Genomic DNA, 125235 nt, shown 5'->3' with positions numbered 1-125235 from the left:
AGCAGGGATTCCATATCTTAAACCCGTATTCGAGAGTAGGTCTGATATAGGATTTGTATATTTTTAGTAGCATATTCGGTGTTATATTTGAGAAGGCTTTTTTTATCAAGTAGATAATTGAATTGGACTTTTTGTTGTGTTTATTTATTAACGGACATTGTCCATGTATGCAATTTATAGAGTTTAAATATTACAATAAAAGAGTAGTTAAAAACATTTAAAAAAAAGAACCATTGACAGACATAACGGACATCAAGACAAGATCCGACTACTTATTTAGTGCTCTTTTAAATCGTTGTAAACTTAAACCAAAAACATCCAGATCTTGTCTTGAGTTAACAATACGACAAAGACGGGTCATTAGAGAATTAAGGCCATAGTTTGTTCTATGCTGATCGATAAACAGTACTTCATTGTTTCTCAATTTATGAGTCGGAATATTGAATTTTACTTGTCCCAGTAATGATGGAACATCGATTATACTATTTAATATGCCGAACATATTTATGGAATCAATATTACTACGTTTTTGTAGACTAGAAATATTTAACATTGACTCATCACCATAAGAATAATTACCTCTCTAGTCCAAGCATCTACGCTACTTTTCGAAGCAAGCGATGTTGGACTGATTCAATGTGATTTATGCAATTGACATAGAATGGAGACCAGTCCACGGAGGCATATTCTAGAAGAGGGCGAACAGTTGAGTAATAAAGAGTTCTGATTGTACGGACATTAGTAAAATCAGAGGATATTCTGTTAATGAAGCCAAGTAATTTCAGTGATTTATTTACTGTATTGTCTATATGCTCATTGTATGTCAGTTTAAAATCCAAAACAACTCCTAAATCTCTGATGGACTCAACTACATCACTTAATATATGACATTCCCATTTAAAATCATCTGTTATTTTTATTACGGGGTCTTTTTATTGTTTCACAGCTTTTGAATCTACACCGTTTAGACTATATATAAGTTTGGGGTTTTTCGAGCAGATGTGAAGAATTGTAGATTTGTTGACATTGAGTGTAAGAAGCTATTTCTTGGTCCATTCGTGAATACTGCCCAGGTCTTGCAGTAGTTGAGTTAAGTGAGTAAGTGGGTTAGCGTACAGCTTTGTATCATCTGCAAACATTTTGGCCATTGACTGTATGATTGCTTGGGAATGTCAAAATGCATTTAAACGAAACAACGCACCGACACGAAAGAGTACCGTCACAGTAGCAGGTCAACGACACACTGACTGCTAATCAAAATAAACGGTGGAGAAAGGGAGGACGATTCGTGGAGGGAAGGACAATAGCGCGCGTAGACAGAATCATTATTTTGCAAATAGCAGTACGTTTCTGTCTTTTTGTTAATTCTGAAAGCAATTCGGATAGTCAGAGTTCGGATAATTGGATTTCTACTGTACTGTATATTCATTACTTTATTTTTGTTACCCATTTATTTATTTTTTTAAAAACTCATGTATGCCTATTTAATTTTGTATTTTTATCACTTATTACTTTTTTTTATCACTTATTACTGTATTTAAAAAAAATCAAAAAGACCTATACGTGTTTAAATAAATAACATCCTACCTCAGGGTCAGTCATGGATTCAGCTTGTAACAGAAAATATTTTGAAAACGCATAAAACTAATCTTTCTCGAGAACATGAAACTGTAGTTTCAGTACGTCGAAGAAACCTAATCAATATAAAATATATTATAATGAAACTCCCTTTTAGTAATATTTATATTTATTAATTAAATATTCACCATAATGTATTAAAACCAAAATATAAAACATTGTCAGACATAATCAAATGTTATCCAAATCAAATATAATTTCTAAAGTAAAATACTAGATCCGTGACTCAAAAATACTTAATAATATATTTTATAAATTAACTTATGTATTTAAAGCAATAATTGTCAGCTTTGCCATGAAAAAGACATAATTAAAATACACTCTTGAATTTTGTTCTCGACTAAAAACAGAAAAATATATTTATTTTATGGTTTACGAATGTACTGTACCACTATTTTTCTTCTGTTAATATATAGATGTACATTATTCGAAATCATTCATACATGTATATGTTATATTATAAATGCAACTTTGAATTAGGAGTCCATTTACCTTTTGAACTTTAAATATGATACATTACATTATAAGTTTTTACAGACGATTTTACTATGTACATGCTGAGGATTACAGTGTATAAATATGGGGAGCCAATATGTCAACACCTGCAATATTGTAGTAGAATATTTATATATACGCTTTTTTCAAATATAATTTGTATATTTGTATATATGGCAGATAGATTCAGGTTACATAAAGCATGGTTTGAGTGGCAAGGTTCTGCATGTTTTCTAAAGGGTTAACTTCATGAATAATCAGTGCCATATCGTGGGGTAATTACTTCAACTAGGTAACTTCAAAATAAAAAAAAATGAGTTACCCTTGTGAAAACAAATATTTGTATCTTCCTCCATGAATGCTTAAAATAGGCAAGTCGTGATTTATTAAATTAATATTAGAATGATTTGAAACACATGACTTGTCTATTTGTAGCATTCATAGAGGATAAAAAAATGTGTTTTTAGTGGGTAATTCACAAATGCTGATTTTAAAGTTACTTAGTTGTAGTCATTACCCCGCCATATTATATTAAGTACTGAGCTATTCACACTATGCAAAAAAATATTTACAAAATAATACTCTTTTATCAAACTGTATAACTTGTTTTTTCTGTTCTCACATTTGTTAAGATTTAATACTTCAGTATTGTTACAATGCGTAATGCCGGATATTTTCTATTTCAATTACATAACCATATCCATAACACAAATATTATTTAAAAAATTTAAGTTAACTCCACGGGTAAAGTATTTTTTAGATTAAATAAATAAATTGATTGATTGACCCGCATCAAAAACTTTTGGATTCCATAGATTATTGAACATTCAATTCTACGTAATATGATATGCACATTATATTTTTGTAGCCAATTGAATCTTTTCAGATGTCCATTATGTTGCATAATGTATTTTTATTTTTAAAAAATTGTTTAAAATTGACTCAGTTCATACTTTATACTATGTCAGAGTTGATGAAACATTAGCTGTTTTACAAAATTATATAGGTGAGTAGGCTTAAGTATTTCTGTTACATATATGTATATTTTGTAAACACATATATTAATGGATTAGTACATGTGTCAATACACCGAGGCATTGTCAGGTGGCAGATGGTTGCTCAATTTTCAAATACATAATACACATAATCAAAATTAAAACATTCGCTTATAAAAATATTTAGTAAAAGTAATATTATTTAACCAAAATAATTTTACTTTTACTAACCAGGTGAACTTTATAAAAACTTTATTTGACACAATCTAAGTTTGAGTCTATTATACTGATTCGGTTTAAATAATTCAGCATAGCTGTAGCAAATGTATATTTCCAAAGTTCAAAGGGCCAAAACAGAAAAAATATATTTAATATAGCCATGAGCTAACTTTGTAAATCAATTTCAAAAACCAAAAAAAATCAAAACATAAAATATTAAAGTTTACATAAAGATATAATAATAAGGATGCCTGCCTTGGTAGACAGAAAAACTGCAGAAATGACAATAGGTATCTTAAAAAAATATAATATCTAAAAATGTTAAATAAACATTTAACTATTACACTATAAAAACAAAATGTTTATATTCGCCAATTTCAAAGCAAAGCCAAAGCAGACATCTAGTAAAATATTAAGTATAAATTCATTCCGATGTTACATACGAGGTAAGGAATATAAAGATATATGAGAGATAACATGTAAAAAAATAATTGTTATAATTGTCATCAGTAAGACAAACAAACATATAAATTTATTATTATTTGTTGTAAACTGAAAATATTTATTTTATTACACATCGGTGAAAAGTTGGCAAACTAGAAATATGCAGATATTGTGGCCCTTGAAGCCATTCCTCCGAGACTACATATTTAGCGCATATAGATTTATTAAATAACTAAATGTCCTAAAACAATAATAAGCTTATCGCATATTAACTAGACATTACAAAATATACTTTTTCATTGAATCTGCAGTTTCTTTATTTGACTACTTATCAACAAATCATACCTGGGCTGGTATTCCAAACGAAATTATAGCGCGGTATAGCACGTTTTTACATACTAAATACGCATTATAGCGCGCTGTTAACGCGTTCGGAATACCAGCCCTGGGCCCTGATTACAACGGGAAGTCAACATTTATCTTCAATTTTATCAACTAAGTAAAATTAAGTTTTCTGTATGAAAAGCAGAATATGCACACATTTTTTTTTTTTTGTGTGTGTAGATTTTTCTTTATAGACAACCGAAGATAACTCTGTTAACTTCCCATTGTAATCAGGGCCCTGGGAGATTTCTCTTTTGGGAATACAATATGTATGCTAAAAGAACATTTTCTATTAATTACAGTTTAAAAAATTGACAAATGCATACTGAGAAAATTAATCAGTAAAATACGTATTTGCGGTACATTAGAGACTATTAATTCGAGACTTTTTTATTTTTATACATTGTACTGATCTTTATATTAAACAGTTGAATGTTAGTGAAATATCTAAACCTAACAGAAATTTTAAAAATGACATTTTACATGCTAAATTATGTATTTCAGAATGCTGGTTTATAATATTTTACAAGACATTAAGGTAACACTGCACTAGTAGAAAAAAGATAGTATTGTATTTAAGTGCAATATTTGACTCAATATGTACATAATCAAAGGATTAAATGTTTTACTAGAAAAAAAAAAAATATATATTAAGAATTGATTCATGGCTTACTTTGTGAAAAAATATATCAACACAATGAATGCTAAATGTGAACCTAGTATATTTTCAAACATATACGAACCCTGGAATACACAATCACAAAACAGCATTCTAAAATAAATCAATCAAGCCTAAACACAGTCTAGTGTTACTCCAGTTTGATGACGTGTGAAGTGATTGTTGATCTCATTTTATAAAGGCATTAATAAATTGTATTAAATCATAAATGAAAATAATTAGACATTTTGTGACATCACAAAACAGACATGTATTTTTATAGCCATTAGGATTTATTAGTTTGTACAATTGGTGTATAAATATATTAAAAATCAATTTTATAAAATGATGCAAATCTTTATAAACCACTTTGGAGTATTGAATTTAACAAAAAGAAGTAAATTGCTATAGTATTACCTTGAAAAAACTTGATATTATATTGTTGTAGAAATAGTAGAACATGTAAAAAAAAAAAGGGAATTGATTACACCTATGAATAAAGATGTTTTTAAAGTTAATATTTCTTAAATATTCAAATAATATGATGAATTTCTTATTTCAGGTTCCTAAGTAACCATTTTGAGCATCATCTAATTTTATAAACATTCTTTACATAGTTAGGAAATACTATTTTTTAGGAAAAACCACCACTTTTTCGACTGAAGTTATTTTGATGTATATTTATTAAGAAGTGTGTAAAAACATATTGGATTTCAAGAAACAGATGAAAAGCAATAGTTTTACTCAGTAACATTTGTACACTTTTGATCCGTCCTCTGCATACTCAATCTTTTCTGATAAATAATCTTCCACTGAAACAAAAAGATTTTCACAATTATTATTTGAGATCTGTCCGTGGCATATGAAAGTGTTGACAGTTCTGTGTGTAAAGTAGAACCAGAACGGAATGTAGATTATAGACATAAATTTATAATGTCACGATTCATACGAAGTTCACTGAGTAAATTCTAATATTTAAAAAAATTACATCATTTTGTCGTTCTGAGCAATTGAAGTGTAATAAAGAAGAATCTGTAATGCTAACAAAACCACACAAAATAAACAGGTACAACGATCCGTTAGTCTATGGCGACATAGCATAATTATTCTGCTTTAATATTAATTCATTTTTCCACTAATCATTTCCCGAGGGAGTGTGATGTGATTTCGGGGTGAAAAGAAACATGCGACACTTGTCAGACAAGCCACTTTCGCATTTATAATAGTAAGTATTAATCCAACATTGGTAAAGTAAACGCTGCATAGCTCAATCATCTGTTACAAGAAGGTAAGGTGATCCATGTTACGCTTCGGGACAACAGCGTTTGCCAGTCCGGGGACAGGGAAATATTGCAGTGTAAAAGGCAGACTTTTCTCCATACTATTTTATTTTTCAGGATTTTTACCTAAATTAGAGTAGCTATCAGGAGGATTCTGGGACTATTTCACACACAGAAAAAAAGACACAGACTTTAAAATGATGAAGAGGTCAATTTTACACCTCTTAAATTAGTTCTCTTGAATGGATGATGTTTTCAACATATCTACGATAGTAAAGATTACATAGCTGCCATTGATTTGTTTACTGTGCGTTTAGTCGTGTGGTACTGACAAATAATATTCAATCATGACTCATTATAGTAATATATGATTACATTTTTAAAAGATAACGCATCACTTATAAAACATTTACATTAATCAACTGAGGAAATCATCATTATTCCCTTTCCACACCTAACGGTGCATAGGGCACTGGATTGATACACCGATTGCAGCGTATCTTGATCATTTTTGTTAAATGAAGGTAAGATGATCAGTCTTATGCTTCAGGTACCAGTCCAGGGACTATGAAATATTCTAGTCTGAAAACACCCTTTTAAATATTTCATACCAACCATGTCAGGAATTGAACCCGAGACCTCTTGCATGGTAGGCAAACATGCTGACCATTGCACCGCGAGGCCAACAAAGTGAGGAAAACAATGTGTTAAAAAAAAAATAGGAACAGGCAGCTATCAGCCGATATGCCCCTATCTTGTCTTTCTGGTAAGCTTATTTCACTTCCTATAGTATTACATTTGTCCAATTTGTTTTTCAATGTATTAACAGATGATGCAGTAACTATTTCTTGAGACAGACCATTCCACGCATCCACAGATCTGCCATTGATAAAATGTTTAGCTGGATTGAAGTTGAACTTTGACTTCTCTAATTTCATCAAGTTTGGCAGTCATAATACCCACGCAGCAGTCGTCTCTTGCTCTTATCTGTTCTAGTGCGGTCAGGTCAAGTCTCCAAAGCCTTTCCTCATATGGAATAATTGCTCAATCTGGCAATGCATAAAGAATTAACCTTAATATTTATCTAATAATAGGCCCCTTCTTTATTTACATTTAAGTCAAGATTGAAATGTCACTATCTAAATATTTAAATTGTTCCTTTATCCTTCTTCTTTCCTTCCCATCCCCTCTCCTCTCTTCATAGTATAGTGTTATTTTTTTAATATATATATTTATTTTTGTTAATCTTTGCTTTTAATTTTTGTATAAAATTGTAAGATTCAATATGTCCATGTATTTATAATTTTCTCAAACTGAACGGTTTGGGTAGGTAGGAAGAAATTGCCTTAAGGCAATATGCCCGCCCTTATATGTATATTTATTGTATATGTATATAAAGTGTCAAATAAACAAATAAATATATTTCTTGAATACGGCGTCCGTGATGTAATAGCTAGGATACTTGACTCACATATGGAAGTTTCTGGGTTCGATTCCCAGTGAGAACACAAAAAAAAGTTATATTTCTCAAGCCCGGGTGTTTTAGGCTGTAATTGAACACTAATCAGGCCTCCTGGCCTGTTGTGGTGCAAAAATAAAAAATAATCTGTAGCTTAAAAACAAACTATCAAATGCATAAAAACAGTCCAGTGGTATTAGCGTACACTCCGGGAGATCTAAGGTTCGAACCCTCTTTTACCACAACTCGTTTCCCATTTTCCAACACAGTATTTATGACTAAAAAATGTCCCCAAAATTAAAATATTTTGATAAATTACAAGAACGCAAGTATGTATTTCTAATTTTATCAATTAAAAAAAAATTGCCTACAATGATAAGGCTATAAACTAGACACATCTATGACTAATATATTTATGTATACAATAAGTCAATCAGATTTTCACAAATGAAGCATGTACACAATGTAAGTGAAAATATTGCATAAATGCAATATTTTTAGCTATAATAGAGGTGTTCTTCTAGCCACTGTAATATTTTTTCAAATACACAAGTTAAAAAAAAAAAAAAAATTCAAAAAAATTTACAGAATAATTTTAAAATAAAAGTCCTGCTGAATTGTAAGCATACAAATCGTCAGCAGGTTCTTATATTGTTCTTATTTTATTTCTTATTTTTATTTATTCTTATTCTTCGATTGTTTTATACTTAACCTACATAAAAAATAATTTTATTTGAAAACATTATACTCGTATATTTTATTACGACAAAAAAAACATTTTTCTTTTTGCCATAATTTGAGCTCCTGTATTAAAAACTCACTGTTTGTAATTTTGTTTGGTAACATCATAGAGTAATAATTCACTAGAGAAGCCCTTTAGCTCTATTGCATAAAATGAAAGCGTTCCAAGTTTAGTTTTAAGTTTAACAACAAACGTATAACAGGCGGTTTTTTTTTTTAGGAAAAAAGAAATACTTGCATTCTTATGATTTACCCAAACATTTCATTTTAAGGGCCATTTTTAACGAGTTGTAAATAACTCACTATTAGAAAATGGGAATCAAGTTAGGGTAGAGTGGGATTCGAACCACGAACCACGAACCTTTGGTCCGTGAGTCCGAGACTCTAGCCACAGGACCACAACCCGTTCCGTTTACGTTTGCAATTCTCGACATAAGAACCAACAGCCCGTTGTATTGCTGTAATATGTAGCTAACTTCGTATTTAACAATCATAGAATGATTTTTCTCCATATGGGCGACTCTGGCCAGTGGCGTGTTATTACTCTAAGGGTAACATGTTACATATTTTAGATATACTGTATTGCAGTGTCCTTTTCCCATATTTATTACAATATCTAGGAACAGCTAGCCCTCCCATACTAGTAAACCTGGTGTTGTAATCATGTACCAATTTGTGTTTATGCTCGGAGTGCAACGCATGCTGACAAATTAAGTTGTACCAAAGTAGAGCCCAAACTGATAATTTATTTACAAATAACGATATGGAAATATTGTGTCTCTGGCGGTATACATCTTTCCATTGATAGGGGATTATTTATAAGTTTACTTTGGAGGAAAAGAAGCATGATATAAGTGTAGTGTCGAAGGAAAAATTACAAAGATAAATAAATACTTACGAAATAGTCTTCTTTTCAACATTTTTAGGTTCTGGTCGAGCCCTGTTTAGGACCTTCAAAAAGTCCTGCGTTTTAGCCCGCATTCGGGAATGTATGTATGCTTTAGAGCACTTGATGTGATAGTGGAGGTAGTCCCTAAACATGTGCAACAGGTCTATTGTGTTGTCTCGAGCATCAGCGCAAGTGTGGCGAGGGAAAAGTACTGAAATTAAATTAATAATTATGTTATACATGCATTACATTTGATATAAAACAATAATCGCTCTACTGAATCACTGAACAATGCAATCAATATTTTTTTATCGCTGTGGTTTCCTCAAGTTTTAGGAATTTTGTAATACAAAAATATTTTCAAATACTCTGAAAAACAAAGATAATTTACAAAACAACATTTTTTTCTGAAAAGCAATATGAAAAGCAAGAATTTATAAATTACAATTTGTTAACCTTGAACTGTTTTCAATATAAATTATTCCTGGAAACATGTATATGTATATTATGTAACTTTTTTGTCAATTGAGACAGACAGAGATGTCAGAAGGTTACAAAATGTAAGCTAAATTTTACTACTAAGCAGAGAGAGGAGGTTTACTGCTAAAGCATCTATGTTCTGTAAGGATGCTCATATTTTAATGCATAAACAAATTGCTCAAAAATGAATAAATCATTTTGAAAAAATATTGTTTGACTTATTACCATTTGAGGAAAATTTATTCCAAAAACTAAACCACTTAACAAATATACTAGTTATAATATAGCTTTTTGAAGGTACTAGATATAAAAAACATACTTTTCAGACCATTATTTGAGAATAAAAACTCACCAAATGTCACATAACCAATGTTATCGCCAACTATTGCATCAGTATTTAACAGTTCGAGTGGAGGCTCCTTATGTGAAAACAACACCTGAGAAGAACATTTGCATCAAATAAAATATTATAATTTTATAAGGACAGAAAAACCTCAAATGAATAAGCATCTCTCTCACCTGAGGCGCCGTATGCGATGCTCTCCTTCCTTCTTTTAATTCTTGCATAAATACTTTCCCAATAACAACATCGTCTTCATGTTTGAAGATTGTGGAGAATACTACAGTAACCCGGTCATTTTGAGCTTCCACATATCTAAAATGGGATAAATACAGGATATCTGTGTTCATTCTGTGTAGTAAACCTACAATACTCTTGTATAAATCAACTAGTTCAGCAAAATAGTTAATTTACAGAAAAGCAATTTTAAATGTCAATCATTTCCATAAATGCATAATGATTAACACTATAAATTATTAAAATTTCTAAACCCAATTTTTGAGAATGGGTTAACTTATAAAACATCATAATTTATATTTTTACAATGATTTGACATTATTATTATCTCTAGTTAATTTGGAAATGTTGGCTGGATACATAAATTGCCTTTATGTATTCATGCTTGGTTCTTTCGTATTTTCAATAGAAAAATACAAATATTTTAAAAGGTAAAAAGGTAAATAAAAAACTTTGAAAATATCTTACAGCGTTTCGTCCTGTCTATAATTGATGACAGCTCTTTTGTTACCAATCTGTCCTTCCTCTTGAAATCTGAAATACCTTTCGAACACAGAAGCGAAACAGTGGCGTTTAAGGAGTCCCACCTTTTTAACCACTTCTTCCCAATTGTCGGGAACATTTTCTAAATCCAGTAATACTGATACATTGTAACCTACAGGTAAAAATTAAACATATGTAGGTATTTGATATTACAAACATATTTGTATGAATTAAGAAAACCTTTTTGAAATACACTCAAAACATTAAAATAATATCATTTAAAAAAGTTAGCGATCAAGATTAATTTATTTTCTTGTGAGAATATTACATTACAAACATAGCTTAATTAATTACCATTAAAGATTAACTAAAATTAGAGTTTTCAAAATGCCCCTAAAGTTTTAAGGTCTGTAGATTCTACAGACCAACTTCCCAATGACTATGCGTTTTGAAAGAGCTACCTCTATGTTGTACAACTTTGGATATTGATCTTTTCCACGTCTCCAAGAAAGTGTTTCAATGCAGGGGTCGCAAGCTTTTTGAACATTATTTTTACATTTTAAATTGTATTTACGTGTACGAATAAATATGAAATATTTTTTAATGTACATATCAATGGCTCAGTTCCATAGAGGGATAACTGAATAAAAAAATTATAGAATTGTAGTTTTGAGTTATATACTATTTATTATATTTAAAAAACACCCCATTTTCAATTTTACAAAGGTTAACCCTTAAAATCCTTAAAACCTTGAGTTTTTCTCTAGTTAGACAAATATTTTCATATTGAAATAAATAAACTTAACAATTTCTTAGCTCCATAACTAATTCAAATGTGATAATTTGCATAACAACTTTAATTCTAAAACTAATAACCATTGTGCATACATTTCACATAAGTATATGCATATTTACTTCACTTAAGATGATATAAATAATTATTTATTATAAACCAATTTAGATCTGTCAAAACTTTGGTCAGCCTTTACTAAAAACCAGTAATTTCTAGTTATCTCTGCATGGAACTGAACCATCGATGTATATTCATAAAATTTATTTACTTTTTACGTGTGGAATGATGCGGAGTGGCTATTTCAATATACGCTTTTTTTGTTCTTTTTTTTTGACATTGTATTTAGGTAATGTATAGAAAACTATAATTGGCCTATAATTTAGGTTTATTTGTATAATATTTATTTTTTGTTGTAATGGCTGTTGTTTTCTTTTAATAAATAAAACAAAATAAAGATTATTCGAAATATTTTATAAATTACACGTAACTCATTTCCTTAAATGCAAAATGATAATAAATAAGTTACTAAATGCAGAAAATCAATTTGTTAAAGCTTAGAGAAAATATTTATTAAAAAAAATTGTTGCAAAACATAAATAACCGCAATCCAAATATAAACAATTGTGCTTACCATTTTCTGGTTCTGTAAGCAGAGATCCGTAAACTCTTTTGAGGAGCTCATCTGCACCATGTTCTAACAATTGTTTGTAGAATTTTAGTGAAATACTAACCTAGAATAAACACAAGAAAAAAGATCGTTTCTATTATACAAGACAGCTGAGACTGGATGCTAACCCATGTTTATATACCTATATATATGGCTGATAATACTTCTTGTTCACATGAGTTAACCTATGTATTATAGAATTTTAACAGTTTTATCTTTCATGAAGTTAAACTGAGACAAGCAATTAATAATGAAGCCACAATCGGTAGATTTAGTTTAAGCATAACATAAGAAATTCCTCAAACATTTTCCATTAACCATTACTTGATCTGCTTTTAAACTGTTACTACTCAGTACTACTCGGTACTTTTCAGGTACTAGTCCATCATTCCATTCCAATTACATATTTCTAACTGTTTTTTGAATTCTTTGTTGTCATATATTTTTTTTTTTTATGTTTTTGGCATTTTCGTGGGTTTATTGATTGTATTTCAGTTTTCCATTATATGATTAGTAATTTTAAGTGAATCTAGCAAATCAACATGTATATCACATTTATTTGAAATTACGAGATCTATCAACGTACTTATTATCGTATATGTAGTTAAGATTTTGTATATCTAGGATCTATATGGCACTGATACGGCTGTCAATACATTGTCATTATCGATAGTCGAATGCTTTCCAGAAGTCAACAAAAACTAACAATAAGGGTCTATGGTATTTTACTGATCTTTCAATTAGTATCTTCAGGGTCAGGGGGTGATCATTTGTGCTAAAGCCTAAATGGAAACAGGTCTGTTCACACAGTTGGTAATAATCTAACGGATTTTCTAATACATTTAAGTATAATGTTTTCGTACTGAGTTAGAAACCTATCAAGTGAGAAATTCAAACTATAGTTATTTGTTTAAAATATATGAATATCCTTTATAGATAAATTTACTTACTCGGATTTTAGTTTTATCGCCATTTACATTTGAAATGTGAAATAAAACTCCATCAAAGTCTGCGACAGTTACATCAGCGGTTTCGGGCTTTAACCTAAAAATTAATTAAAAACAAATTTATATTAAGCCATATAAGAGGACATCTGGTTAAATCATTGAATAGAGATTAGCATTTACTTATATTATAAATCTCTTCAATAATTATTGTAATTTAGCATGATGATAATTATCATAATGTTTAATGACTCAATAATGAATCATCCATGTTTTGTAAAAAAAAATAATAAGCTAATTCAAGGTACTGTCATAAATACGTTTTTATTCCAACAACCTTTTATTGAAGAAAAAAATATTTTTTATATATATATATTACTGCTTAATTTATTTATTTTTTTAAAAAACGGAGACAAAATATTTTTTAAAAAACGGAGACAAAATATTTTTTAATATTATGTTAATAAAATTTGTATAAAACCAACCACAAATTGTATTAACATAATATTAAAATGTTTGACCACAAAGTTAATGCTTTGAATATTAATAATAAAATATTTTTTATTCATGATTATAATTTCGATTATAAGGAGTGTGGTATTAAGTTTAAAATATTTACATGATTAAGTTATTACTGACATTTTCATAAACAAAATATGGGTGTATTACAGTAATCAAATTAAGTTTACTTAATATTATTAGGGATAAAAATCAAACAGTAAAATACGTAGGTACATTTTAATGATTTTTTGTAACGAAAAATCTATAATATTTATTTACCGGGAGCTTATATATTTGAAAATAAAGGTGTAATATTTCAAATTGTGTATATCTCTTTAAAGATGCAAGTAAATAATGAAATAAGAAAAAAATATTTATGCAAAATAAATTTAACGGTACATGCGTCAGATAAGAGGATAAGCGATAAAGAGGCGGATACCTCAGTGACCAACGTGGGGGCCTCACCCTGATAGACGATAGGTATTAATCACAGGCAACTATTTTTAAGCGATAACATGAAATAATCAAAGTAAATATATTAAATAAATATTCATATTTGTTAAATTCTATCAAACATTACGAATTTTGCTTTGCTGAGCGTTAATATTTCGAAGAGAATTAAGACTACTTACCGGGCTAGAGCATTTTTATATTTAACTGTTAACGTCTCTTCAACTATCCTATTGTTGATCTCGAGTAATATCATTATTTACTTAGTTTTATCTACCGCAATTTCATGAAACCAAGCCCTAAAAATTTGACATGAAGCACCTTTTTTACAACCGGGATGAATAAGCAATACCATAGATGATGCTACTTCCAACTTCAACTGACAATCCGAAATTTTTCATGTGGAATTGTTAATAGACAATAATAATTCTTTATTTAACTGGGGCAACTTGTGATTTTTTTATTTTGAAACTTTATAATGCACAAAGTAAAATAATAATGTAGCATTTTCAATGACAAAAAGACAAACAGTAACTATTTTTTTATTAAGGGGGAGAATCACATACTTCGACTACTTGAAATTAAATGATTTGGGGATCTAGCGGCAAAAAAGATAAGCTTTCAGAATTAACCCAAAAATGAAACCATTTTATGGTCATTCTAGTTTGGCTGTGTTTTCAAAGATGTCTCTAAAGTCACCACCAACGTCACGATTTAATATATTTTACATTATATTATAATGTACCATTTACCGGGCTAGACAAACAAAACATGGTAAGCCATCTAAAAAATACCTTTCAAAAAAATTCTCTAATAAACCGAACACAAAAGATAATTGCCAGTTCACCAAATGTTTTCCAAGCTTAAACATAAGAAAAAAAGCACTCAAAACATGTTTGTTTTAGAAATATACCTACATAATACATTTCACTACACATGTCCCAAAGTGACTTTATTGAATAATTTTATTTTTGCTGAATTTAAAAAAATATGTTTTTCATTGCTAGAATTTTATCACTCTCCATGCGCTTTGTAGCTGCAAGACGTTTGGTAATATTAGCCGTTATATTACGAAAATTCACTAACTTAATCTATTCTTCAACTTCTTTCATTGAATAATAAAACTTCCAACTATAAATTAATGTGTATTAGTGTAATAACAAAGACAGACATCTGTCGATTTATCATGGAGATCAGAGGTTCCCAAACTTTTTTGTGTCCTAGACCCCTTGCCATGTTTTTCGGTTTTTGGTAGACCTCCTACTTACCTAAATTTCTAACTGTAGTGAAGTTTAGTGTTAAAAACTTAAAGTTAAAAGAAATGTTAAGTTTTATACATTTATTAATTGAATTTAAATTAAAACTACTCAAAATAAAATTTTGTATCTGTTACATAAAATAAACGTAACATAAAATAAATTAAGCAATAAGTAAATGTTTTTAGTGGGAAGGATGAACCTGATGCTTTAATAATAAATTATCAACATTTGGCGTAAATTTTGTCAGGTTTAATCTTAAATCACTTCGGCCAATGATGTCCAGTCTGTTTCTTTTTTTCGTTAGGAGATTGGTAACAGTGCTGAACCCTCTTTCCACTAGGTATGACGATGGAAAGGAAATTAAAAATTTGCACGCTATATTCCATAATACAGGATAAGTAACGGGTATGTTTTTTTGCAGCCAGAAGTACAGAAGTACTATCAGTGTATGTTGAGATTCTATTCATTTCATTTCTATTCATTTATTTATTCAGATATTTAGAACATTACAGAAAAAAGACCCAATTCATTCTAAATACAATAACAGATCACAAATTACAGTAGATAGTTATGTTATTAAAATAATATAACAAAATGAAAAAGGAAAATTAAAAGTCAGAAAGTGCTTTTCTAAGAGAAGGCCCACTGTCGTGAAATATGTCGACATCCGAGGCGATGCGATTAAGTAGCAAGATTGCTCTACCAACCGGCATAACCATTGGCAGGTTGGTTCTGCATCAAAGTAGGTAAAACAATCGATGCTGTCTTTGTCAAAGATAGTTATCAGGTTCGAACAGACCTACATCCATCAGAATATCTGAGTTATGTATGCGACCACCAATCACCAGGTTCGAACAGACCTACATCCATCAGAATTTCTGAGTTATGTATGCGACCACCAATCACCTAGAAAAAGTGAACACCCAAATGAACGTCCCTCCTCCTCCATAATGACTGATAGCCTAGCATCCCCAGTAAAAAGTCGGTTGGGAAGAGCCAAGGATAATATCCACACTCTCTTAGGTACAGATAGCGCAGAAATTTTTTCTGCGCTCTCTCCACCATCAAAGAGTATCGAGCCTCATGTGGCGACCAAATAATGGAACTAAACTCCACTATCGTGGGCCCCCATTTTCATTTCATGGCCCCAAATTTTTTTTTTCGTTGACATAGGCCCCTTGCAAGTTATTTTAGACCCCTGGGGGTCGATATAGACCACTTTGGGAATCACTGATGTAGATGATGTAGTTTTTTCCTTAATTTTGACTTGAATGACAGATTCTGTGACAGTCTTTTTCATCAATGACAGTCTTCTTCAAGTTCAGTCATGTCTTTCTCGGTCTTCCTTATTTTATTCATTCATTAACATGCATTTGCATGGTAAATCCCTTCAGCTGTTTTTTGCCATCCATTCACTCTACAGGTCCAAACCAACACAGCACTCCATCATATTGCAAGGATCTTGATTTAGTCGATAATGTCTGTCTCAGCCTTATATAATGCAAGAATCTTGATATAATTGAAATCTGCTATGTATTAAAATCTTCTAATAGCAACTTTTGTTTTTATACCTCAATGTCCAGAATGTGTAAATTATTCAATTTGTCACACAACTTTTTTGGAATAGATCTTCCGGCTTTTGATAGATGTCATCGCCACTAAAACAGTGGATGAAGGTGGATTGGCATGGTTTAGCTTGAAATCTTACATGTTTATGAATATATTGTATGGCATTATTGTATTCCACTTGTTTGTCTTTGCTACATAGTTTTATGTTCTTTTTGTTCAGTTTCTTGCATATACTCGTATGTTTCTTTGTGTAACTATTGTAATTGACTTAGGACGTATCCATAATGAATAAATTGACATGTTCACCTTTAATATATGGTTTTAGCATACATTCGCCTGAGAGATCATATTTGGAAAGAATTCAGCTTACATTCATCTTTGTTTTTCCAATTCCATACCTAATTCTCATGCATAAAGGTCAGCACCAGGACTCCATTGTAAACTGTCGAGTTTGCCTCCTGCGACAAACATTTATTTACTGGTCAATTAACTAGAGCTGGCGCGTTCGCAAAACTTACACAAACACATTTAAAATATAAAGGATGTTGATTTTAAAAAGGTTATACTAAATTTTTACCAAATCTGCTATATATTTTTTTATAATCCATGTTGGATGATGTGTATATGAAAAAAAAATACAATGGGTTAAGGAAATGTAATTTGTTAATTTATTTTTACACGAATACGTATTTATTTATAATAATATCTTTTGTTCAATATTGTTCAAATTGTAATAAAAGGGCTATTTTTCTGCCGCCGTTTGCGGCAGATATTTTTGGTTTTGTTGGGTATTTATACTGACATTTTCTGTACTGATTGTTTTTTTTCGCTCTAATCTAAAAAGGGATTAAAAAAAACAGCACGTTTGACTAAAATTTAATATTAACGTTTTCAAATCAATATTTTGTACATTAAAAATGTATATGTGTAAGTTTTGTGAACATGCCAGCAATTGACCTATACATGAGTCGATTAAATGAAAAAATATGTTTCTAAGCCAGTGTTTTTAATCCATAGCAATACATTGAATTGAACCTCTACAATGAATATGTATTAAAATATTTCTTCTAGAATCTCAACCGTTTTTGCGCTCTGTAGCTGCAAGACGTGTTGGGAAGTTTATTGTAAAGCCGCAATTGATTTTATTGATTTTCACAAAAACAGGTTACAGGGTTTTTTTTTTTGCTACATAATGAAAATAGCATGAAAATACTAATTACATCTAAGAACGAAACAGTTATTATATCAATAATCTGGATATAACAAACAAATTTAAACTTTCTATGCGATTTACACAAAACTGTATTTTGGTGTTAAAATCATCATTGTATAACACCACTGACATATTTATTTTATAAAGGTATTGTATAAATAAGTATACAATATTTAATACCAGGAAATCTATGTAAAACTAGTGAATTAGAAAATGAATACAGAGCATCCTCTGGTTCGGATAGTCTCCATCAAACATGGCTCAGCCTGTTCTAAGATGGAGATTTTTATGTTTTAAAGTATAAGTAGTTCTATACTAATATAACAATACCTAAAAAACAAACTAAAACTACTTTATTATAAATGCATCGCTAAAATATAAGAATTTAATAATCATTATTATATTTATGTGCTAAGAATACATAATGTTACTTAAAAATAAATAATATAATAAAATATATAATAAAAATCAAATATAAAATAATGTAATACCTACGAATATAAATAATATGTGTACACTATATAAATAAAATAATATGTTTGTTAGTCTACATATATATATATGTGTATATTTATATATATATTTTAAATCTCTCGCTACACTACTTTTTATATGTGCAGTTTTTTTTTATTTTTTAATTGTTATACATTTTGAGTACTTTATACATGTTTCATAGAGTTACAAAACCCGCTATGGAGGCTTATTCCACTATCAAGAAAATCATAAAAATGATTTAGTTTCAAAATCTATCCAGAACAGGATTTGTAACTCTACATCTCAAATATTTTACGATATACCTACATAATTAAGGTATGAATCATAGCGGGTTTTTTCAACTCACCTTAATAAATATTTTCATATTTCAACACAATAAAGTGGGATTTGTGACTCACTGTCATCTTATTTTGTAGATTTTCAAAATATTTGTCCAGAGTGGGTTAGTAAATCTACAACTCATATGATAGTCTGATAGCATAACTAAAAAAGGGATATTTATAAAACAATAGACAAAATAAAACATATACTTCATTTGATTTCCTTTATTACAACCAAATCTAAAATACACTTGATTCCCTCACTAAACTAATCAGGGCCGCTAAGCACCTGTACTAAGATTTAAATGATTACAAATAATAATCAAAATTAGCAACAGATAAAAATTTCAGTGCCTTTATAAGTATTTGATATTTTACAGGAAATTGGATGCAATAAATGTTTTCTTGGGGGTTGTAAAAATTGGAGCATTAAATTGTACACCAAAGTTTCCTTAAAATTAATACAAAAAATAATAAAAAATATTTTTATAAAAACAAATTATTTTGAACAACGTCACTAGTTCATATGAATCAACCAATGATTATAGAGTTATGGAAGATTTTTGGTTTACTTGCCGTCAATGGACCAATGGGCAGAACTGATCAAGAATAAGCGGAAGAGAACCTCAGACGTCACACGCGGAGTTATTTCAGAAATACAAAACTTTAAAAAATCAAAGCGCTGATAATACAATACATAACTCTTTTTTTTTACATACTACCGCAACATTTCGGGTGATGACTAACAATAATTACATACAGAGAAAATCATAGAATTAATAATAGGAGAAAACCTTTACAAAAAAAATAATCCTATCCTGTGATTAAGTATAGTATTTTATACGGCAAAGGGGTTTTTCTGATATAACTATTATACTTATAATACTGAATAAAATGTTGCAAATATTAATTTTGTAAATAACAGTAATAACGATAATAACAGTATGTTTTTCTTATTATAACCAATTTAATTGGTCGATGTGTAGGTATTAATCACAATTTTTTTAGTCGTCTTACATATAATAGGTACTTATGTTGAATATTTAGTTTTTAAATGGTTTCCATTGTACTTATGTTTATATTAACAACAATTCATTCTAACCTGCTCATTTAAAATCACTGACTACTCTCGTGCATGGTTTAAAACCTCTCTAAACCTTAACATAATAGTTGTGAAAAAATATATAACAGTGTTTATAAAATGTTCACTGATACAATATTTATTAATAATCTACATAATATATTGGGTATATTGTTTACACGACACTTGAAACAAAAGCTAGCTACTTCAAGTTTACCCACTCAATGCACGCAACGTGGAAAAGATAAAGCCTATGGATAAAACATTATAATGAAGCCATGTCAATGAATGAAGCCGATTTTATAATTACTATTATTTTAGCAAGTGGAATAGTCATTATCAACAATTTAAGCTAATTTCTTATAAGAAATTAAAAACAAAATTTATTTTTAAATTCCAAACAAACAAAAAATCACAAATGGCAACATATGTTGAAATCGTGTTGCAAGGAATAGGCTTTCAATGTTTAACTAATCTTATGGATGTTTATAAAACAGGACCTATGGAATATAAAACATATACTCATTAAAATTACCAAACAGTTCTTACTTTTATATCAATAAAAATATTAGAATGACCAACAGTCTTGTTATTTACAGGATGCCCAGTTAGGAGCTATCATTTTAGTTGTGTCATGTATTTTAATAAAAAGAATATTGTACTACAAATGCGGTATCCCATATTTTCACCCTAAATTCTGTAATTTTAGATCATAATATGATCTGAAATTATTTAGAATCTTAAGTATTATGTACTGTAAAATTAGCACATGGGGATGGAAACCGTAAAAAAATTTGCATATTTAACAAATAATATTTTTTCATACTTTATAAACTTAAGTTATTCTTATTCTTTGGAATAGGGGTCAGTGCTATATAAGCTCCTGACGTCATTGCGACCTGCGACCTGTGAAGATCTATTTTGACGGATCCCGGTAAATAAATTCACAACACTTTGGAATCAAATTCCCTAAATAAAAACAAATCTACACGTAGATCGATTTTGCCTAAATAAAATGGTGTAAAAATTATTCTGATGTTTTATTTCTAAATTTATATTCTCCTTGTACGGCTATATTGTAGTAGCACATTGATACATATGTATACACCAGATGCGGCACCAAGCACCCGTCTTATGTTCCATTCAACTGAGGCATCGAAACATATCTTTTATTTGGTAGGAAATAGTGTTTTACGCGAAGCGGTCAGTAAATGTACAGCACCGTAAAACGACGCGACCATAGAATTAAGAAACTTAATTCTTTGGACGCGACATACAGCTTTGAATTCATAGTAATCTGTCATTTTTACTCAGCTAGTCTTTTTTACTCTACTACGCATTTTGAATGGCAATGTTGATGCGGCATGAAGCGACAACGCTCATTTTTAGGACATAATTTGAACCCATCGTTCTATGAAGCATCATCTCTACTTAATTATACCTCAGTGTCTACTAATTTATATTTTAGACATAAGCACTACACAATAAGGTTAAAAACAAATAAGATAAAAAATGTATAGATAAGGTTAAATAATATAAGAATTATTAGTTCGCTGTAACAGTTAGCAAACACAGATAACAGCTTTATATCATGCTTCTTTACTAATATTAAACCTTTACGTCAGAGCTTAACAACGTATTTATTTGGCAAAATTGTTATTTGATAACATACATAATAAACTATGCATAAACTCATTTGGTATATATTTTTTTAACATAATAGGCTTATGAGACAACTAAATGAATGATTAATAAAACATGTATTACTAAAACACTGTAGATTACATAATAAATAAGAGCCAATTTAAATTAGATATTGAATTTATTTATTAATAATTGTTTAATTTTTAAAATCTAATATTTATTCATTTCTACAGCAACGCAAATGTGTTGTTACTTTTAAAGGATTTTTTTTCAAATACACATTAACAGTGTTTCGGTTTTTAAAATGCAGTTTTATTTATATTTTAGATAAATGAACTATTTGCACTAAAATAAGATGAACGCTTATTTTCTACCTTTGTTCGACAAAAAGCAGCAAGAAGATGTCTTTATTTTTTCTTTTGGCTTTTAAAATACTAAACAATCACAGAATTTCTGTCCTTTTAATTAACTATGATAGATATTGACAAATAATTATATTGATCGATAATATAAATAATAATTACTATCTTATCTTATAACGAAATTACTTTGGTAAGTTGTCAAAAGACTTGTAGCATTTAAAAATCTAACAAAGTGCATTGTTGAATTTTTTGCCAGAATTTAGACAGAGTTATGTTTCCAACTCAATTTGGTAATTTTGAACATAAGAAATAAAACGAACTCAATTATCACAGATTCAAATTTGTTAAAGGCACTTACATGATAATAAAATCACACTACAACAATAATGGTATAACATCATGATATTCAGTTATTTAAAATTGTATAAAAGTATTGAGCTTTAGAGTAAAGAAACAAGCCCATATACATTTTATGTATTGTATAAAGTGACTTCAGTTCTTTGGTTGGGTTGTTAATAAAACTTTAATGATATTTTTAAGAAGTGGTGCCAAAATATATCATGCACCAATCGCTAGTCAAAATTTATGAGAAAGAAAATTTAAAAAATAATATTTGGTATGTACTAACAAAAAAGTATTAGCAAAATACATTTTGAAATTTCTGACATTCTTAACAAAGTTTTAGGATATAAAATTAAATTAAATTAAATATGTCAAATGAAAATTGTATAAAAAAAGAATTGTGCATTTTTAAAATTAAATCAATAACATAATATTTAATATATAGGTAACATTACATAATATATAGGTAACATTACATAATATATAGGTAACATGAAATAAATTTGGGTGATGATTTATACATAAATGTGAAAATATTTGTTAAAATTTTGTTTATTTTACTCAATACTCAATTTACAAAGGGCAGGTCATAGAAATTGATTAAAAAAATCATTATCAAATAATAATATATTATCATAGGTACATACTAATGCAAAAATAAAATAAAATATGAGAGATATTTTGTGCACAGGTTAAATTTTTTAAATAAATAAGTAAATACATAACGAAAAAAAGCCTTACATTAATTTATTCGTTTTATACAGCTGTTCAGATGTACAACGAAAAATCACTTAATCGAAGGCAAAAAGTTTTCCTTCGATCCGATAGTCTTAGGGAGACTGAAGAGTCACCAAATGAAATTAGTAAAATAAGCAATCGAGAATTTACAAACACCCTGATAATATAAACAGAGATGATTAAAATCAACCTGATACCCAATAATAATAATAAAACCGTAGACTGTGAAATGACCCAAATTTCAGATGAACTGAGTCCAAATCCTAAGTACATAACATCAACCCCTGGACACTGTAATGTAATGTGAAATGTTAGAAAAGAGAGCGAATGACATACGGCATACAAACCCAGAAAAACTCATGACGCATAATGCTAAATGTCTCGTAGAATGTAGCAATATTTTTTGCAAAACTTTATTTGAGATTTTTAAAAATTGAATTGCAATGATTACAAAAAAATACTGTAACTTAATATATATTAATTAAAATATAAGTACCAGTTTAAAAAATGGAAGTTTGTTCGAAGATTATTATTATGTATTGTTTCTAAATTTTAAATATAATTAATTTAACACAGGTACTTGGATATTTTTTATATTGTCTACCTGACATTTCAATGAATTTAGTTGAAAGATATAGAATTCAAATAAAAATTTGGCAATTTATCAAAATGACATATCCAAACAAATCACATGATTTGGCAAGAATAAATATTTTAATTTGAGAGAAGTTCTGTTGTAAAGTAGAGCTGACTAGATCATTTCAAAAAATCATTTGTCAATTATTATTTTTTTACTTTTTATACTTGATTAAATAGGATATTTTTTCAGTAAAAAGAAATGCAGGGCCGATTAGATGGGTATTAATAAACTCACAGCATGGACATAGCAGCTCCCTTAGCAGCATCACCCCCGCTAGTGAATTCAAGGGGAAGATTATAATAAGTTTCGACAGCTTTCTGAAGAACAATATTACGCGACAGACCAGAACCATTTCCTAAAATTCTGGTAATACTGGCATTAACCAAAATTTCTCTAGGCATCATTGAGTTAATGTTTTGAATTAATCCATCACACAGTCCTTTGAAAACCTGACCTAACGATAAATTAGATAAGTTGATATTAGTGACGGAAGCATATTTATCTGGAGAGTGTCTTTCTCCCAACAAAACGGGATGAATATTTATAGAGGAAGAAGCGTTGTCCTCTTTCCCTAGAGATATGAGCTTTTCCCAAACTTTGGACTGAGGTACTGCAAACCCTAAATCCATTACCCATTGTTGTAGCATCTTCACAAAGGTGGCCAGAGTGTTTCCCCCGTTGATTGACGCAGCAATGGCTAAATATTTACCATCGAAGTAAGGAACATACTCCACCGTCTCAAGTGTTTCACCTATTTCTTCTACTACAAAACCCAACTGCGCGGATGTTGAGATGTTTAAAACTGCATCTGTCTTATTTTCCAGAGTGGCCAAGAAAGAGCATTGAAGGTCGCCGAGGGCTGCACCTACTGGAGTTCCTTTAGGAATTCCGTACCATGTTTCGTGTAATGATCCGGCAGTTTTACCAGTTTCGACAATTTGGGGAAGTAAGTTAGTAGGAAAATTTTCTTTCTCTAATATATTAATGTTCCATGTATTGGATTTGGTGTTAAAATATCCCCAACTAGCGGCATTCTGGTTTGACATTATCGGAATGTCCAAATTGCACATTATGGCGACCACGTAATCTTGAATTGTTGCAGCACGGTTAAAAAGTGCAAGCTTTTCTGGTTTGTGTTTGGCCATCCAGAGCAAAGTAGCGCACCCATATCCAGAATAACAATTTAAGTGAGAATTCGGTTTTGTCAACGATTCCAGGAAATCCTTTCTGCAACGGTTATCTTGCCAAGTGTAAAGTGCCGACACATTGCTCCGACGAGCTTCGTATCGTACAAGGCTTCCATCCTTTTCTATTGCTTCCCAAGCTCTATAAACAAAATTTTCAAAATATGCATTTATTACAAAAAAATAAATAAAATCATAATATATAATATGTAACTGTACATTTATGGAGTAAATTAATTTTAATTCCTCAATTATTATTGTGAAAGTGGCAAATATAAATTATAAATAATAATAATAAAGTTGTATATAAAGAATAAATTACTGTGTTCCTTTATTTTCCATTGTCCAATTATGTATTTTTAAAATACAAGGTGCTAGACATAAAATCAAAACATACTAAAAAATTCAAAAATAACTGATAACTTCAATTTTATAAATCTTACATTCAGTTTCACAAAATGGTACAATCTGGATTACAAAACCTTTAAACAAGAAGAAGGTAAATAATAATATTGACAATTCTTTTAATGAACATACTTTTAATGACCTGAGTTGTGGTCCCGTAGTAGTATTGTAAACTCACAGGCCACAAGTCCGAGGTTCAAATCCCACTCTACCACAACTCAATTTCCATTTTTCCAGCACAAGTTATTTACGACTTTTAGGAAATGGTCGAAAAATTTAATATTTAAGTAAATAATAAGAACTCAAGTATTTCTTTTATTATTATTAATATTTAATGCATTTACTTTGTGGTCAAACATTTTACTAGATGTTATTAAATATTTGTCTTTAACCACTTACTGCCTTTTCTATGTCTACCGGTTTCGAGACGTACCCGTCTCTTCGTCAGGACACCAATTAAACCAACATGCAAAACCCTCTATGCACCTTCACCTTGTTCATACTTCATACTTTTTATTGATTAAAAGTATATAATATGAAAATATTTCACATTAGGAAAGTTTTGAAAAATAATGTTCCTTTGATCAAAAATCAAAAAACCAATATCTGTGTAGCCCGTTATACGATGTTCCATTTTAATGGTCACCCTATACCTAAAAAACTCAAGCCCCTCCCTTCATCCCCTCCCTCTTTTTTCTATTTTCTATCCCACAGCATAAAGTATTTTCATAACCTAATCAGTGCATGTAACAGTTGCTTATTAAAATGCATGTCGTGGTTGTGCAACAACTATGGTGAAGGTGTAAAGTGGGTTGTGCATGTTGGTTTAATTGGCGTCCTGACGAAGAGGCGGGTACGTCTCGAAACCGGTAGACATAGAAAAGACGGTAAGTGGTTAAAGACAAATATTTAATGTCATTTAGTCATTTTTCTTTTTCTTTAAAAAAAAAACGACCTTTTAAGAAAAACAATGTTTTTTTTGTAGTTGTAAGAGTATTCATTAAAAATATTTCTCTCCCCATTATTGATAATTATTTTGCATACTTCTCTTCTTTCGCATATCTCTCTTTTTACATGCTTAATGGGAAATGTTAAAAATAAAAATGAAATAAAACGTAAATATAATATATTATTTTCATAAGATTTTTTTTAAATAAAGACTATTAATATATGAAAATATACATATTCATAAAAATATAGGATGGAAGCTCTAAACGAAAATGTAAAATTTTCCATTACCTAGTTAAATTATCGCAAATAAATTACTTACTTTTTATCATCTTCATTTTTCCATAAAAGTACTCCATGCATCTGTCCACAAACCCCAATTCGGACGACGTGTTTTAGCAATTCTTTAGGGAGACGAGACACACATCCATGGACTGCTGATATAATTTTAGGAACATCTTGTTTATTACCTTCAGTACCCAAATCACTTGGAATATTTGCAGCAGTGTCTTTATTTTGTTTAGCGATTACTTCATGTGTTTCGATATCATACACACAGACTTTCACAGAAGTTGTACCAATATCCATCCCAAGAATTAATTTTTTACCTGCCATTTCTATGAGAGGTTTAGGTTCTTCTAATGATTTTTACAATCAATATTGAATGGGTTGCTTTTGTAGTGTGCTGTGGGTACAACAGCAATAAGATAATATCTACGAAATATTACGTGATATCTCCAATTTATTAATTAACTCACATGTCCTGGGTCCACACAACACTATAAGGAGGTTCTACAAAGTGATTTTATTCATAATGTAGTACCTATATTATGATTTAATAAATAAGTCTTAGAGAAGATATTAAACATTTACTTATTGCTTATATATTTTGTATAATCTACCAAACAATTTTCATTAACTTCAGTTTAGAATGAGCCGACTAGAACCGAGAAAACTCGACTGAATTTCGAAGAAAATCATAAAAATACATTTACAGTACACCTACTGACATCTGATTTTTACTTCTACACACACAAGTACAGGCAGAGATTATACACATATACCACACGCACAGCACACGATTGCACACAGACAGTACACAATCACAGATTCAGAGACTATACACCATACACCACAGATTGGCCCGTTTCACACGTGCAGTGCTTATCCGTGCGATATTGCATAGCTAGCAAAATTGTATTTGTGTGTGTGAGAAGGGATGGACTCTCGGAACGGTTCCTTTCCTAAAGTATATATCGAATATTTGAAAGTTGATTCGAAGTCACGAGATCAAGTTTTATAAATATGTCATAATATTATGTAGCGCGAAAAGAAGGTTAATAAATTATGAACAACGTATTTTTGTGCTATTTTGTTACGATTATTGAAATAGGTGGGTTTATGCCGATTTGAGAGCCTGTTTAACTGATATTATTTTATGCCTAAATGCATGTATTATAATAAATTGTGTTTGCCATTTTTTTAATAGACTAAGTCCGTTGGTACATAAATAAATATATATAATAAATAAATAAAAGGGTAAAATTATTCAAAAACAAATATATCAAAACAAGGAGTTTTTTACATATTTAAATTAATATGAAAAAAATTGTAATTAAAATTATCTAAGTACTTCCTCTACCTACATTGGTTGCGAATTATGTGGGTATGCACGAATCAAGTATTGTCACAACTTCTACATCATTTTATCCAAAACCACTGTTCACCTCCCACCCCAGTATTCTTTGATCACCGTACGTATCACCGTCGTACATCGCGCATTTATTTCGTTGAATGTGTGCCGCATTATAAAACTTTATTTTCACTAACCATCAGTGTTACGCTCCAGATCGGGGGCTGCCATCGTGTTAGTGCCGCTCGCAAGTGTCAAGTCGTATCCGACAAGTCCATCAAGAACAAGAACCAGGTTAGTGGCATCCCTTCCTAATACATCTCATTTGCTGGGGTTGTGACCGATTAACACTACATACCGCATATTGAGGATCCTTACTTATTTTCAATAAATTTAATTACAGTCCGCTCCACTCAATAATATTGTATAAGCCCCAGCCGTTTTGTGCCCCGAACACGAGTGGGAATCCGTTTTTCCACCACACATAAAACTGTTTTAAAGACGATGGGTCTTCCTATCGGTTTCCCTCATACAATTAAAATAATTTCGGTGATTTTAATAGAAATTTAGAATTTAACGAAATTTCACAGCCCCTTTTTTTCGGGAATTTGGCAAATTATATAGAGGGCTTTTGTCAAATACTATCATTCATCTACATAACAATTTAATAATGTAGGGGAAGTGAGGTTTGTAAAGACAGAGTATATTTACAATTCAAATACTAATGTATGCTCTAAAACAAGTAATCCGAGTGCATAAGAAGATGTTTAATGTAACCCGAGTGCATAATGTAAGAAAGCTCATTTTCGACTATTTTTTTCTTTGATTTCATTTATCGTGCACTATTTATTTCCATTAAAGTGTACTGGCAACAGCGAGCATCCCTTTCCGTATGCAATTACCGCAGCTTCAATTTTACATAGCGTGGATATAATTCTCTTCTCTCTATATTTCACTCTTCTTCTTCGTCACCTTAAAGAGCGTTTTCCATTCAACTTTGTCAAAGGCTTTTTCTGTGTCCACAAAAGCAATATACGTATTTTGCAATATAAATTGTTTTTATTGTGTGACAAATGTACACTGTTTGAAGTTTTTGTAATACCTATATAACCTACTGTACATTTGTTAATATTAATACTTGTAACGTATTAAAAAACTACCGGTGGAACTATATTTTTTTAGATGCAGCAGAAAGTATGAAAAAAGTCATTATGACAAAATTTATTAAAAATTTTAGCTCGCTACTCGCTATGTGCCCTCTTTCAATTTTATCTAATAAAGATGGCATGTGAAATTAAACAAATCGGTACTATTGAACATAACCATCACCGATGTGGACATATGAATAAAGGTATTAAATGTAATGTGATATTTTTTTGCATTTCTTCAAAATCGAAACGGAATAAGTAACATACTGAAAACTGATTTTAAACGCCATTTTATAAAGATAGCGACATAAGTGACAAAGTTCAAAGTCACAAACTTACGATCTTACTTAAAGGTCTCACAATTACTTATCTTTTTCGTACAACGTAAAACTGATCACATTAAGTTCCTGTAACAGATTATCAAAATGCGCTACAGTTTATTTAACCGTGTAGTGTCCTATGCATCAAAGGGTATGGATAAGGGTTTGACTGAATAACTAAACCTGAACTCCTTGTATTTTTATTGTTTTTTAAAATATATTTTTTGATCGCTTTTCTTTCCTTGGTTACTCTTTCTTTCTCCTTCCGAACTCATTATCTGATTCCACATTCTTCATCCTTCAATATGTATAACATAATGTTTTTTTTTAAAGTTAATGTGTGCTAGTTTTATCTACCTATTAAAAAACAGCTGTTATTTTTTATTGATTATGGTTTTTTTTTCATGTATGTATCTTTTGATGTATATTTTTGGTTTTTTAATACAAATTTTTGACCAACTCTTCTTTTGACCAGTCTGTTTTTTTAAAATATATTTCTTTCAGCAATAAGTCCGCTAAAGTACTAATTATTTGTACTTGAAGTTCTATATATAAAAAATGAAGGGCCACTAAGTCGACCAACATTCCTAAAATCTCAACTTTTTCACATTAAGCCCGTTTTTTTAATTAGCTTTGTTTACCGCGTCCTTCCTCATAAATCTCCCAGCTCACGACCAATTGTTTCTGCAACCCCAACCACATCGCAGGATACAATCACCGTAACTCCAACTCCCACACCTCCAAACCGAGCTCCGTTCATCGTACATGTCACCAAATTCCAAGTAGATTGCGACACTCCAACCAACCTTTACGACATTGACTTTGGTCGCTTCCTCCATAAGAATAATATCCGGACGGTCTGGAACGGAATTAAATCTGTCGGCCGTAATCGAGTGTCTGTGGAGTTTAAGACAGCGAACGAAGCCAATTCGTTTGTCAAATCAGAAATTCTGAAAACAGCGAAATATAACGCATTTGTATCTACTTTCCAGGTTACGAAACAGGGTGTAACCAAAAGTATTCCCTCACACTGGTCCGAACAGGACATAGTGGAGAATGCTGAGGTACCCCACGGGTTTGGTAAAGTAATAAAGGCCCGATGACTGAATTATCGATCGAGAACAGGTGACGTAGTCGAATGGAAACCTTCCCGCACGGTTGTCCTGACTTTCGACTCCAAGGCACTCCCATCCCACATCTCAATGTTCAATGTCTCACTCCCCGTAGAGCTCTACGTGTTTCCGACTATCCAGTGCTACAAGTGCTGTAAATTTGGGCACACAAAAACCATCTGCAGATCTTCCGCACGCTGCTACAAATGTAGCTCTCCACATAATGGAGAGACCTGCACTGTAGCGGAGAATGCGCAAAAATGCCTTAACTGCTCTAGAAATCATCAAGTCATCAGCAAGATATGTCCAGAACTGAAAAGGCAACAGAAAATCAAGCATTCAATGGCCGATGTAAGTCATAAAACAGTTTTATTTATTTGTTTCAGAGCTGAGAAACAAAAGAATGCACCGGACTCCGATCTCCAGTCAATTGACATGAATTATTTGACATTACATCATCTGACATCACATCATCTGACTTTCTTGACAAAAATAGCCCGTATTTTTTATTAATAATTTAAAATAAATATACTGAGTAATAATAACAAGATATTTTGTTTTAATATTTTTAAGAAGCTTCTTGTTTTTTATTTTTTTTGGTTTGTGTTTTTTCTTGTTTTTTTTTTCTTTTTTTAAATTTTTTTTTTCGTTTTTTTGTTTTTTGTTTTTTTTTTTGCTAAATAAATCCAAACTTGCATGATGTTTGTAAAAACAAACATCATGCAAGTTTGTTGGATGGTAACTAGGAAGTTTGCTTTAAACTTGCCTCAAGTTTACAGAGTTGCAATCTCAAACTTGGGTCAAGCTTGAATTCTTGATACTTCAAACTTGATACTAGCTTGAGGCAAGTTTAAATTGCTATCTGGGCAACAATAAATGCTATCCGGGTACATTGTAATACAAAAATAAAATTCAGTGTGTCTCGATCATATGTTACAGAGGAAGGTAAAGTCATCAGTTTTAATGTATCAGCCGCCAGTCCAGGGATAATGGAATATTTCAATGATAACCATCACGTACCTTATCAACAAATATTTCAAATCGATCCTCCCAGGAATTGTACCCAAAACTTCAAGCATGGTAGGTGAACGCGCCAACCACTACACTACAAAGTGGACTTTTCTCGACTCAATTTCCTTCTTCAGGATTTTTAACTAAAAACAGTAATCGAGTCAAAAATACTCGTCCAGAATTCTGGTTCTATTTTACACATGTAACTGTATTCTTCATCCGCCACCCTCTAAAGATGTTTGAAATATTTGTTCCATATCATGTTTAAATAAAATATTATGCATATTCTGCATTACTTAGATTGCATTAATAAATGCATAATACATATGTTTCTTACGCATTTTGCGACTGTGGATAGCAGAAGTCATTTTAATAAAAATAGAGTTGTTGGAGAGTATATTAGTTAAAACACCATTTCTAATACCCTATATTTTTAATTTAGTGTTTATAATTACTTCGGTTTCCAATTATTAAAATTATAAATGATGAAGTCCCAAGACAAGGTAAATCGACTAGGCAAAATAATTTAAAACATGTTTTAACGTTAAGGAGCATTTCTAGGGCATTACTTTTGCGAGCGTAGAGGGCGCTTTTATAGCGCGTATTTGAATACTTAAACGCGCTATAAAACCGTTCTTTGCGCTAACGCTAGAATAGCACCCCAGAGCTAATTTGGGGTTATGCGGTTATTTATATGCATATTAAATTACCGTTTTGTGGACAATTGGAGTACTTACTACAGTTAAATAAATAACATAGTTTATAATAGTGACCTTGTTAGTTTATTTTATATCACCTACACTAATACACGTCCGAACATTATAAACCTTTTTGAAAATAAATAATAACACATTAAAAACCTATTGTCCTGATGGCTATCGTTGTAACCGGTTATGAATAATTATTTGACTGAATTAATCGAAAGCTAATTACGACATCACTAGCGATATCTACATTACCAAAAATCAAAGGCCAACTGACGTGTTGTAAGAAACCATATTATTATTATGGGGTAGGTATTTTAAATATTTTATATGAAAATAATTGTCTTTTTTAAAACTTAATTTAAAAAGCAGCACTTCTTGGTCTTATAGTATTAAAGAGGCTATATTATGACAGAGGTATTTCCGGTCCTAAGGTTCCATAGACAATTAAGTTAATATTATTTAACAACTTTTGGGTAAAAACCTGCTACTTCTACGTAGAAATGTGTAGTTCGCGAACGACCTAATCTGACATGGTCGGAAACATTGAACTAGAGATATGTTCTTTCATCCGGTCAGTTAGTTCGCGAGCGAAAAGAGCGCCGAACTAAATGGATCTTCGTGTCATTCGGATCTTCGTATCTTTGTATCATTCGTATCTTTTATATCTCTAGCTCATTTAATTCATTCGTTCCCAACTATTGTGTTCGTATTCCTTGTCACCATACGGTATGCGTAGTTAGTAGATAGGTTAAGTATTGGTCAATTATTTTAAGTTGAAGCCACGCATACATAGTCATTTGTTATATCTATAAACATTTTAAAATTGAACAAGTGTAAGTTTATTAAACACGTAGGTCCAATCAACACGGACTGTTCAAATCCAAACGGCACGATAAAACTAGGGCGCATTGATTTTTATTGTACTATTTTGTATTGATTTAAAATGCATTCAGAGGCTACTCTTGTAAACACTTCTCCCTTAACATAAAAAATACTCAAAAGAAATAAAACAAAGTATAAAGCTTAATATTTATACATGTAAACAAGTATTCTTCTTGAAAACAAACCCTACTAAAAATATTCAAATAATTAAATTTTTTTCATACAAAATCAGCAAAATTAAAAAAATATATATAAATATTCCATACTAATTACCTTTCCACATCTAATGGTGCATAGGACACTGCATTGGTACACCAATCGCAGTGAATCTCGATCATTTTTTTTTTACATGGAGGTAGTATTATCAGTCTTACGCTTTACTTGTCAGTTCAGGGACTTTGTAATGTTTTCGTGTAAAACGTCTTTTTAATTACATGTCAACCATGTCGGCAATTGAACCCAAGACCTCTTGCATGGTAGGCAAACGCGCTGATTACTGCACCGTGAAGCTAACTATTTATTATTAACTTTATTCAAAAATAATTTACCTCGACTTTTTTTTAATAATTGAAAAATATATAAAATTATTTCAAGCACTATAAGGATGCTAGAATTTCAAACATTCATTCGTTTTGTAGCAGCAAGACATGCAGAAATTTAGCTTCTATCTCGCACTTGCACACACTCCGCTCAAGTGAGCAAAAGAACTAAACGAACTAGAGACCCGAAAAAAACGAAGAAACAAATGATACGAAAGATACGAAGATACAAATGATACGAAGATGCGTTAAATGAGCAAAGATACATTCGTTTAATTGAACTACTCAAAAGATTCGGTCACTTTAAAGTTACAGATCAAGTGACACGTATCTTTTCGGTGACAGGGTCTTGCCCACCTCTATGTTCTACGTAGTAATGCTTTTGTCTTAGGTTTGAAGAAATGTTTTTCTTTTCGTAATACGTGACGTTTTTGACAGGACTAACCACGGACTAACCAGAGAATATGATGCAGAAGTGGTTTAAAAATAGTATTGCGTCTACAGAAAGCTTTAAAAGTTCTGAGAAATAAATCTACTTTTATCCTTTCTCTAGTCGTATTTTCCTATTTCAATATTAGTACAGAGGTAATATTTCTCTTCGTTTTCATTTTGCTCAGAAGTTAGGTTATTAGGTTATGTAGAGTTATTTTGTTAATAATTCCGAAATTTTTATAACTCTAATATGAAAACAACTTTAAATTGATTCGAAATGTTTATTTGTGTGAAAACTAATTACCAATCAAATTATTTTCCATACATTTAAGTATGGTTGATTTCCTTATTAATATAATTATGACTGGATTACTAAAGGTTTTATTTCATAAATAATCTTGTATTTTCTTTATCCTAGTGTAGTGTGTCTGCAAAGAAAAATAGATAGTGCATGTTTAGAGTCAAATAATCATGTTGCATCTGGATATTATAATGAGCAGGTTAAAAATTTCAGAATTTTGTACAAGAGTTATTGCATTAGTTAGTGTACTTTTTTACTTTGAAAAGATAATTGATAATCGTAAAATAATAAAGAATATTGAATCTTGTTAGTAGAAATCCATTTAAAATAAAAAAATATTTTTAGGTCAAAATGGACGGCAAAATATCTAATGGAGATGTTAGCGAGGAAAATAAAATAGAAACAGAAGAATCGGGTTCCACTTCACCACTCTTTACAAAATCAACAAATGTAGCGTCGAGAACTTACAAAAGTACTCCCCTGATGAAACTTAGAACGTATGTTCTGGCATTGAGGCCGTGGTCCCTCAGTGTGAGCTTACTGCCCACTCTCCTCGGGTCCGCCGTGGCCTTCAAGTTTCCCGGGAATAACGACTTCAGTTGGATCATACTGTTGCTTACTCTCTTTACTGTGGTTACTGTGCATTGTGCGGGAAATGTTGTAAACACGTATTTTGATTTTGTCAAGGGAATAGATAATCGGAAGTCAGATGACAGAACTCTCGTGGATCACATCTTGACTCTGGATGAAGTGGTCTCCCTAGGTGCCATGTTGTACTGCGCAGGATGTATCGGGTTCGGTCTCCTGGTTTGGCTCTCTCCCGCGCAAATGATCCACCTGGCCCTCGTGTATTTTGGAGGGCTGTCATCTAGCTTCTTATACACCGGAGGAATCGGGCTCAAGTACATAGCTCTAGGAGATGTTTTAATTTTAATTATATTTGGCCCTATTTCTGTTCTGTTTGCTTTCCTTTCCCAAACAGGGAGGATACACTGGATCACAATATATTACGCCATCCCACTCGCCCTCAATACTGAGGCCATTCTTCACAGTAACAACACCAGGGACTTGGAGGCAGACCGAAGAGCCGGGATCGTAACTCTGGCTATTCTGATTGGCCACACGGCATCTCACGTTCTTTACGCTTTCTTCCTCTTCACTCCCTATATTTTATTCATGGTTGTTGCCACAAAATACACTTTCTGGTTTATGTTACCTCTTCTTACACTTCCGAGAGCTTTTCAAATTGAAAAAAATTTTAGAAGATTGGATACACTAAAAGATGTTCCTAAACAAACAGCTAAACTAAATATATGTTTTGGACTTCTCTATATTCTTGCTTGTTGTTGTTCTCATACATTGCCGTTTTTTACAAAATAGATTATAATATATGAAATTACGATAACTCGTGTTATTCTTGATTGTTTAATTTATTGGAATTTATATTTTAGAGTTATTTAGAATGGAATTAATGTTTGTTTATGACAATATTCTTGCTAGAATTTCATTATGACAATTTGTACTTAAATATTAAATTGTAAAACACTCACTAGCGCTTCCAGTGATTTTTATATGGAATAGTACCTTTATATTTTCTAAAAAACTTAACGCATTAGAAATATTCAGGGCTGTTAAACAATAATATCATTATACAATCTGAATAATTAATGAGATTAGTATAATACATACAGAGTTTTGGCCTGAATTGATGCAAGTACATCCTTATTCTAAACATTTCTATCCATGAAAATATAGAAATAAATCACACGTCAATAGTCTGTGACTAGATTGATCAGGAAATAATCATGAAACTTCTTTAACCATCAGAAAGTTCTTGGATTGCTCTTGCGTAGACGTTTTCAATTAATGATGTTTATACGTTTATGATTCATATCATGTAACTTAGTATGTTTATGCTGAATTCACCTTGTATTATTTATATTAGTAATGATACCAAATGTTATTTTTTGTTTTGGTATTTGAATACGCTAAATCAAATATTTTCTGTTTAGTTTACATCTTTATATATTTAACTTTACATATAAAATAATCTTATTAATTTAGGAAGACGATAGCCAGATATTGTTTTCAGTATGCGATTATTTTCCGAAATACAAAGGCACATATTTATTTCCAGTATAAGAATCATCTTAATTAGTTTTAAAATAAAATAAAATGTGCCTGTGTACAAAATGGTTAAGGTAAAGTGTGCATTTATTAGATTATGTTTTAAATTATATTCTGGTTTCTGTTTAACCCCATCTAAGTTTAAAAAATATATTCGTATATTGATGTTTAAAAATGATTCCAAAATTTTGTACTTTGAATCTGCTTAAAAATATAATATCTATAATAAATGTACGTGATTTTAATTTGTGGGACTGTTTTCAGTTTAGAGAGAACTTATCATTAGTTTAAACTCACGCTAGCTCACTGTATAAAGTTCATTTTTTGTGACATTTCAAAGATGTGAAATGAAAGACAAATTTGGCCTTATATGATTAATAATAAACATAATTGCAAATTCTCCATCATAAATAGATAAGAACTTTACTAACTTTTATTTGTACATACATGTCTGCAAATGATTTAATTTTCATTTAAGTTTTTACTTTCATACTCAACAAAAGAATAATAATGTTTATGCTGGTAGCTTTGTACATATTGATTATTTTATAAATTAATGACTTTAAATATAGCTCCCAGTTATGCCATTGTTTTTTAGAAACAATGTAACAGTACATTTTTATGTAAAAGTTCAGGATCGTTATGGTCCTACATAAATTTACAACATATCAATCACTCTTATGTTAGAAAAAAAAATGTGAGATAATTATATATTATCTTTTAATGTAAAAATCAGTTGTTCTTTGGTACATTTCATTTAATGTTCGCACATGTCTGTTACAGGGTAAACATAAAAGCACTAAATTTATTGCAACAGAGAGGGAAAACATTTTTGAGAAGGGAATATGCAAGTCTAGGCATTTACACAGCTTATAACCTATCATTGGCTGGTTTAAGTGGCCACTTAACACACTGTGTAACATTCACCATTCTGCCTATGTTTAAACATTCACATTTCTTCAACTCTTCTATCTGTTGACTTATGAAGTAAAAGAGCTGAAACTTTAATTATGTGGGTGAGATATTGTCGATAATAAAAGCATTTTAAAATCAAATCAAACTTAGATAGTTTTTTATATGGAATCGAAGTATTTAACACAATTTTATAATGGAAACATTTCAAACAGAACTACTTACAGCTTTTTTAATAAGGAATACAAATAGAATGATTTAATATATATATTAAATAACTAATATTTGTTTTTATAACGTGTTTGATTGAATGCAGCATACTTTATAGATAATCCTTTTTATATTATTAATATTTAAAGCATTAACTTTGTGGTCAAAAATCTTACAAAATTTTATTAAATATTTGTATATAACCACTTACCGACTTTTCTATGTCTACCGGTTTCGAGATACAAATATTTAATAATCCATTTTATGAAATAAGAAAAAGTTATATACAAATATTCAATAATCCTTTTTATGCTAAATCACATTATTGTAGTTGGATCAAATATTCTAATTTATAATTAAAACAATAGATTTGAATTCTGTAAAAATGTTATTGTTTACATCATGGAAGTATAATTTCCCGCCTAATGTAAATGTGCTTAAATGCACAAAAATTATGCTAAAAAAATGTAGTTGGCTATGCTAGCAGAAAAATATCATTATGAGGAAACATAGACATCTTAATCAATAATGAGTAACTTACTTGTTTTGTTCTAAAGAACTTAAAAGTTGCGGCATATTTTCTGTATTAAAAAAGGTAATTTTTATTTCGATGTAATTTTGTGTTTCTATGAAAATGTTTTTTTTTTTTAGTAAATAAGGGTGAATCAAATATAAACCGGAATCATTTTTTAATGGTTTATTGAAAAAAGAGAAAAAAATTCAAGCACTGAAAATTATTTTTCTACAAAATTTGCCGATGTTTCTTTCATGGCGCCAAACAAGTGATAATCACGGGGCGACAGGTCCGGACTATAGGGAGGGTGTTCCAGTGTAGCCCAGAACAACTCTTTAAGTTTTTAAATTTATTTCAACAGAGAGGGAAAACATTGTTGAGAAGGGAATATGGAAGTCTAGGCTATTTACAAGGCATATGACCTGTCATTGGCTGGTTTAAGTGGCCACTTTACACACTGTAACATTCACCATTATGCCCACGTTTAAACATCCACATTTCCTCAACTCTTCCATCTGTTGACTTTTGTGAAGTAAAGGAACTGAAACATTTATTATGTGGGTGAGATTCACCCGGCTGAACCAAATCACCTACTAGGCAACGCCTGAAAACAATTTTCCAATTTTTATACTTCTTCTTTTACCAGTTAAGTTTTTGCTGAGTAAGGGCAGCTGTATGGGGCCAGGCATTGTCGTGGACCATGATAACGTTTTTATCGGAAAGTTGCGCCTTTTCCAACGATATGCCTGTTTTGTCTTGTATAGAAGTTGGCTGTAATACTCAGCATTTACAGTTTAATGTTTTTGAAGAAAATCGATGTGTGTGACTCCTTTAAAGTCGAAAAATGTGGTCGCCGAGTCCTTTCCAGCTGAGAGCCGAGTTGTTGCTTTGACAGACGCCGATTCCTCCTGTTATAGCAATTTCATGCTTGTATATTTCAATTCAGGGGTGTAATGATGCACCCATGTTTCATCACAAGTCACTATATGGTGCAAAAAATCTTTTCCTTCAGCCCCATAATGGCTCAAAAGCCATTCGCACACTGCCAAGCGATTCCGTTTCTGTTCTTCGGTGAGAAGAGGAACCCATCTTACAGACACTTTCCGAAACCCAAGGTTGTCATTAATGGTCGCCTTAGCACTTCCAAAACTGATTCCTAATTCAGAAGCAATTTTAGGTTTTGTTAATCGTCAGTCGTCCTCAAGAAGTCAGCTAACAGCGAGAATGTTCTTTTCTGTCACACTAATTCTCGGTCTGCGGTGGTGACTTTCATTTTTGACAGCTTCTCGCCCTTCCGAAAATTGTCGGTGCCATGAATACACTTGTGTCTTTTTATGTGTCTCCAACCCCAAACTGTGCCTCAAGTCTAAAAATTTCAGATGGTTTCACCCCCTCACGGGCAAGAAACTTAACTATAATGCTGAATAATATAACGGACGAAGGCACCGCCGTCTCATCCATCGCGATAGCTACTGAGCCTGTGGTACCATGCTGCACTCTAGTGGCGATAACTGAACTAGACTATCACACAATCTCCCACCAGGATCAGCACCTACCTTCGTTCACTTCACTGCCAGTTAGAAACAAATTCCGGTTTTTGATTCACCCTCGCAATTTGATTGCCTGGTAATCTGGAGGAATCGTAATTTATGCTCTTAGAAATGGGAAAATTGATCATTGATTCTGTTTAATTACTTTAATGCAGGTCCAATCACCATTGTTGCAAAGTCCAAGAACAATGGTGCATGATACCAACTTTGAATGGTTATGTGAACATCTGTTAGGGATATTCCACCTTTCCTGCGTTCTGCTTCAAGACTATGGCCTTGTAAGCTGAAAAACGGACATTGAAATGCATTCTGTAAAGAGATATTATTGCATGGACAAAAGCAATAGTCCCTTATTAATTTGTGACGATCACCGACTATTTTAAACAGTAACCATTTAATTTTTTTACAAAATTACATTAGGGCTTATCTAAGACTGGCCAGTGCTTAAGGATCTCTTTAATATCTATTAAACATAATACTTAATTCTGTTATATTGATATATTGAACTAATACGTATTTTCAGTTATGAATTAATATTCCTTAGTTTAATAGTCATCATCATAATCATTCCCTTTCCACACCTAATGGTGCACAGGGCATTAGTGCACCAATCGCAGCGTGTCTTGATCATTTTTGTTACATAAAGATAAGAGATGATCAGTCTAGGGACTATGAAATATTCTAGTGTGAAAACACCCTTTTAAATAAATACTTCATATCAACCATGTTGGGAACCGATATATATATATATAGTTTAATAGTAATATGATTTAAACCGAATTCTGATACTGCGGTTGCAACCATTTCTACTAAATGTCACAAAGGTGTGTAATGTAGTAATTTTGTATTTCTTCCCTAATATTCGAGAAATTAAATGTATAATAATTCTGTGGCTGGGATCTAAAAGGACCGATGTAATCTAAATTTTGAAGAAGTCATTTTTCAGTCATGAAGCGTGATAATGAACTGTTTGACATGTTTAATTGACATGGGCCCTTTTAGATCCATGACACAGAATTAGATACTCAATTTTTTTGTATGGATTCAATGTTCAAAATTGAAAAAAAACTATCTCAAGTTATGATTATTTTGTTAAAATATCAAAAATTTTCAAGTAGCAAATCAAATGGATCTATGCATTAATTAATTTTACATAAATTTGATTGGGAAATGAAAGATCATTATAATCATGATTGTCATTTTTCTAGAGATTTGATAAATTTTTTTATTGCCAAAGTAATTTTGCTCAGATAAGGTGCTCATATATGTATTGAATCACTTAGTATGTAAAAATAATTGGGCATAATTCTGACATAATTATCACAATGTAAAACTGTTACTACACAAAATTCTATGTATATTATATAATTATTTAAAACAAGCAAATCCCGATAAGTTAACACAAACTTTTATGTATCTAGGTGATTTTTTAAGACATTTTCCTTCGCACTTCAATGTAGAAGTTATTACTTTTGTTGTGGAAACACAAATATGTATCTACATTTGAATGCCAGCAATTTGTGTTCCAATTCGAGGTTCATTTTCAGAGATCCAAACTTCCAACAGTTAAAAATAGATCACAAAAATATGTGTGAGATCCCTTTAAAAAAATCATTCACAATAAACCGATGATTACATATTAATGAAATTGTTTAGTTAGTTAAAATTTACCAATGCCTATTAATAGTAAACAATTCGTTGAAAGTAGACCAATTTTATGTATTTTTTTATTAAAATGAATCAAATGTGCCGTACTTAAATTTTGCTGGAATTGACCAACCATCTTACAAGCGTACATTTTTTAAATATTTTTGATCAACTATAAGATACATGATCTAAAATATAATGCTTCTGTGAAAAGCATAAAATAAATTTTAAATGTGTAGTTTTTTTACTCTAATATTTTTTATTATTATTCTTCCGTCACTGTTAACTAGTATTTATGAAGCATAACATTCAGTCAACACTTATTTGATTATGTATATATTGCAACACCCAAAAAAATATATAATAAAAAGATGGGGTGCAAGTTTGTCAATTTATTTAAAGAAAATGTCTAGATTGAAATATTTTAAAATCAATAAATAAACCGGCAGGACTGATTATGTTAAGTAGAGCTTTGTGTAACTTTGTACAAATACTGCTGTACAATAAGGAACTCAACATCCAGTTATGTTACATCTGATGTCTTTTTAAGGCTTTTAATTGTAACATTTTTTTATTAAACACTTTTACCAGATTTTTGTTGTTTATTTTATATCATTCGCAAATGTAACTAGGTAAAACAATTAATTCATGTATTATTTTTTAAGTATGTAATTTTACACGAGTAGCTATTATTATTCAATATATAATTTAAAATATTCAAAATTCCATCCGACCCTCTCCCTGGTATCATTCCTATAAATTGTCAAAAAGAATCGTCTCCAATATTGTCAGACTGAGGATTGGCAGTGTGAATAAACATTTGTTTTAAATCAGGATAGTGGCAGTCCTCAGTGTGAGTGTCGGCTTGACGAGGAATGCATAGACCACGTATTATTCGGATGCCCCATTCGTGATGCATATCCTTTGTATAGGAAACTAAACCTCCCCCTTCCCATAAATTCATCCCATATCCTGTCAATCTTGTCCCCTGAAGTGGTTTTGCACTTATCCAAATTTATTATTCTAAATTATGTAAATTTTAAACAATATTATTCTCAATACGGCACAAATCATCTTTTTAAGAATGGGTTGCCTTAAGATACATAAATAAAATATATAAAAAAACCCTAAATTTATGGATCTTATGCAATGAAATCTATTCTAAAACAAAAATATATTTTACAAATTTATTTAAACTATTTCAAACTGTAAATTTCCCATAGACTGCATCAATTTGCTTAGTAGAAATAATATATTTTAGATAGAAGTCCCCAAACTTGTTCCGATTGTTTCTGTTTTGGGTAAACCCCCTGTTTTTCTAATATGATTTATTTACAAATTCATTAACTTTATATGTGAATTTGAAGCTGACACAGATTATTGATGAACTGGTTCATCAAAGATGGACTTCAGCTTTGTTAAATGTTGTGCATATTATCACAAACTTCATTGAACTTTCTCACCCATCTCCTTATCATTAAATCACTTATCGCCTGTTCTCCGAATACCTCACAGATCTGTTAATGAATATGGACTGGTTTAATGTTATTCGCATTAAGAAAACAAATTACAGACTTTGTCTCACAAGCGGCGGGATTTTAAATTTTATTCGGCATTTGAAACAAGCACCACAATGCGTACACAGACTCCACTATCTCATGATGGCGCTAAATCCTTCTCAATAGATCAGAATAAGTATCACGCTTGTGCGAAATCGCAGTGCTGCGATGGCAAGAAATACAAATAGAACTATCTCGATATACCACTTAATTAAGAAATTCATAAGTCTATAGTATTATGCAAGTACCAATATGAGTACTATCTGTTAGGTTGATTATTAAATTTACGGGAAGCTAAAGTTTTGGTGACGGCCTGCCTAAGTGGATCTGCTCTCGTGGACCCCTATTTACATCTCATGCACCCCCAAATTTGTTTTCACTGACGTAGACTATCTTCCTTGGCATAGTAGGATTCCAGGGCTGGTATTCCAAACACTCGCGGCTGTACTACTACTTTTCTACAAAAACCGTTTTCTTGTGCCGCAAAAGTGATTTAGAATAGCACCCCTGGTAGTTTAATTTCATTGAACGTTGGGTTCTGTAATTGATTGAAATCACAACATTTATTAGTTTATATTTCAATATTTATGCTTGAAGGAAATAAAACACTATTCAAATTTCTTAATACTTTATTACACATATATGTAGCATGTAAAATATTATATTCATGTATGTACATTACTTGCAGATTTATGAAATTATGTGAAATGTATTTTTACTTTAGTAAGATCATTTGAAATAATTATACATATGTAAATACCTAGGAGTTTATGACTTCAAAGTAACATTTTCACTTTTAATTTCAAGAATTAACCTACAGTTGTTATGACAGATCTATCTTTAGAAAAGACTTAACTACATACGTAGTAAGTAAATTAACACTATTGAAGTACTGAAATTATCGTCCATACTACGCATTCTAATATTTAGGGGAAAAAATATACACTTTATTTTCTGTGATTCTTTGATTCTTGCATTCAAAGTACCTAGTTATTAATTTCGTAATATTCATTTACGACACAAGCGTACATATTGTAAGCCAATATTTGAAGATTATTATGTCGTTGTTATAATATGTTTTTACAAAGTCTTTTTATAAAGCTTACACAAAGATTCTGTTACGAACTAATTTTTACTGTAGCAGTCTTTTATGGAGATTGGGAGGATGGTACTTTCTTTAGTTTCTTCCAATTTAGTATTCTTTCTTTCAATTCTGTTGCTATAAGACAAAAATAAACAATATTAATGGTGGTCACATTTTTTACAAATATTTTTATCTTCTTCAATCGATACATTTATATATCAACAGAGTTATCTAAATCATCATAAAATTTATGAAGATAGCTAGATAGATAACTAATAAACACAATCTTACTGTGAGCTCGGCATACAAACATAATACATAATGATAATGTAGTGACCTCATATATGAAAACATGAATCTGTAACTTAGTTTAAAAATAAGATAATTAAACATTTAGATTATAATGTAATTATGTTAATTAATTATAAAAATACACTTTAAATACTTGATATATTCCAAGCATTTACCAGTTTTTTAAATAATAATGAATATATATAACACATAAGTTTAATTAAGAAAAATAATAGAAAAACTCGACAGATATTACTCACTAAGTAGGTATTACTTTACATAATCAAGACCAAAATGTAGTTCTTTTGTCATATTTGTTGCATGTTTTCAAATCACTAAAGATTGTGAAAGGTGTAATAAATTAGGTACAGGTGGGTGCTATAAATTCAATTCAAGATAATTGTTAAGTAATAACATGGGAAATGCCATCGACTTACCAGGCATAAGCTGGTCTTCACGAAGTGGCTGTCTACTAAAGGGATCGGTACTGCTGTTGAGGAGATGTCGCAGTATGACGGATCTGTCCATGACCTTCCCCGAGGGGAGGACCACTGGCTCGCACATGAGAGTGTCCATAAGGGGATCTCGGAATTCCTCGGGAGCATCTGCATACTCATCGCAACTCTGCTGATTGCTCACTGAAAATGTATATTAATTTGAAATATAACTTAGGATTTGGTCAGTTTGTTGTCAGCGGTGGGGTAGATTTTGAAATAACCAAGTGCATTTTGTCTGGTTTTAAATTTTAAAGGCCCAAATTTGAGTCTATAATAATGAACTAAAATTGAAAATATAAATATGAAAAAATAAATAAAAAGTATAATAGTCTATTAACAAATAAAAAAAATATAAATTAACCACTAAATTTCCTCATAGATGCTGATGAGCCAATTATTTGAATAAAATTTTTTATTTTAGTTCTTTTATACCCATTTTATAGCTAAAATAAACTTGGCATTTAAAACAAAAATTAAATGTTTTCGTTGACCACTTTAGGTTTACATTAACGTAAATCAACAATTATTTTATTTATGTATGTATGGTTCATTAAGATACATAAAATATATTTAACATATATTTAAAAAGAAATATTTATAAATCCTAGCTGATAAACCTCTAGTTTTCTAAATATGAAATTTTGAATTGAACCATGGATGCATTTTAGACAAATAGTGAGTTTTGAAAAATTTCAATAATTGATAAATATAAAAGAAAATTTTAAGCCCACAATCAGGAAGTTCAGTGCTACGGGAAATTGGATATAAAAAATGTTTTCTTGCACCCGGTAAAAATTGGAGCATTTAATTGTACGGCAAAGATTCTCTAAAATGTATGAAAAAATGGATAAAACTATGTTTTAATAACAATGAACTTCTTTAAAACATCACAAGTTCTAGTGAACAGTTGTTAAGAAAAGACAATCGATATTTTCGATTACCATGAAGCCGTGTTAAGCATATTTTCCTATGTACTGGGATCACTTTTTAAATGTCACGACAACTAGTGACATCAAGGGTGGAGTAATTTCTAAATTACAAAACTTAAAAAAATCAAAGCGATGATAATACAATACATAAGTTTTTTTTGGGTTAGTCAAAGCAAATAAGAAAAAAATACTGAACTTCTCCATTAGATTACTTTTCGGCTTAGTTGTAATGTTTCATTTTTTAAAAATAAATGTTCTTAATGCGATTTGAAGTGAATCACAAAAAACCCTCTCTTGAAAAAGTATAATTCCAGCGAATAGTGTGTTTTGAAAAAACGGTCCTCAATTGATAACATTTTGTAACACAGATATTTTGATGATTCTGATTGATGATAAACACATTTTCAAAGCATGTACGTCAATATTATTTACCATACAACATTGAAGGGCTTTTTACAAAAACTGCATAACTGAAATTGGAATCTTTTCTCACTAACTGCAAAAAACATTCTGTATAAAAAATTAATGAAACATTTGGATTGTTTTGAACACAATATTGTGAAACATGTTTTCCATGTTCAATTTCAGTTATGCAGTTTTTGTAAAAAAAAACTTTCAATTAGTGAAAGAAATAGTTACATTTCCAAAATATGTTTTTATCTTTTTGTCAGATTTTATGATTGAAAATGCGTAAGCAAATTAAAAAAAAATAATTCAGGGTTAAATTTAGCCTAATTCTTAATTTATAAATACGGAGATATTTGACCCTTCATAAGCATCAACTAACCTGCAATTTCATTAGCTTTGTCGATCAGCGACTTGAACTGTTCTATTTCTACAGGGGTCTTAATACTGCAACGCTCCATTTTCACCACAGCCACTCCAAAGAAGTCCTTATTGAATGATCGCTAAAATGATAATAATTTTGAAAATTATTTATATCTATGTTAGTATAAACATGTCTAGCAAAAAAAAACTTAGTATAATACACTCTCTATTAAAAATATTAAACAATTAAGATATTCCTTTGATAGAGAATATGAAAATCTAAAGCTATGATTTCTTAAGAAGGCAGCGCCATTATTTAGCAGCCATAATGCAGTGGGGGTAATAAGACGGCCGTCGAACATAAAGAGAGCAGTGCCGTTACCCAGCGGCCGTAATTACCTAATTTGATTAACTTATTTTTAGTATTGAGACGTACCAGGGGTTTCAACGCACTATTAAACAGTTGTGCCCGAAATACAAAATGGTTTCCCGACCCCATATTTCGGAAAATGTAATACCATGTAAAAATTAAAATAAAACAACTTTTGCAAGAAATTCCGCACATAATAGTCACGACTGACTTATGGACTAGCGACGTTTCTTCATCTTCGACTTTTTAAGTCTGACTGCTCACGGACTTGATAAAATTTTTGAGCTACAAACCTACTGCCTAGTAGTATTCTCTTTTGATGGCGAAAAGCATAGCAGTGAAAACATAGCACAAAGCTCATAGCCAATTATTTCAAGATTGGAGCATCAACGAACAGGTACGAACTGTAGTGACAGATAATTCACTGAATATGGGTCTTGCTGAAACACGAGTGGGAGTAGAATGTATCAGGTGTAAGGCGCACTCTATACAGTTAATCCTGAAGGATGGGTTTTTAGGGGACAAGAAAGTAAATGACATAATTACAAAGGTGAGATCTATTATTGGCCACTTTAGTCACTCAACATCACTCACTCAACGTCGAAAAATCCTTACAGAAATGCAAAAATCTCATAACATTCTGTGTCATGTGCTCATCCAGGATGTGAGCACTCGCTGGGATACTACCCTTCAAGCGCTAAGAAGACTTAAAGAGCAGCGAGTTGCAGTTCAAGCTTCTTTACGTCATGTGAAATGTTGAACTGAATTGGCAACAGAAGAGTGGGTATTGATGGAACAAGTTGTCTCTACATTGACTTATTTTGAAGAAGCTACAAAATCCATAAGTGAAGTGGGTGCTTGCTTGTCCGACGCTATACCTCTGATGAACAGTTTGCGAAAAAATTTTGAAAACATCAAGAATCAAGAGATCACGGAAGACAATCATAGCCCAGAATATTATAATTTTGTGGGGAATATGATAGCCGGAATCAATGACAGATTTGATTATTTAGAGAGTGAAGTTAGCAACAACACTAGATCCGCGCTACAAATTGCGTACGTTCACTCTTCAATACAGAAATTCAGGCGAAAAGAATACTCATCTCGTTAATTACAAATATGAACAGAATAATGTAGATAATGTTCCTGTAGAGTCACAAAGAGATCAAAATAAGATTTTCACAGGTATCTGGAGTGCTTGTGACAGTTTGATTAAAGAAGCAGAAGAAGAGGAGCCTTTATCAAACATGTCTGCTAACCCTGAGCAAGATGAGGTGGAATCGTAAATAAAATGTCCAAATATTCCAATTAAACAAGACCCGAAATTGAAAACACTTGCGCAAAAATACTTGTCTTATCAACTGAGCTCAGTTGCCTCAGAGCTTCTGTTTTCAACAGCAGGTCTCATACAGAATGATTTGCGTAACAGATTGTCTGCTAATAATTTGAACAAACTTTGTTTTCTTAACCAAAATCTACCAAAAGTTAACTTTAATTACTGACTTTATCTTTTGTATCCGTTTACTTTAGCACTTTGTGTAATTGAATGATAATTACTTTCTTAATTATCACTTTGATTGCTTGATAATATTCTTGATTATTCCATACAAGTAAATGTTTTCTTCGAATTTTAATTTAACATTTTGGTTTACAACCTTCTCAAGGTTCAGTCTAATAAATATAGGTAACTTTTATGCAGAATAAAAACAAATATTCATTTTTTTTTTTTTTCTATTTCTACTAAGCTACCGATATCGGTAAAATTATGTATCAGTACATCTTTAATTTAAAGATACATACACACTAAAACTACTGACAAATAAAACAACTATTTTTGTCTCTAAATAAGAGTATCCTAATAAAAAGGTGATGTAGATTCCAGTAAATCAGTCACTTTTTACTGCACTTTTACAATAAATATACATTTCAAAATAATATTAACTATTTTTCACCAAGAAGTCGATATTCTATATAAGGGTTAAATTATATTCTTACGACCATTTTATAATAATCACCATTTCCTAACTACACATAATGGTGCATAGGCATTGCATTGGTATCTTGATATTTTTTTATTAGATTAAGGTAAGATAAGATGATCAGTCTAGAAATATTATCACTTCACATCAATCATGTCGGGAATTGAACCAGAGACCTCTTGCATGGTAGGCAAACAGGCTGACCATTAGACCACAAGACGGACAAATTTATAATTTAAAAAATAAAAGAATTCATAACCCTTTTAGTCCTGGCATGATCGTGTGGGTTCACTAATTTTTAAAATCTCAGCCCACATCGACCGTGCGATCCATAGAAATACTTTAATGCCATTAGTTCCTAAAGTAAGTCGCTGGGGAACCCATTGTCGACTGTCAAAATGTTACAGCACGCGGAAGGTTGATCTCAACCGCAAAAGGTACAGAATAAAAAAATATATTTTAAATAATGTGCAATATAATTAGCGTAGTATGTATACACATTCATTTCATTGGTTAAAAACTTAGTTTGGAAGTTTATTTGAAATTGCGGCAATTATTAAAGACTAGATTTACACCAGCACAAGGAAATGTTTTATTCAGGATTACTATTAGTAGAATATTTCCATTTGTGTGAACATGATCCTGACCAGCGCTGCAGTGAGGGTGGGTTTTCTCGAAAATTTTTCTTTCCAGATTTTTCAAATATACAGCCTTGGCCAAATGTATTAGGCACCCTATACATACACCTATGGACAAAAAAAAGTTCGCACTTACCCCGCTACCCGTAATTCCCAGTTTACCTGACTCTATTTCTTAGAAACGATTTTATTATTTAACAATTGCTTTTGTTTATTGTTAAGGAATATATTGGCTACACATTTAAAGTAATTACATTTTTAAAAGCTTCATCAGTCTTTTAAAAACTACGTCTGAAGAAACATCGCTACGAAAATATGGAGAGTTCGGGTCAAATGTCTATCGCGGTAAAATCGAAAATTATTACTCTGTCACAGGAAAATATGTCAAATTGTGAAATTTCTCGTAGAATCGGTTTCTCGGAGTGTTCTGTGAGAAAGTTTTTAAAAAAAAATTGTGAAACCGGCTCTCTGGAGCGAAAAAAGGGAAGTGGTCGGCAGCGCAAGACAACTCCTGGAGAAGATCGGCTGGTTGCCAAGCTTATTAACCAAAATCGTTTTCTAACTGCTGCAGAAATACACGGAGAGATCCAGTCTACGTGCCAAACCACGTTCTCAGTGAGGACGATTTCCAGGAGATTATTGAAAATGAAGAAAGCTCGTCTAGATTGGGCCAAAATGCACCAAAATTGGACAATAGACGATTGGCAACAAGTCATTTTTTCCAATGAATCTAAATTTAATGTGTTTGGTCCAGATGGCAAGACCAATAGTCCTGGCGAAAGATTTCACCCTAAATGTATTACCCCAACAGTAAACCCTATGTCATGATATGGGGGTGCATGACAGCTCATGGTTTGGGTCCACTACAGATAGTCCAAGGCACTATGAATGCCATACAATACAAAACTATTTTGGAAAATCATTTGTTTCCTACAGTTGAAGACATTACACAATTTAGTTCAAATCCTATATTCCAAGATGATTCTGCGCCTTGCCATTGAGCTCGATCTGTGAGTATATAACTTTATTTTATAAATTTAAATTGTTGTAACTTGGTTTGTAATATAATATCTTTCTTACAGGTAACTGAATTCAAAGAGTCTTTTGGAGTTACATCACTGAGTTGACCTGGAAACAGTCCGGACCTTAACCCGATAGAAAATTTATGGGCAATAATGAAACAAAAAATTGCGAAGAAACGGGCCAAAAATACCCAGGAATTGATTAAAATCACAAATCATGTTTGGGAACATGAAATATCATTAGATATTATAAATAATTTATATTTGTCGATGTCAAACAGAATTTCTTTAGTGATTAAGAGCAAAGGCGATATTAAAAAATATTAAAATACTATCGAACCCGAAAAATTACATTTATTTTTATATTCTTTTGTTTAAAATATCGGTCTGATTACCCTTCACACAAATCTATTAACCAAATGTAATTATTTGCGATTGCCAATAAAGACACAGTGCCATAAATCAATTATGTCGGGTACAAGAACAATAGTAACGGAGCTGCTACCTGGAAAAAACCCTATTTATAAATATAAATTAAGCTTTTATTTTTATATTTTACTTGGAAACATTACTTAGTCATCAAATCTACAAAAATATATATTAAAAAAAATCCAAGCAATTGAGAATAATTATTATTTTAAATTAAGAATTTTATTACAAGTCCGAACTTTTTTTTGTCCATGGGTGTATATTTTGTTCTTAGTCCATGTCCTTATGTCCAATTATCATAAAAAAAACTAAATTTCATAGCAAAATACGTATTTCAACTTCAGATCTGAAAGGGATATATTTTATTTTTTTTATTATTTATTTATTTAGTTCTATGTATTTACATAGTCTAATATATATTTACAACACAATATTTACATCTGTACTTATTCTAACATTATTTATCACTATTATAAACTATATATTTACCTCATCTGCAGCAAGGGCAGCAGCAAACTGGGGGCAGTCTAGGTGTAGATAGATTCCAACTAACTGACTCAACAATCTACGCGGATCCCATCCGTATTTTTCTGGACGACGTACCTAGAATTATGAAACACTTTAGTACAATCTTTCAAATAATAATTCCCAAGTCACGTGGCTAGGGAAAGCAACCACAGAAAACTCAGAATCCATTTATTAAAAAATACTGATTTGCATCAGTATTACAATTTTTTCTTCATTAATTTACATTTAAAATTAACTTACAGTTAGTACATTCTATCCAAAAAGTTTTACAATATGTTTTTAAACATCAATCATGTCAATCTTTCCACATCCGCTCTTAAGCAGAGCATGTGGACATCACCAGGCACCTTCGGGAGATCCTATTGCCCGCCAGCACTCTCGCCTCCTCCCTCATCAATCCTACATCCCTTAATTTTGTTGAATAAAGCAGAAAAATCAACATGTAATTACAAGAACTGAATGCCATTCTATTGAACTATGAAGATCAATTTTGCTGTTCATTAAAACGATTTATTTATTTATCAAAAAATAACAAAAAAGTCATATCACCCACCATTTTCTTACATTTCAATATTCAATAAAAATAAATTTTACCAACCAAAATGTATGACAAATATTTTTAACCGTTTAAATATTTTTAAGTTGACAATATATTCTAGTGTTATAAGGTTGGCAACAATATCAAATGTGATCAGGTCGGTAGTTCTAATAAATTACACAGTTATTTGTTTTCTCCAGTTAATATAACCTCACATTGCAGTGTTTAACCTATGTGCTTTTTATTTACAGTTTAATATGGATAAACGTGGTTGTGAAAATTCTCCTAACGCTTTTTGCTATATATATAGTAACTTTGTAATTAAAAAACATCAAAGGAACATAACTGATTTTGTAAAAAAAAAAATATAATTTGCATATTTTGGTGTAAAAACCGGTAATCAAGACAAATGTTGGGTTCCTCACAAAATGTGTTATGTTTGTGTTGAGGATCTTAGGAAATGGTACAAGAAAGAGAAGAAAGCTTTTAAATTTGCAGTACCCATGGTATGGAGAGAGCAAAAAATTATTCAAACGATTGTTATTTTTACAACATAGATGTTTCTGGACATAACTATAAAAATAAGGAAGAAATTATTTATCCTAACGTTACTTCAGCTGATCGGCCGGTAGAACATGGACCAGAATTTCCAGTCCCTATGCCACCTGAGTCTATCGATGATGTTTTACAGTCCACTCCAGAATCTAATGAAAGTCAACCGACTGATGACGAGTTCCAATGTTCTCCAAAAATTTTAAACCACAGGTGTTTACACAAGCTGAGTTAAATGATTTAATGAGAGATTTGAGTTTGACTGGGGAAAAAGCAGAATTGCTTGGTTCTAGATTAAAAGAAAAATATTTTTTAGAATCTGGAACATCTATTTAAAACTATAAAATAAGAAATGAACAGTTTGCTCAATATTTTAGTCGGGAAGAGGATTTGGTTTACTGCCATAATATTGATGGTCTAATTAATGAATTAGGAAATGAATATAAAAAGGAAGATTGGAGACTTTTTATAGACTCATCAAGACTCATTTAGAATCGGGTTGCGGTCCTGTGGCTAGTGTCTCGGACTCACAAATCAAAGGTCATTGGTTCGAATCCCACTCTATCCCAAATTGATTCCCATTTTCTAATAATGAGTTATTTACAACTTATTGAAAATGGACCTCCAAATGAAATATTTGGGTAAATCATAAGGACAAATATTTATTTTTTACTATAACAAAAAAAAAACAAGTTTAAAAGGTGTATTACTACACAATGGAAATACTTATGCCTCACTGCCTGTTGCTCATTTGGTTCATATGAAAGAAACTTACGAAAATCTTTATATAATTTTAGACAAAATTAACTATACAGCTCATGATTGGATACAATTGATGTCATATTGTGAGAGAATTGTGGGTGGTAACAAAACTAATATTGAATATGGTTTCAGCACACAAAAATACATAAGTATAGTTAAATTAGCAAAGTTTTTACAAACATTTTTTTTGTTGGCCTGTTCATACACATGTTGAAAGAGAAATAAAAAATGAGATGACTACATAAATCATTTGACCGTATCAGTACAGATATTTTCCATTTTATGTGTTGGCTTATATCAATATAAAACAACTTTATTTGAGTGAATGACTCAGTTTTTTTAACACATTGTTGGTGGGTACTTTGTGGCTAAATCCACGTCAAAAAGCGGGGTATTTTTTCGCATTCGCGTGAGAAGTTACGTTTAATGTAAAATAGTTATTACTTTTGGATTGTCGCTTATTTTTAAATATAATTTTAAGTATCCCGTATATTGTTAAATTCTTTATTATAATTACGACACAAATTATCTTAATTTTTACAATTATAATATTTAAGACTAAATTTAAATATTCTGAAAAAAAAAATTCAACATAATAGTATTTCAATGTATGATATCGTTGGAAACATGTCTCCTTATGTAATATTTATGTTTATTTGTTAATTTACTAATTTACATATTTATGTTTCTATTTGAAGATTTTTTCAAATACAAATATCACTTATTGTAAAAACAATATGTAACAATTAACTTTTCGGCAATGATTCACAACACCAATTAATTATACTCTGATGTATATACAAAAGGGAAACTAGAGGACGTCTTGACAATAATAATATTGCGAGAAGACTGAAGAAAGATCAAAACAATATGCCTCTCTAGCAGGTACCTTTTGTAATTCAATTGCCTGGTGTTGTGTCTGGTTTCAGAGCCTAAGTCCACGAATCGCCAAGTATGTACTTAGTACCCCGTCTAGCAATAGGTAGAGGATAATTTTTACTTGACAATATATCCGAGATTACATGTTTCCCGCAACCCACCGCTAATCGGAAATTAGGACTAATCAGAGTCTTCCGTGCTCTAGTGACATTATGCTAAAGACGTGTTTATTAGATTCCCATAAATAATGTGTTGAACTAGTAGATATCTGAAATACCTTTTTTAAAAATGTGTATCTAGACACATATTCTATTTGTTATCCAATGATACAATTACAATTAAGTACATTACCTTTAGATTTTTGCATTTAGGGCCGCACAACTGTTGAAGATTGAAATTGAGCATTGAGCTAAGTCGGTCCACGAGCTCGGGTCTTAAGAATGGTTCCTTAATATCTACCGTCAGATAATCAAACATGTCCACGGTTTCTCTGTAAGATTAAAAGGATTGAAGTTAGCGTGGGAAATATTTACATAGTTCATTTTCCTGTTATCATATCGACACCAAATCAATAAAGGCCAAATATGCAATTTAATTAGATTAGGCGGGGTCATCCTTTACAGTTTGTACCGTCTACCGTTCCTTCCAAAATAGCATGCACGAGATTTGCACTTATGATTTATTTTACACTGATGTGTATTAGTTAAATAAATAATACACATAGGGCGCAAGTGATTACCTGGCCAGGGTGAGATAGGAGCGGCACTGCCTCTCATCGTGTATAAGTGCTCGCGTGCGTGCTTGCTGCTGCTCGGGAGGAAGACGAGCCCAGCCCGCTGTGTCTGCTGCGGCCTCTTGCGTCTCGTGGATCCTCTTTAGGTACTGGAGACACTCGTCCAACAGGAAAGTGGTATCATTCATAAGCATGTTTACAAAGCGGACAAACTGGTCTCCGGAACGGGACTCGTCTATGACCGCCTGTTTGTGTATAGGACTCGCCCACATACCCTTGAGTATAATGCTAATGTGATATCTAAAAACACAAAAAATGGACATCGAAATGAAATTAATTAAGCTAGACTACTCCTCATTTGAAAAAAACATAAATTAATGTAAATCTAAGAAACATAATTTGAGTACATGTATTTTAAATTGTAACAATTACATATTTCACCTTCTGAGAGCATTTTCAAACTAATGTCTGATTGAAAATACCGAACAAGGAGAATCTCGTAATATGTGATTGATAAACCACATACTTAAATATAAAAAGTAAATAACTGCAATGGAGCATTTTAAAAGTAACTTTTTTTTCAAAAGCCAAATTTTACAATACAGTAAAACCTCAGATTTCACGTTATCCCGCTTTTTACACAAAAATATTTAGGTCCCATTTTTTCCCATACATTCTCATTCAATATTCCTACCAAATAACGTTTTTTAAGTTTTTCATAACCCCGGTTTTACGTCGAAATTTTTCCATAACTCATTCGATCTGTCAAAAGACGAACGGAGAATAAAATTGAGGTAAATAAAAAATGTGTAAATTATTGTCTCAAACTAAATTCGAAGTAGGTGCAGTGTACCATTTTGTTTAAAGTGTCTATTTTCGAGATAGTTTTAACAGTTATCATAAAAGTGTGAAATTGCCGTGATGTAAATGACAGTTGTAATTTTGTAGTGCCATACTAAAAAAAGTGATACTGTATAAATAACTTTCCCAATATTTAGGGAAAAATTTGTTGTATGCATTTTATGCTAATTAAAAATTAATAATATATAATAAAAAATTATTTTCGTGTTTTAAAGGTTAAGTACCTAGATAAAATTATTTCAAAATGGTTTTGTTTAAATAGGGTATTTTCACATTTTTTTTTATATTTTGCAAAAAAATAGAAAAAAAATTTTCGATGGTAACTGTAGTTTTTATTTTTTTATGTCCACGCGTTAATTTTTCAGAGCGGTTTAAAAACGTATACCTTGAATTGGCGCCAAAACGACCATTCGGATGCCGTATGGGCTTGTGACGTCACGCGTTACGAATTTGACTGACCGTTCAAACAAATTCATACAAATTTGTATAGCCTACCTAATGTTTTTGTTGTAATCGGTTGTTTTACACTGTTTTAACAAATTAACGGGCACAAAATGTCTTGTTATAAGATACAAGTACTGTTTAGTTCCGATGTGCACAAACACTATGGTGAAGACGCCAAATAAAACTTTTTTGGCCATTCCTAGTACCTAATAAAAAAAAGAATTGAACGCATTTGAACGTTATGAAACGAGATGTTAAAAAAACAAACCACTATACTTTTTACCGTAGGTCTTGTTCAGTACAAAATACTAAATTTAATGATGTAGACTGTAGACTATAAAAATTGACTAACAGTAGGTACTGCGAAATTAGCACTTATAAAGCTTGACAGGTACTACAATACTTAAATAGATTATTCTTTAACGTTATTGTTTATATTTGTATTATATTTCTGTACTTATTTTACTAAGTTTGATTTGTAGAACTGTTGGTTTTCTAAATAAATAAAAAAAATTAATTACTCAAAAATTGCTGTATGAAAACCTACCTTATTTATTTGTGAAATTTATTGCATTTATAAAATGGCAACTGAACTTGGGATGCTGAACAGTCTTCACACTTGCAGGAATCTATTATTTCCTAGACTTCATCGCAAATCAACGTCACCGAGTACGCTTTGGTTCTAACTTTATGTTCTGCTGGGGTGACTCGACCTTTTACCATTCAAATATCACCCGTCCGTTTTACTTGCATGTAACCTATGGCATTGTCTCCGTAATTTTCCCTAGCTGATATATTAATAAGTAAATCACATTTAATAAAAAAAAGGCATTAACACGCACTCGAGCAACAGAGATGTTTACAAGCAATGGTATTTTATGGATTATGTTGTGTCAAAGTCACGTTACTTCCCTTTTGCATTAAATGTACGCGAAACAATACATTTATAGTACATGCAAATAATAAAACTATTTAAATGAATACATTCTGGAAGCAAACACTATATATTTCCTTACCTTGCGGCCTTTACATTTCTATACTCGGAACTTAAAAAGTTTGTATTGGATGAGAAAAAAATACCCATCATGAATCTATCTATTTTGGGCAAGTTATCGGATTTTCCTTGTAAAATATCAATGTCAGTCATAATGCTATAGATGTTTATAAATGAAAACAAAAAAGCAAAGGAAAAGATGAAATTTAACTATGAAAAAACAAATAAAAAGTCACAAGCCGCCCGCGTCGGAGTATCTCAGTATAGGATTTGAGTGAACGTAGGAATTATAAGTCACACGTGACGTCATCAACCCTTTTGGCCAGTTACGGGCCGTTTTATTTCTATGAAACTTTCAATAGAAAATTATAAATGAAAACATTTGTTTCAGATTTTTATAGTAAAATGCTCGCAATCGTAAAAATATTCTTTAAATAGTGAATACATTTAAAATCATATCCCCAGTTTATGAAAATACCCTATTCAATAAAAAATAACATATTGTAGTTTTGCTTAAAAAAATACGAAATATTTTTTATTACATTGGTAAATATGAATTAATCCTCAATCATGGCAGTTCTTACAATTTTCCTGCAATATATTTAGTATAGTCTTGTACAATAATTATATTTTTATGAAATAATTTTTTTGCCATACATTTTTCATTTCCTCACTTTAAAGTTTTCCTCAGTTTTACACTTTTTTGTTGCTCCCTTGAAAAACGTAAAACAGGGGTTTTACTGTATATGTAATTGAATACTTGTTTGATTTCATTGTCGCAACAGCAGTTTGTAAAATGTTGAAATACGATTTTTTAAATTTTGTCTGTATTGCAATTTTATAGAATATGATATGATTAGCAGAATCAAATGGATTTGGCTGGCAAAATATAAAGCAATTTGTTTTAATATTTTAATAAATAATTTTCACCATACTGAAACTAAAAGAAGAAATATTTACCTGATAGTGAACTTATCGTAAAATTCAGTGCTCTGCCCTGTGGTTTCTATTTCAGTGTAAAACTTCATGAGTGCCCGAGGCAGGGCTCTTTGGGACACGGGGTGAGCCATCACACGGGTATATATATTTTCAGTACGGAGAGTAATAGCGGGATCCATAACAAAAAGGACCTCGATTATTTTAGCCACCAGATACGGGTTCTTGATCCTGTGACCATTACACACGGCCACCAGAAGCCAAGTCAACAGCGAGTCTTCCATGTAATCAAGGACAACCTTTCTAACATATCTGGAATTCAATAAAATACATGATTTAAATAATGAATATTGAGTCATACATATTGTGATTTCATAATGCCTTAAGTTTCCAAAATGTTGATTGATGTTTTTGAAATTATTATGCTGTATTAGCTTCATTTACATTTTTTTTTTAGTTTTCACATTTTTATTTATAATCATTTTTACATAAATTAAAACTGAACAAATAAAGCATTGACCACACAAATTTGATTTATTCCAATTTTTTTATTATTAATTAATATGATAGACATTTTAGATAAAAGCATCTTATTATTCCTCTATAGATCATATCATGTAAATTCTATTGAACTTGATAATGCCGTGTCTTTTCACAACGCTCAACATTTTTTCATTGAATGAAAGTAAGATATAGGATCTCAGACCTATTATGGCGGAGTCTGCAATATATATGTGATCCAACTCATTTATTCTATATAATCAAATTAGAATGATGGTTCAGAAGGATAATATACCTGAATATGCACAATTATATATTTGTCACCACCCAATAATTAAAAGGGCCATTTGAACGGCTAGCCTGTACATAAACTGCCAGCATTCCATCGAATAGCTAACGGACGCTAAGCCAAAATGTTGAACTGATAGATCATGGCTAGGATGTTCAGGTTTTGCCTGGAATGGCGCAGGAAGAGCTGAGGATCTTCACAGATGGCAGTCTCTTAGACGGCAAAGTAGGAGCAGCTTTTGTACCCTACGATGGCATCAGAGAGCTACCGTTGAGAAAGTTGAAACTTAGCGATTTCTGCTCCGTTTATCAGGCAGAACTGTTTGCGATTAGAGAAGCTCTGGTCTATGTTTTGAAGAAGACAGCAAACAGATGGAAGAAAATAACCATCCTGATCGATTGCAAATCTGGCGTCCATGCAATAACTGACCGAAATTCAGTCAACCCTATTGTAATGGACATCAAATCAGACTCATTACTAGCAGAAAAAGCCATGCTGTATTCCTTCTGTTTTTTATTATGCTTTCTATTTTCACTCGAAACAAAGCACTTTAACAAAAAAATAACACAAGTTGTCAATTGCTGACACAATATTTGTTAGGTGACAGATGACAGCTAGCATTGCAGTGGTAAAAAAATTATCTTAATGGCCTGCGGTTTTCGGTTCTCCGTTCCCAAAGAGCTAGCTTTCTGCCAACAAGTTGAACATTGAGCATTCTTATTCATTCAATGAACGGCCTAGTCATATCGCTGCCTCAGTTCCACAGGGAAACAACTAGAAATTGGCGCAACAGAGATATAGCCTGTCAAAGTTACGTCACATGCCATGGTTTGAGTGTAAGGAATAGAAGAGCATGTATAAGGAACAGCATGAATGTGAAGGAACCTAGACCCAGGGAAGGGATGAATATCAAGATAGAAGTAAGTGGTTCTCACTCCTCTCTACCTATCCTGCAAGGGAGTATGGGGCGTGAGGCGTGATGGTATAGATAGATATTTTAACTACAACATTGTGACGTAATCACATAGCTATTATTAGGTGATCACGGTTGGTATTATTATTCTGGTAAGAAGCCCTGTAAATGCCTTGATAACCCATATTTGTTTCCAGAGCTTCTCTGTTGAGATATCGATAATGTTGTTATTAGACCAGCATGGGTATAATCCAATAATTAATTTGTCTCCAAGTATTAATTTGTACACATTCAAATAATAAGAGATCACCTTCCATTGTAAAAGTTTTTTTATTTTTTATTAATATAATTAATGTCAAAATGTTAAATGAATGTACTTGTAACAAATACCATTCAAAATAATGATCAAATTCATTAAAAACATGTAAATAAAATAAGTGAATATTATTATTTCAGATTTGTTGCTCTATGGAATAGAACAAAAATACATTTATCACTCACCATTTTAATTTCCACACAGAAACATGTCAAAATGTTTCTGTGTGGAATATATAAGTTTAAACGAAAGAAAAATTCCACAAAGAAATATATAGTCTATTAGTAATAAAGAGAAAATAGCCTTTATTTAGTTTTTTCCGAGTGGGATTGGAAGAATATTGGCTTTTCGACTTGAATCAATATCTAACTCAAATATGACAATTTCGGGCTTGTTTCCGTGTGGAACTGAGACAGCGATATGATTGATAGTCGGCATTTTGTAAACAGGCTAGCCGCCTGATTGAGTGGCTGATTCAAGTATTTGGCGGAAACATATTTACTATTTACATTCAAACCATACTTAAAATAATTTAATTTAAATTTGTTAGATTCAATAATGACATATATAAAATCATGATTGACAATATCCGCTCTCAGTTGTAAATGACATAAGATTTTGTTTAGTCTCTTACCGTCACCGGTGAAAATTCTGAATTAAAAATAGTAAAAATCCTTAATGAATTATAAGTGAATTTTAGTTTTATTTATCAGAGATTTAGAATATCTTGATAGACCCAAGAATTTGTGATATTTTACAATCAGTGTGAGCCTAGCTATATCTATGCAAAACAATATGAAATACTTAAATATACTTACTGCATCGCAAACAGTAAAAACTCTGCAATGTCCTCAACATACCACTCGGGAAGGGCACTAAAGGGGTCAGTCATGACATCACCGGGAGCACTTGCAGTCATTTCTCCAGTTCTCAATTTACCATCAGGGTCCAGTAAGTCTAGTAGCATACTGCCAACTGAACCATAGAACTGCAGGGAGCGCCTCATTAAGTTGTCTTCCAGCAAACCGGTAACCGAGCATTGTTTGGACCTATTTGGCAAAACAAAGTAAAGGTAAAACATAGGAGCTAGGCTTTGTAAAATAATTTGATTAGTAAACTGTATTTTCATTGAAAGAAGAATCGGGTAAAAACAGTTATTAAATGAATATCGAACATTCGATAAAATAGAGTCATAACTCAAAAAAGCAGAATTTACAGTAGAGCCAAAAAACTAAATTAAGATATGTATATCAAAACCACGCATTTTTCATGGAGTTTTTTTTTTCACCCTTTAAAGCAATGCCAATATATCAAATATATTTAGAGTTGTCTTAAAAATTCTACATTTTTAAAGAAAATATTGATTGCCATAAAAAAAATCTTAAAAAACATACAAAAAGCTTGAGAATAGTGGCGTTTAAATAAGTGTTAGTGTAAGTGTGTCATACTGCCATCGAGCAAGTAAATTGTAAAGCTAGAATTTTGTCTATTTTTTAGAATATGATCCATATAAATTCCATATACTAACCCTTTCAGAACTGAATTAATTTCTATGATATAAAAAAAATAATCATTCTGCGTGCATTGACAGACCTTATAACCTATTATCGGGTGGTTTGGGTGGCCACTTTACACACTGTGTAACATTCACCATTCTGTCTATGTTTAACCATCCACAACTGCTCAACTCTTCCATAGGTTAACTTTTGTATAAACATTAGATTAGGACATATTCAAAATATTGTTAATGTCAACTAAGTTAGTTAAAAGTATCTTACCGCGTTAGTCTTTTGACTTGACGCTTCCATCTTACGATTAATTCTCTGTTTCTGGAGGCGACGAGCATGTTTTTCCACTGGGGTTCCATGGCTAACATTTCTTCAACAAGTTTTTGAAGATCTCGAAGAGTTCTGTATAAAAACAATACATAGATATCAATAACATGCAGATATTATGCGAATATAAAATATCTTTGTATAAGAACATTTATAACCTGATACGTCTCTGATGATTTTGCAATGCCGGAAGTAGGGCAACATGATGCGCATACAAAGTTAAAAACCAACATTGAGTTTGAAATTTTGGTTCTTTCCATACATTTGCAGGGTCTTTGTCTAAAATAAAATTCATTCATTATTCAAAACAGCTATTCATAATTTATTCATTTTTGTACATATTCCCTTTAAAATGGAATGGAATCTAATTTCAGGGGCTGTTATATATGAGACTGAGATCGGAAGACATTCAGTGTAAAGGGTAACAATATTATGTTCATACTTAGTTGTTGGACCCAGTCAGAAGCTTCTTGGTTGGTAAACCAAAGCCGAGTGTCGTTCTGTGCAGAAACCAAGCTGTTCGGGTGGAAGGCATACAGAGGGTCTACCCTCTCTAACTTAATCCTCACGGACAGAAGTTGTAATACTGATAGTATGTTAAGCATAAACCCGTCACCTGTTGATCGACCAATAGAAAAATTAAATAAAAAATAATTCAAGACACAAATAAAAATTTACAGTTTTATAAACTCTTTTCATACCCGCTAGAGATTTTTCTTCCGATTGAAGTTGTGCTCTTTTTTCATTATACTTGAGAATATTAGCGAAATATTGCAATATAGGAGCACGAGCTGGACTCAATAACATGGCGTGGCAAGTTCCATGCAGAACCATTCGTGTATGTTCTATGTCTTGTTGCAAAGCAAACGCTAACGATTTGTCCCCCAACACGCCACTAGTGCCATTGAATATTTTATCAGCCAATTTTGGATTTTCTTCTGAAAACAATGATACTGAAAAGAATGTTCCGAGAAAACTAGTTTTGGCAATTTCTCTGCCCGGTACAATAGAGCAAGGTTCCGGATTGAAGTCGGGCAATGTGGCTATAAGTCCGGCAACAGGTCGGCTGGAATGAGAAGGGCCGCAACGAAGTTCCGCCAATTCTCCGAGTGCCTCCAGCGGCCGCACGTGTTCCTGGTCGGCTACGGAAGCCTTCTGCATCGCCTCCATCACTCCGCGCAACATCGGTATAAAGATACAATTAAACGTCCTTTCATCACTATGTGTCTGTTCGACCAGTTCTGGCATCAGACCTCTAGGAACACTGTTACTTAGAATGTAAGATGTTAGGAGAGAAATACGAGGAGGGCTCTGATTAAACATTTTTCCTTGTAAAACTAATACTAAGTGACGAACAAGCGAGGTGCGTAAATCTAATAGCAACCCGCTTAGTGGAGGAATGGAGCTTTTTTTAGGGTGTTGTCTTTCTTCTGTCGCAACATTTATGTAGCATCGCAGTATGTACGTCACAGCACGCGCAAGCGGGTCACTAGCTATAGGTGCGAGAACACTGTCGGATTCTGAATCGTTTCTTATATCCATAGGTTCTCCGCAATCTTTATTATTAGGATCAAGTGTGATTTCACTACTCAGAACGGACGATTCTACTTTTGGCGATTCAGTTCCGAAATCGAAGGGATCGTGGCCATCCGCTATAAGAGATAAGATTTCCATAATTGATTGAGATATTATTTCATCTAAACTCAACGAACTGCTTTCTAAGAGCAATGCTGCTATAGACTGTAAGAAGTAGCCACCTGTAAACAAAATGCATATGAGTTACTCTTGTGTATTTGTAAAACAAAACAATTTGGGATTAAACCTTTAAAAATTTCAGTAATAGCATGAATTTAAATACATTAGAATTAACATAATATACCGTGACAATGATCAGCCCACGAAACCTGGAGAACTCTGGCAACCACCGTACGGAGTTGTTCCTCTGACATTTCAGTTCCACTGACAGTGCGTGCCCTACTACTGCGCACTTCCTGACTTGAATCTTCCACCTAATAAATAAAGTATATATTATTTGTTACATCGGATTAATCACAATGGGCAACCATTGTTAGTTTGGGTGTTATTTATTGGATTTTCTTTGGCAAATGTATTATGCCATGACCAAACTTGAACACATTTTTAATAAAAGTACGTATGAATTTGGAAAATAATTGAAGCAAATTGAAGTATGAAGTAAAATAGCAGATCATTTTAACACCATTTTCACTTCAATATATTCACTTTCACTGCATTGAAATCATAGACAATTAATTTTACTACTTATACCACAATGAGGAAGTTCAATGGTTTTTTTAAATTTTATTATTTATTAATAGACTATTAAACGAAGTCAAATTTTTTTTTTCAGTTTTTATATATCGTATTATCAGCGCTACGATTTTTTAAAGTTTTGTATTTCTGAAATAACTCCGCGTGTAACGTCAGAGGTTCATTTCCGCTTATTCTCATTCAGTTCTTCCCATTGGTCCAGAAGCGACAAGCAGACCGGAAATCTTCCATAGCTCTCAGATCATAGGTTGATTCACATGAACCAGTGACGTCATTCAAAGTAGTGCGTTTTTATTAAAATGTTTATTATTATTTTTTCCGTACATTTTCAAGAAACTTTGAGGTACCATTTAAAGCTCTAATTTTTACTCCGCGCAAGAAAACATTGTTTGTATCCAATTTCCCGTAGGGCTGAAGTTCCTCATTAAAACTGTAATTTTGACATTAGTTTATTTTAAATTTAGGCGAAAAAGGCATTAATAAAGGTATATGCATGAATAAGCATATCAACATAATAATTTATGTATTAGTTTGCAAAAAAAACACATAAATATTAACATAAAACGTACCTCCATTATTTCTGAAACAGAATCTTGATCTGTGAATGTGTTCTTTTCTAATAAAGCAGCATCATCAGTGTGAGAAGCGTCGTCAATATCCATATTTATAGAATCATCTCTCACAAAGGTGGAACTTCCCGGAGAATTATCCCCATTGTGTGGCGCGCTCTGACTGAGGACAGGAGAATCTGGCTTCTCGGTACTGACCGCTTCTCCTGCAGCCAAACCATCAGCAGGACTGTCCCTAGTCAAGTTAGTGTCTTGAGTAATCAGCAGCGGACTTGCGAAGTTGGTCCGTGCAAGTGGAGATTGGCGGGAATGAACAGAGTCTAGATCGATAGGGCTAAAATTACTGATTCCTCTGTTTTGGGATATATCTGATATTTTGGTGTCGGGGATCTCTTCCAGGATGTTAGAACTGTTGGATTTTTCTGTCACTATGATGCCGTTTGAGTTTAAAACAGATTTTTCAGATACTGAAGTAGTGTCTGTATCACTCTGCAAGAGGGTGGAGTCCTGGTTCTGCACTGGGAAGTCGCTGACCGTCACGTGAGTGGGGGATGCCAAGGTGCCCGCCCGCGCCTCCTCCGACTCGGAGGAAGCGGTGGATACTGGCGCTCCGGGGCCGTCGCTAGACCCTCCTGTCAGACGGGCCAATCTACGTCTCCGAATCTAAAACCATTTACAAATATAACTCATGTATCGTGATCGACTGTAATATGTATTTTACAACTACTTAAAATCTGAAAAGAAAAATGTATAACATGCCATTGTTACGAAAGGACGCACCGTCATGACTGGCAATAGCGACAGTCTGTGACGCCAAAGTTAGTTATCATAACAAACACGAAAAAATTCCATTCTTACCTCTTCTTGACTAAGTTCGCTCATTTTGTAGGCACTGTGAAAACAAAATAACTTAAAATATAATTAATAAATTCCGTATTTCTGAAAAGCGTGCTAATGCCACTTATTGTCTATTTGTCCACAATCCGATACGTCAGTCTGCAACCAGTCAGTCACCTCACAACAGCTGAGATGATTATATTAAACTTAGACTGCTTTGTTTTACCCAGCTCCTTCAGCGTATTTCATAGAAAATTAAATCTAAATTACATTCTAAGCGCCGACGATTGTCATACACTCTAGTGGATACATTTGAAACTAATATATTTGACTCTTTCTGTACCACGTTCTACATTACATCTATCTCTGCATTCAACAATATTATATTCTATATTGACGTATAAAGAAAAACCGGGAATTTTCAAATGAAAAATATTTTTAATAGGTACCACGTTTTTGTTACAATATTAAATTCATTGAGAGTTAATGTCTTTCATTTACCATTTCAATGAAAGCATCCACCCCTTTCCTGAAACTGTTCATAAAGACGTGAGTCTTTCTTTAGTTTCGCATATCAATATCAATTTTTTTAAAACTAATTAAGTGAAAATTTAATATTTCTTCACAATCAAACCGCGGAAATAACAAAACAAAGAAACTTTAAAAGCTTTCATTATACCCCTCACTGCAGTATTGTCAATTTGTAATAAATTAAGTACACACGGTCAGCACAATAACCTCATTTACCATTGATAAATACTTTTATTTTATTTTTAAATAAAGTGGAAAATGTTTTCAAACCAGCATTATCAAGCAGTTGGTCTTTTTATTTTTGGTGGCCTTATTCTCGTCGCAATAATTGGGGTGTTCTATATAGCCAGTGTCGTGATGAAAAAAAATGTATTTGTTTAATGTTAGTAAGTTATATTATGTATACACAAGTTAGTATGTTAGTACCTATCTAATATTACACTAAATACGTATCTACAACATATTTGCAACCTTATTCCGAGATTTTAAATACAAAGTTTATTAGGTGGGAAGTTGGGTCAGAAAGTGAGCAGGGTGTGGAACGTTAATATTAAAAAAGTCTTATAGGAATTCAGGATAACAATAGTGCATTGGGTACCCTAAAAAATAAATATATTATCAAGCTGTTGAAGAAAAAGCTAAACAATTGAAACATTAATTTATAAACATCCATGGGGACTTTTTTACTTTATTTCAGTTGTTTATAATATTAATTTCAAGTTGTCTTGATGACTGTTGCCATGTATTTATTTTTAGATTGGGTAAAATCTTTATCAGCTTCTAAGTAGATTCGTAGTTGAACCCAATAATAAAGCTCTTCTTGACACAAACAATAAAAATAATAACAATAACAGTCAAGCTGATTTTAAAAATAAAGAAGATAATTTTATTATTCCACTAGGTTTTATTTTTATAACAATATTTACACAGCACCTACCTAGCAGTAAGTTTAAAAAAACAACCTAAAAAAGAAGAAGAATTAGTACCGGCGTAATATTTTTTTCACATCGGTTCAATTTAGATTAAGAATTAGGCCAATAATAAAATACGGTCTGACGCCATTAATCAAGTTAAGGTGCAATAATATTTGTAATATTTGTATTTGCATTACATAACACGTACAAAAGAGTAGGGATGAAATATTATTATAATTATTGGTCGAGTTCGTTCTACATAATATGATTATGTAATACCGTTTACATTATTTACGCTTCTTACTTATGCACAAAATTAACAGTTTTTCAATCCCAGGGTAGTATTGGAGTATTGAGAAGACCCAGAAAGACGTCATAGCCTTCGCTGTTACCAAATGTGTTAGTTGTTTATTTATTTTACTATAAAAATATGCAATTAGTTAAACGTAAGTATTTGGTAAGTATTTATGTATTTGGTCACTTGGTATTGATATATTTGTAAATATAATTAATATTGCTATATATATTATGATGAATAGTGCTTCTTGCTAACAATAAAGAGGAAAAATTTTTGGTAACAAAGGTCTACGTGTATGCTGAGGAAGCGATTTGCTGATGAATGTCGAAATGAAAAACACCGAATTTATAAAATTATTGGCCTTTATTTCAAGAGCCTGTAAGGCATCTTGGTATTTCTAACAAAGATGAGGATATTATTAGATTGCTTAATATCTTGAGTTGGTCCATGTCTGTAGACAAAGATTGATATATGGATAACATTTTATAGAAGGAGAGTCTAAGCGGTAACAGAGCTTTGATGTTAACAAGACGGACTTACCTTTGCTCGATTTCCTTTTTCGGGATACATTTTTATGTCCTATTACCTGAGAGTACCTAGCCATCGAGTAGAAAACATTCCTCCAAGGGTAGTGGTCCTATTTCACACACATAACTTAATTCTTTATCCGCGCGGCCCCAGAATAAATTAAGGCAAGCAGTGAAGAAAAATAGGCTGAAAAACTTCAAAACGGGGTCTTTTTACTATCATAAGTAATTTTTAAATATTCTAAAAATTACGATTGTAACACACTGGTCAAAATTTTTAGTTTAAAAAAAAGTATTATATATCGATAGCCCAAAGCAACGGTGAGATATATCCGAAGAACATGTTTTGAGATAATCGGACTTTGGGTGTGAAAGGGGTCTGGCTGAATCAAATTGTTTGAAGTATATTCTAAATACTATATTTTCACATAGGTTAACTATCTAACATCAATATTTTGTTATTTGAAAACATCGGTTTATTATACCTACATGTGTGTTCCGGACACGCGAATAACGTTGGAATGGACAAATGAAAGTGATATATGTAAATGATAACTGAGTGAGTTAATAAACGTAGCTAGGAACCCGGTATTTGTGTGACTGAGCGCTAGGCTCCCAATAAAGATAAATGATTCGCTTTCGAGCCTGGCCTCAGTAATACCGGGGGAATATAGCCAGGGATTACTCTTTTATGTATGTATTTATGTATTTCATGTTGTGTCTTCATCGTATAATCCAAATATGCTGAAAGAAATCCGTTTCTATATTCCCAATAATTATACTAGAGCGAGATCTTATGCACTTTTTTACAGCCGTACAAATGCAAGTCAGAATTCACCCATTAATAATTCGCTTGCTGAATACGCCTTCTGCGGATAATATGTATGTATTTTTCTGTACATATCGGCACTTTAACAGCTATCTGCTTTCTATTAATTAACTTCTAACTTATATTTACAATTTGCATTACGCGATGGCTTAAACAGCACGCAAAGTAATGCAGACCACAATTGTCAAATTAATATGTTTTAGAAACGTTATTTTAGCCTACCTTTTATTCTTATTTATAACCTATTTTTAATAAAATAAAAATCTTCATATTCAATCAAACACTAGTTGTATTTATTTTTTCAAAAAATCCGTTTTCCTCTAGGTGCGGTACTGGTAATATTTTTACCTAATGCTTCGAGCCATGAATCCATTGATGGCATTGATAGAGTGAGTATTCTAGTGCTTGGTTGTATTTGTGATTTGATTGTGCTGTTGAGATTTAAATTATTGGTAATGGCGAATCCCGACCCAAAACATATTATAGCTTTTGATAAATTAGGTAAGTTGGTGTTTTTATTCAGTGATCCGATTATGTAATTTTTATTTGTGAGTTTACCCACTAGGCAAAGTGTAACGAACACGTTGATTTATGAAGCAATATTAGTTATAAGTGGCTCGGCAACAGTATAGGAATATCGGTAGTAACTAGTAACGGGCCTATGTTATTACTGAACAGTAAATAAGTGGAGAAGTTACGCAGTAGGTAACTATAAGATAATCTACATATGATATGTATACTATGTGGACCCTACACAATACACCTAGAGCGACGTATTGTCTGTCTGATAGTTATTTTCACATCTAGCAGAGATAAAAATGTTACATTTATTTTTTTGTGAGCCGAATTTCTCCAATCAATTTTAATAAACTTTTTTTAAATACGTAGGTTTTTTCGTATCTATGTATTTTTAAAATGCTTTTTTAATAGCCGAGATTTTATCCAATTGATTTTACGAAAAGAAGCAACCACTACGAAGCTTAGGGCCTTATCTATGTTTATCTAGATACGTAGATTTTGTACATATACACAGATGCCAGGTGTATTATTTTGCCATGTGTTTTATGAGCTGGGATTGTCTCTAATTAGTTTAAAAAAACAATAACCTTAGTTTTATTATTATTAAATAATGTAGCTTAGTAATCTACTTACACGACTGAATTCACAAAACTTTAGGCTTAATATATCTAGAGAAATACGCAAGTCCTTTATTTACTAGAGGTAGGCAAGTCGTCATAGAGGAGGTTCCGTGTGGTTTTTTAGATATTTTTATTTGTTAATAGACTATCAAACTAAGCCGAGCTTTGTTTATTTTTGTGTATCGTATTATCAACTCAAGTTTCGTAATTTTTGACGTCACAAGCTCTCGTCGTAGAGTTCTGCTGCTCGGTGAACCGGAAATCATTACAATACTATCATTGGTTGATTCGGAAGAACTTGTGACGAAGTTCAAAGTAGTTCATTTTTATTATTTTTTTCCTACGTTTTTAAGAAATCATTTTTTTATATCCAATTGCCCGTAGCACTGAACTTCCTCTTTTGAACCTAGTCGCCTTTTCATAGTTTTGAGAAAAACGCGTTTGAAGTGTTCTTTTTCTTAAACCGTAGTTAGTACCTACCCATGTTTTTTACAATGATTTATTTTAATCGAGAGTAGTTACATGTTGCATTTGTCGGCCTCGTGGTGTAGTGGTCAGCGCGTTTGCCTACCACGCGAGAGGTGTCGGGTTCGATTGGTACCTGAAGCGTAAAACTGATCTTCTTATCTTCACATAACAAAATGATGAAGATCACTGCGATTGGTGTACCAATCCAGTGCACTGTGCACCATTAGGTGCGGAAAGGGAATTATGATGATGATGTGGTAACATGTATTATGGTTAGCGTTTTGTGTATTTTTATCAAAATATAACTCGTACCTGTATAGTTGGTATCAACTCTCGTTTTTGACGTGTTTCGATAATATTAAATATCATCTCTATTTTATACATAATATTATATTTCCATAAAAATATTTTTGATGATATGAAATTATAAAGAAAATGTCAGTACGTAATTACATATGTATGTTTTCCAAATTGTAATAAACACGACATGACTGATTATGTAATTTACCTTCTTATTGTGTACATTGTTAGGCTAATTATATATAACCAGACAGATAACCGGCGGAAAACCTACGTATAAATTTAAAATATAATTTTAACAGTGGAGAAAAAATATTATAATAAATTTTATAAGCGTTAAAAAAGATTCTGACTGCTAATATTGTTGTGTGCAGCTGGAAAAAACAGAACTATCAAACATTATTATACCTACATATCAATTTGTATTCTTCATCACAGAATTTTGAAAGAAAAACTTGAGTATTTGGGTTTGATTGAGTACTAGGGTTCGATTAGAAATTCTACGCAGTACGCAACAATATACCGTCAAACATGTCAATTTTGCCCAGCCATGACAATTTTGCCCACTGCCAAAATCCTTAACAAAATCAAGTTTAAAAGTAAGAAAAGTTACTGGTATCATAAAAATTACATTTTTCAAGTATATTTTGATAGTTCCATGGCAAAACTAAATATTTAGTTTACCACCAGCTTCAGTTGATCACTTGAAATTTGAAGTTAAACTTAAAGGTCTTTTTGTGTATATCTACAAATATTGTCGAAACACGTCTAGGGTTGTCGCTACATACTACATTGAAAAAACATTATCCAAGAAAGTCAAAGAAAACAAAGTAGAAAATATAAAAGAAAATGAAGTAAATGGCAAAAACATGATTTTAAACAAGGTAACGGGATGTTTTGTTTAAACTGGCCCATAAATCAGATTTTTGCCAAAGATTTAACAAAAGAGATTTCAAAATCTGATGGGGGTTTTAACCCAAATACACGCTGAAAATGACAAGCCAGTTATTCTGTTCATTTAAACTTTTTATACCACACAGCAATTGGTAAACAATCCATCCGATTTTTCTCTGCCATCAGGATCAAAAGATACCTACACCTTATAAAGGAGAACATTGAATCAACAGATTTCGAGACATTCATCATAAGTCATTACGACGAATATGAACAACGTGCCTCCGAATCTTCGACCGAGGAAAACGAAAAAACAGTGTCTGATCCGCTTGAAACTAATAACGGTGAAGAATTCGCTTTCGTTTTAGTAAAGTTTAACACTGTTAATACGCAAAATGACAAATTTTATGGCGGGTCAGTTATTAGCGCATCAACTACCACAATTTTAATATTGTTATGTCATTTGTAAGACGCAAACGTAATGGAGCTTTGTGTGATCTCAAGTTGAGGATATTGCTGATGTATTTAATTGGAACATGGTGAAATCTTTACCTTAACCTGTAATCTTGCATCAAGGTTTTCATAAATTCAATGTTAATCTTAAAAACTGCAAGATTGAGTCATTTTCTGTGAGTAAATTAAAAATTGTTGTACAAAAACCAATTTTAATTTTTAGAAAGTTTTATTTATTAAATTTGCCAGCTTTTTGTGAAATTATGAAGACTTATTTTTTATTTTAAATGTTTTTTGTATAAATATTATTAACAGTCTAAAGAAGAAAATAAAACATACAAAAAATTATGAATTCTGTACATAAAATACAATTTCAAAGTATGGGTAATATAGCAAATAATTGCACTGCTGTACAAAAAAAATAAAGATCGTTTTTTTTTTCTATATACACATTTAAAGAAAAATCGTTTTGGGGGCAAGCTCCCTTAATTACGAAAATCGCATCCGAACTGAAATGGTTTAAAAAAAAATTAGCTTATGCATAGTCAAACACGAACAAATTAAAAGGATTAGAGATAAACTCCTTTGGTTTTGTTAAAAATCCGATTATGTGCCAACCCTGGCCCACCGATCACGTCATTGAGTAATACGTATACACAAACTAGAAGCTCTCAAAAACATCGCTTCAGTTGGCTTAATATTTACGTGTGTCATCCCGCGTATTCAAAAATTAACCTTATGCAACGGCAGTAAAGATGTATTTAGCATGTTTCAAAAACTGTAATTACGTATTTCGTGTTATTTTATCAACAAACAAAATTTAACCGTATCCTTAATTGAAATAATGTTGTTTTTACTAACGATGTTTCTAATTGATATAGTGCGAGATAAATACATATTAGGTACTGGGGAATAGCAATGATTTCTCAGCGAGGCTCCGCCTCACTTGTTTCACAGGGTCCTCCGCCTCTGATCGGTAGTATCCCTATCCCTAGTAAGAAGTCAGTCGGAAAATCCACGATAATAGGCATACTACATGAGACACAGATAACGCAGAAACTTTTACTGCACCCTCTCTATTATTAAGGAATATGTGGTTTCATTTGGCGACCAAATGATGGAACTAAATTCCAGGCGACTTCTTACCAAAGAATTGTTTTCAGAACCTGAATATTTGAAAAAATCTTGGCATTTCTAAGAAAAAATCCAAGCATTTTAACGAAGTTACTGCATAATGGTATTATAAATATATAGATTAATGATAACTAAGCGTCAAACAGCACCCCGAGATCCCTGGACGTCAACGCTAGTTCAAGTTTTACTCCATCTATGATATAACGGAAATAATTTATTTTGGACGACATAACAAAACATTTATAGACATTGAAGAACAATTTGTTTCATTTACTCCATTGTATAATATTTTGAATGTCATACTGAAGCTTCAAACAGTCCAAAGGAGTTCGTATTTCACATAAAATTTTCAAGTCGTCAGCAAATAACAAAAAGATGCAATTTTTTATTTCATTGCTAATGTCATTTATGAATATTGTTAACAACATTAGTCCTAAATTAGATCCCCGGGGCACTCCCGAGGAGATGTGAAAAACTGCAGATTGATAGAGTCTATATGACACATACTGCTTTTGATCTATAAGCTTGAGAAAATCTCAGAAGGATGTCACAGAAGCCAATCTTAGAAGTTTCTGAAGCAAAAACTGGTGATTTACTTTACTAAATACTTTTGAGAAGTCTTTGTACGAGCAGTCTACCTGAGCACCTTCGTCAAGTGATTTTGTGACAAATTCCGTAAATACCATAAAATTTGTGATGGTTGAATGCCCTGACCGAAATCCATGCTGTTCATTTGTTATACATGAAATTGATAAAATTGTGTATTAACCACTCCGAAACCTTCAAAGCTGTAGACAAAATTGCCACAGGTCTATAATTTTCAATACATGGTATTTTTTAAAGAATTAATTGATTTTAAAACATCAGTTTCACTAAAAAGAAAAGATGAAATATTTTGTGCGCCTTGAGACGTACCTACTATGACTCCCTATGTAAACGCTTTCATGAACTGTAAACAGTTAACCTGAAACATTAGTTAACCTAAAACACTTTGTTAATGGTCCTTAAGACAAAAATAATTTAGTTTAATTTACTCTCATATAATTTTGAATTCTCTATCCTTACCTCTGTTTTGTATAAACACATTGCTTGAAGATGTCGCGAAAGCGATGAAAAAAATTTGTGGATCAAAGTATCACTCGTCCTTTATTTCTATAATAAACTATAAACAGATTTTAATTTTTCAGCAAAAGCATTCACAACATCTACATTGCAAACGTCCTGACTATGCCAGGTCATGGAGTCAATAATATCTCCATCTTGGCGCTAAGACTCAATATCTTTCCATAATTCACTAGGATTTCGCAATACATTGGAACTAATACCAGAAATATATGACTTGAAAGCTGCATCCATCTTTTGTTTTACAATTGTCCAAAGATCACTGAATAGAGTGTAGAAATGTGAATTACCAGAAGACTTCCATTTTTGTGAACTCCATGTTTTTTCTGATATCGCTGATAATATCTCAAGAGAACCACTTCGAATAGGTATCTCATATTACTGACAGCCGGTGGCTTCTCAGAACAAGATAAAACAATTGCAAATATTGAACAGCCTAATTCAGGTCTGTTAGATTACCAATCGCTGCCCTAGTGCTTGTATGTTCAATGGACCATTTTGCAAAATTTACAAAAGACATTTTTTTTGTTTTTGAAGTCAAATAAGCAAAATCAGTAAGTGGAGATTACCACTCAAAAAATGCTAAAAAAGGAAAAAATAATAATTCTTCAGCTACATGGACACGTAATAAGATAATGGACATAAGAACTAGGGCAGCGGAATATAGTCTGAATCCAAAAGCATGTCGTAGAGAGAGCGCCTTTAGTGAAATTCCATCCCCTTCATGATGCTGTATTAGCAATAGGAACCTTAGTGTACGAGTTAAAACATTACGTTTTATACAGAAAAGACAAAGCAGGATTATAAGCATCCTCCTTTGTAAGAGGAGATTCACTTAGATAAAGGAACTGTAGAAAAAAATAAATCTAGTTCACGTTTTAAGAATTCCATTACACTGAGTGAGTTTCAGCGCAGAATACAAAAAAGAAAACTCCTCAGCCACTTCTCTTCCCTGCGCTGAGTACAAATTGAAATAACGTTTATCTGCGAGAATCTGCAAATTACATAACATTTTGTTAAAAATAATTTATTCGTTTCCAAGCTCAGTTGTGATGGAAAATACCTACATTACACAAATATAAGAGATCGTACCTTTGTAGGGTAGCCTAAGCCACAAATCCTTATTAGTTGTTTCTAACTCAGAAAAACACTAGACATCCATCGCTTCTCTATGTCCAACAAACACCCCCATTCTGCCTGTGAGTATTATTAGATGAGACACGATCTCTTCTAAATACTATGAAATTCGGTGTAAGTAGTTCCGAACTCAAAACTCCATCACTGATCCATGTCTCCGTCAAACATATCACATTAAAAGCACACCCTGCTACTTCATTCTAAAAGCTGGTGCATTTGGTGTTGAGTCGGTGAAAAATCGAATCAATATTTAAGAACTTGCTGGTGAGTTATATGCTTACAATTCAGCGGGACTTATTTTTATTTATAAAAAATATTTTTGAAAGATTAAAAAAAAAAGTTCTGCGGGTATTTTGGTTTAAAAATGTTAAAGTAGAAGAGGAAGAATCAGAAGTGGCAGCGCGCGCACCGCCTAGTCACTCTACTCGAGGCAGGCGCGGAGTCACAACCCTATTCTTCCACTCCTTCATATAAGAGTGACGTGGCCAGTGACAAGGCTTTAGAACTTTATCTATACATCTATAGTAGCACCTGCAGATATTCCAACTTTGAATGACGCGTAATCTCCCCTCGATTCGATTTTATAGACCGCGAATGCGGATGAACTTACAATAGAATTGAAATGTATCTTAAAATTATCTACAGTAGAATCCTTAGGAAAATGATAAAAGTGAAACATGGATAATGGAGCGGTTTTCCTCCTTAGAACACATGTTTCCTCGCACAAAATATCTTGTCCAACGTATTTTAAGTAGGTACCACCATCCATTTTTCCTTCTGAGCCGGTGTCACCATCCCACGAGTCACCGTATCGGATGACGTCAATGAGCCATCAAACACAGCAGACAATAAGGACTGGGTTTGCGAAACAGATCGTTCCGAATCTGCCCCCGACTACAGGAAGTAGTGGATTAATGCTGGGTGATGAAGAAAACAGTTGCAGACCTTTGTTTGAGAGATTTTTATTCTTTGCAACCGACTCCCCATTCAGGGGTTGCTTCCCTTTTAACCCTAGCTCACTACCCTTATATTCGAGTAACGGTGTAACTAACCTTTCGTCTGTCAGACAACGAAACAGAACATATTTAATTTAACCACTTTTATTTTTATAACAAATTACCTACCTTACATAGCAATCTTAATTTTCAGGACATCAAATAGTTCAAATATTTTGGAATTAACCTACATGGTTAGCTACTGCACATAGAAACAGTGTGTTCGCCACAAATGGGTCTTTCGCAGCCCTTGCAGAAGTATTTTGTCAAGCGACGTTTCGGCGGGGCGGGGCAATAGTTGCAATTTTTTTGCTTGCTCGGTAGTTCTACTTGTTAGTTGACTACTGCCTTCTTGCCAATCTTCAATTATATAAAAATATAAATTTTACTTATTAATATATAAGGATAAAAAAGTTACAAAACTACCAAAATTTCGTCTGTCAGACGACTATTACGTGATACATATATCCCGATCTGATTACCATGCGTCCGCAATCAATGCGCGCGGGTAACTAATTTCACTATTTACTATGGATGTAAAAAAACTTTTAAAAACCACCGGCGGAATTTTTTTCTAGATGCACTCGAAGTATTAGAAAAGTCATGACCGACCATAGATTAAAAATTTGACCTCGCTATTCGCTATATTATACCCTATATCACTTTTATTTAATAAGGATGGCATGTGAAAGGAAACAAATCGGTCCTATCAAAAACTAATTGATATAACCAGGACCCATATAGACAGGGTAACAAAGGTAACAAATATAAAATAAATATTTAAAAAAAAATCTAAATGGAAAAAATTACATGACGAAAACATATTTTAAGCGCCGTTTTTTAAGGGTGGTGACGCGAGTGACGAAAGTTCAAGGTTACAAAATTGCGATCTTACTTTTAGGACTCACGATTACTTATTAATTATGATCACATTAAATTCCTGTAACAGACGATCGAGATATGGTGCAGTTTATTCAATAATGTAGTGCCCTATACGTAACTGGGTGCGGATAAGGGTTTGACCATGATGATGTACCATGACCATAATATTGTAACTTTTTCGAGGGAATCGATTGTATGACACAAAATAACACCAACATTTTGAAATGAGGGTACTACTTACAAACCCGGCAAAATCCAAAATTAAAAAAAATTTAGAATACATTTTTTCACAATAATTTTAATATTGTCATTTAAAAAAACGGCTTAATTTGTACAACTTGACTTTTAAATTATCGGCTTTGTTGCAAACATGGCCACCTCTTTTAAATTTATTTCAACAGAGAGGGAAAAAGTTTTCGAGAAGAAATTTGGAAGTCTAGGCAAGTCTGCAAGTCTGGAAAGTCTGCAAGTCTAGCAAGTCTGGAAGTCTATTTACAGGGCTTATGACCTGTCATTGGCTGGTTTAAGTGGCCACTTTACATACTGTGTAACATTCACCATTCACTTGAGTATTGCAAAGTTGGTAATGTATAAAATTAAATTTATTATTTCGATACTGTTTCTTGACATAATCATGCTTATGTCATCATTGCTTACGTGTAAAATATTTACTGATTATAATAAAAAAAATAAGTTTAAAAAAAGGTTCGGTATTGTATCAGTTTTTTGTGATTTGCTCAAAATAAAGAAATATGGATTTTGCCGGGTTTGCAAGTAGTACCCTTAAATATAATTGTAAAAAAGCTAATAACTTTTTAAAAAGTAAATAAAACCAAAAAACCTTTTTAGTTCGCAATTTATAAAAATGACGTCATCTGAATGTCAGAAAAAAAGTAAAAAAAACAAATAAAAGTCTCCATATTCCACGGTAAAATTACCGTCATTTATAAAAAATACTATAAAATTACGGGTATTTTACAACGCCTTTTGGTAAAATTACGTAATTTTACATCCATTCTGATAAAAGTATTGAAATTTACAAATATACAGGACTCAATATACTTCAAATAGTGTACCGCGAAACCGTCCAATTTTGCCCGCTTTTTTACAATTATGTTGATTTTCTCAAAAAATGTATATTATGCTTTACTTTTCAATTACTAAGTATGACCTTGTACTCATTGAATTGGGTTACAATAGTAAATTCAGTCATATTTAAATGCGATTCCAAGCAATTTAAAATTTTGATGGCGGGCAAAATTACCTCCATGTTCGTCCAGGTTTGCCCGCAACCATTATTTGTTGAACTGTAGCTCATATGGCGTTTTCGTCTAAGAACTACTTTCTTGAATTATTAATTCAAGGGCAAAATTGTCGTTTGAACATATTTTCAATGACTAACTAATACAATATTCCTCTAAAAACAATTAAGCAAATTTACCCGCCGAACTCTTATTTGTTTTCATACAAGCAATTTATAGGCCTTAGGGTTGTCAAAATCTGGTTGATAACTTAAGAAAAATTAATAAATCTTGTTTATTTAAAGAAATGCAATATTTTAGTACACATACCAATAATCCTAGTCTTAATTACCTAAATTACAATTTTTAATATCTGGTAGGTATACACATTTTTAGAAATGGCAAATACATACCTATGTTGTGAGAAATAATAACTGTTTCAGGAATATAGTTAATGAACAACTATAAGGTTAAAACCAGATGACACCAATTTTAAAAATTAATAGAAATTATTTCGGAATCTAAGTCCATAGCTATGAAAGTGAAAAAATATCGTTTGAGGGTGGATAATAATAAAGGATGGTTAACTCCAGATATAATGAAAATGATCTAATATAGAAAAATAAGAAATGCTTCAGAAACTATTAAAAAGCAATATAAGGAATATAAAAACACATTATCAAATGAATTAAGAAAGGCAAAAAAGAATTAAATTAAATTATCCACAATAATGATAATACTTTTGAATCTCTAAAATATCTAATGTGTGCAAAAACTTCATAATAGTTTTGATTTAATTTAAACTAATAATGAAAATAAGAAAGTGACAACCCTGACACATTTTTTCAGTTGGGCAAAATTGACAACACAGAAGCTCAACTTATGCGGGTTAATTTGCAAATCTTCATAATTCTTGATTTAAGCTACTGACAGCACATAATATAAACAGGAAATGATCTGAAAACCTTTGTCTATATCATGCAACAAGAAAAACTTACCTTTGTCTTTGCCATCGAACAGTATATTAAAAAACAAACAAGTCGTAACTGGCCCGCAACAAATTACACGCGCACGTTGACAGGTTCTGACAAGCCACTGAGTAAAGTTAGTGACTTAAATTTACTTCCCTCCTTAATGTACCAAATTTACCGACATCAAATGGAAATATATATTTTTAAAGGTTGAGCATAGCTTAGACTCAGTGGGCAAAATATCCATTAAGGGCAAAATTAAACGGTTTCACGGTACATTATGATATAAAAATAATTTGATATTACATAATGCTACTTCAGGTTTGCCTCAGGCATCAGGTTCTCGACATCCTGGACGTCAGCTGCTAATTTAGTTGGCAGTTCATGTCAGAACTACGTGATGCAAACCTGACTTATGAGGATGCACAGGAGCTGGCAGCCGACCGAGATGCCCGGAGAATCTTTGTGAACACCATATGCTCCAACTAGTAGCGGACATCGAATGATGACGATGATGATGACTTTAGATTGGTCAACTATCAAATAATTAGTAAAAAGATGGTGCAAATACCGCTTTTCCACTATTTTGATAAAATGTATTTGATGTTCAAACATATCTTGGAAAGTATCGGTCCGAAGAAAAAAAAAAATTACGATTTCAGGTAAATTTTATTTTCTCAGATTTTCGTATTTTTTTTCTTCTATAAAACCTTTAGGGACGTAATTATACACAAAAACTGATTTTAAGCACCATTTTTTCACGTCACAAACTTAAGATTTTACCAAGGATCCTTTATCCACCGATCCTGTTAAGTTTCAAAACATAATAACCTTTTTTATAAAAAAAAGTTAAAAAAGTACATCCCGAATGACCTTGAACGTCCCTAAATCTCGACAACCACCCGATGGATCTAAACCTGGTTTTTGCAGTCATGTAAAGTGTCCTAAAACAAAGCTACTCGTATTTGTAATATCTTTGAAAAATAAAAATTAGTACGTCAAATTCGTTTCTTACCGAAAAATACCGTATTTTACCAAAATCTGGTAAAATTCCCGTAAAATACCGCGGTAATTTTACCGCCTTGCATCTCTAGTTATGACATCCATATGGGGATAAGGTTGAATTTTTTTTGTTGTCTAATAATAATTTGCAAGATAAGCCCATTACTGTTTTTTTTGTTGTTTTGTTTGGTAATGTATCCAAAATAAAACAAATTTATTGGATTATAATTCTACTTTATTTTTTATAAAATATACAAAGGGTATATTGTGACGCGTTTCGTCTTGTTAGTACATTTTTAAACAAACTAACTTAAATATTTACAAAGTTTCCTTATATACTAAAAATAATTGCTATTTTATGTTTGTGGATTTCTATACAACTTCTTTACAACTCTACCTATTTTGACTTGTATAGATTTGTCTGCATACACAATAAATAACCCATTACTGGTATTAAACATCTTTTGACCGATGTCATTACACTCACTGCCGTGGATACGGCTTCAGCTCTGCTTGCTGCATTTATCCCTACTGATGACATAGCTTCTGATTCTCTTCATCATACACAGATTAGAGAATATGCATAATTAATTCCGCCAACTTCGTCATCACCACTTATCTCCTCATTAGAAGTTCGAAAAATCGTCTCCAATCTCAATCTAAATAAAGCATCTGGTCTAGATCGAATTAATCCTGCGCTTGTAAAAAGGTTCTGCCCTTTAAGCCCCATTTGAACTCCTTACCATGTTTAATATTTGCCTTGTCGAAGGTGTCTTCCCAGATTGCTGGAAAACGGGATTTATGAAAATTATTCCTAAGCGCTGCGATCGGCCAAGTACTGATCCTAAAGCGTATAGACCAATAACCATTTTGCCTATCCTGGGAAAAACATTGGAATGACTAATATGTAACAGACTTGAGTCTCACTTAAATGTAATTCAACCGATAAACGCTAAGCAATTTGGGTTCAGATCCAATATTTCTACCGAAGATGCTATCATTTCGATAAGCAATTTTGCTAAAAACACAGACAAAAAATATGTCCTCATTATATTACTTGATATCTCAGGTGCCTTCGACCACGCTTGGTGGCTGATGATTCTATCCAAGCTACGACTTCGACAAATAACTGCAAACTTATTTAAAATGATAATAAGCTATTTTTTAAATCGAAACGTTGCGTATCCCGGTGGTAGTACACTTTTATCATGTGAGATTTCATGGGGCTGTCCTCAAAGCTCTGTTTTGGGACCACTTTAGTGGAATGTACGAACTTCCCCTTCCTTCATCATGTATGATTCAGACTTTTGCCGATGATGGATGTATTTTGATTGAGGACAATGGCCGCAGATCTCTGGGTAACGCAGCTAATGCGTTAAATAAAGTATCCAATTGGGATAATCGGAACAAATTATGTTTTGCTTCTCAAAAAACCCGATTTTCACTGTTAAAAGATAATCCTGTGTGTCCTCTTATTAAATTTCCGGGCACTTATCTTCGAGCTTCAAATTCGGTTTCAAACCTTGATATAATTCTTGAAATATTTTTTTCTTATACTTCCCTGTGAATTTGGGAAATATGGCTTTCCACAAAGTTGCACGCTTGGCCAGAGCCAGCTGGGGGTTGTCTTTTGAAACTGTCTATTATAAATCCATTTTCTTAGACATCGTATGCTATGCAGCTGGCTGTTGGGCACACCGATGTGAGTTGCAATATTTCAGGCGAATTATTTTGAGCGGACCAAGGCAACCTCTTCTGGCTCTTGCTAGAGCATATATGACATACTCGACGGATTCACTCCCGATTCTAACGGGCTTGTTCCCTTTGGATCTGGAGGTCCAGGGACGATCCGCTAATTTCCACTTAAAAAGAAAGCGTTCCTCTATTATTGGTGGCGTCCGTCTACTCCTAACTGAATGAATGTCTCAATCGATTGTAAAAGAAATGTCTTTAAATGCTCTTCTTGATGCTTGGCAATCGCGATGGATATCTCCCCCTTCAGGGAGGGTTACCTTTCTTTTTTTTCCTTCAATCCGTCAGCACTTAAAATTTTCTTGGGTTATTCCCAATCACTGGACAGTTTTTTATAAGGTCATGGTAAATTGAATAAAAAAATATTTGTTTTTAATATTGTTGATTCCCCTTCGTGCTGCTGCGGATATCCTAATCAATCTTCTGAACAAATTCTGTGGTCTTGTCCCTTTCCCTCTCTTTATGATTACCGAACGAAGCTTCTCGCCACTACCCGTGGCCTTGTTATAGGTCCTGTCGGATATACAGATCTGATGGCTTCCGAAAAGAATTTCAAGGCTTTCAAAAAGTTTTGTTATCATTTCGGCGAATTGATCATGTCCAATCAATTTAATCCCAGTCAGTGAAGAATTCACTTCCCTCTTTTTTCAATCCAATGAAGTGCATATTTTGTACTTCTGGATTACTTTATTTCAGCACAAAAATGCTAAGACTACCAGATTACAGAGAGCTCCTTCGGGCTCCTCGTTCGGTAACGAGCAAATTCTTCATGTATGTGGGCACCGCCAAGGAGACTTATGTTCTCAGATGCGGTGTGGGGTATGTGGTGGGCTAGCTGTTTAATTTAAGACAACAAGCCGTTGTGTCAAATAAGTGTTGACCCTTTTCTGAAGAATCAAATCCTTATCGTAGTTCCTTGTAAAATTATGATTCATAGTTGTATATATTTATTTATTAAATGCCAGGCAAACGCAATAACCAGTACACCATAAAGTCGACTAATATCCACTCTATTTCCTTTTGCAGGATTTTTACCTGAGGCTACCCGCCGAATAATCTTTTAATAAATACAAAATAATTCATATATGTCAATCCTCTCTAATTTAACCGTGTCGTGTGGATTTCGACGATACGTGTGAAATGGGCCATACTCGTATATTCGCAGCTCTTAAAAAAAAGAAAAAAGATTATGCTTGGGAAGAGACATTACCCATTGAATTTTACAACAGGAAAAATATTGTCAAAAAAGTAAGTAGATATAGATACAATAAAATTTTAGTAATGCATGCGATATTTATGGTTAAAAAAATACTTGATTGCAGTAGAAAACAAATAATACTTATGGGTTATAGTCCATTGATCGATGACACACAGACGTACAATGATTTCACCTGAAATTTAGAGCAATGACTACAAGAAACTCAGCGTTTTATTTTGCAAGACTATGGATGTAAAATTACGTAAGTTTACTAAAAGGCGCGGTAATTTTCGGTAAAAAACGAACATGACTTACAAATTTTTATTTTTCGAAGATATAACAAATACGAGTAGCTTTGTTTTAGGATACGTTCCATGACAGTGAAAATCAGGTTTAGATCCATCTGGTGGTTGTCGAGATTTGTTATAAGTATGGGACGTTCAAGGTCATTCGGTATGTACTTTTTATATAAAAAAGGTTATGTTTTGAAACTTAACAGGATCAGTAAACAAAGGGGCTTAGTAAAACCTTAAGTTTGTGATCTTGATGGCCATTGCTCAAGCCGCCATTTTGAAAAAAAACCCAGTTTTTTGCGTATAATTACGTCCCTATAGATTTTTTAGAAAAAAAATATGCGAAAGTCTGAAAAATAAAATTTATTTAAAATCGTAAACGAACCCGATAATAAGTAAGAAAGGTTATCACTTGGGCTAAGATAACTTACTTTTGAAAACCAACCCCTTGTAAACACATCGACCTGACCGGGGGTGCTTATTATATAAGCCTTTAATGATCAGCCCTATCTATGTATATTTGTACGTCAAGATTGCATTCATCTACTATGGACAGAAAAGAGTACACATTATATTATTGACATCAGAATAGGAAATTGACATGACATCGAAAATACTTTGCTTAGTTTTTCCACTTTCATTTATAATTTTTACCAGTGACCGTGTTTCGTTGTGGCTGACATCGTCAGACTGGTGGGAGACTAAACAAATTTTCATCTTATACTGATGTGGAAACCGGGTCAGTCGATCATGATTTTATATATTTTAATTAAACAAGTTCTAATAATATTTTGAGTTTGTCCTAATGATTGCAGACAAGGACTGGATTTCACACCATAGGAAGTCATTTAGATTAACATTTTACAACAGAGATGCATATTATTTTAAAGAACGGAATACGGAAGTCTAGGCATTAACAGAGCTTATGGCAATGACAGCATTGGCTGGTTTCAACATTGAAACATGACAGTGAAAACCAGGTTAGTTCCATCGGGTAGTTGTAGAGATTTATTATAAGTATGGGGCGTTCAATAATGCTGACACTTAACTTATGCCCAAACGCTTAGTCATGCCCAACGCGTATTTAGTCTTTCTTCGACCGATGACGTTTAGAATCAAAACGAAAATTCTTAGCCAAAATGTCTGCTTGTATCATGAAAGCGTGTAAAAAAAAAACCTATCGCATTAACATTGTAAAGAGGATTGTGTAACCTTTCATTGGTAAATATTTGTTCATGAGTGATTAACAAGGCTTAAACAAATAATATTTAAATATAAATATTATTTTTTATAAATCTCAAATTACGCCTGGCGGCGCAATTGCGAGGCTCTTCTTACTTGCAGGGCTGCACTGATAGAAATACATTTAAAAAATATAATATTTTGCATTCCCCAAAATCCAGTGAGAATAAATTTAAGGAAATAATTTGATTGGGATCCACCAAAAACTAATGTTGATTGTTAACGATAAAACACAAACTTTTTTATACACCAAAAATGAGTATCCTCTAATTTTAGGTAGCATATGAATGATCGTTGAATGGTATAAATAAACAAACTCAGTATCTATGGGTATATATGTTTACGTGTCACTACTTAAAAAAATATTTTACTCTATAGGGCGCACCGCACCACCTTCGTATTAATTTGTCAATGCTTATTATGTATTTATTCCATAAATTAGATTGTTCTTAGTTACGAATGAAACAATATATCTGTTTTTTCAGTTGCAGTGCAATCAAAATCATTTTTTCATCACACACGACGGCATATTTCTGCATATCATCACATCTGATAGTGAGGAAAGCCAATTAATGAAGACAATTAGCCACGAATTGAAATGCCATTTTGTTTGCGCCAGTAACGTGTCTATTTAATTATACGTCATTGGTAGTGAAAAGCAATACTTTAAATACAAAATCATATTATCATCGCTATGATTTTTCAAAGTTTTATAATTTTAAAATTACTCCGCCCGTGACATCACTAGTTGTCGTCGGCGAGTCGTCCTGACATTTAAAAATTGAACCCAGTACATATGAAAGTAATTGAATGCTCTAATTTTACCACATGCAAGAAAACATTTTTTTATATCTAATTTCCCGTACGTAATGTTTTGAAAACACTTGAAATCTATTATATATAGAGAAAAATATCATCATCCCCTTTCCGCACCTAATGGTGCATATGACACTGCATTGGTAAATCGCAGTGTATCTTGATTATTATTGTTACATAAAGGTAAGACGATCAGTCTTACGAGACATTTCAAAATGCTTACAATTAATCGAGTTCACTCGTACTAATCGGAAAAATAATCAAGATATTTCGAGTGAATTAATTCGAAATGGTTTTCCGAGACAATCGAGATATGAATTCGGACTTGACATTTCGAGACAATCGAATTATGAATTCGGACTTGACATTTCGAGAGGTTTTTCGGGACAATCGAAACATGAATTTGGAATGGATTCCGAGACAATCGAGATATGAATTCGGACTTGACATTTCGAGAGAATTAATTCGGAATGGTTTCTCAAAAGATTTAAACGAAAAGTTTACTCGGACTTACAATGATTTGAAGGTGGTTTTTGGGAAATGCATTTGAGAAGTTATGTCTGACATGACATTTCGAAAGCAATGATAATTAATTTTAATGATTTTTCGGAAGTGTAAAATATCATTCGTGTTCAATAAAATTCAAGTACTTATGTAATGTTAAATAAATTGTTGCTATGGGTTCATTTTTATAATATAAAGGGACTAACCTGAGCTGATTAGGATGTGGGTAAACATTCACAACTTTTAACATTTTTTGTGTGTCATATTATCAGCCCTATGATTTAAATTTTATTTTGAAATTACTCTGCGTGTGACGTATCAAGTTCACGTCTGTTAGTTTGTTTCCCGGAAATAGGATAACTATCACGTTTTATTATTGGTTGATTTCAGTGAACTAGTGACGTCATTCAAAATAGTTTTTACCGTGCATAATAAAACATGTTTTATACCCAATTTCCCGTAGGGTCGAACTTATTATTATTTTGAAGTACTTTGTTATTACACATATATATGTTTTACCCCCCCCCCCCTTAAATGTGATCAATGGTTTTTTTTTTGCTGTTTTCTGACATTTCACACTAAAAAAATTAGATTATTTGCATGTCTCGAATGCTTGTATTTAGATTATTCCAATCATTACTTATATTTAGCGAGCTAAATTATGTGTAAAAATATGAAAAAATAAATTGATCTAAAGGTGTATTGAAAACCCTAACAATAATTCTGTGGTTTGAATCTAATAGGGCCAATGTCAGATTGAATCTTTTTCTTGCCAAAATTTTGTGGAGAGTTAATGTTTATTAAAATATACATATAATTAATTATTGTATATACACATACATATGTCGTAATGTTTTTTTAAATTAATATTTGATATCAAACAAGTAAAAGAGTTTATTGTAATGCCACAAGCTGGCTGAAAAATTACTCTCCTGTAATATTGTAATTTACGAAATTGACCCTTTTACATCAAAGCCACAATGCAATTGGTCCATACAATAATATAAAATGTTTTTTTTTCAGATAAAAGTATCCAAGAACTGATAAAACAAGCTGTCACAGCAAGAGAGCTGGCATATATTCCGTATTCGAAATTCGCAGTTGGAGCTGCATTAAGAACAACGGATAATATCGTATTCACTGGATGCAATGTGGAAAGCAAAGCATTTACCCCATCCATTTGTGCTGAAAGGACAGCCATTTGTAAAGCTGTCAGTGAGGGTCACAGAAAAATCAAAGAAATAGCCGTTGTGGCTTTTCAAAAAGATTTCTTTACAACCCCATGCGGTGTGTGCCGTGAAGTTTTGTCTGAATTCAGCAACGGATTAGATGTTTATGTGACTAAACCAGACATGAAAACTGTTTTACACATGAAACTTTCAGAGTTATTACCAATGGCATTTCAAACTAGTGTTGAATAAATAACTATGAAAAGATTTTTATTATTTTTGTCAATTCTTGGCAGAATACCATTTTTATTAACTTACATATTCATATACATTATAAATATACTTTATACGCTTTCACACTTTTGGACAGATGAAATAAAATGAATACCAATTTAACTGTTGTATATTTACCTGAAATTGTAAAAAAAACATATTTACTATAGGTATCTGCAACTGAAATCAACAACTTAAGACTTGTCATATCCAAAATAGAAATCTCGATTTCTCTAAAATTGCAGCGGGCGCTGCACCATAAAAAGGCAAGTTTAGAATATTCAAAGCTAACTGCTGTATTTTTGTAAAAAACGTTTTTTTTGACAAACCAACTTTATTTATTTTGACAAAAACGCAAAAATTATTTACTTTTTAGTGTAACCGGCCCTAATAAGCATATTTTATTACAATTCAAACAAAAAAATATGTACAGTCCATTCAATCTTTACTTATGTCTAATGTGTAACAAAATTATTTTTTTATAAATCATTCAAATGTCAATGCTTACACGAGCGAAAATTGTATGTTTACTCGATTCACTGACAGACACTAACGCGTTAGTATAGTATTATTATACATTCTTAAATGCACTACTCGTACCTACAGTAACATTTATTTTACTTATGTACATCTTTTATGCAGACATCTATGATAAATTAAAACACAGCGTAATATTTATATTTTTATACATAGAAAATAATTTCTATGTTGTTTATTTGTATAAAAAAAAATATTTGATGAAAAAAAAATTATTTATAAACAATATAATAAAATCTTAAAATATAAGTCAGGTTATCCAGGCTAACAAATCAAACAAGTTTTTGTTGTTTTAAAATGGATTTGCCTTTGGATTGTTAAATTGTCAATTATACTGATGTTGAACCATCAATATGCCAACATTCTCATTAAATATGCATACAAGTTTATATGCAGCAGGTATAAGCATATTTTGTACCCAAGAGAAAATACTCAATAAATTTTTAATAAGACAAAAGTATATTTCTTACTTAGGTGAGGTGAAAATGAAGCTGCCCATTTTTAATATGGAAACATAACTACATAGTTTCAAAGTCTAACATCAATTTGAAGATTCACCAAAAGCAGTATTTGTTAGATTATAAAAACAATATGCAAGTAGATTTATTTTGTTTGTATCTCAAATACAATATTTTCACGATACAAACGTTATGGAGTTATTTTTTTAAATGCAAATTACATATTACACATCAATGTAATGAAAGCTTTTAATTGTTCTATTATTTTAAATAAATAGAACTCACGCATTATAAATAACTTTACTGTCTACACATAAAAATATTTTCATGCTGAGGAAAATATCGAAATATGTTTATTAAATAAATAATACAGATTACTTATTGGCAAAATGTTTACATTTGCGCATTGAATATTCAGAATCACCATAAAAAGTGTTTTATTTCAGGCTTTACATTTCTATGGGATGCAAACTTAAGGCTGTAGTCTGATAAAAAGTAAGTAACTCATACAACTTAGATATTTTAAAATACTGTTTCTTTTCAACTGCAGTTAAAAAACACTAAGCAAACATGCATTAAATAAAAACCATATTTTTCAGATATTTCTGTTAAAAAATATACTTAAAAGTTTTATACGACTAAAATAAAGTTATTTTTTGACCAGCAGATTACGTCTCTTAAGATTTTTCCGCCACAGTTCTTTTGTTCAACTTACTATGTACCATTAAATCATTTGAACCAATTTTACTTTATATGAGAATCAATGTACCAAAGTTTGCTCAAAATTTTAAGAGGCGTAATCTGCCGGTCGAAAGGTAATTGTATTTTAGTCATAAAATTTTTAAGTATATTTTTTAACAGAAATATCTGTTTTAAACTAATGCATTTTGCTTTCTTTTTTTTTAATTGGGCTATTTTGAAAAACAATGTTTTAGAATGCGTAAATCGTATGATTTTCTTACTTTTTGTCAGACTAAAACCTTAAACATAAACTCTATAAACTACCAAAATGGACACCAACCAATATAGCATTGACAAAGATTTTCATTACTTGTAGCTTGCTGGATTAGAAGATCAACTTGTTCGGTGACTGATAATGCTTTGTCTGGATTGAAATCTCGACCAGTGAGCTTGTCTCGTACCCGAGTAATAATGGCCAGAGCTTTCTTGTTGAGGGCCTCGGGCAGCCCCTCAGGAGGGGGTGCAGGGGCGCGTGATGACGGTGGTGGAGGTAGGGGGGCAACCATGGCCGGGGGGGCTGACAGTGAGCCCCCCTCAGCCCCCCCGGAGCCCAAGGAACCTTCGCGGGAGCGCCGCCCGGCATCCATGAGCCTCCAGTTTAGCAGAGGATCGTGGACAAAGGCCTCCAGCACCGCCATAAGGCTGTCCTTGTTGCGATGCAGCACAGTCATGACAGAGTTGCATGTACACCTGTACGTTCCTTCTATGCCGGTAACCTCCATGGCATTTATCAACATTCTCGTCAACCTAAATGGAATTTTTTCAGGAAATTTGTCACGAGTAACGGCAACTTCGAAACAGTCACCAAAGTCAATATGAAGTATTTTGCCCGTAACTCTGTCAAGCATCAAGTTGGAAGGATGGCGATCCCCTAGACCTAAAATATACCCGACCATGGACATTACTGCCAGCGATCGAGTGTAGTTAGTTCTTCGTTCGAACCATACTTCAGACGAGGGACTCTTGAGCCAGAGAAGGCGTGCCAGATCATCTCCAGCCGTGTGCTCCAAAGCGTGTTCAAACACTTCAACCTTTTGCATTAAGAGTAGTCTGTCATAATCGGCGGCCATACGCAGCATTATTCTGTGCTCTATATTTAACAGGCACTTCTTTCTTTCACGATAATCTCTAATGAGGGAGTGCAAGGTGTCACAGTGAGGAACCCAACCAATCAATCCAGAATTAGTGCTGAGAGGTATAACTGCATAGCGCTGTATAGTCAAATTACGCCGGAATGTATCTGGATCATTTTGTAATAAGGTGTTTGCGAGTCCAAACAGTTGCATAACTCTTTCATCTTGTCGTAAATCTTCATGACCTTTTAGTAAGAACATATAATCTTTACCATTGGAGCCCCGAATACAGAGCCGACGAGGACGCTGCTTTGACGTTATTACCTATAAAACAATTTTTGTCATTATAATACAGATAGGAGTTGAATAAACATTGAATATTAAGATTGTGAAGAAATAGGCTAGGTAACCTGCAAGTTGGTCTGGATGTGAGCGATGCGCACCACCTCTTGGCCCGGGCGGTACGTGCCAGGGACGGCCAACTCCAGGTTCTGGCAAGCCAACAGGTTGGGGGACACATACTGCAACTCCAGCGATGTGAGCTGCGGCAGCTGGCGGGATATGCGTCGGAAAACGTGGTAATACAAGTCCCAAGCCTGGTTAAGGTCTCGAGGATTTGTAGACTCCTAAAATGTGGACAATAGGGTTTTTTCACAAGTCAGGAATAATGTTGAGAATATACAAAACGGCTTTCGGTTGGGGTCATATTATTTTGACGTCATGCCCGCCAACTGCGTTTCTATTTAACATTGCGTACAAAAATGGTGCAAAAACGTCATATGTGCTGTTTGTTCCATAGCGCACAAAACGTCTTGTTTTTGAGTAATCCAAAATATGCATATTTTATACCTTCATAGTAAATTTATCCAACATAGGGTAAAAAAAATATTAATACCATTACCATAGTATTTTTTTGTTTATTTAAAAATAAAAACAACAAAAAAACGTGAAAGACCCTATTGATCTTAAAGATAAAACTTATGTTTTTTATTCACCATGCACCCTAAAATTATACCACACTTAAAGAGTAATAAATAGTTTTTAGTAAACAAAAATATTTATTTTAATTTTAATTGAGTTACTCTATTGAAAAATATGAAACAGAAAGAGTGAAATAGTAGGTACAGATGTTACAACTAAAATGGCAATTTCAAATAGAATATATTATGCAGTCTCGTATATGGAGGAAGTACTATTACATATGGAGAAATTACAGTTTATAGTTGTTAATTTGAATGTGTTTATAATTTGATGATATTGCTAACGGTCGCAGAACAGATTATAATCACTCACCTTATAGCGATTACACCACTCTTGAGCTTCCATAAGATCTCTTCCATATGCTTGATTAAACGACGTCTCCTTTAAAGTTTGCGGTCCTCTTTCGAGCATTGCATGTAATGGTTCTAAAGTCTCAAACATTCCTCTAATGTTTCTTTCTCCAAAATATAACCTCGATGCTTCTTCCAAGCCTTCGTGCCACTGCTCGTGCCATAAGATTGCAACCCTGATGAGTTCATCGGAAGCCATGATAGCTTGATTGACTAGTGTTGCTGAATGTGTACACATGGACTTTAAGATCTGATTTGCTGCATTCCTCCGTGCGATGAATGAAGATTTTGAAGCGACAGTGAGTGGATAAACAAGGGCTTGCGGATGTGACTTTCCAATATCAATAAGTAGAGTGTGAATCAGCCGGCCGACTAATGCTCTAGGAGTATCAATCCTAGCAATAAGTTGAGGTATCACTTGCAGCCAAGTGTTGATCTCTATAGTCTTAATACCTTCCACAATAGCCTCGTGAACTTCTGGCCACTGTCCGTAATCGAACCATAATGTTAAAAGTCTCAGAGTGTCTTGCAACGAACTGCCATGGGATAAATTAATGGATTTGAAAAATCCCTCAACTGCGGGCACAGTATATTTTGAAACATAATGACCATTATTTTCAGTACCAGTTCCTGGAGCATTAGCATTGTTATTATCACCATTTTTATGTTTATAAAAGAGAACAGCTTCAAAGTTCATATAAGCCCAGGCGTGCCAAGCTTTGTACCAATCGGATGCATGATCTGTGGCAGAGGAATATGATTGTAAAACAACTGGTATTGATGCTTCTGTAATTCCTTCTAATGACTCTCGCCAAGCACCGAGCTTGAGATAGCATCGGGCCAAAAGTCTGCGCCACTCTAATTCAGTCGTCTCATCAGAGGCTCTGAGAGGATTTACATTTACAAAATGCTGAAGTTGAGACAGCGCTAGTTCTTTATTTGATGCAACCCACAAATATTTGCAATAAGCGAATGTAACCTGCGGTTGTTGGATCGGTAAAGGCATGTCTGCTTGTTTAGAAGGATCACAGCCCAAGAGCATAACCAGTGTTTTGTGTGAGAGGTTTAAGGAGCCGCTCTTACGACACAGAGAAGCATATTTTAGCCATGTGTGCATATCATCTACAGGACTAACAACTAAGCGACGTACTCTGATGATTCGCTGCCAATCTTCTACAAGTCTCTGTCCTCCCTGAAGGCGAGCCCACCACATGGACCGAATAGCTGTTCTTCGCTCGGGCACCAGTTTATACTGCACAACTTCTTCTAACTCTGCCAACATTTGAACCCAAACCATTGCTCCATATGCCCGTTGATAGGATTCACCAGCCATAGCAGTAAGCTCTGTATCTAGTAAATCCCTAGTCTGTTCCACCAAAAGTTGGGCTTGGGAAAATTGTCCTTCGTGCACGGCGAGTACAGCTCGATAGAAGGCGCCATCTTGGGAATCGTTAGGGATGCACTGCACATACTGTGTCATGGACTCCCACTCCCCCAAGCCCCAAGCTGCAGCAGCGGCTAATCTCCCAGCTCGGGCCTTGTCTTCACCATCCCAATTCTCCCAATACTCTCCGGCTGTACGGTGAAGTTCTCCCCACTCCCCAAGAGCCTCTAGGCACCGCATCTGACCAAGACGTGCCTCAGCTTCATCGGGTTCATTGTGTAATTTGTCTTTATACAAAGATAATGCCTTTTCCCAGCTGTGCAATTTTTCGTACCAGCGAATTTGCACTTGCAGTTCTGTATCTCCACCACGCCGTCTAGCCATTACATACTCTAGAAGACCTTCAGCAGCCTCACGCTGTTGTAATTTGTTATTGATCAGAATCAACGATTCTACAGCGTGTGAGCCAACACCTTGTCTAAATTCTTCTTCTTTGTAGTGAAGAGCTTTAGCATAAGCGCGACAATGCATAGCTCTCTCACCCAGTAAATGAGGCTTAATAGGAAGACATCCACGATCACAGTGTTCCATGAACTCTGCCAAGTTTAAAATAGTTTGAGTTATTTCGGGTAAATCAGGAACCATGAGAGCTTGTTCTAAGGCTTTGACCAGTTCTATTTGCATTGCATCGGAAAGTTCAGTCCAGCATGATACAAATGCAGCGTTAAATAAATCTCTTAGTAGTTGGGAGTAATTTTGTGCTAAAGCGAGACACGAGCGCAAAGCGGGACTTTGGGATTCCTTCAAAAGTCCAATACTAAGATTGCGTAACCATTCCAGCCAATCATCCTTTGAAACTCTACTGGTTGCGTTCCAAGCTAACCTTAGATTATCAGCATTAACATGTAATTTTTTTATTGTTGTTGTGTCACTTGATGTCAAACTTATCTGAAAAAAAATTGAGAAACGGGTTTCAACATAATATGTATATGTAATGGTATATTTTTATTTAACCATGTGAACGTTTTCATTAGCAGTCCGATTTTTAGCTAATTATCCAAATTAATAAACTTTATCAATTAATATTATTAAATATACCTTAACAAATAGATAAATTAGTACATCAGAAAAACTAAAATGAAGCAATACAAAACAATATGTAAAATTAATTAAATTTTATCTAAATGTACATACATTATCTAAATGTACATTAATTATTTATAATAAATAATAAATAACAATACATATTCATGCAATATCTGAAAACATTAATGCACACATTACCTCATGATTATTATGTCCAGAAAACCAATGCCTGGTAAGAAGAAAATCTTCATCCATAGCAAGTGTAGTGTTAGACTGCAACTTGGATATTAGAACCTCATACTTCTGGCACGGGATACGATGTTTATTGATTACTTTCTGCACGAGGGGAATAAAGTTATTGTATTTTCTTCCAAGTTGTACTACAAGCGCACACAGGGTATCCATTGCGGTCGGGCGCAGCTCGGGGCAAGTTTCTAGACTCCGCACCAATGGATGAAGAATTCTAGAGGTGAGATCGGTAAAGTCCAGACAATCCGCTAGGTGTCCTACTGTTTCCATGGCTACTTTGCAAACTGACAAAGGACAGTCGTTGGAGTCAAACAGTCTCACAATTGGAGGCAAAACTAAATGAAGATAATCATCCAAATTATCGCCAAACTTCTGTAATGCCATTAACAACTTTACTGTTACTGTACGTTCTTTACTGGAGTCGTGCGATAGTACTCTTAGAATTTGCGGTATCAATTGTGGTAAATAGATTTTAAATTCTGCGCCCAGGGCCACAGCAATATGTTCCACCAATAGAATTAAAGTTGTTTGTAGAGTACTATTGGGAGTCCAAAATTCCTTGATCAGATCAAATATTTTATCCAAATAATTTCTAATGTGTTGCTTTACTATAGCAATCAACGTGGCCAACTGCGTAAAGAGAAAATCTCTGAAAGTTATATCTGCCATTCGAACCACATATAAAAAACTCGGCATAACTTGAGATATGTATGGTACACATTTGATTCCCAGAGATTGGAAGATAAATGTTACAGCTTGTACGACACTAGTGTGATGTTGAGACAAAGTGGGATCACGGATTATACGCATCAGAGTTGAAATTGCTATAGCAGGGTAGTACTCCTCTAACATTGACGAAGACATATTGACTAACATCTCACTTGTATTCATATCATAGTTATTTTCATCAGTCTTGCTGTCAGCTAGAGATAACAGATTGGTGTCAGCTTGTGCATCTATCATTCCGCAGCTAATTTTGTGTTTGTAGGGGTCTAATGCCCCCAGTAACCCCAATACTCTAATAGTCTCTCTCCTGATGACAGGTTGCTGTTCAGTCTTCAGGAAGTTGATGAGGACATCCATCAAATTGGGGAACTCCGAGTAAGGAGTGACCACTTGGCCAGTGGCACTTATAAGCTGACCAAATGCCCAGAGAGCAACACTTCTCTTTTCTGGAGCACTAGCATCGGCCAATAATTCCAGCAGAATAGATAACAATTCAGGCATCCACTTTTGAAGACCATTTCCATCACCATTAACTTCTGCTAAATCCCCTATAGCTCGTAGAACACTGAGGACAACACCTGGATTTAAATCAGATTCCTTTAATTTTGGAACCAAAACATTCAAAATAGGTTCCATATATGGTCTGATCAGTCGAGGAGCATTTACAATTAAATGGTCGAGCATTCGTGCCGCTTGTTCTTTATTACGACTCATTCCTGAATGTTCCAATTCAGTCAGAAACTGAATGAGCGTCTTCCTTAAGCTGGGCATTACATAAGCTGGATTAACTGTACTGAGTCTGCCAATGGTACAGATAGCCAATTCTCGTATTTCGAGGACTTCATCATTCATGGCTATAAATAGGGAACTGAGATTTTCTATTTGTGCTAAATGCGAGTCAAATGTATCATCGAGTGAAGCTAATACCCAATAGCGAACATCACAATCTGTATCAGTAATGCCAACTATCAAAAGTTTCCTGAGGACATCAGCCACAGTACATGTTACTGTATGGGAATATTCTTTGTGATGTGATTCTATGGCTAGAGCCAGGAGTCTGCTGCATGTTCTTACTGCCTCCAGTCTGATCTCTTGCTGTTCACTCTGTAGAAAATAATTTGCGCAACGTCTAACAAATTGCAATAAACTGTATCCCTCAAAATCAAACGTTCCTAATGTTCTTAACGCCAATACATAGCAAGAAACATCGTGCGAGTCAGATGAAAAGAAAGGCGAACTCACTTGCTGTTCCAAGTGTTTAGGTACTCCAGGGTGTAGAAATGGTTTCTTCATTAAAATTTCAGAGAGAATATTTAACAAACAATCGGATATATCTCTCTTTACATAAACTACACTTTGAGCAAGCTCTCTAAGGCATATTGTCAAAGCTGGCGTTAATCCTACAGCCATCATAGATAGCAAAATCTCTTTTATATCTCTAGCAATCACCACATTCACCGCTCTTCCTAGCAAAGAAATACAAACGAATACTGCAGGATCTGCTACACGTTTCTTTACCGGAGTATCGGGAGAAGGTAAGGCTATTTTGATGGTTTCCATTATTCTGCGAAGGAATGGTTTGATTTCTACACCAACTGCAATGGCTATGAGACCAATAGTAGTAAAGGCCATGTTTCTATCTTTTTCTCTTCCTCTTAATGTGTCCAGTAAGTAGACGATAGTACACTGTAGATATTTCTCAACAAAATCTTCTTTATCGAATGCTGCTAGTCGTGGAATAATAATCATAATTATTTGTTGAACGTGAGGTGACCTGGATACCCTATGTAGCATAATATCTATAAGAAAATAAAATATAACGTTTTTTGTAAGCAGATTCAATAAAAAGATGTAAATGAGTATCTATTAAAATATTATAACACTACAGAAGTTCATATGTATACATTACTAGATAAAAATTATTAATTACCTTTACATATGGTTTCATAATTGTTCATCACAAGCTGCTTACATACAGCAGACTCATAGACATTTGCAGTTTGAGCACTACTAGAAGATGCATTAGTGATATCAACATGGCGCCCCCGTGAACTCAATGGACTTCTGAGACGAGGCATCATGGATATAATATCTTCGGTGAGACTAATCTCTTGGTGAGTATCTAAGGTTTGCATTAAATGAGTGTACTTGCGCTCCCATGCAGCATTCGAGCACCTCAACAATTCATTGAACACAAGGAAACTTCCGTGAACACGATCGTCTCGGGTTACTCCTTTTTCCTTGAAGGATTGATCATCGATGCATGTCCTAGCTTCGCGGTAACACTGATCATACCAATGCGGAGTGTGCGTTTGCTTAGCATTTTCACGTTGTGCTGTCACTACCAGACCAGCCTGTAAAGCTTTACTTGCTGCTTCTCGAATAAGCGCTTTGGGGTCACGCATCGCAATAAATATGTGCTCAAAAAACCCCGAAACTTGCTGATGGAAGTATGTTGGCATGGCAATTGCTAGTTCCCTAAGTATCAACACCGCGGAATGCCGTTTTCCTTCGTTTCTTTCTACGGACAACCATTCGAATGCGCGGTCGACTTCAAACTCCACATATTCAGCCCTCTTAGCACCGGATATAGCAGCCAAACGCCCGACAGTTTTGGCCGCTAGTTCCATAACACCCACATCAGATGAAGGAAAGAGGTTTCTAAGGTAGTTGGCAAAGCGGGATATTCTCGTCTTTGTTGTGTCGCAGTCCCCACTGATGAGGCACACTATAAGAAAAATAAAATCCATATATTTTAGTGCATTGCCACTGTAAAAGTATTTTTAAAGCCTATCAGATATCGAAGTTTTTTCAGCAAAGGGAATATTCGAGATATAAATATTTTTTAGAGGATATTAACTTTTAGAGTGCAATATTGATGAAACAACTTATGCTCCTACCATTCAAAGTTCTACAATTATAACCCTTTGAGTAGTATAGCCGCACATGAGTATTATTTTTTTCCAATAATTATAGTTATTAATATTATTTACCCAAACTATAGTGTATTTAAAAGTATAGTGTTTATTTAATATATATATGTATATATTTATTTTGTTTGCACCATAACAGGCCAGGAGGCCTAATTACAGCGGCGAATTATATCACGGAACACCCAGGCTTGAGAAAAATTACATTTTAATTTTTGTGTTCTCACCGGGAATCGAACCCGGAACCTTCCAAATGTGAGTCAAGCAGACCACTACGCCACGGAGGCCGCCTATATTTATAAATATAGTGTTTCTTATATATATAAATAATAGTGCGACAAAAATAAATTCAGAACCCAAATCTAACATTATTCGTGCACACAGAGCAAGGCAGTGAACTAATGGCACACCCAGCCTTCCTGCAGGTTGGGTGGGCTATCTAAATTGTTGAAAAAACATTTAGTATTTAGAAGTTGCCAATGTGTAGATATATTTTGAACAGAAGGTGAAAAAATAAAATTATTTATTTAAAAGCATTGTGTTAGACAATTTATTATTATGGACGCTTTATTCTGAACTAAAATATGTGAAAAATATTTTAGTTTAGAATAAATCGTCCATTTAGGTTTCTATATCAGGTCTGCTATTCCAAACGCTCTCGCGGATGTAGAAAAAGCTTTTATAGCATGTATTTACATACAAAATACGCAATATAAAAGTGTTTTCTATGGCCACGAGAGCGTTCGGAATAGCACCGCAGGTTGCAGATAAAATAATGTCAAATTTTGAAATAAACAGGACATTCCATCAGCCCTACATATGCAAAATATTACCAGCTATAAACACTATGGAGACTTAAATGCACCTTGCAGATGTAGTGCTTAGCTTTCTGAGGTCTCAACATAAAATCATATTTGTATAATCATACTACTGACTTCTATATATACAAACAGTTGGATTTTAAAGATTGTTATTGTAACTCCATAATCAAAATATATAGATTTATATATTGTGTTTTGTTACTTTTCCAGGGCCCCGATTACAATGGGAAGTTAACATTTATCTTCAATTTTATCTACAAAATAAAATTAAGTTTTTTGTATATGCATACAATTTTGTATATGCATACAATTTTTTCTTCCAAGCATGTTCAATTATAGGTTACCAAGGAAGATACTTTAAATGTTCATGCAAATATACTAATTTTCGTACACAAATATCTTTTTTTTTTTATAGACAGTCTAAGATAACTCTGTTAACTTCCCATTGTAATCGGGGCCCAGGACCTGTATTAGGGATGGTAAGAGGGTTATCACTGTTTGTCGATATAGTTATCTCTAGAAATATTTTAATTGTGGTATGAAAATCTGTTGGCATTATGTTTGCTGCTATATCACCAATGAGATATCGGTATATCTCTTAAGGTTCCTCCATAATCAAAAAGCCTGGTGAGATGGTCAGCTATATGGAAAATAATGCTCTTAGGTATGTATTTTATGCTTACCAATTGCTAGAACACCACCCTTCTTTTCATTGACGTCACTCCCAGAAACCATTTCAAATATGTGGTGATTGAAATCGTCGAGGAACTGAGTAATTTCTTCTTGGGGCATTTCACGAAGTTCTGTTTTTACATAGAGGTATAACTCCCGGGCCGTTTTGCTGCGCGTCTCCGCATTTCTTGACTTTAGTCCAGCAACAAACTGCTGGACTAAAGACGATGACATTTCTAGATATTTTCCTTCTAAACTTTGAGTCTCAAAACACAGTGAAGGAACATCATTTAAGTGGAAAAATTCTCTCAAAACATGGCACTACAATACGACAAAAATATTGTGACCGGCAGGGCAGTATAATGGAGGATAAATATAAAATAATGACAGTATTTTTTAGAATACGAAAACGCTTATATAAATTAAGCGTTATCAATCTTGTTATCTTCAAAATAACATTAAAAACGCACGGTATACAAATAGAAACCAAAGTGACACTAAGGTTAGAGTATGGTTATTTAGTCTTATGTCGTTATGTGGTGTTATGACTGTAGGGATGCACACGATACATCGATGTTTTCAAAACATCGATACTTCGCTAAAAAAAAACATCGTATAAAACATCGATATTTGTTCAAAAAAACATCGATGAATCGAAATGTCGATGTTTTTTCAATGCGAAGTTTTTTTATGTAGTCGAATATAGAGCAAAATAAATTATGGAAAATACTTAGCCAGCATCCTGGGGAGGGGATGGCGACAGGTGTTTTTCAAAATTTGGAACTAACTAATTTTTTTTTTTATTAAAAAAAATTAAAATTTTGAGGCATTAAAAAAAACATGATTTAAATCTTTTAAGTCCCGGACATGGACTGTGAACAGGTGAGAACCATTACAACGATGCCCAATGTGTATTCTGCATATGAAAGATGTCTCAAATTTGTTAAGAATAACTTTGGAAAACCAATACTTTTTTGTTACATTTGGTTTTCCTTAGCTTGGGAGGAGGCTACCCAATATTCTTGCCGTGTACAAAATTTATTTTCCTTTGTCATAACGAGGATATCACCTAGTGGTAGGAAAATAGGCAGGATCCCCGGAATGGTCTGCCTCCTTTGCCGGAAATACCACAATGGCTAGAGATCCAAGACATAACAATGCTCTTTTTGGATGTCTCTGATAAAGAAAGAAGAAATCGAGTTTCTATGCAGAGCTCGTCCTCGGGATAAAAAGACGGGGGGATTTAGTATTTTTAAAGGCACTCAAAGAATCCGACAGGATAAGAAACTTGCTATATTGTGAGCTTAAAGCGTACTTGACAGCTTCTCGGATTGCGATACATTCAGCTGCAAATACAGATGCATTCTTGTGCAATTTGCACAATCTTTGAAAATCGTCGTCTTCACAATATGTGGCCGCACCCATGTGGGTTGGTGAATCTGATCGAGATATATAAGTGTAGATAATTCTTAAACCTATCCATCTTGACAACCGAGTACGGTTGAATGTACACTGGGGCTGTAGATGGCTTTCAACTCCGAATGTGAGTTCAATATTTGGGGCGTATACAGATACATCAAATGGAAAACGATAAACGGGAAGAAGGTCTAGGGTCAACGTTAAATTCAAAAGATTTCTAAAAATTAAAGCTGTTGAGTAGTAAAGGGAGTGGTTTATGGGACCAAAAAGATGAAAATGTCCCATAATCCTAGAGAAATTGTACCTTTTTGAGGAGCAGGTTGTTTTTTTGGAAAGAGTATTTTGGAAAAAACTTTTCCGCAAGTATTATATTCTCATTCCGCGGGTGGATCACAAGCCGCTACTTGTAAAGTGTTAGTTGGAGATGACTTCATGGCTCCGAGGAATAGTCTCAGACTTTGGAATTGGATCCGGTCAAGTCTTTGGAGATTCTTTTTTGAACATGGTTCTATAAGGAACGAGTATAAAAAAGTATCTGTATAAAAGGGTGGCTCCCCTACCATACTCGCGAGACTCCTGTTAACGTACTCAATCTGGCTTGATACTTGTTTACTATATGGTTTATGTATGAGTTCTCTGGAAGATGAGTGTCCAAAATTACTTGCAAGGACTTAATATGGGTCGTAAAAGAGACTATCTCATCTCCGTGCTGAATTTTTATGTTTGGAACTTTTCACTGTCTACAAAAGATAGCGTTACTTTTACCAGTCGACAGGTCTTAAAAATGTTCCCCTAACTAATTCTTGATATTACCCACACCTAAATTTAGAACATTTTCTAGATTCTTTGGGTCCTTTAGTATTCAAACGGTTAAGTATGTACGCCCAGCTTAATATTATTAAATATATTATGCACTCGTACAGTCATTGTTTTCATATGGAATAATTGGATGGGGGGAGAGGGGCTTTTAAATCATTAGAAACTTCAAAAGTTTATCTTAAAAATAATGCTTCACAATTATCGCACTTTATCCTCTTCCCAATTGTTCCAAGAAGCTAAACTTTTGAAAATAAGACAAATATATTGTTTTAAATGTTTAAAATATATTATATAAAATCTTATAAATAAACAACTAAAACAGTATAAGTCACTCTCAAAGCACAAGAGTTAGTTTTTTTTTTTGGAGAGTTACAGTAATAACATTTACTAGATGTGTAAAAGTAGATATGTTTAGAATTTTACAAAAACGTGTACTTTTTATGAAATTTATTAATAAAAGATATTTTTTTAATCTAAATCTAAATTTATTTACTAGTAATTCAAATATATCAAATCTAAGAAGAAATCGTGTGCTAAAAATACCACATTGTAAAACGAGCATCTAGTACAGAGACACGCATATTTTATAGGCTCATCATTTTAGACATTTGACTCATACACGGAAGGTTCTCGGTTCGATTCCCGATGAGAACACAAAAATTAAATATGATTTTTCTTATGACTGGGTGTACCGTGCTGTAATTTATTACTGTAATTGGGCCTCGCGGCCTGTTGTGGTGCAAAAAAATCGATCTTGTAGAAAAGTCCTTGGATTAAATATAACTGTTCAAATAAAAAATAAATCAAAAAAATAATTCTCTTCATATTTTAATATATATGGCAATGCGTTGATCATCATTCTATGACTTTCGGACTCTGAAATACCGTTATTGACATAACAAGTTTCCAGCAAGTTTTGGCAAAAACTTGTCTCTTCAAACTTGTCGGAACAAGAGTCCAGCAACTTTTGATTAAAACTTGTCACGTCAAATTTTCCTTTTCAAACTTCCATCAATCTTAAATCAAGTTTCACTGCTATCTGGGCTATGACTGTTCCCCTGAAGAATCCTCACCTGAGGAGCCATGGTGGCAGTTAAGGATAGAGGTAACATGTTGAAATTGGTGGGTGACATTGAATGGTATTTGAGGGTAGTTTTGGAGGAGTGAAAGTTAAATACTCATATGGTAGAAATCAATGAGTTATTCGATGATGGGACTGTGCTGGGGAAATAACCCGCGTTAGGTCCTGAAGGAAGTTGTCCGTTCAGGAAAAAAAGGAGTGAGGAATCATGATGAGGAGCATTGGGTTTGGAGAGAGGTTTTTATGACCCCACCTTTTTCTCCACTGTTTTTTTAAGGATGTTGACGGGTAGGGTTGAGCAATTGTTTTCAGCTTTGTTGTTTTAGAAGCAATTTTTTCCGTAAGAAATTGTCGCTTTTCTGAACATTTTCACCGCTTCTACGTACGATATGCTTTTTTCAGGCATCGTATGTTTAATATTTTGTTGTCTTTTTAGCTCAGGGCACAGCTTGCTGGTGGCAAAGTGGTTAACGGAACAATTAAGGTATTTTATATCCTCCTCCCATGCAGGACTCCCCATTTGTGTGTGGATCTACATTTGTAGCAGCGCGGTAGGAATGTGCAGACGGTCTCTGTTCGCCCATACTTACAGCATTTAAAACACTGCATAGTATGTAACACATAGAGTTCTACAGGGAGGGATACATTGAATATAGATAAATGGGAAGACAGAGATTTCGAGTCGAAGGTCAAAACCACCACGTGTGAGGGTTTCCATTCGACTACATCGCAATTAACAATGTTTGAGTTTGTCCAAATTTGTGTTTATTAGAACTGGATTCAACCCCTTAGGAAGCTGTTAATATTAACACTCGAGAACTACTTTAAATTAATCGATTGTGTCCATACTCGATTTTGTAACTCATTCGGTTGTGCGTATCACTATTGGAAACAAAATGCGAAGACAATATTATCACACATAGACAATATTAATAGGCATAGACAAATTTAAGCTGTGATCTTAAAAATCTAAATGATTTTCATTCGACAATTTCGACATGTGGCTCTTTACTTTATGGTCTGATGTGATTATTGAGGTTAAAAGTTGAAAGAATTTTTTTTCGTTAATAGTGAAAATAAATGAGTGTTTATTAACGTTTTAAAATAAAGAGGTGTTTATTAACATATGTAGTGTTAGTAAATTTCTAGAATTCTTCAAACAATGACTCGTTTTGCCCGGTCGAAAGGATCAAAATCATCAAATGAACGTATTCCGGAGCAGGCTACTCCTTGGGATGTAATGAGAAAACAGCTACAGGATAAACAAACAAGTGCAGAAGATTCCTCTAAACGAGCAGAAGTATGTATTTACATACGTTAGTTTTATTTAAAACCGATATTTTTGTGATCTTTTATTCCTTATATTTTTTTCAGTTCGAAGCCATTCGAAAAGAAAATTACGAGAAATTCCTGAACGAAGAAAAATCTAATAAGACGTGCAAATCGTGGTGCGAATTCCCTGATGGTAATGAAAATACGACAGTCCAAAGTAACCCGGTTTCTGAAAGTAAAAACAAAAAAAAGAAAAGAAAGAAGAATAAAGTTCAACCTGAAGCAGAAAGTGAGTTCATAGACTTAGCCGACAGTGAAAAAAGCCTCGATGTTGATGATCCTGAACTGTCCAAGTGGTGTGATGAATACTCGGATCGTGAATCAAATGAGCGGCTTAAAGAGCTCACTTCTAAACTGGATGAAATTTGCAAAAAAGACTCCAAGAAAAATAAACATTTAAAGAATGCTGCTCTTGAAAAAAGTGACGATGTAAAAGTCAGTCATGAAAATAAGAAAAATAAAAGGAAACCAAAAAACACAACACAAAATATTAAAGAAGAAGATATTGATGATGATATGAGTCATTTGACAAATGAGACAATCAACATGATGTCCCCTACCGAAATTGAATCTGATGTTTCTTCTAAAAAATCCAAATCTGCTAAAAAAAGAAAGCTATTATTAGATCATGAAGATAATCCTGATGATGTCAAAATGAAAAAACAAATAAATAATATTCCGAAGACTGACACTGTTAAACAAGTAGATAAAAAGAAAAAAAAGGATACAAATAAAAGTTTTTCAGAAAATAAATTCAGCACAAGTGATTCAAAGAATAAAATGGAGACGGCCTCAAAACAGAATAAAAAAGAGCATGCCAGACGTAAACCCGTTCCAGAAGGCAAAAATATATTGATATTAAATGGGGAAGAAGTAGAAGTGGTTACATTGCATGGTTTCCCCATTACTGCTAAAGATGGACAACGAATACAAGAATTACGTAAGAGTCTAATCTCTAAAGGTATTCCTAGAAGCGAGGTAGAAAGGACAGTAAAGTTGGAACGGAGGAAAGCCGAGAAAACATTGGCCAGACTAAAGAAGAACCTCTGTTTCCACTGCAGGAAGGGTGGCCACATGTTGTCAGAGTGTCCTGACTTGAATAAAGAAGAAAGCAAATCGGCCATGCCGTCAGCGGGAATATGCTTTAAATGTGGATCAACTGAACACACCCATTTTGCATGCAGAGTAGTAAGGACTCAAGATTACAAATTTGCTCAATGCTTTATTTGTAAGGAGCAGGTACTTATATTATTTCAATACTTTTTTAGGTTCATGACGTGTTTTATTATGTTTAGAAAGTTAAATTATTAAAAAATAAAATGTGCCTATATTTTACTTGTCTTACAGGGGCAATCTTCAGATTGTAAACACAGACATAAAAATAAAGATGGAAAAATCTCTGAAGTCGTAAAATAACTAACCATAATCTACAAAAATATTGTTTTGATTATGACTTTGGTTCTGTCCCTACCTAATGTCTATATTTTAGTTTTTTTTTGTTTTAATGTGTGTACCTATAAAATTGGGTAAATACGTATGCCATTGGTAAATTGATGGTCTAGTAAGGTATTAAATTTGTGGCTTTAGATTATATAAAATATTTTATTTGCAGGGCCACATATCACGTCAGTGCCCCGACAACCCGAAAGGAATATATCCTAAAGGTGGAGCATGTCGAATGTGCGGAGATGTAACTCATCTTAAAAAGGATTGTCCACAGGTATTTATTTCCAACCAAAATGATTCATAATCTATCACTTGCCACCCATTTATCTCAGTCATTTTGACCATCAAACATCATTCCCTTGAGTTAAATCAAACAAATATGTAAAATTACAACAGGGATGGAGAATACCTTAAATAAGGAAATATGGTAGTCTAGGCATTAACAGAGCTTATGACCTGTCATTGGCTGGTTTAAGTGGAAGCGATCAAAACACTGCTCAGCAAGAAAAATATAAAAATTTACTACTGTGTTTTAACAAATCTATATTATGGCTGACTGTGCAATTGTCTCTGGTTCTGTAATAATAGCAAATATCGCGAGATAAGATTTTAATTTTACTGCTGTAATATATATCTGTTATTATAAGAGCCAAAATTTGATTCAGGAAAATTATTTGAGCATGGATATTCAAAATATCATTAACAACATTTGTATGTGACATCGTTGATAAAACTAAGATTAATTTGTTTTTAAATTGCCTTTTTATATTATGACTATCAATAGTTATATTTTATAATTTGTTTATTCTAGATAATTCAACAAAGAGAAGATGATTCAATTCGTCTGGAGACATTACAGTCTGAAAATTTGGAAGATATTGGACAAACCACCAGCACGAAAGCAACTCCTTCTCTACCCAAAATAAAACATGTAAAATTCTAATATTGTGTTAATTAACATTGAATTCTCTTCTTGTTTTATATTATATTTATGAAAATATATTTATATGTGTATAAATATAAAAATTAGTTTTTTTTTTTATTTGAAAAAAATGTATGCATGGGTATTAAAACCAAACACAATAAAAAAATTGAAAGAGTAACAAAACAGATTTACTTTTGATTATTAACTATAATGGCACACCTAGGATTGTAGTATCTTGAAGTTAACCTTTTCACACTCGTGCGCCGCGCCTACGTAAAGGTAGCCCACTGCCCAAGCATTTTCTGTGAAATATTTACGCGACTTGCGACCTACGCGTAGCTGTTATAAAAATAAACATATCTCTAAAATTAGTCATCCTATTTGGTAAAATAAAAATAGCTTTTTTGCAATTTTTCATGTTTTATCAAATTACTCATAAAAGTTAACAGAATAAAATCAAATTTTTGTATGCTAAAGTTTACTGAGAGTAATATACTAATTTTAATTATGTGTTATGTATAAAGTAAAAAACATGAAGTTTTATAATTTGAGCTCAGCCCCTTCTACAAGGCAAAAAACAGACCATTTTATTTTATTTTAAATGATAATTGAATTCTTATGATATACCCAAACATTTCAATTTCAGGATTATGAGTTGTTAATAACTCATTGTTAGAAAATGGGAATTGAATTGTGCTAGAGCAGGGTTTGAACCTTAGACCTTTAATCCGCGAGTCCGCAACGCTAGCCTTGTGACTAAAACCCGTTTCAATGCTTACCTAATAATCGAAGTTCAACTCAAAACTCTATTCTATAAAAAAATCATTTGGTTTATACATATTTTGGGATATTAATATATTCCTTATTAAAAAAGTTATATATGTATACGAATTTATTCAAAATAATATTTACTGTATACAATTAGTACCTATGTACAATTTTATTTATAAACTTGTTAATAACTCCTTGTAAGATTTCATAGCTGCTCTTCCAATGATACCCTTCTCACTGTTCTCATCTTCCCGAGATAAAATCTCTGCAGATTCATGTAACATCTCTGCAATGTTAGACATTTTCTGCTTGAGTTGTTTTTCGTTGATTAATCCTTCTTTGTATTCCATTCTTGTTAGGATCATTAAAGGGGCGTGCATTTCATATAAATTCATCCCTAGAAATAAATGTAAGAAAGTAAGTACCTAAAATGTATAATATGTCAATTTATTTATGTTACTTTTGCACACTGTAATATAAATTAATTTTGCCATGTAGCAAGTGCGGGAAGAGGTTTATAGAGAGAGAAGTAAATATGTATAATAGGGAAGAAGGATGGAGGTAGGGATGACTAATAATTTTAATTTATTATGGAATTTAAAAAAGAGAAAATTTTAATCTAAACTTATTCATTTTTGATCTAAAAGCCTCAACAGTCAACTATTTTGAGAAGGGGTTATAGTTGTATACATATTCCAATGTGAAATTGTTACACGAGGACCACGTTTTATTTGGTAATCTAATTGATTCCGTTTGAATAGTTCAGGAGTGGAAATTTCTATCAAACTTTTAAATTACATTGCTCATTATTGATAAAGGCAACAAATGGATTATATCCACGGAAAATAAGCGAATCAAGAAACTGTCATCCGTTATCTTCTGAGAACCTACTGGCGTTGAGGTTATGGCTTGGAGCTGGAGCATCCATTACTGGACCTGATGCCAATTCCAACCAGATGACCCAGAACTTCAACGGGAAGACTCAAGAGCATTTAAGAAGTGGGCCTAAATGTCATTTTTCAAGATTTAGTTTTCTACGGGAGTCCGTGTTTTTTATTGACACCTGATTTCGGTCGCAACTGTAAATCTTTACACCAAAAATAGTGTATTTACCGTTTTAGATAGACAAAATTAATAATGTTAGAATATTTGTAAAAAAAAGATAGTTTATTCAGTACTTCTAAATGGATTCTGGAATCAAGTATAAACTTAAATTAGATAGAAATAAATGTATAAAGCTCATTATTATGTATTAATTTCACATACTGTAAAGAAGGTGTTTCATTTAAAATATTTTGTCTAATGTATTTCTGTAATTTATGTGGTAAACTTACGGGCCTAGTTACCCCTGTCATGCTCTAGCGTTGTAGCCTAGCCGCTGGCGACTGGTTTCGTTATAAATGGAGGATCGCAGAGGTGGTATTCTAAATCTTCTCTACCCCCTAGACTGGTGAATTTGAGGATTTTTATTTTTTAATGTGACGACACTTTGCTTCATATATTAGCCATACTGATGATTAAACGTCAAATAATGTATAAAACTATTTAAAAAAACTGAAAAAACCAATGCGGTTGATCATTGACCACAATTCAACCTAATTAACCGTTTTATGTAGCGGTTAAGTACGCAATAATGTTCTAAATTAAAATCATCAGGTTTGATTTCACGTGTTCATATTTATTTGACGTTTAATTATCAGTGTGGCCAGATATGAAGGAAAGTACGAACGCATGCAAAAAAAAAAATACCAAAATTAATCACTTTCTAGGGTATAGAGAAGATTCAGAATACCACCCCAGGTTTGACAAGGCATTTTTTGGACAAATGTGTCCAATCATAGAATCAATATTCCTAGAATCACTTTGTGAAGAGCTCTTGAGGTATTATATTACAAACATGGTGCTATATAAGTTGTCCATAAAAATATTATTTTTTTTACATTTTTTTTTTTTTGCACCACAACAGGCCTGGAGGCCTAATTACAGTGGTGAATTACATCACAGAGCACCCAGGCTTGAGAAAAATCACATTTTAATTTTTGTGTTCTCACCGGGAATCGAACCCGGAACCTTCCGTGTGTGAGTCAAGCGTCTTGACCACTACATCACGGAGGCCGCTAATAACACATGGTATCATTATCTATTGGTATGGAATCATTCACATTTGAGTTTCCCAAAATTTTATTCTATTTGTTAATTTTTAAGAAGTAATCGAGCTGAATGAAATGTTCACACATAGGCTAATGGCGGATGTTACAGTGTAAAGTATTGTTATTATTGGAAACAGCCACGAAAGATAGTATGCACTATAAATGTCTAAACTTTCATATTCCCTTCTGATAAAATACTTCCGTCTGTTGAGGGTTGCAAAGATTTTAACAAATTAAAAATATTTTTTGATAATCTGTGTTTTATGTGATTGTATATTTAAAAAAATATATTAATTGTTTTTTTGTACAATACAGGTTTACAGTACAGCTCATATAAAAAATAGGATAAAATGATAAGAAAAAGAATCCCACATAACATAGCCTGCGCATATTCTAAATAATTTAGATTGTATATCCAGTCAATGTATTTTATTTACCTCGCATTCGGGTTTGTCCAGGAGATATGACATCTAAGATTTCAGTAACTTGACGACACAAATCAACTTTTTTCTTCAGTAAAGGTATAGATAAACTATCTAGTGTGTACCCCTTGACCCGTCCATATATTTGCGAAAGACTGTATCTCAAGCATGTTAAAAGGGAATGCTTTGGGTGCAAAATCCCTCGGTACTAAAATATTAACACAAAACTATGAATATTTTTTTAATTAAAGAAAATAAAAATATTGACATTCTTATGATTTATCCAAATATCGAACATTTTTGGGCCATTTTCTATTAATCATAATAACCGTGTTAGAAAACGCAAAAAAAAGTTCCGGTAGAGTGAGGTTCGAATCTCGGACCCCCTCATCTGGACTCCGCGACTCCAACCACCATATCATTGGACCTGAACTCATTTCGAATTACCCTTGATGAGAATGATTGTATTCATAAAATAAAATAATAAAAGTATTATCGTTCCCCACATTGATTATTGCTCCAGTATTTTATATTTAAGTAATGAAGGAGATCTAAAGAGACTCCAAATAATACAAAACAAAGCGATGAGGATAATATTAAGATGTGGGAGATGAACAAAAGTTAAGAAAATGATTCAACTTCTAGATATCATGACAATTGATCAAAGAATCAAATTCAATGTTGCTAATGAAATAAACAAAATTATTAAAGGAATAGTTCCGAGATATTTTCAAAATAAACTAAAAAATAATGAGTTCTTTCATAACTATGCAACAAGAGGATCTAAAAATATAAGACTGGAAAAGAAATCAAAAGCAATGTCCCAGAACTGCCTTATGTACAAGGGAATACAACTATTTGAGGAAATGCCAGAAAGCATAAAAAATGAAATAAATGTAAATATATTTAAAATTAAATGTAAAAAGTATATATGTGAAAAATATTAGGTAGTATATAGTGTAAATAGTGAATATAATTAATGAAAATGTACATATGAAACAGTTAATGTTATAAATTAGGATATTAAGTGTATAATAGTGATAAATAATGTTAGAATAAGTATAGAGGTAAATATTGTGTTGTAAATATATATTAGACTATGTTAATCATAGAACTAAATAAAATAAATAAATAAATAGTAATATATTTTTTCCAAACGGTAATAATAATGATTCACCTTATGGTGAATATTGCACTGCTTGGTATCTACAGCGTATCTTGATCATTTATGTTACATGAAGGTAAGATGATCAGTCTTACGCTCACATAGAGATTACAAAAACACGTTTTTACACTGACGATTGTATGAGATACACACGAAATTGCAATCTTGAATTCAAATGTTTCTTCTGTATTTATTTCTCACCCTCTAAGAATTAAATTTATTTGTCTTCTTTACATTAAACCCTACACGACATTGTTAAATTCATGTTCCAACTTGATAGAAATCAAACTGTGTTAAGTCGGGACTTACAAATTAGTTTTTTTTTAAATTTTATTGTTTTAAATGTTTAAATTAATACCCTATGAATTGTATAAATAGACAATGTCCATAAATAAAAAAATAAATGTCAGCCTCGTGGTCTAATGGTTCCTACCATGCAAGAGGTCTCAGGTTCGATTCCCGGCGTGGTTGATATGAAATATTTATTTAAAAGGGCTCTTTTACACTAGAATATTCAATAGTCCCTGGACTGGTACCTGAAGCGTAAGACTGATCATATTTACTCCATGTAACAAAAATAATTAATATAAGAGGAGATTGGTGTACCAATGCAGTGCCCTATGCACCATTAGTTACAGAAAGGGAATAATGATGATGATGAAATGTTTACATCTGTTAAAACAAAAAAATGTTTGCCCGATATCATGATAAAATATGTATACTGCATTGGTCATATGTGTTTAAATCTTTCTTTTGTTTCGAATAATTAACGAATTATAGTTCTCTTATTATTTTTCCAATCACTCACCCATATTGCCGCTTGTTCTCTTTGCTCAATTTCTGATGGACCTACACAGCTTTGTTCTATTAATGCAATTTCATTTTGAACAACTGACAAAAGTTTTCTTACTGCATCACTTGTGGTTGTATAATCACAGTCAGAACACTTCCATAATGAGCTGCCATCTGAAATTTAAATGTCACTATGTTCCTGAATATTATATTCTTATTTAACCGATCATAATATTTTTCCAGATTTGCTCTCTAGATGCAAATAAAAAGTGCTCACAAATCATCTCTAGGCTTCACTGTCAGCAGCTAACTCATTTTATTGAAACTACCGACAAAAATTCAACAGTGTATTTCCAGGAGGATGAGAAGCTGATGTATAGTTAAGGCTCCGGAAGCATACACGTTATGTGGCCAAACTACTAAATCATCTCCACTTATTCTCAGTCATGCTACAATAGGATACTGCATACTCGGCTTAGTTTCCATAATACTCGTAAAGTCAAACCAACACACCCACAGTGTGTAACTAAATGATTATTTCATTTAATGACAAATCAAAAATAATTGTGTGTATTCTTACAATACTAAAACATTTATTTAGGTACTGTGCTTCCCTTATTCTGTTAGCAATAAAGCTCTTAAAAGTCAGTTATTTATTTTATGTACAAATTTGTTGAAACGGAGAGGAAAATAAATAAAAAAAGGTGTATGGAAGTCTTGGCATTTACATAGCTTATGACCTGTCATTGGCTAGTTTAAGTGACCACATTACACGCTGTGTAACATTCACCACTAAAAATTGTTTTCAGGCTTTGCCTAGTGGGTGAAATGGTTCAGCCGGATGAATCCAAGATGAATGATAAAGGTTTCAGCTTTTTTACTTCACAAAAGTCAAGAGATGAAAGAGTTGTGGAAATCCGGATGTTTAAACATATGCAGAATGTTACACAGTGTGTAAAGGGGCCACTTAAACCAGCCAATGACAGGTCATAAGCCCTACAAATGCCAAAAATTCCATATTCTCTTCTCAAAAATGTTTTTCCTCTCTGTTGCAACAATTTTATATCTAAATTAATCCCTGGGTAGGAGATCTAGCCTGTCTACAAACATTTAGACCTATTCAAAACATTATTGAAAACCAACATATGAAATGTTTTCAATATTATTTTAATTTAAATATACATATGGGTGTCTAGAAGTTTGACTTTGTAAGGAATACTCGAATGAGAAAATAGATGCAGCAACCTCATGTTACAACTTTACTGTCATCAAGCGGAAGCGGTTTGGTTGTTTGGGCCATATATTGTGGATGCCTTCCTTAACCATGCGTGACTAATAAACAAGGCATCAGGTTGTCGTGGTCCTGGATGTCCACGGCTGACAGTTCATCCGCAAACATAGAAGCCTGGCGAGTTTCCGTGGATACAGTAATATGCTCCACCTAGGGAGCGGACATGGATTAAGTTAGTAAATAGTTACAGTCTTTCTCCTGAATATAATGTTATAAAATTGACTAACGGAAAACAAGTCTTCTGATGACGAGTCTTCAAATAGCCGATGGAAAATTTACTGCACCTACCTACATCTTGAGGAACGTAAAAGTTTTTGTTAGTAAACTTGTTTGAAGACATTGCTAAAATAAATTATAGTTTACCTAGTGGGTTTACTGAGAGAACATTTCCCGAGTCACATTCGCTACACTTCAGAGTGCTCATATTAGTCCCGAACTCAGTGGGGTTAGCACATCTATCACAATCACAATCAAAGAACTTGGATAGCTTTAGAAAATCTCTTCTTTGTATTGTTGAATATAAAACATGGGTGTAGCACATTTCTAATTTACCACCCTCTTCTATGTCTGTCGCAACCCACACTTCAGCACTGGAATAGATATATTTTTTATAACCTTATAGCACATATAAATCATTCTCATAGTATGGTATTATTGCATTAAAATATCATCATCATCAGTCTTACGCCTCAGGTGCCAGTCCAGAGACTATGAAATATTCTAGTGTAAAAACATATTTTTAAATGAATACTTCATGTCAACCGTATCAGGAATCGAACCCGAGACCTCTTCCATGGTAGTCAAACGCGCTCACTATGAGGCCAACATTAAAATATAATGTAAGATGATTTTTGTTAATTATTTGTTGTACATTTAAATATTTGTGGAAATCTAACAAGAAAAATGTACGATTGTTTTTGCAATACTTTCAAAGATCTCATAACACATTATTGTTACTATGCTGCTGTGCCAATAATTAATTTAGTAAAGTGGCCACTTAAACCAGCCATTGGCAGGGGTCATAAGCCCTGTAAATGTCTAGACTTCCATATTCCCTTCATTGAGGTATTCTCCATCCCTGTTGTAATTTGTTAACATTAAAAAAACATTCAACTCAATCTTCTTGCTGTCGTTGCGGACAACATTTGCAATATCCATAATCTGGAACATTAGTCAAAATCGAATCAACTACTTTTTTGCTGATAGTTTTGTAAAAACGAAATTTACATATAACAAAGGAGTAGAGAAAATATCAATTTCCCAACAACAATTGAAAAATCTTTTCATAAATTCTAACTAATTTGTTGTTTGTCCTTATTTAAAATCTAGCACTTAATGTGTGAATTTTACCACCCTTTTAGAGCGATAGAAGTTAAGAAGAAGATAAGTGTTTCAAGTAAAGGAATATAAGACAGGCGCCGTGGCGCAGTTGGTTAGACGGCCAACTGTGAAACTGGCGTCGCGGGTTCGATTCCTGCCAGTTGCATGAAAAAAATCCAAGAAATATTTTTTCTCAATTGGTCTGGGTGTTGTGGTGTATTTTTCGTTACCTCCTTCCACATCCCCTCTATCCCACCTGCTGACAAGCCTCAAAATAGAGGCTTAGCGGGTTATTCCTTTTAAAAATAAAAAAAAAGTAATGAGTTTTGTCTTTAAAATAAAAACATAAAAAAGTCTTACAAATTTTTGGGTGTTCCATTTTTCCCTCCGGATACTATAGTGTGGACCACTGTTGGTACACAGTTATGGGACATGATACCGACCCTGGGGTAAATGGCCCTATTGTTTGGTCCACTTTGTGATGGTACCTCCACAGCATTTACCTGAAATATACCACATCGTACACAACCCCTGCTGAGTTTTATTTTTAAATTACATTACAATGATTCTACAAAATTAAAAAAAAAACATTTAAAAAATATTTATTAGCTTGTTTAATAGGTTTTAAAATAAACAGTTTTATAATTGACATTTCATAGTTCGACATTAAAAAAATGTAAAAATAACAGAATAAAACTAATACTGTTTGGTCAATTTAACCTTATTGAGTGTTTATGTTTAAGGTCGCAAAAATGTTCTAAATAATCGTTTCTCAACCGCCGCGCCGCGCCGGTACCTGTCCGTTGCGTCGGTCCGCAAAAATACTTGTCGCCCATTTTAAAATTCCTGTATCAGTGTCGTCCTCGTGGTGTAGTGGTCAGCGCGTTTGCCTGCCATGCAAGAGGCCTCGGGTTCGATTACCGACATGGTTGATTTAAAATATTTATTTTTAAATGTGTTTTTACACTAGAATATTTCATAGTACCTCGACTGGTACCTGAAGCATAATACACTGATCATCTTACCTTTATGTAACAAAAATGACCAAGATACACTGTGATTGGTGTACCAATGCAGTGCCCTATGCAACATTAGGCGCGGAAAGGGAATAATGATGATGATTAAAAAAAGCGTCATTAGTTTTTTCTATACCTACCTACCTGTTCTAATATGACACTAAAAACCAATAAACAAAATACTACATAAAAACAAATTTAAACCTGCGTTACCGGTCTGCAAATATTTTTCTTCTATTTTCACTGGTCTGACTTAAAAAGGTTGGGAAACGCTGTTCTAAATTAAAATCATTATGTTTGGTTTCAGATGTTACGTAATTTGACGCTTAATTATCAGTGTGGCCATATATGAAGCAAAGTGTAGTCGCTTGCAAAAAATAAAAATCCCTACGATACAGTAGAAATCTAGGCTTTACTAATAGAATGCATTAAGTCATTAAAATAAATTTCGAGATAATCGCATTTAAAGCTTTGTAATTATTTCTCGCATTATTTCTTCCACGATTTTCTTTTTTTTTTCTTTTAAAGCTTTGAAAGAGTAATCTCATTCAACTTGAAATCAACATCTTTGCACCTATATTATTTTTAATATATAAAGACTGTCGACTTAATGCATTCTGTCACTATAATCTCGAAATCATCTCTACTCCCGCGAGTAGATTCAGAATAGCACCATGGGTCTATTACGTATGACGTATGAATTACCTATGTCCTACTTACGCCGCTGCCACGCCGAGGCCCAAATAAAATAACTTAGATACATAAAACCTTTGTATCACAACTTTATTTCCATTTTATATCATTGAATTATTTACAAGCATGTCAGATGCCCCCAAAATTTCAGCGTTTGGTAAATCATAAGAATGCCCATATTATTTTTTTTATTTACTACGTAAAATATTTTATATACAAAAGTAAATTAAGACTCCTCACTAGGGAAACCTATTCTGAGGAAGACTGTATAGAGCAGTGCTTTCCAAAGCAATCCTTACGGACCCCCAGGGGTCCCTGGGATCATTCAGGGGGTCCGCGCAAGGTATAATATAAAATAAAAATAATATGACACATTTTTATTAATACGGAAGTTACAATAAATAACAATGAATGAATAATTACCGATTTTTACGTCGTAAGTAAAATATAAATATAGACAGGTGCATAAAATACGAATAATAAAACAGGCATCGTGGTGAGTCAGGCGGTCAGGCCTATCTATACAGGTTTATACAGGAACGTTCATCTATCTCAGTTTCCAAATCTTTCAAAATTGCTAAATAGAAATAAAGATTTGTTTGCTAATTGTCAACACTTAACGGCGCTTCATTCGGACCTTAACCAAAGATTTGAAGACATTCTTCACATGGATATTCCCGACTGGGTGTTGAACCTTTTTGCAAGTAATCAAACTCAGACCACAAATACAAATGAATATCTACCTACTAATACAAGAGCAATTTAATTAATTATCCGCAAACGAGGAGCTGAAACCAATGTTTAAACAAGGATACGACAGCTTATGTTACCAGCCTGGTTACAAAAACACATCTTAATTTTATATCTAGCATTATGGGTTACTGTACAGAAGCTGTTGATTGCTTTTTCGTCTTCCTATTCGGTAGAACGTGGATACAGTGCCGTTATGAGCCTCATCACAAAAAAGAAACCTACTAGAAATTAGTGCTCGTGGGGATTTGCGGTTGCTACTCACAAACATAAAGCCGGACATATATTTAATACACTCATAACATCCTATCAGGTTCATCCAAATAATTTTTTTTTGTATTTTAAAACAAAAGTTATAATTTCAATAAAAACTTCTTCAACAAAATGTTTTATTTATATTTTATTTTTACGTCACCATTTACCATTCAAGACATCAAAGTTAAATTTGTAATTTTTCTATTATGCATTTATGCAGTTATTCATCCAGGGTCCGTGGGCAAGTTTTGACCATGAAAAGGGGTCCGTGGGTCAAAAGAGTTTGGGAACCACTGGTATAGAGTTTTTTTTTAAAATTGCGAACATAAACAAAGAGGGGAAGGCCCTTTGATTTATGATTTTTATTAATCCCATACATAAAAAATATTTTCTTTACCTCTAGAATTCCACAAACTTTTTGGATAAGTTCTTCTGAAAATCTCTTGCCCAGTTTACAAGGGCCCCGCAAATACTGGACGATGTTGATTTGATCCACTTCCCAACTCTTGCGCTGTTTTCTATCAGCACAATGATCTTCCATTACTGTTACTTCGCTCTCCCATCTTTTTTTATCCTTTTCTTTCGCTAACAGAACTCTGAAATTAGGTTTACACATTTTTAAAACACTCGAGAACAGTAGAACAGAGAACAGAGTCTTGACAGAACTACCCGCCATAAGTGTATGAATGAAAGCGTAATTTTTGTTAAAGTGAAATGACTTACAGAAATGATAAAGAACTGCACAGGTAAGCAGATTCAAGGGACTTTAGTGCTTAGTGGGTAGGTAGGTGATATTAGCAGTGCGACGTGAACGATTACTTATCGGCATATTTATTTATACTCGAGCTCCAAATGATAAATTAGACAATTGTATGCTATTTTTGGCTATAATCGTCGATAAAATATTACTGACCAAATTTCATTTCAATAATAAAGAAAAAAATATTTTAGATAATCAAATACGAGTTGATAAAATCCTTAAATATGTCAAAATCCATTAATGATCGGTAGTGACCGTCTGAAGTTTCGGTTTCGGCCAGTTTCAGACAGTAAAACGAGTTTCGGCAGCGGCTTTTGTTTCGGCAGAAACTTCGGCTCCGCCGAAACCTGCGGTCGGGATGCGTCGGATTACGTTCGGCTGTACTCGGGTGCATCTATGGCTCGTGACTCTTAATTTTTCATGAGTTCTCAGATATTACATATTTTTATTTTTGTAATGAGGAAGTTCACTGGTTTTTTTAATGTCTTTATTATTTGTTAATAGACTTATTAAGACAAATTTAAAAAAAAATATGGTATCGTATTATCAGCGCTGTGACTTTTTAAAGATTTGTATTTCTGAAATTACTTCGCGTGTGGCGTCTCAAGTTCTCTTCCGCTTCTTCTCGGTCAGTTCTGCCTATTGGTCAGTTGTCTCACTGTAAACCGGAAATGTTTCACAACTCTCTTATCATCGGTTGATTCATATGAACTAGCGACGTCGTTCAAAGTAGTTTTATCAAAATATTTATTATTATTTTTTTGGTGCATTATCAAGGAACTTTGCCAATTTTTACCGCGCATAAGAAATCATTTTTTGTATCCTATTTCCCGTAGGGCTGAAGTTCCTCATTCCTTTATACGAGTAGTTAATAAGTTAACGTTCCTATGGCGTACAGTAAATAACTGTTACACATTAATTATTTATGTGTAACATAACAACTAACCATTCTATTTTTAAGCCTTTTATTTGATTATGCATTTTAATTAACACTTATTTTAATAAACTCGCTAGGTTTAACAATAAAAGCGCCTAATTTTGGGCGTTTTGAAGTGACTTTTAACTTATTTAAATAAGTTTCTGTTTCGCCTGAAACTAGAACAGAAACCGAAATTCGGTTTTCGCTGGAAATCTAATTTCGGGCTTTTTAATATAAAATTTCAGTTATTTTTTTAACATTATGTTTTGTTATTTTAAAATAATATTATTTTTGACTGAAAAAGTAAAGTTGATAAATAAATAGGTATTGCACCAACATGGCACCGATATTGGAGCACGTGACCCAAGACCCATGTAAATATAGATCAGAAAATTGAAAAAAAAAAACAACTAGATCAAACCAAATGCAGCGTATCTCGATTGTCTGTCGGTCTTACGCATCACTCTTACGCAGTCCAAGGTCTGGGAGGAGAAATATTGTAGTGTAAAACCACACCTAAAACAAATATTTCTTGTCGACCTTGCCACGAGTAAAACCCGGGACCCGGGACCTGGGACCATGGTATGCGAATGCGCCAACCTCTACACTACGAAGCGGACTTTATCCATTCGATTCCCCTTTTCAGCTGATTTTTACCCCCGAGCAGCCATCGAGTCGAAAACATTCGTTCCGGAGAGAACTGTATTTTAGTATCTTTCATCCACCCGAGCGCGGAACAAGTATACAAAAAGGATGAGTTTTTATTTACAAATGCTTAGAATAAGGTATATAGATACCTACTTATTGTTAAATAATTTAAAACAATTGCGGAAAACCTCAATGGAGTGATGCAGTCGTACTGAAGGCATGGTTGTCTTGTATCCTCTACATTCTGGAATTCCGCCTTGGCGGTTGAGAATACAACGCATTCGTATTCTTTGTGAGCTGCAGTATTTGCACAGGCTTCATCACAACAAGGCCATCCACATCGACTGCAGAAGTATGAGCCATTCCATATACCGAGGCAGCCCAAACATACGGGCAAGGAATCTAAAATAATACAATACGTTATCAGCTGTTATTGGCGAGATATGAGCAATATGTAGCCTTTAACATCTTGTGGTACCTAATATTAGCCAAAAACAAAAAATACAGTAATCAGAATACTTGTCCCACGACTCTTATTCCAATGGAAGAGTTATCTTCAATTGTCTATAAAATAAAATAGAATTTTCTGTGTAAAAAAATGCATGTTCATGTAAAATACGTTAAGAAACGTGTTCAATTACAGGTTACCGACGAAGGTTCTTCAAATTTTCACACAGATACACTTTCACATTTTGATTCAGAAAACTTGCTTTTACTTTATAGACAATCAAAAGCAAGTATGAAATGATCTTTATTAAAAACACTACTAAAAATATTACATTTATAATATGTATGTTACAATAATTATACTTCTTCGAATGTTACATTATAAAAATAATAAACGGTCTAGGTATTTAAGAAAACATGAATTAAACATTAAAATATGTATGGTAGGTTGCAGGATACATTTAGCATCGCGCCATCGCGCCATCGCGCGTCGCCGAAAATTTATTGTAAAATGGCGTAAGGACTTACCTATTTGTAAAATGTTGTTCAAAAAAGTATCCGTCGATTGCAAGTATAATTAAAATTCGTAAAAAATAAACTTAATCCCAGAAATAATAAAAAAATATGTGTAATAATTTTAGCAGAACAAAGAATTAACATGATTTTTATGTGGTGAAGTTGTTTTTCTATCTTGAAAAGTCGTGACTATTTACGACTTTTCAGGATAGGAAATTAGGACTATTCCTCGAAATTTCGGGCGACGCCGACGCGACGTTATAATATATTTATAGTTTCAAGTATGATCTATATTGTTTATATTATTACAATTTAAACATCGTCGTCCTCTCTGACTAATTCAAACCTAATGGAGTATTTGTGTTAGGTACCAATCAATCTAAACAAGAATGTGTACTATTAATTTGGAAAACATAAGGTGCACACGAAAATAAATCAAGTAGGTAAATTGTTAATTAATTCGATTTAAAACAAAGTAATATCCATTATATATTAAACTTACCTGGCTTAGGGCCAAGTGCAAAAGGAACATCTGTAAACACAAGAGAACCTTTCTTCAAAGGTTTATTAGCCACTAAATACCTTCCCAACCTTTCGTCCCTCATGATTCTATAAACTGGAACTTCGTTCATCTTGAATCTTCAATCAATCAACTTAGGTCACTCAAAGCGGATATAAACCCAAATGGAGTATTTAACAGTACCCAATCTAATTTATACTCATTGTCGGTAGTTAGTAATTAGAGATAACTGCGAGTATCTGACGAGCTAGGGCAAAGATTGAAAATAATATGGTTCGAGTATGGCACCATACCGCTCGCCTGATATACTAATAGGTACTAAACACAACGTCTGGGACGAATTCAAAAATCGGCAGCAGTTCTGTTCGCTCCCAAATATAATTAGTTTAAACACTAATATTTCAATTAATAAAATATGTTTTCCAAATGAATGTTTTAAATGAAAATAATTTCATTGGTTTTATTAATCAATATTAATAATAAAATTAAACACTAGTTGCTCGTAAAACAATCCGAGTACAAGTCTGAAGACGCTCTAACGAGAGTAAAATAAAATAAAATACTAAATTTTGTAAAAACCTTTTTTTTTATTATTGTCGAAAAGGGGACAGGTTAAAATATGTTAATTGGCTGATTAAATTTTGTGTGTAGGTATATGTGATTTAAAGAATTGAGCGTATTTCCTTACAATTTAAATTTCATAAACTTTTTTATAACATGCATCACTTCAATGTGCATATTTTTAGATATTTATTTGTCATATATATTAATTAGTCTATATAAATTGGTTATGTTTTTTGTGAATATTTTTGTTTTTTATTGTTTATTATGTTAATTATAATTAGGTTAATTGGTTTAATTACGTTTTTTTATTGTTCTTATTTTGTTTATTTTTTTAACTTTGTTAAACATACTTCATAACTTCGTTAAATATTATTATCTTAGGCATGTTTCACATTTTGTAAAACGTTTCCCTCGACACGGGACCCCAGTGAGGGAACATTATTCTGTATAAAAAAAGAATACAAACAATGTAAAAATATAAATAAAATAAATAAAAAATAAAATAAATATACCTTTATAATATCTAGGTACCAGGTAACTATCCCAGAACAGTCATTTCGAGCTACCTATCGAACACAAAGTTTTCCTTTGATTTAAACATCTTAAGGGAATAATAACATATGAGCCGTTAAGTAAATATAAATAGATATTACATGTTTTTAATGGCAATTTTAAGTAGGTACGAATAAAGCTTTTGTTTTAAACGATCTCGGCTGCCAGAAACTTTTTGAAAATGTAGTTTTTTTAACAAACGTTATTGGGTAGCGTAGAAGATAAGGTCGAAAATTGACAGTTAATTTATTTGGTCTCGAAAAATATATTCAATTGTAATTTTAATATATTTTTTCTATCAGTGCGTAACTGTTTTTATTTTCATAGCTGTGATGAGGCTTGTGTGAAATAAAGTTTTATATTTATCAATAATGATGTTAATAATGTATACAAAACATAATATTATCGTTGAACTATATACTATAACTAGGTGCATACATTCCTTAAATGAATTCTAACGAACTATTAGAAACAAAAAAAAGTTTTCAAAAATTAAAAAAATATTGTACGGAATCTATGTAGGTAAGTTCATTTCTTAAGAGAGCATTATTATTATTATGGATAACTTATATAGCGCCACTGTCGTAATACAATACCTCGAGGGTGCTTTACAAAGTGATTCTATGAATATTAATTTAATTTTAAGATAAAATTAGTAATTTAAGGTAAAGCAATTTACTTTTTTATCACTTGCTACGAATTAATTCGAGAACTAGTGGATTTTAGGCGTGATCAGATTATAAACCATATTAAGAATTAAATATAATAAATTGCTCGGAAGAAATCTGGAAATAAATTATAATGTTACAAAGATGCAGGAATAAGATAAACCAAAGTGAAGGTATAATAGCGGTAATGCTTTTTTTCACTTAGTTGTTTACTGGAGAATCAAGAGCACTTGACTAACTGACTACTCTTCTGAAAGCATATTTTTTTCTTTAAATCAGTGATAGGTTTTGACAAAGTAGATTGGAAAACGCTCTTTGAGATGCTGAAAAAACTAGGAGTGAAATACAGAGACAGGAGAATTATATCTGCCCTATATAAAAATGAAGCTGCTATAATTGAAAAAAGAAGCCAAAATAATACAGGGAGTTAGACAGGGATGCTCGCTGTCTCCAGTATTATTTAATGGATATAGTATACAGAGCGCAATTGACGAAATAAGGGAAAAAATGAGTCATAGAGAAGGTGTTAATATACACGGAAAAAAGATAGACATGATAAGGTGTACCGATGATATCGCCCTGATTGCTAAATGTGAAGAAGAATTCACTGAAGCTCTGACATTTATGGAACATCTACTCATTAATGACAATCTATTAGGGCTTACTCAAGCCTGTTGATTGACTTTAATTTTTTTTTTTTTTAATGTATTAAATAATAAATATAATATGAAAATAAACATAAGCAAAACTAAAGTAATGACTGTGGCCCGTAATGAGCAGCAAATGAATGTACTAATCTCAGGAGCAACTTTGAAAAACGAGAAAAAGTTTGTATACCTTGGAAGCAGGATCACTCGGGATGGGAGAACAAAAAGAGAAGTCGACTGCCGCATACACCAAGCGAGGCTTGCGTTTAACAAAAAATCAAAGATTTTTGAGTCAAAGAATATAAACTTAAAACTCCGCAAGCAGCTTGCTAAGATACATGTATGGAGCATATTGATGTACAGTTGTAAAACATGGTGCATTACCGAAAAAGATAAAAAAAGACTAGATGTATTTGAGATGTGGTGCTACGGAAAAATATGAGGAATTTCCTGGAGAGACCACATCACTAATGACGAGGTTCTCAGCAGAATCGTAGAAGGGAGGCACCTAATCAAAACTATCTTAGAGAGGCGAGCCCAATGGATCGGCCACATTATACGCCATGAGGGTCTCCTGCATGACATAATAGAGGGAATGACTGAGGGGAAAAATTACATAGGGCGCCCCCGACGGGAGTATTTGGTGCAAGTGTGCGAGGATTTAAACTGCGCCTCCTCGAAAAGGGCTGCAGAGAATATACACCAATGGAGGACGAGATGCAGAACTTTGCTGCAAACCAATCCCCAAGATTAAAACTGCGAAGAAGAAAGTTTCCAGAATGTTATTTATCAATGCGCTGTATAGCCGCAAGACGTTCGTTAAAGTAAATATCATTAACTATCCAATTATTTCAAACTTAAAATTAATTCTTAAAAAGGGTTTATATTTCCAACCGTGTATGCGCTCTGTAGTTTAATAATGTGTTTTTATTATAATCCAGCTCTTATTTGCAAACGGTTTTGGAAAAATAACTAGAAAAACTAAAATTCAATTTTTAAATTATGTAAATGGGGGCTAGGTTTCATACCGTCCATGCGCTCTGTAGCTGCAAGAGACACTGTAATCTAGCTCCTCTCTGTTATCTGTTATTAAATTAAATTATAATTGAAAAGGGGGAACTAGTATCCCGATCGTCCATGCGCTATGTAGCTGCAAGATGTGTAGGGATATTTATTGTACAGCGCCCTTGATGTGATTTTCACGAAAATGGCGCTATATAAATTATCCACAATAATAATAATAATGATGAGCGGCAGATAAGGATGCCTACGCTAACATATTATTATCTTTTGGTGGTACGATATATCTGTCTACTCCTACGATAAAACGTGAATCCTGTTTATAAATAGATGCATTGCATTTTCTACCTGCATAAAATGCAATGATAAATGATACCCATGATTTTGATATTGGTTAATATTTATTGATATTGATAATTGAAAGTGGTGGCTTTTGAAAGGGATGAAAGTATGACTAAATGTGAAATCACTCTGAAAGGAGGTATTCTGAATCAGATAGAAGAGTTTGATGAAAGAATGGTAAAACAGATATATATATAGCGAGAATGAAT

The 125235-nt window shown here is 32.7% G+C and overlaps 8 protein-coding genes and 2 long non-coding RNA genes across 12 annotated transcripts; 5 read left to right on the top strand and 5 right to left on the bottom strand.

The window, feature by feature from the left end:
- Positions 1–4528: 4528 nt before the first annotated feature.
- Positions 4529–14478, bottom strand: Arpc2 (Actin-related protein 2/3 complex, subunit 2). Its single transcript, XM_088236930.1, has 8 exons — positions 14280–14478; positions 13153–13246; positions 12167–12266; positions 10728–10914; positions 10202–10337; positions 10035–10119; positions 9212–9413; positions 4529–5645 (listed from the first exon to the last, which is right to left on the bottom strand). Exons 1-8 carry the CDS (start codon positions 14351–14353, stop codon positions 5618–5620), a joined length of 906 nt encoding a protein of 301 aa, XP_088093056.1. The 5' UTR covers positions 14354–14478; the 3' UTR covers positions 4529–5617.
- A 4685-nt stretch (positions 14479–19163) lies between these two features.
- On the bottom strand, positions 19164–27340 carry LOC148274573 (sedoheptulokinase-like). The gene is made up of 2 exons (XM_088236932.1): positions 26620–27340; positions 19164–25086 (listed from the first exon to the last, which is right to left on the bottom strand). Exons 1-2 carry the CDS (start codon positions 26910–26912, stop codon positions 23991–23993), a joined length of 1389 nt encoding a protein of 462 aa, XP_088093058.1. The 5' UTR covers positions 26913–27340; the 3' UTR covers positions 19164–23990.
- A 6713-nt stretch (positions 27341–34053) lies between these two features.
- On the top strand, positions 34054–36132 carry heix (UbiA prenyltransferase domain-containing heix). The gene is made up of 2 exons (XM_088236937.1): positions 34054–34234; positions 34728–36132. Exon 2 carries the CDS (start codon positions 34734–34736, stop codon positions 35760–35762), a length of 1029 nt encoding a protein of 342 aa, XP_088093063.1. The 5' UTR covers positions 34054–34234; positions 34728–34733; the 3' UTR covers positions 35763–36132.
- Positions 36133–43512: 7380 nt separating this feature from the next.
- Ube4B (Ubiquitination factor E4B) lies at positions 43513–65847 on the bottom strand. 2 transcript variants are annotated; one of them, XM_088236935.1, is made up of 15 exons: positions 65706–65847; positions 64848–65510; positions 63869–63998; positions 62691–63746; positions 62432–62605; positions 62148–62268; positions 61933–62064; positions 60973–61203; positions 58160–58447; positions 54907–55200; positions 54519–54657; positions 51398–51511; positions 46490–46610; positions 44714–44914; positions 43513–44120 (listed from the first exon to the last, which is right to left on the bottom strand). In XM_088236935.1, the coding sequence occupies exons 1-15, from the start codon at positions 65727–65729 to the stop codon at positions 44050–44052; spliced, it is 3759 nt and encodes a 1252-aa protein (XP_088093061.1). In that variant the 5' UTR covers positions 65730–65847; the 3' UTR covers positions 43513–44049. The 2 variants fall into 2 exon arrangements, with proteins under 2 accessions (XP_088093061.1, XP_088093062.1); XM_088236936.1 differs by having other exon boundaries at positions 62691–62927.
- A 3292-nt stretch (positions 65848–69139) lies between these two features.
- LOC148274568 (cytidine deaminase-like) lies at positions 69140–87891 on the top strand. The gene is made up of 2 exons (XM_088236934.1): positions 69140–69284; positions 87350–87891. The coding sequence occupies exons 1-2, from the start codon at positions 69239–69241 to the stop codon at positions 87745–87747; spliced, it is 444 nt and encodes a 147-aa protein (XP_088093060.1). The 5' UTR covers positions 69140–69238; the 3' UTR covers positions 87748–87891.
- Positions 73201–74524, top strand: LOC148274570 (uncharacterized). Of its 2 annotated transcripts, none has more exons than XR_015824272.1 (2): positions 73201–73980; positions 74359–74524. It is a non-coding gene; the product is annotated as an uncharacterized LOC148274570 (long non-coding RNA). The 2 variants fall into 2 exon arrangements; XR_015824271.1 differs by having other exon boundaries at positions 73656–73758.
- LOC148274569 (uncharacterized) lies at positions 79065–86548 on the top strand. Its single transcript, XR_015824270.1, has 4 exons — positions 79065–80181; positions 83300–83521; positions 84580–84744; positions 85492–86548. It is a non-coding gene; the product is annotated as an uncharacterized LOC148274569 (long non-coding RNA).
- Positions 87892–89654: 1763 nt separating the features above from the next.
- On the bottom strand, positions 89655–100304 carry mTor (serine/threonine-protein kinase Tor). Its single transcript, XM_088236933.1, has 6 exons — positions 99788–100304; positions 97284–98081; positions 94577–97152; positions 91871–94240; positions 90988–91203; positions 89655–90901 (listed from the first exon to the last, which is right to left on the bottom strand). Exons 1-6 carry the CDS (start codon positions 100008–100010, stop codon positions 89765–89767), a joined length of 7320 nt encoding a protein of 2439 aa, XP_088093059.1. The 5' UTR covers positions 100011–100304; the 3' UTR covers positions 89655–89764.
- A 2532-nt stretch (positions 100305–102836) lies between these two features.
- LOC148274566 (uncharacterized) lies at positions 102837–106899 on the top strand. Its single transcript, XM_088236927.1, has 4 exons — positions 102837–104395; positions 104470–105666; positions 106040–106147; positions 106685–106899. Exons 1-4 carry the CDS (start codon positions 104258–104260, stop codon positions 106814–106816), a joined length of 1575 nt encoding a protein of 524 aa, XP_088093053.1. The 5' UTR covers positions 102837–104257; the 3' UTR covers positions 106817–106899.
- A 780-nt stretch (positions 106900–107679) lies between these two features.
- Positions 107680–121455, bottom strand: LOC148274565 (SET domain-containing protein SmydA-8-like). Its single transcript, XM_088236928.1, has 8 exons — positions 121216–121455; positions 119939–120152; positions 117821–118019; positions 115070–115212; positions 113753–113979; positions 112115–112272; positions 110157–110349; positions 107680–107966 (listed from the first exon to the last, which is right to left on the bottom strand). The coding sequence occupies exons 1-8, from the start codon at positions 121343–121345 to the stop codon at positions 107743–107745; spliced, it is 1488 nt and encodes a 495-aa protein (XP_088093054.1). The 5' UTR covers positions 121346–121455; the 3' UTR covers positions 107680–107742.
- Positions 121456–125235: the final 3780 nt, after the last annotated feature.

The sequence above is a fragment of the Micrasema longulum genome, unplaced genomic scaffold (assembly GCF_059751315.1).
Source record: "Micrasema longulum isolate JH-2025_06_02 unplaced genomic scaffold, ASM5975131v1 h1tg001620l, whole genome shotgun sequence".
Classification (NCBI taxonomy): domain Eukaryota; kingdom Metazoa; phylum Arthropoda; class Insecta; order Trichoptera; family Brachycentridae; genus Micrasema; species Micrasema longulum.
This window is presented reverse-complemented; position numbering and strand designations above follow the sequence as displayed.

What these genes read in the sequence shown, in the direction of transcription:
- Arpc2 (XM_088236930.1), bottom strand. Translation starts at nt 14,353, where the DNA reads ATGATATTACTCGAGATCAACAATAGGATAGTTGAAGAGACGTTAACA. An exon ending in GCGATAAAACTAAAATCCGA is followed by an intron (nt 12,267 to 13,152) that starts GTAAGTAAATTT and finishes TGTTTATTCTAG; the next exon opens with GTTAGTATTTCACTAAAATT. An exon ending in CATTGGTTATGTGACATTTG is followed by an intron (nt 9,414 to 10,034) that starts GTGAGTTTTTAT and finishes ATTTAATTTCAG; the next exon opens with TACTTTTCCCTCGCCACACT.
- LOC148274573 (XM_088236932.1), bottom strand. Translation starts at nt 26,912, where the DNA reads ATGGCAGGTAAAAAATTAATTCTTGGGATGGATATTGGTACAACTTCT. An exon ending in AAAAATGAAGATGATAAAAA is followed by an intron (nt 25,087 to 26,619) that starts GTAAGTAATTTA and finishes TTTTGTTTATAG; the next exon opens with AGCTTGGGAAGCAATAGAAA.
- heix (XM_088236937.1), top strand. Translation starts at nt 34,734, where the DNA reads ATGGACGGCAAAATATCTAATGGAGATGTTAGCGAGGAAAATAAAATA.
- Ube4B (XM_088236935.1), bottom strand. Translation starts at nt 65,729, where the DNA reads ATGAGCGAACTTAGTCAAGAAGAG. An exon ending in GCGAACTTAGTCAAGAAGAG is followed by an intron (nt 65,511 to 65,705) that starts GTAAGAATGGAA and finishes AAATGGTTTTAG; the next exon opens with ATTCGGAGACGTAGATTGGC. An exon ending in TTTTTACTGTTTGCGATGCA is followed by an intron (nt 58,448 to 60,972) that starts GTAAGTATATTT and finishes ATTGAATTCCAG; the next exon opens with ATATGTTAGAAAGGTTGTCC.
- LOC148274568 (XM_088236934.1), top strand. Translation starts at nt 69,239, where the DNA reads ATGGCGAATCCCGACCCAAAACATATTATAGCTTTTGATAAATTAG. An exon ending in TATAGCTTTTGATAAATTAG is followed by an intron (nt 69,285 to 87,349) that starts GTAAGTTGGTGT and finishes TTTTTTTTTCAG; the next exon opens with ATAAAAGTATCCAAGAACTG.
- mTor (XM_088236933.1), bottom strand. Translation starts at nt 100,010, where the DNA reads ATGTCATCGTCTTTAGTCCAGCAGTTTGTTGCTGGACTAAAGTCAAGA. An exon ending in TTATGAAACCATATGTAAAG is followed by an intron (nt 97,153 to 97,283) that starts GTAATTAATAAT and finishes ATTTTCTTATAG; the next exon opens with ATATTATGCTACATAGGGTA. An exon ending in ACATCCAGACCAACTTGCAG is followed by an intron (nt 90,902 to 90,987) that starts GTTACCTAGCCT and finishes ATTGTTTTATAG; the next exon opens with GTAATAACGTCAAAGCAGCG.
- LOC148274566 (XM_088236927.1), top strand. Translation starts at nt 104,258, where the DNA reads ATGACTCGTTTTGCCCGGTCGAAAGGATCAAAATCATCAAATGAACGT. An exon ending in ATTCCTCTAAACGAGCAGAA is followed by an intron (nt 104,396 to 104,469) that starts GTATGTATTTAC and finishes TATTTTTTTCAG; the next exon opens with TTCGAAGCCATTCGAAAAGA. An exon ending in GCTTTATTTGTAAGGAGCAG is followed by an intron (nt 105,667 to 106,039) that starts GTACTTATATTA and finishes TTTTATTTGCAG; the next exon opens with GGCCACATATCACGTCAGTG.
- LOC148274565 (XM_088236928.1), bottom strand. Translation starts at nt 121,345, where the DNA reads ATGAACGAAGTTCCAGTTTATAGAATCATGAGGGACGAAAGGTTGGGA. An exon ending in GACTGCATCACTCCATTGAG is followed by an intron (nt 118,020 to 119,938) that starts GTTTTCCGCAAT and finishes ACCTAATTTCAG; the next exon opens with AGTTCTGTTAGCGAAAGAAA. An exon ending in AAGTTTGTGGAATTCTAGAG is followed by an intron (nt 115,213 to 117,820) that starts GTAAAGAAAATA and finishes GGTATATTTCAG; the next exon opens with GTAAATGCTGTGGAGGTACC.